General features: G+C 39.4%; 4 protein-coding genes and 1 long non-coding RNA gene across 8 annotated transcripts; 3 read left to right on the forward strand and 2 right to left on the reverse strand.

Annotated features, from left to right (window-relative positions):
• Positions 1–990: 990 nt before the first annotated feature.
• Tmem39a (transmembrane protein 39A) lies at positions 991–28,416 on the reverse strand. Its single transcript, XM_046458091.2, has 9 exons — positions 28,111–28,416; positions 26,568–26,754; positions 18,674–18,896; positions 15,599–15,682; positions 10,078–10,232; positions 7,506–7,854; positions 6,551–6,738; positions 4,488–4,608; positions 991–1,517 (listed from the first exon to the last, which is right to left on the reverse strand). The coding sequence occupies exons 2-9, from the start codon at positions 26,678–26,680 to the stop codon at positions 1,284–1,286; spliced, it is 1,467 nt and encodes a 488-aa protein (XP_046314047.1). The 5' UTR covers positions 26,681–26,754; positions 28,111–28,416; the 3' UTR covers positions 991–1,283.
• Positions 28,417–33,082: 4,666 nt separating this feature from the next.
• Poglut1 (protein O-glucosyltransferase 1) lies at positions 33,083–54,909 on the forward strand. 3 transcript variants are annotated; one of them, XM_046458018.2, is made up of 11 exons: positions 33,086–33,253; positions 33,970–34,060; positions 35,508–35,651; positions 39,200–39,335; positions 41,641–41,762; positions 45,624–45,683; positions 47,006–47,105; positions 49,364–49,422; positions 50,571–50,738; positions 51,770–51,826; positions 52,502–54,909. In XM_046458018.2, exons 1-11 carry the CDS (start codon positions 33,169–33,171, stop codon positions 52,656–52,658), a joined length of 1,179 nt encoding a protein of 392 aa, XP_046313974.1. In that variant the 5' UTR covers positions 33,086–33,168; the 3' UTR covers positions 52,659–54,909. The 3 variants fall into 3 exon arrangements, with proteins under 3 accessions (XP_046313975.1, XP_046313974.1, XP_046313976.1); XM_046458020.2 differs by lacking the exon at positions 33,086–33,253 and adding an exon at positions 33,333–33,496; XM_046458019.2 differs by lacking the exon at positions 50,571–50,738 and having other exon boundaries at positions 33,083–33,253.
• Positions 54,910–58,226: 3,317 nt separating this feature from the next.
• Positions 58,227–81,884, forward strand: Timmdc1 (translocase of inner mitochondrial membrane domain containing 1). 2 transcript variants are annotated; one of them, XR_006854709.2, is made up of 8 exons: positions 58,227–58,650; positions 59,656–59,821; positions 62,447–62,535; positions 63,551–63,618; positions 76,695–76,773; positions 79,206–79,316; positions 80,644–80,901; positions 81,679–81,884. XR_006854709.2 is itself a non-coding variant. In XM_046457986.2 (7 exons), the coding sequence occupies exons 1-7, from the start codon at positions 58,457–58,459 to the stop codon at positions 80,792–80,794; spliced, it is 858 nt and encodes a 285-aa protein (XP_046313942.1). In that variant the 5' UTR covers positions 58,227–58,456; the 3' UTR covers positions 80,795–81,131. The 2 variants fall into 2 exon arrangements, 1 of the variants encoding a protein (XP_046313942.1); XM_046457986.2 differs by lacking the exon at positions 81,679–81,884 and having other exon boundaries at positions 80,644–81,131.
• Positions 81,885–83,545: 1,661 nt separating this feature from the next.
• Positions 83,546–113,904, reverse strand: Cd80 (CD80 molecule). The gene is made up of 7 exons (XM_046458074.2): positions 113,736–113,904; positions 112,328–112,659; positions 99,995–100,312; positions 95,944–96,225; positions 92,395–92,493; positions 90,667–90,776; positions 83,546–86,643 (listed from the first exon to the last, which is right to left on the reverse strand). Exons 2-6 carry the CDS (start codon positions 112,410–112,412, stop codon positions 90,709–90,711), a joined length of 852 nt encoding a protein of 283 aa, XP_046314030.1. The 5' UTR covers positions 112,413–112,659; positions 113,736–113,904; the 3' UTR covers positions 83,546–86,643; positions 90,667–90,708.
• LOC131424666 (uncharacterized) lies at positions 87,636–88,812 on the forward strand. The gene is made up of 2 exons (XR_009228056.1): positions 87,636–87,722; positions 88,335–88,812. It is a non-coding gene; the product is annotated as an uncharacterized LOC131424666 (long non-coding RNA).
• Positions 113,905–122,581: the final 8,677 nt, after the last annotated feature.

Here is a 122,581-nt window from a genome sequence, read left to right on the forward strand (position 1 = left end):
TTTTCAGAACGCTGCAAGCATTGTTTTTAGAGCCAGATTATGAACTCATGATTGATATTTTTACTTTGTCTTATTTTGTATCACAAAAAGCATTAGTGTAAAAAAAAAAAATCAACACAGAAAACACATGCCATGCTATTTTAGGTTTCCAAAACAAGGCCTCAGAAATTTAGATGACTACTGAAAATATCAATGGACTAAGCATATCACCTGCCAAAAATGTGGGAGGTATTAACTTAAAGGGTTAATGCGCACAAACATGAAAGTTCTGCAGTACATTTATTTATTAATTTATTCATTCAATTTTTTTTTTTTTAAATTTTGCAGTGTGGGAGTGAACCCAGGGCCTTACGTATGCTAGACAAGAACTCCACCACTGAGCTACATCCCCAACTTTGGAGTATGAAATTCAAAATATACATTTTGGGTACAGATCAAATTCTCTGAGGACAAAGCAGTAACTCCTTCATAACTCCAAACATCCAAGACTGTTTAGCTGAGGACTTGCCCATTCTTCCAATCACCTGGTAGTTTCAATCTGCCCATACTCTAGAATATATGACATTCACATTTATCATCTCCCTCATGAATATGGACACTCTATAAAATCTAGATTTTAGAAGTATTATTTCAAACAAGTAAAAGGAAAATCTTTGGAAGCAAAAGAAGTGAAAGAACAGGAAAAGTGACAGCAAAACCCTGAGTCTTGGAATAGCTGATTCAAAAATATCTTGAAATATCACAGGTTAGAATAAACCAGTTGAGATCCCATCTCAGAAGGGCAACAAAGAGAACCCCACCCAAGACTTGAACCTACTCTCTTTTGTAGTTATTCTAGTAATATTAACCAACTAAATTTAAAGAAATTGGTGCTAGAAGGCAACTCTACTCATCCCCCTTTCTGTAGTAATTACTGGCCAGCTAAGAACTAAAGATAATGAAAAGGACTGGAAGGAAAGCAGACACACAAAGGTACCATATCACACCAAGTGATACATGAAATTGTTCAAAATGAATGAGTTATTCAAGAGTCATACAAACAAATCAATCTTTTTACTAGAGAGGCATACCTCTCACATGTGTATTATTCAAATGTACTAACACATGAAAGATCACATCACCTTGTTTATGGATACATTTAATATCCCTTACCCTTCCCGACTTTCAAAACATAATAGTATACAAAATATAAAATATCTTAAATATTTATAAAAATCGCAAGAAAAAAATAGAACGTATGAAAATATTTTTATCTGAGTTCTCCCTCGCTGTTGAGAGACAGCTTAGTTTGCCTTAAGTTCATAACTGCTGAGTGGGTAGGAGTATGCCCTGCCTAATACTATTCTGTCCCGAAGGAGCTTAAATAAAACATAGTAGTTGCAGAAGAGGATGAGAGCCATGGAAAGTGTGTGATTCCACTTCTCCGACCGCAGCAAGGAATAGAGCTGGTAGAAGACAACACTGCCCTCAATAAGGATTAGTAGATTTAACAGCCTTAATGGACGATGAAACAGGAACTGTAAGGAAGTTAAAAAACACAATGTTATTTCATAGGAAAGACTCAAGTTATTCTTGAATTCATTTTTCCAAAGTAATTTCGTATTTATGAGTTCTTACACACAATAAAAAATACATCTGTTTGCCCTGGGACATAAAAAGAGGGATATGTATGTCCAAAAGAAAAAGTATATTTATCCAAGACAGGGTGGAATAAAGCAACAAATGGGAAATATTTCACACTTTGAAAATCAATATGTAATGAAGATATTGAGGATGTAATGTAGGATTATAACTGATTAAAATGTAACCATTTAAAAATGTGAAAACTAGGGCTAAGGATGTAGCTTGGTAGTAGAGTGCTTGCCTAGCATGTGTAAGGCCTCCGGGTTCAATCCTCAGTACTATAAGAAATTTTTAAATAAAATAGATAAATAAATATATAAAAGCTATTCTTAGCTTGTGGGATAATCTAAGACCAAATACTCACACTAGACAAGTACCTAGAAAGAGGGAAGTATTATAAGTTCAGGGAAGTATTATAATACCAACACCATAGTTTTTTTTATTTTTCCTTAAACTCTTTACTCACAATGGTCACTTATTGAAATCTTTCATAAAACATATGCTTCTACTATTTATTTTTTCTCAATGAGAAATAGAGTGCAAAAAGACAAAGCAAAGAGGAAGGAAGGAAAAATGAGTTGGAACCAGAATTAAGATTACACATTGGGCTTACTATTTTCACTCTCATCAAATTCTTCACTCTAAGGAGCTAAATCCAGGTTTACTAATAAAAAGGCATTAGGTCACAGGTTGCAAAGGAACATTATCTAACAATTCAGCTCAGCCAGTCAAGTCCTAAATTTAGATGAGGAGAGACTGTATTAATGGTAATTAATTTCAGATGTAAAAGAACTAATTTAGAAGGAAGTTTGATCTCAAGAACTTAAACCTGAGAATGAAGGCCAAACTATCATGACTCCTCTGAAAAGTACATAGTGTCTCAGGGCCCTTCTTCAGGAAAAAGAAAATCTTTAGCTTGGGGTTTACTACATGATACTTTAGTAGTATCATACGTAAAACTGGCTCAATTAATTTTCTAGAAGGATTCAGAAAAACAATTTCAGATTCCATGGCAAGGTGTGTCATTAAACATGCCAGTAACCTACAAACCGAATAAGGAGAAAGGTAGACAGGTTTTAGAGGGTAAAGGCTATTGGTAATAGACACATTTAAAGTGAGTGTTCTTAAACTTCAATCTGCTTAAGAACCATTTCCAAATATGAAAATGCTATAGATTCCTAAGATCCTTTAGAAGACTGGGATACAGGCCCTGAATACTACTTTAAAAGAGTGAGTCAGGTGCCAAGCACAGTGGTACAAGCCTGTGATCCCAGCTACTTGGGAGGCTGAGGCAGGAGGATCACAAGTTTAAGGCCAGCCTGGATAAATTTGTGAGACCCTCTCACGAAATACAATAAAAAAGGGGGTTTGCGGATTAGCTTGGTGATACAGTGTTTGCCTAGCATGCATGAGGCCCTGGATTTTACCTCTAGTATTGGGGGGAAAAGGAGATGGGAACAAGAGTGGCCAAATCATTTATACACAGGGGGCTCAAGAACTGCTTTTAGAAGAACTAACTATTTGGTCAAAATCAGCAATTAATTAACTTGCCTAATCTTTCTTCCATAGATTCTACTTGATTCTTCAGAGTCCAACACTAGCAAGAAAAATACTTATTTTTCAAGCAGAAAATTCTAACAAAAATATTTTGTTGTTACAGTTTTCAAGAGGACAACAAGGATGAACAGAAGCCATTAATGCCCTAGGGAACTCAGCCATTTAAATTAAATAAGTATCCTGTGGAGAAATCAAATACTTATGTAGTTGTGACCTGAGTCTGTTCCCATCTTAAGACAAGCTCATGGAAGTTCAGAAGGAGCCACTGTGGTCTCCTCATCCAAGGGCCTTTAACTTCCCCATGCTCCTCCCAACTAAGAACCTGCCCTCCTTCCCCATCACATATTTACAGATATCCTGCCCTCACCCTCATGCAAGTTCCCAGTATGTAATTGAAAGGTCCCTTAGCAACAAACACCTGCAGAACTAAAAAGTCCATGTATCCTCACAAGTAACTGAGGGAGAAAAGTATAAATTTTTTTTTTTTAAATCTCCAATTCTATTTTAGGATATGATCTCTACTCAAAGGCAATACACTGCACTACGGACATTTTTACTAAGAATAGTCCTGAGCAGGTCTCTTCTTTTCCCTACTCCCACTGGCCACCAGCTGGTCTTTCCTTTAAAAGTAAGTGCTGCTTCCTAGAGTCAGAATTTCTGGAAAACTAAAGACCACATAAAACATAATCCAATGCATAAGTGCAAGTGAGAAAGAAGCAGGGTTCAGTGGATATAGATTGCTTTTTCCTTTTCTAACTTTGAAGCTTTTCTCTTTTGAATCCATGTAAAGATAAAAGGCTATAGATCATAACATTTGTCTGACTTCCAAAGAGGTAAGTTAAGGTATTTTAAAGAGAAGAAAAAATAACACACACAAATATCTGACAAATAAAAAAATTAATAAAAACTACATTATTACTATGTTAAATATTATTTAAAGATACACACAGATACAATATATCTTAAGAACATCACTAAACCCAACTATTACAAAATAAAATTGTAAGATGAAAAAGGAAGTCTTATATAATGGACAACTTATTTGAAGCAAAATTACATTTAATAAATTCCAATGTAACTAGAGAAACCACCCAAGCTATTGAGACTGCAATAATGATATATGACCTCCAAACTGCTTTTCAGAAGACACTTCCATGGGCCCAGGACCATTGTTATAGTAACAGCAAAAATTATCATGCCTCAGTTTCCTAGTATGTGTTACTCACTGTGCTATGTGCATACATACAGAATGGCCTTCTAATATTTACTCCTAAACTTATGCTTAAAAATAAATAAATGGTACTTGCATAAAAACGGGCATGGGATACATCTGAAGGCACTGCCACGTTGTAAGGCCCCATGGCTCTATATAAACATCTGCTATGCCGCACCAGCACCCCTTGAGGCCATATTGTATTTTCTGACCAACTAAAGAAGAAAGAAATGCAATGTTAGCATATTGACAATTACAAATAAGACTGTGTCTAGCAAGGCCAGTTATATTTCTATGAAAGGAATTAAATATTCAAGGCTTCATCTGTCTGAATTCTGAAAATATAGTAATTCCATGGTCCAACTTGAAGGAGTTAGAAAGGATCTGTTATGGTAAACTTCATTGCTATGTAGTACAGAGAGACTGTAAAGTAATACAGTTAACTCAGTGTTGAAGGACTTAAGAGGCTTAGCAGAATGAGCAGATATAATTGTTTCAGTAAGGCATCCATGGGCCAGAAAACAGAATGTAAGCAGGCAGACTTCTGTCTCCATCCCAAGTGAACAGTCTACTGGTTGACATGATAGAGGGAACAAACAAGAGGAGAAAGCCAATGGCAACAAGAACAGAGAAGAAATTAACACACTGTCAAACTAATGTGATATTCACTGCAGAATTACATCCCTAAAACTTACTGAAAATCAGTTTGCTCATCAGATAATTCAAATACCTCAAAGATGTGAGAAGCTATACAGTAGAACAAAGACACACACAAGGTACTGACACAGAGTTTTCTTTTTACTGCTTTCTGGACTCATTTTTATAGAGGTTTCTCTAGGGAAAAGAAGTTAGGGAAGAGAAAGCTTCAATCTTTTCAGCATCAATGTAATGGAGTTGGGATGGGGATGGGGATCTTCAGGTTAAGCTTTATTTAAAAAAACAAAAAAAGAAAAAAAAAAAAACCTAAGTTAATTCATTTCTTCCTGATTTTCGAAAGGTTAGTTTCCTAGATTAAGAACTGGGGCAGCAGTTTAGATATGTTAAAAAATATATTCTAGCACCCTGAAGCTTCCCCAGTTCAGAAAATGTTCCGCCAGCCTTGCTCACACTTACCAGCATTAAAGTGATGATACACCTCATGGCCATGTGCCATCAGTAGCCTGAAGATGTACAGTACTAGTACTGTGGATTGTATTTTCAATTTTTATTGAAATCTGTCCTTTGCCCACAGTCGGGTTTCTTTTCAGCCTGGCCCAATCTCTTTCAGTTCCTGGGCTTGAAGGCCTGTGCTAATCTGTATCAGACATCAAGGCAGATAATTGAAGGGAGAACTCTGAGGGGGAGAGGGGAAGGGAAGGTCACCTCAATCTGTCCCACTTAATTAGGAAAAAACTGGTTGGGGATGAAATTTGTGAAATGTTCAAATTACACAAGGGAGGAAGATGCAGATGGTCCGGGTCTGAGAGATAGGCATGATGATGGACTCAAAAGTGACAGAAAAAAAAGTTCTAAAGTTAGCCACTTTGGATCACAGGGGCCATGCAGAGAAATGTCTGATAAGGGAACACAATAAGAATAATACTTAGAACTCACAGCCAGGGACAGTTTTCACTGAAATACAGGAGAGGCAGGGAAATAGTAGAGAGATTAGGAAGGAAAAAAAAGAAAAAGAAACAGAAAAAATTACAGGCAGGAAAAATTACTAATCCAAATCTGCATGTATTAGAAAAGATGAGAAAAGCAAAGTCCAGCTGTCTTAGGTGTGAGATGAGTAGCTATCAACTTAGCTGTGGCAATGAAAATGAGAAGATAAACCTTAAAAATCTTATAAAAAGAATTTAAAATATATCATGACTCTTTGAATTTGGGCAAACAGTTAAGACTGAAAGACAACTCTGAAGTACTGCTTGGGGCACAAATTATACACTCTAGAGTGACTGGGCAGCTGAAAGGTAGGACGCATTTGAGAAGAGGCTGGGTATGGTGGTAGAAATGAGTTAATGTATCCTGTATTCAGTTTAGCAATGATGACAAGCATCCATGTAGACAAAAACTAAAAAATGTTCAAAGCCAAGAACAGAATGACATACAAAGCAAATAAACATGATCAGCAGCATGTAGAAACGTGTTACATGGTTTTACCCTCTAGCTACTCACATGTGCTGTGGAGCATTGCTGTAGGACCCATGTTCTAGCTTCTGCCATTTGCCGAGGTGAGCAGCTGATTTATGTAGCAAATCACAGTATTTTGATGGCAGCAACTGTGTGGTAAGCATGACAAAAGCATTGATCCACACCATAATGAGGTGTTCACATGACCAGCGCATGTCATAGTACTGGGTACTCTGAAAGAGATCAAAAGAGACAGAAATGATCCATGCACCAGCATCAGACACAGGATGGGTACGTATATATATGCCCTGCAGACAAATGCCACACTTAGTCAACATGCACTGGTTGTCCTGATGTCCGTGCAGAAAGTTCAAGAGCAGAGTCCTCCAAAATCCTTCAACCTGACTTTCTGGCTGTATGAATTAGGGCTGGGAGGGAGAGGCAATTATATTTTAAGGACTGAGTGCTTCTGAAGGACCACACCGGCTGCAGAAGTGCTTCTGAATGGGTGAAGGAAGGACATTAAAATGTCCCAAAAGATTTTGGTCCCAAGTGACATCCAGACCATTTTTCTTTTCCACTGAAGTAAATTGAAGTTTAGATAAATAAAGGTTAGATTAAATTCAAGAAATTCCTCATAACCCTGTTAGATCAATCACAGTAACCTGGATTTTATTGAATCCTTGGTTCTCTTAAGCTGCTACATATTTTTTCCTATAATAATTATAATTTTTACTCTCCCCGGAAACTAAAAAGAAAATAAGAAAAAAATTGGAAAGAAAAGAAAAAAAAAAAGAGGGGACCACCACGGGGTGCATCACATATATGGAAATACCTATCCGCCAACCAGGAGCGGTTTTAGTGCACTCCAGATGCAGCCGAACTCCACCATCCAGGCTGCCAAAGGGGAGACAGAGAAAAGGGGGATTAAACAAGAAATACCCAGTTTATTTAATTCACACACAATCCAGGGAGCACACAAAGCAAAATATCTGCTTACCTTCACAAAACACAGAGGGAGAAAGGCAACATAGTAGGCACTGAAGAGGGAGTTGAAGAGAACTTCTTTGATTCTGTGGTTGAAATCGGCTTTCAGACATTCTACCTCATTTCGAATGAGGTCTGGAGATAGAGGGCAGCTGTGGGTGGGGATGGGTGTGGCATTATTAAACTGTTCTTTTAAAGACTCCAGCAATAAGGAGAGGAAGTCTTTGGATTTGGCCAAGCCACCCACAGTTGAGGCGCTTTCCTCTACTGCCTGATGCTGTACCACATAGTTATAGTCTGTGAGAAGAAGATGAGCTCTACTATCTTGGTGGAAACAACAGAGAGGAACATAAACACCAAACCTGCAAGACAAGGTAAATATGAAAATAATACCACAGAAAACACCTAAGAACACTGTATAATTATGTCAATATAATAGTCTTGATGCACCGGAGTAAATATAATAGGAACTTTCCAAGGGTAAATTCCTTGTCTGAGAAGGAAAGTCTTTCATTTCTTACAACAAAAGCAGTACATATTCATTGCAGAAGAGGAAACTAAAAAAATTTCAATAACAAAATATAAACTACCTAGAAATAATCATTTTTATTAGTCGGTACACATTTATCCAACATATAAACTTTATATATAGTCATGTATGCTTTTTTCTTTTATGTATTTGATCTCATATAGTACAAACTGTTTTGCATCTTGCTATTTCACCTTGTGTGTATACAATGGGTATTTTCTTATGTCTAAATATTTTTCTGTAAGAACTTTTAAAAACATTATAGGATTCATATATTGACATACATAATTTATCCATTTCTCACTTGATAGAAACATGCTGTTTCTGTGGGTTTCACATGACATTTTTTATGGGGATCAAACCCAAGGCCTTGCACATGCTAGATAAGTATTATATCACTAAGCTACATCTCAGCCCAGAAAAAAAAAGTTGTTTCTTATTTTCCACTAGCATAAATAACATGACAAGTATTCTCCTAATGTGGATCTTTGTGTATGTTTAGAAATTTTTGATATGGCTTGCCCTTCAACTTAAATGTCTCCATAGTAAGGGGCTCTCCTGCTTGCAAACTTTGTATCACTCACCCCACTCCCAAAAGCACTCTCCTTTTGTAGTTATTTTTCTCCACAGATTTTACCACTCTATACATGTTTATTAGGTTTTTTATTCTGGGGTGGTTATTTTTTCTTGTTCTATCTTCCATTATTATTATTATTATTATTATTATTATTATTATTATTATTATTATTTTGGTATTAAGAATTTTACTCAGGGGTGTTTTACCACGGAGCAACATCGCCAGCTCTATTTTTTGAGATAGGATCTTGCTAAGGTATGTATGCTGGCCCAGAACTTGTGATCCTTCTGCCTCAGCCTTCCAAGTCAATGAGAATACAAGTGTGCACCACTGTGCCTGGACCCTCATTACAATTTAAACTATAAATGCTGGGCACAGTGAGGCATGCCTGTAATCCCAGAAACTTGGGAGGCTGAGGTAGGAGGATTCCAAGTTCAAAGCAGTCTCAGCAACTTAATGACACCCTATCTCAAAGTAAAAAATAAAAAGGTCTAGGGATGTGGTTCAGTGGTTAAGTATCCCTGGGTTCAATCCCCAGTACCAAATAATAATAATAATAATAATAATAATAATTATATTATTATTATTATTTATTTCTTTATATACTTAAATTGAAAAAGACTGCTAGCCATTTTGATGATGGTAATCCTATTAAACTTAACATCTTACTTGGTAAATAGAGCTCAATTAAAATATTCTCACTGGGTGTGGTAGTGTCCACCTATAATCCTACTACTCAGGAGGATGAGGCAGTCCAATCCCAAATTCAAGGCCAACGTGGGCAATTTAGCAAGACCTTGTCTCAAAATTTCAAAAGGACATGGTATGTAACTCTGCAGAGTGCTTGGCAAGCATGCATGAGGCCCTGAGTCCATCCCCAGTACTATAAAATAAATACTTTCCACTAGATGACACAAATGTACACACTTATAGCACACCTGTAATCTCAAGGACTCGGGAGTCTAAGAGGATCACAAATTCAAGGTCAGCCTAGGCAACTTAGTGAGGCACTGTAAATTTTAATTTTTTTAAAATATTTATTTCTTAGTTGTACACAATACCTTTATTTTGTTTATTTTTATGTGGTGCTGAGGATCGAACCCAGGGCCGCACACGTGCTAGGTGAGCGCTCTAACACTGAGCCATAACCCCAGCCCCTGTAAATTTAAAATTAAAAAAGGGCCAGATATGTATCTTGGTGGTAAAGCACTATTGGTTTCAATCCCCAGTATCGCAACCTCTCCACTGGTAGGACAGCCATACTTCTCAGTTTCCCCAGGATAGTTCTAGTTTATGTCTGTTGTCTCAACTAACCTAGTTTAGAAAACAAATTATATGGCTATCATATCCACTGGTTTTCAAATTTTTTTAACTTTTAATTTATATTTGAAGAATTTAATTCTCCCTTTTTTTATAGTATTATTTGCATGACCCAAATAACTACTAAAGATTTGTTAATTGCAAAACAGGAGTACTCACGGATAGCCAAGGAAGAGGAGATTAAGTACTGAATGGCTTCGAAAGAGATTGACTAGGGTCCAACAAAGTACCCATCCACACAAAGTGAGAAGCACCAAGCGAGCTGATATCAGAACCATGTAGTGAATCATAGATGCTGCACCCGCCTTGGTGGCCTGAAAGTTTAGAAGCATCAAAGGTAAATTTTATAAATTATCTTATTTAAAAGCAATGTAACATAAATAAGGGTAGTAGGTTTAAATGGAAGCTAAACTGTATCAAAAAAAAGAAAGAAAAGAAAAAGAAAACTGTTTCATCCCACCTTATCTTCCTAATTCTCGAAAATTCAACCCTCTCCAGGCAATTAGTCATCTCCTCCTTATACCCACACAGACCTGCTTTAACTTTTCATCATTATCATCTAATTTGTTTTCACTAGGGTTTCTCATCAAAGTATGGTCCATGGACCAGTCATCAGAATCACTTGAGTTGCTTATGAACATGTAAGTTCCTAACAACTTTTCTCTTTGAATGTAGGGAAAAAAAATTTGAGTCAAGGATTCTATATTTTCACAATCTCTTAGGTGATTTGTATGTATATACAGATGGAGAGCCAATAATTTATCTACCTTACTTCCTACCAGAATGCCAAGGGCCTCAATAGCAGCAAGAGTACTTCTATTTTTCTTTGAATTCTTACCTCTAATCTGCTTGCTGAGTTGATGTTTAAAATATTACAAAAATTTTACAAAATAATCACATCTTCTTTGACAGACCTCTATATGTTTAACTTTTGCACATACAAAAATAATGTGTAGGGCTGGGGTTGTAGCTCAGTGGTAAAGTGCTTGCCTCGCATGTGTGAGGCCCTGGGTTCGATCCTCAGCACCACATGAAAATAAATAAATAAAAATAAAATATTGTGTCCATCTATAACTAAAAAAATTAAAATAATAAACAATGTATAAATACTTCTAATTCTTTATATCATATCTCAAATATTCTTCTTAAATCCTAAATCTTTAAAACTGACCAAATATAGTAAGAAAATATATTTGTCAAAACATAAAACTTACAAATTAGAATAAAAATATTGAAAAAAAAAAAAAAAAACCACCATAAAACTTGTGGTCCCATAAAATTATAGGGAGAGCCTGTTGCACAGCACATGCCTGTAATCCCAGCTACTCAGAAGGCTGAGGCAGGAGGATCATTCAAGCCCAGGAGTCAGAGGCCAGCCTGGACAACATAAGTAACACCACATCTCAAAACCAAATAATAACAATAATTAAATAAAGCTGGAAATTCTTCTTGCCTAGTGACATCACAGCTGCCATAACATCAAAGCACATACTATTACTGATGTGTTTGTGATAATGCTGGTGTAAACAAACCTACTGTATTTCCAGTCCTATATAGTAAGTACATAATACTTGATAATGAAACAAACAACTATAGTTGCCTATTACTATTACTTGTTTATGTACTTACTATATTTTTACTACACTGTTTAAAAGTATGCTCCTACTCATTAAAAAAAAAAAAGTTTACTATAAAAACACCATACTGTGTAACTCTGGCAGCAAATTTACACAGCTTGCATTTACCACAGCTCTTGATTGCATCAAGAGACCACAAGGAATGATTAAGGTATGATATCCAGGTTTGTGTCAATATGCTCTATGATGTTTGCACAATGAAGATATCACCTAGTGATGTCTTTCTTGTCTCTATAGTTAGGTGACACATGACTGTGTGTGTGTGAGGGGGATAATACAAACTATAGAGATACATAGTATATATGGGTACTTTAAAATGTGAAGCAGTTAAACAAATACCATAATAAACTGCTTAAGCCTCAAACTATGAAAAAGACCCAAGCTGTTCTCAGTCATAGCATGGCAAATAGTTCTATATCACTCCCCTTATAGGTACCTCATACCAATGTACCTTGTATTTTAAAGTCTAAGGAAGTTACGTAAGCCCTGGAGTTATTCTATTACTTCTATTCTCAAAAGTACAAGGTTAGAAATAAAAGACTGTTTCTGCTCCATGCCAGCAGAGCAGCAGAGTTTGATTTTCTTATTCTAGAACCTACATTCTTTAACTACTCACTGTGCTATATGTGACAGACCTTGGTGATACAGTGGTAATCAAGACAAATAAGAACTTATCTTTATGAAGCTACCCAGCCAAGAAAAACACATACTAAACTTAAATTTAGACAATTATTTTTATAATGTGATGAGTGTTACAGGAAAAGCATAAGTTATCATGAGAATAAGTAATAGGAGACCCTACTTGGGAAGGCTTTCTATAGAAAGCAATATTTGTGTTGAAACCTAAAAGACAAATAAGAGCTAGTCAGGTTAGAAAACTATTCATAATACTATAATAAATACATTTAAATATATATGTACATAAATCTTTAATATATATACATTAGAAGGAAATAAAACCAAAAATGTGATTCTCAGTAATGAGGTTGTAATTTTCAATTTTCTGCTTTACATTCTAGTGTCTAACAATCTCAATCTTTTCAATAAAATATATTGTTTTTGTATTAGAAAAATAATGTTTTGCCAGGTGTGCTAGGGAACACTTGTATTCCCATCAACTCAGGAGGCTAAGGTAGAAGGTTCTTCAGTTCAAGGCCAGCCTCAGCAACTTACCCTATCTCACAAGAAAAAAGAAAAAAGGACTGGGAATGTAGCTGGGGTAAAGCACCCCTGTACCAAACAAATAAAAATAAAATAAAATAAAAACTTTTTTTTTTAAGAGAGTTGCCTCAAGTTGGTAAAACAGTTGGATTTATTTTTAGTCTTGTGTAGAAAGTACACAGAAGCAGTGTTGGCTAGGAGGTGAATAAACAAAAGGCTAGCTAGGCAGAGAGGTGGTTGTCCAGCTGAATTCTCCAGCTGAATATTTATCTTTCAAATTAATTACCTCCAGTTCTCCTTAAAAAATGGTCTTTCTCAATCAGGCTTGGTGGCACATGCCTATAATAATATTCCAGCAGCTTCAGAGGCTAAGAAAGGAAAATTGTGAGTTCAAAGCCAGCCTCAGCAATTGCAAGGCACTAAGCAACAAAGTGAGACTCTGTCTCTAAATAAACTACAAAATAGGGGTGGGATGTGGCTCAGTGGTCAAGTGCCCCTAAGTTCAATCCCTGGTACCCTCCCCCCAAAAAAGGTCTTTCTCAGGGTCACGATCTTTTCTGTGATAAAAGAATGCAAACATATTTTAATGGAAGGGAAAAAAAAAAGATTATGATGGGTTTAATCATTTAATTTAGATATATTAGGAAAGAATCACTATATAGCTGATTTTAAATTTTCAAATAGATAATATAACCACATCACTCAAAAGACAAATCCTAGAGTGCTAGTAGTGATTCATGCTGCTCCTGTCTCCCAGCCACCAGCAGTCCATTATTACTCCATATCTCTTTCCAGGGACAAGTTATTTGTATATAAACAAATACATTTTGCTCCCTCTATCTGCCTTTTTATGGAGTGGGGCGGGGTGGGGGGGAGTACTGGGGATTGAACCCAGGGACACTTTACCATTAAGCTACATACCCAGTTCTTATTTTTTAATTTGAGACAGGATCTCGCTAAGTTACTGAGAGTACCACTAAGTTGCTGAAGCTAGCAAAATTTATCTTTCTGCCTCAGCCTCCTGAGCTGCTGGGATTAAAGGTGTACACCACCACACCCAGCAAACAAAATTCTTTTTAAACAGTGTTTAAAATAAAGTAGGGGCTGGGGATGTGGCTCAAGCGGTAGCTCGCTTGCCTGGCATGCGTGCGGCCAGGGTTCGATCCTCAGCACCACATACAAACAAAGATGTTGTGTCCGCCGATAACTAAAAAATAAATATTAAAAAATGTTCTCTCTCTCTCACTCTCTCTTTAAAAAAAAAATAAAATAAATTAAATAAAATAAAGTAGGAAGCTAGGTGCAGTGATGCACACCTGTAATTCCTGCAATTTGGGAGGCTGAATCAAGAAGTTCACAGTTTGAGACCAGCTCGAGTGACTTGATGAAACCTTATCTCAAAATAGAATAAAAAAGGCCGGGGATGTAGCTCAATGGTAGAGTACCTGCCTAGCATGCACTAGGCCCTGGGTTCAATCCTCAGTACCATACACACACTCAAAGGCAATAAAATGCTTCAAGTTATAGACTTTGTAGCAACAAGGTAGAAACTATAGTTATGAAGGGTTTATACATTAACATGAAGCAACTAAACTGACATATGCCAATATCATTTCTAAGCAACTGAAGAGATGAAACATAATAATTTCCTGCCTGTTTTAACACATGTAAACAAAAAATCCATTCTATTCTTCTAAAGAAAGTTCTTTCTCAATATATCCAAAAGTAAGTACCTGTTTTCATCACCTAAATACTGAACCTGAGAGAAAGGCTGAGTTACATCCTTTCCTACCAGGAGAAACAGTTCTACTACCAATACTACCACTATTTTCCAGTTATTTTAATGGCTTTTAGATCATGACTTAACATCTTTAATTAATCTGTAATCACAGGAATCAGAGCTTATACTCACAAAGTCTTCTGCTTCTGTGTATGTTTTGGAAGAAAAAGTAAACTCTCGATTTTCATTACAGTAACTACTCATTTAAAAATTTCAAACTGAAATATAATTTCCAAGATTCAAATTATTAGCCACTTTAGCTAAGTTAACATTTTTGTTTTCATAAACACTTATAGGGTACAATATATAAAATCTTATGCAAGTACATTTTTCTCTCTCGCTGGAGTTTATATGAAAAATGATACCCAAAGCCAAATCTACCAGCAACTTTTAAATTAATAAAATAATTTAATGTTCCAAATCTTTCCTCCTCTGTCCAGTAAACTTATATTCTAATCTTGTGATTACTCCTAGGCAAATTTTAACATTGCCTTTTAAAAATTCTAACTTTTAATAAATTTAAATTCTAAGTTTTAATAAATACAAACCAATCAACCTGGGGCACTTTCACTGAGCCACATCCCCAGCCCATTTTATTTTTTATTTTCAGGCAGGACCTCACCAAATTGCTTAGGGCTTCACTAAGTTGTTGAGGCTGGTCTCAAACTTGTGATCATCCTGCCTCAGCCTCCCAAGTTGCTGGGATTACAGGTGTGCACCACCTCACGGCTACAAATGTTTTTTGTTAGGAAATTTCACAAGTGGCATATAAACCATTTCAAGTGAATGTTATCTAAAATTGAATTTATCCTATTTCCCTAGAACTATTAAAATTTAAAAAAATTGTGCCCCAAAATCCAGAAGCTTAAATTAAACTCCTTCAAATTCAATATCTAATAGGTCTTGAGTTATTGCACATTTGAATTTTAAATATATTGCAGGAAACCATTTTTTTTTAAAGTATTGGCACAACTCACATAGGAATAAAGAAATTAATTTAAAGTTGTTTTCAAATTATATTGGACATTTTACATTTTCAGTCTGAACCCTTTCTAGTAACTACAAGTTACAACAAGTAGTAGAACACAGTGAATAAACTTACTTCGGAGATGAGGGCCCACACAAGCCTCCTTGCGAGCATCACCGTGATGAACGCTGCCAGGTGATAATCAATGAGATGAAAATTCTATAAAAGAAACAAAGAATGTCATCAAAAAGAAATACAATGTTTATCAAACTGAACTACTACACAAACAGAGGTTTGCTCCCTCAAAAGATCTTCCTTAGTTCATCCTACCCTTACAGAACACAGAAATTTGAGAGATCATGAAGAGACTGCCTACCTTGTACTTCTCCTTTTGTGACTAATTGCTTAAACTTTCCAAACACTGTTTTAGACTATCTGGAAAGTATTACTATCCTTTTTTTTTTTTGAAACTCTACTATATTAAAAGAAAAAGATAGCTTTGAGTTAACAATAATTATGACAATAATAATTCATCTAAACTGACTGATTTATTATGTGTCAAATTAAATCAGTCAGGATTCATAGTTTTTAGGAGTTACTGTGGTTGTTTCTTTATTCAAACTTATGTTAGTCTAACTGTGCATCAACTAAACTACTAGTTAGTACATCAATTATATTTATTTAATCTTTATAATTATTTAAAAATATGCCTTACATTTGATCTCTTCTATAAAATTAAACCATTACTTAGATGTCATATATAGTTCCTTTGTTATGCATACGTGCGTGTATACATATATACATATATACATATATATACACATATAAATATATGTATACACATACATATATATAAAACTGTGATAACAGCAAACAAAATCGTTAGTAATAATCTTAGAAACCAATGAAATCGAGATATATTTTCCTCTTGATGGTCAAAGGGTTTGCAGGTTTCTACATTTTCTTCCCAAATGAAAAACTGAATTTTTCAATTAATTAATTCAATAAACTAAATATGCCAGGTACTCTTCTTTTTTGGGGGTGGGGGTACCAGGGATTGAACTCAGGGGCACTTGGCCACTGAGCCACATACCCAGCCCTATTTTGTATTGTATTTAGAGACAGGGTCTCACTAACTTGCTTAGTGCCTTGCTTTTGCTGAGGGTGGCTTTGAACTCGTGATCCTCCTGTCTCAGCCTCCCCAGTTGCTGATATTACAGGCGTGTCCAGCCAGGTATTAGTCTCAACACTAAGGGTAAAGTGCTGAAAACAAAAATCAAGGTTTTTTTCTCTTGGCAATGGAAATGGTAGAGATTATTACTTGTTTCTTCTACCATCATAGTAGAATTTAACAAGGCACTGCCTCCTTGCTAACTAAGGGTTCCTTGCCCAAACTCCCTTGCAAAAAACTACTTCTAGTCAAGGATGGATGAAGTATATAGTTTCTATACTCAATAAACTTACAATCCAGGTAGGGGGAAAAATACATACATACATACATATACATATACATATATATATATATATATATATATATGTAAATAAAAATAAATCTGGCACTAACTCATTACAATTCTTAAAGAAACAGAGACTCTCATCACATATTAAGTATATATGTGATCAATACTTAATATCACTTGGTTGTTCCTGAAATTAACTTAACACTTTTCTTTTTAAAGTACATTTAAAAAAACCCTACAACATATTTTTACATATTTTTATGTATTTCAGCAGAAAGAAAAGTCTTAATAGCTAATCCTAGGAACAATCAAGTGATACAAATATTTAAAATACATTTTTTTATTCCCTTCTCATACTTTTTTCCCCCAGTACTGGGTATTGAACTCAGGAGTGCTCTACTACAACTACATCTCCAGCCCTTTTTATTTCTTATTTTAAGACAGTTGCTGAGGCTGGCCTTGAATTTACAATCCTTCTGCCTTGGTCTCCTGAGTTGCCAGAATTACAGGAATGCACCACCATGCCCAACTCCTTTCTCATATTATCTTGAAGATTTGGGACCACATTTCCTTTTCTATGTCTACCACATTAGAAAGGTTTTCAGATTTTTTGTGAGTCCCAAACACACATACAAAATGTTCAGAACAAAAGTACTCTTTGCCCCAAAGAATATCTCTGTCACCCATCCAAATCTGCCATTGCCAATCACATACATGTAAGTCATCTGACTAGCCTTTTAGATATTTTATATGCTCATCTATGGAGAACCTTCTTTGTATCAAGATTATCAGGGCCAGGGCTGAGGTAGTGGCTCAGTGGTAGAGCATTCGCCTAGCACATGCGAGGTCCTGGGTTCAATCCTCAGCACCACATTAAAAAATAAATAAGTAAAATAAAGTTATAGAAAAATTGATTTAAAATGTTTTTTTAAAAAAATTACCAGGGCTCTCCTAAATAAATGAAGAGGAAACCAGAAGAAACCTACAACATGTTTTTTAAGTTCTTCAGAAATAGCTAGTTTCCATCTCAATTCTATTTTGTAAAAGAATTCAATTTCAGTCAGGTTAACAATGCACCCAGTTAAAGTACAATATTTTCTAGCTTCTCTTATAGTTATGAGTGGACATGTGGAAATGATGGGAGCCTGGACTGTAAGAAACTCTCCTTTATAAATACCCTATGCTCTTTTACCTTTATGGCTGATAGCAATGAACCACAGCCACCTTAAAGGCCACTTGTTAGAAAATAGCAGTCTTTACCACCCTAGGTCCCCTGACTGACCACATGGAAGAATTCCTACCAACCAGGACAACTGTCTCAGACTGTTATATGTTAAAAACATTATACAATTTTTGGCTTATTTGTTATAGAAGCTACCATTATCGTAATTCAGTCATTTAAAAGGTAAAGCTGCTAGAATTTAATCATAATGATAAGTTAACATTACATGTTACACTTTCTCTATCCCATGTTAAACAAATTTAACTTCTAGCCAAGGACGGATAAAGTATATAGTTCAAATTTAACATGGGATAGAGAAAGTTAGATATGGAAACCTTTCTGCAATATTATTACAATAAATTATTTAAATGTTTTCTGCATTTTAATTTATACTTCAATAATCTTATCATGAATTTTTATTTCTAAAAAGTAATCTGATGTTTATTAGAAAACCAGTTTTTAGAAGAAAAATTAATAAAAAAATTTACCTGAGTGACATAAAAAATTTAGAGGCCTATGACGACTTACCAGTGAAGTACAAGAGGCAGGATGATTGTAAGGATACCACCACACGGTTTTATAGATGTTGATGTACTGAATGAACAGAGCAACCAAAAGGTAGATGAAGAAAAGAAATTCAAAAAGCAGGCTCCCATCCACAGGCAAGTCAGGAATTTGGCAATGACGCACAGGACCTGGGGTGATTAAGGCTGTGATAGGTGGAACTGGAAGGCCAATAGTGCTACCATTCCTGAAAGAGAAAACTATGGTAAACTCAAATGGTGATATCCTTCATGTCAGAGCAAAGAGCCCCTTCTATCTCCACTACCTAACCTTAACTGTTGGCCTCTCCAAGACTCTATTCTGGGATCCTTCCTCTACATATTGTCTCAATGATCTAAGATGCAACCATGATTTTCATCATCTTAGGCATACTGAAAAATAAAATTTATCTTTATATCACAGCAGAGTTTTAGACCCCTATTAGCAACTGCCTGCTAGATATCTGTGTTCCTCCCCCAACAGTCCTAACCCTAGTTTGTGGCCCACCCTGTTAGCTGCCCAAATCAGGATCCTAGAACATTTCTTCTTCCACTCCATATCCAATCACTTTCTAAAGAACTGGATTCAACTCAGGTGTAGTGGCATATGCCTAAAATCCCAGTTACTCAGGAGTCTAAGGCAGGATGATTGCAAGTTCAAAGCCACGCTCAGCAATTTAGAGAGGCACTTAGCAACTCAGTGACACCCTGCCTCTAAATAAAATATAAAAAAGGGTTGGGGATGTGGTTCAGTTGTTAAGGCTCTTGGGTTCAATCCCTGGTATGAAAAACAAAACAAACAAAAACTGGGAATGTAGCTCAGTGGTAAACTACCTTTGAGTTCAATCCTCACTACTGCAAAAAGAAAAATAAAGAATTGAATCCTATTTCACAAAATTTTCTTCAATTGTATCCTCCCTTCTCAATCCACTGTTTCAGTTCAAGCATTCACCAATTTTCATCTAAATTACTGGCAGTAATCCTCCTAAATTCAACTCTACTTTCACCAAACCCACCAAGCTGCCCTTAGGGATCTTTCTAAAGTGAAACTGGTAGTGTTACTGTCTTATTCTTACTGTTTTTGTTTGTTTTTTGTTGTTGTGCTGGGGATTAAACTCAGAGCCTCAGTGGCAGAGTGCCCGCCTGGCATAATAGTGTTACTCTCCTCCGCTCTTTACTGCAATTAGGATAATATCAAAAAACTTTGAGTATGTTCTATGAAGCCCTCTGTTTAACATAGTAGCCTCCTCACATATCACTCCTCCACATGCAACTACGATACTCATGCTACGTGCTGTCTGAAACATATGTTCTATTTTACTGTGCACTTTATTCCCTTGAAATGAAATATCCCCCGTAATTACACTTTCCTTAACTTCTCACACACACATTTACTGAAAAATTCCCTCCAAACCTTTTTTCACTCATTCTTCAAAACTTTTAAGGGATTTGGGGTTCAGCTTAGTGGTAGAATGCTTGCATGTATGAGGCTCTGGGTTCAATTCCCAATACCATGAGCACACACACAAAAATAAATAAATAAATGGCTCTTCAGCTCTTCAAACACACCCTCTGTGAAGCTTACTCCGACTCCCTCAAACTTATTCATCTCTCCTTTGTGCCACTATCATATATGTGTAAAGTCTTTATTATTGCGCTTTTCATACTATAACATAATTTTTGTACACATCTATAACTTGGCTATCAGACCATAAACCTAAGGCCAGAAACTACTTTTCTTAGTTCACTGCAAATATATACTTTTAGGTTGAGACAGCAAAAGACCAATGCACTCATGAAAAACAGACAACTCTTAACACAAAAACAAACATATAGAAGTATTAATCCCTGTTTTGTTCTTTCTTCTAGGCTCACTTATAGGTCAGAAACAGCTAGACTATTTGGAGTGACAGATAGGAATAAAGAATAAACTTTCTGTTGTTTATATGCACAGGATAGTTACAGAGATCTAAGGTCTACTATTGTTTATACAACAAGGAAAGGAGACTCAATTCCCAGTGACTCAGGAAGCTGAGATAAGATTGTAAGTTTAAAGTCAGTCTCAACAACTGAGACCCTGTCTCAAAAGAAAAAAATCAAAAGGACTTGGGATGCAGCTCAATAGAAAAGTGCCCCTAAGTTCAATCTCCAGTAAACCCCACTCTAAAAAAACATATTTAAGATAAGGAACAATAGTAGCATTACTTTCTTCTCTAAAATTTCCAAATATAGAATTCTAGCATGGATATGTGGGACTTATAGTATTTAAAGCAACTCATGGGAATATGAGCTCTGCTCATTCTGAATAGTTAAGAATACTATGACTTGAATGCACAGGATTAATGCCAGCAGCCAATCTACTGCCTCACTCCAGTTAACTGTAAGATACTGAAATAAAAATTTCTGATGAGATGTTACAATGTTAAAAGCCTCTAATCTAAACAAACTAAAAATCTTATTGAACTTCAGTCAAAAATAAGGAAAGAGGGAAAGCATGATAAACTGTCATAATTTTTGAACTCAGGGCTTCGCATATGATAGGCAAGCTCTGCCGCTGAGCAACACTCCAGCCCACTTTAAAATTTTGAGACAGGGTCTCTTTAAGTTGCCCAGGTTGGCCTCAAACTTGTGATCCTCCTGCCTCAGCCTCCTAAGTAGCTGGGATTATAGGCATACGCCAGCATACCTGGCTCTGTTATGATTTAAGAGTTAAAAAAAGATTATAAAAATGTTTCCACGTAAAGGAGACTTGCTTTCTGGAACATACATGCTTCTGCCATTAACAAACTCAACAAAATACTGGAATTCAAAAAATATATTCAAAACAAAAGTACAAAAGTTCTACACTTGTAATACACCCTATAAATTTGGCTATTAAACTTGAAGCCAGAAGACCAAACAGACATAGGTCAAACAAAGTGATTCAAAGCACCAGTTGGAAAAAAAGAAATCATGTCTAAGATAACTGATGAGATTAAGTGTTCTCCATCTAACCGATAAACTTCAAAGCTGGAGAGGGAAAATATCAAAGTTCTTTAAATCTAAAAAAACAAATAAGTGAATAAATACACAATGCCTACATGTATTAAAATATCATACTATATTCCATTTAGGTATAATTACTGAGTCAATAAAAAATTAAACTTTAAAAATAAAACAGAGTTGGCCAATATATATCTCAAAAAAATAGTTACAGAGGTATTATTTAGAAAAAATATTATTTTTCTAACGTTATAAAAATAGATTCAAGAATCTATTCAGGATGCACTTAATTCAAACAGCAACAAGTTGTGACAACACATTTGAAATGTTGTCCACCAGGAAAGCCCATTAGAAGGTTTTTATTGTGAAGGCTGATTACATAGGCATCCTTTCCTACCAATACCAAAATTCTAGACTCCCCAAAGAAGGAAGGTATTCAGTATAACTTTCCTTAAAAAGCCCTGCTTACAAGGCTTGCATCTGGGAACTGAATGGTAAACAGTTCCTTTCATTGATACAAAATTTTCCTTATAATAAGAACAGGTCAGCAGGGCATGGTGGTGCACACCTATAATCCCAGAAGCTCAGGAGGCTTAGGCGGGAGGATCTCAAGTTCAAAGCCAACTGCAGCAATAGCAAGGTGCTAAGCAACACAGTGAGACTCTGTTTTTAAATAAAATACAAAATAGGGCTGGGGATGTTACTCAGTAGTAGAGTGCCCCTAGTTCAATTTCCAGTACTCGCCACCCAAAAAAAAGAATGGGTCACTGTGGTTGAACTATATAAAAAATGGTGGTTTATGCTGAACATCTGCTTTATCCTTGCAGCAGGCTTTAGACTGGCCCTTATGGAGTCATGAGCAGCACAATTTAAGTATGCAAATGGATAAAGCAAGAAAGATTCAAAGATTTACTCGGGTGATAGCTCAGTTGGTAGAGTACTTGCCTAACACATTTGAGACACTGGGTTCGATCATCAGCACCACATAAAAATAAAATAAAGGTATTATGTTCAACTACTATAAAAATATTTTTTTAAAAAGATTCAAAGGGATAAAGAGAAATTAGAAGAGACAGAAAACAGTGGTATTTGGACATGTTTGGTGATATTATCAGAAAATATGCGCAAGGACTAAACAAACAAACAAAACTTCAAACAAGTAAAAATCTCCCTGTAGGAACTCTCTATGAAACTCACAAACACAGTACTTTTTTTTTTTTAAGCTTTGGGGAGTGAAACCAGGGGCACTCTATAACTGAGCTATTATCACCAGCACTTGTTATTTTAATTTGAGACAGGGTCTCACTAAGTTACCTAGTTTGGTCTCAAAACTTATGATCCTCCAGCCTCAGCCTCCAGAATACCTGGGATTATAGTTGTGTACCATCAGCTACACCTTTCTTTTTTAAAAAGAGAGTTATCTAAGAACATTTGCAAGAACAAATCCTGGCTGGGCATGATGACACACACCTGTAATCCCAGCAACTAGGGAAGTTGAGGCAGAAGTATCCCAATTCGATGCCAGCCTCAGAAACTTAATGAGACCCTGTCTCAAAAAAGATTGGGATATAGCTCAGTGGTAAAGCTCTGTGGTTCCAACTCCAGTACCAAATAAATAAATTTGGGGGTATGACTCAGTAGTAGTGAGCCACCAGCTTTAATCTATAGAACCCCCCCACCAAAAAAAAAAAAAGAATAAAAAAACAAATGAACAACAATGCCCTATTCCCCAAAGGTAGAAAATACAACAGGCAACTTTTGGATTTCAATCTTTCAAAGTAGCTCCTCGACATTCTCAAGTTTAACTTCACCACTTTACCAATTAGGCCACAAACATCTACCAAACAGGCAACTAGGAGCAAATGCTTTGTTCTCCAATTGGCTATGTCAAATATATCAAAATTATACCATTTTTAAGGAACTCAATTTCTTTCTTCACTACCCTACAGATACTCCAAAAGTGATTTCTCTCATATGGACACACTTTCTTTGTATACGTTTTTCCTAAAGCTATATTCTAAGCTATCTAACATTTCCTTTATTTATATTTTTTTATATCTCTACCCCAGGTTTTATACAATAACCTATTCCAACTATTCCAGCCAATTCTATCTCATCAAAAAACAAAGATAAGTTGGGCATGGTAGTGCATGCCTGTAATCCCAGCAGCTCGGGAGGCTGAGACAGGAGGATCGAGTTCAAAGCTAGCCTCAGCAAAAAGCAAGGCACAAACAACTCAGTGAGATCTTGTCTATAAATAAAATCCAAAAAAAAAAAAGGACTGGGGATGTGGCTCAATGTTGTGTGCCCCTGAGTTCAATCCCTAGTATCTCCCCACACACATCCACAAAAAGAAACAAAGATATTCTAAAAAGAACAAAAAAGAAAAGAAATAGAAATTGGGCATGGCACACTCCTGTAATCTAACTACTCAAGAGACTCAGGCAGAAGGATCGCAAATCTGTCGCCAGATTAGGCAATTTCAAGATCTAGTCTCAAAATAAAGTTAAAAAACAAAACAAAACTGGGAATGTAGCTCAGTACCTGCCTAACATATTCAAGGCCCTGAGTTCAATCTCCAGTACCAGAAACAAACAAACAAAAACCACACAGAAACTTTTTTCCAAAATAATCTCTTAAGGTAAACATGTTACAAAATAATCATTCAACAAAAGTCTCAATTTTTCAAACTATGAACACTTTAATCAGTTGAAAAATTTGTTCTTAGATACACACACACACACACACACATACATTTCAAATTAATTGCAAAAGAATTATGTTATCTTAGCAGCTCAGGAGGCTGAGGTAAGAGGATCCCAAGTTCAAAGCAGACTCTCAGCTTAGCAAGGCCCAAGGCAACTCAGTGAGACCCTGACTCTAAATAAAATACAAAAAAGGGCTGAGAATGTGGCTCAGTGTTTAAATGCCCAGGGGTTCAATCCCCAGTACCAAAAAAAATAATTTAAAACACTATATGTTAAAGAAGAGGGAAAGGGCACCAGGGATTAAACCCAGGGGTGCTTTACCACTGAGTTATACCCGCTGCCCATTTTATTTTGAGGCAGAGTCTCACTAAGACCTTGATCATGTAATAGTGCAGCAATACACTGATCAATTATATGAACAAGAAATTTTTGCCAGCTAGTTTCTACTTCCTCCCTAAACAGAGTTTTTTTCATCTCAATTTTAATTTTCAGAGCTGTTAGTACCATTTCATCTTTCAGGCCCTCCTGACATATTTGTATACTTCTTCTTGGACTGATCTCCCACTTCCTGACTTTACAACCTTAGTTCTACACAATCTTTGAAATTTGTTCTGGTGGGCTGGGATTGTGGCTCAGTGACAAGTGCTTGCCTATTACATGCAAGCAATTTCCATCGCCATACAAAAAAAAAAAAAAAAATAGTTTATTTTTATTTCAGTGGGACTTTCCCTGAAATTCTAGTTTAAAGAAATTTTTAAATTTTATTTATTTATTTTTGGTACTCAGGATTGAACCCATTGCTGGACTGCTACATGATCAAGCCTTATGATGATGTGAGTTACCCCACATAAGATTAGAAATAATTCATCCTGCCAGGTGTGGTGGCACATGCCTGTTAATTCCAGCTACTTGAGAGGTTGAGGCAAGATGATCAAATGTTAAAGGCTAGCCCCATCAACTTAGCTAGACCCTATCTCAAAATAAAAATATACAGGGTTTGGGATATAGCTCACTGATAGTGTACCCTTGGGTTCAATCCCTAGTACTGTTAAAAAATAAAAGAAAAAAAGAAAATTCATCTTAGACTGTGGTGTAACTCAGTGATAACTAAGCAAGTGCAAAGCCCTGGGGTCAATCCTCAATACCTTCAAAAAAGAAATCGTTCATCCTAATTTCTGAAAATTAGGAACTTTGTAATATATTTATATTAAAAGATCAAATTTTTTATTCTCATACAACATGACACAAATCTTAAGATGTTTATTTAGGCTACAGCTAACAGTTTATTAATATTAAGCAGTTTTCTGACAAAATAATTTTTGAAATCCTTGAAGAAATCTGACTTATAATTTATTTTACTTTATTTTAAGTATTTTGGAGGGGAGAGTGAAATATTTATTATTTATTTATTTTTAATGTGATGCTGAGGATCAAACCCAGTACCTAACATGTTCAAGGCAAGTGTTCTATCGCTGAGCTACAACCCCAGCCCTGACTTATAATTTTAGAACTTCATGTTAGCTGTCAATTTTAATTTGCCCTCAAAAAATAAAAATAATGACAATAAGCAGATAAACCATCACATTTGCCAGATGTGGTGGCGCATGCCTGTAATCCCAGAGACTCAGGAGGCCAAGGCAGGAAGATGATAAATTCCAGGCCAGCCTCAGCAACTTAGTAAGCAGCATCTCAAAATTAAAAAATAATTTTAAAAGGGCTGGGCTCAGTGGCAGAATGCCCCCGGGGTTCAAACGCTAGTACGGAAAGGAAAGGACTCCAAACCATGGCATTTGCCCTGTACTTTCATTCACTTGTCCCTTCTTCTAATAGCTAAAAAGGTGATGATTAGGACTGGCAATGAAACTCAGTTGCAGAGCCCTTGCCTACTTATATGCAAGGCCTTGGGTTTGATTCTCAGTAACACACACACACACACACACACACACAGTAATGACTAGAATTTGGATTATCAGTCATAAGATTAGGGCTTTGTTTACTTCATGAGCCCATATCATCTCTCTCTCCAAAGTATGCTAAAATGCTAAGCTTTCGGTCCTAAAAAGGCAGAATTTCTACCTCAGTGTCAAAGAATAAAGCTTGACAAGCAAGTATCTGAACACCATGATGTTTATGTTAGTCTTACTGATCACGGGATAGTACAGATTATGCATAGCTTTATTTCTTCTTTACCTGTTTCTCAAGCCTGTTCCATTGCCACAGCCCCCACCAACCAAAGTCTGTAAAGAAGGTAAAGCTGAACGGCTTAGCTGCTGCCGACTAGGGCCCCTCCTTCCACCGGGCATGTCCGGGAACCAGTCTGCTTCCAGTGCCACCTGTAGTTGCAACCCACGTTAATGGTTGTCAACCTGTTTCAACTCTGAACAACAACAAAAAATGTAAATATCAGTTAACTATCTTTAAAGTAGGCAATGTAACAAAATAACCAGAAAACTGAGTAAGTAGGCCTTGTAAAACCAGATTTTCAAACAAACACTCTCTGTGTCAATTACCTACTTTATTCTAATGAAAAGACTATTCAGATTCTAATGGGTCAGAATCCTAAATTTTGTTCAGTGTTAGGCAAGCTGCAATTTGTCTCTTTTGTCAGTTGACTTGTATCATATGAAAGATAGTACAATCAGGTAAAATTTTACAAGACCACAATTTAAACATTTCCTATTTAATATTTCAGGTTAAGTCACTTGAAATAAAGGAAGTTCATCACTGTCCATAATGTTAGGCTTTAGCCAGTGTGCCTCTGTAATCCCAGATACCCAGGAGGCTGAGGCAGAAGAATCACAAGAAGCTGAAACCTAAGAAAAGCCAATCTCAAAATTAAAATAATTGGGGCTGGGGATGAAGTTCAGTCAGTGGTTGAACGCTAGCCCAGCATGTGAGCGGTCCTAGAGGTCCTAGATTCAATCCCCACCACAGCACCCGTACTCAAATTTAGGTTTTGTTATCAAGTGATCCTGTTCTGAGTTAACATGTACCACATGTTATCTGACCTTGATTGATTTAACGTCTAAATTAGTTTCATCAGGAAAAAAAGGGTTCCCTGTTCTATGGTGTTTTGTCAGGACTGCTGAAGATGGGAAAAAGGGGACCTATAGGCCCTTAAACTCTTTAAAAAAAGTAAATTGTTCAAGTGGTATCTCCTCCACATGTTAGAGCGAAAGTACCAAAAGGAACTCAAGCGGATGCCTACTTCAGGAAAACGGGTAACGTCATTTGGAAATTATTGAAATTACAAGATTATAAGGCAAGTAACAAAGATCCTCACTGAAAAGAATTGGTGTCCTCACCAAACTAAGGCAAAAATCATAGTTCCGCCAATGTGAACACCAAATGTTTCCTAAAACAGTACAACCAAAAACTGAAGAATCACACGCTGGAAAAACCCTGATTTTCAAAACACTACTGCAGATTGATTTGATGTTCCCTATTCCTAACAGCCTTCGGCTGCACACTAACAAACCCAAGGTGAGAAACAGCATTCAAACTGTTGGGTGTTGGGGTCGCTGGTTCTTGCTCAACAAAAAAAGGGAAAGAAAAATGAGGGGAACACTGGGAGAGAAGAGAAAATATGAGATGCGGGGAGGTAGATGGCGAGAAACCACAAACTTCAAGAGACCGGCCCCTAAAAGAAGACGACAAAGCGGTCCCCGTCGCCCACCCGGGAGGACGAAAGCAGACCCGGGACAGTCGGACGCGGCAGCTAGGTAATACTCACGCATGGAGGAGGCCCGGCCAGTGGGGCGGGATCCCTGGGAGGAGGAGGTGGCTTTAAAGACTGGACCCCAGGCAAGATAACTAGCTCCCGGCGTTAAAGCTCTCCAAACCAGCTGCCTGCATGCAGGCTGTCCCCGCCTGGAGGGTTGAAGCAGGGCGTCCAGGTTTCAGGCCGCTAGACCCAGACCCAGACCTAGACCCCGAGTCAGTGGCAGAGCTAAAGCTAGAACCAGAACCCAGCCCCGTCAGCACTCATCCTCAGCCTCCATTACCGCGGAGCTGAGCAGACGTGGCAGCGCACGGTGATGATGTCAGCTCGGCGACTGCTGCCCGCCCCAGCAGCAGCGAGCCCCGGAACTGCACTCGCAACAGGAGGAATGGACCTCCAGCCTCCGGTATGCGCTTGCGCAGTCATCCCACCTTCCCAGCGCGAGCTGGCTGGTGTATTTCCTACTCTGGCTTCAGCCGCCTAGTTGTTCTTATCTCACGTTGTACAAGGACTAGCTCTGTACGAGTTGTTGTCCCATTCAAATAAGGACTGGGAGACGTCATCTAAGCTCCCATCACTATCCTATTTAATATTTCAGGGGTCTCAGTAACTCTTCAGCAGCCAACCTCGGGCTTACTGTAAAGGACTAGATTATGCTAGGATTAAAAAGTGAATACTGAAGCCAGATTTAAAGTTAGGTAGTCAGTGTAGTTAGATAAATCGGGTCTAATGCCGAGTGAAATCTAAAATGGAGGCCATGCTGGCAATGATTCAGGGAAAACACAGGACAACTCATGGAATGTTAATGAAGTCCCGAAAAGGCCCTAGGCCAAAGTCCACCTCAAAGAAATGTTAATGAACAGCCCCCAGCAAAAAGGTGCTGACTCAGAAGTCCTTCCTGACCAGATTACTTCTTTGGCCCACCTGTGTCCCACCCCTCGGTCCTTCCCACCTACATTCCATCACTGAAAGAACTATAAAAAGGGGAGACAACATCCCTTCCACGGATTCCACCTCTTGGGTCCCCTTCTTCCTCCGGGAGAAGTCTTTTCTGCTGTCCTTTAATAAACTTCTAATTTCTACTCTGACCTTGCCTTGGCGTGCTTCTTTGGTGTTATTCTTCAACATTGGGGAAGCAAGGACTCGTCACCGGTCAACAGCGGTATCAATACCACAGAAGCTCCGAGTCTAGAGGAAAGGACCAGATAGTGGGAAAACACAATAATTTGGGTTTATTACAATAAATGCAACGTTATTATATTCAAGGTCCAGATATAGTAAAATGAACTATCTCTGGTAATGAACTTGGAGATGGTGGTGGAGTGAGTGCCAAACAAAGCTTCGTAGAGAACTTGGGGTTTAAGCCAAGACTCCATGAATGAGTAGGCAGTTTTGCAGGAGAATGGAGAGGAAGTGGCAGATAAAGAGGTAAGAAAGACTCAATGATACAGGTTGGGTTTAGCATGCATCAGGCCTTAGGCTCAATCCTGATGAGCCAATAGTTTGGTATTAGAAGAGTAAGAGTATTAAAAGGAGCATTTATGTAAGACTTACCACTCCACAAACATAATCTTTTAAGAGAAAGCCTTTGCCTGGCGCAGTGGCACAAGCCTGTAATCCCAGCTACTTGGAGGATCGCAAGTTCTAGGTCAGATTCGACAATTTAGTGAGACCCTGTCTCAAAAAATAAAAAGGGCTGGAGATGTACCTGAGCGGTAAAGCATCCCTGTGTTCAATTCTCAGCACTGGGTGGGGTGGGGATCTCCTTATATTGATCATATAATTACTTAACTTTTATTGAAGGTTGTTGCTGTGTCAGACACTAGACAAGTAACTTTACAGGTTTCATTTAAATCTCATAGGGCTGGGCTGGGGATGTAGTTAAACAGTACAATGCTTGCCTAGCATCTGTGAAGCCGTGGGTTGAATTTTCAGTAGGGAGGAGGTGAGAGAGAGAAGTCTCACAAAGCTTTGATAGATGCTACCATGGTTTCCATTTCAGAGGAAAAGAAGTACTCCGTTAAAAATAACCCAGCTAGACAGAGCCAGAATGACTGCTAATCAAAACCACTAAAGATAGTAATATTCCCCAATATTTATGGTATCCTAATGTATCACAGAGCCTTCATTCATGAATATATAAAACCCAACATAGATTATTACATACTTTCATTATTCACTTCTTGCCATAAGGAATTTTGTACATTTGCTGTTAACTGCTTCCTAACTTGCTACATTGAAACTCCTTTGATCTTTTCTGTTGGTTCACCAGCATCCTTCCTTCATTCAGCAATTAGTTATTTAGTGCCTACTGTGTACCAGACACTGTTAGTGATCAAGACAGGTACATCCCTGCCCTCCTGTGGCTTATATTCTAACGAGGAAAATATTTAATATATAAAACAATTAGAAATTATAGGTATTATGAAAGAGACAAACAAGGGGCTGAGGTAAATAATAAGAGAGTACTATTTGGGGGCATGTCTTTTTGAGGCAAAGATATTCAGTAGAAACTGAATGCAGTAATGCAACAATGGAAGAGAAAAGCTGTCTAGCCCAGAGCAGTGGTACGCATTTGTAATCCCAGTGTCTCAGGAGGAGGAAGCAGAAAGATCACAAGTTTGAGGCCAGTCGGGGCAACTTAGTAAGAATCTGCCTCAGAATTAAAAAAAAAAAAAATTTAAAGACTGAGAATGTAGTGAGTGGTACGATCTCTATACCCCCTACCCCCCCCCCACACACACGAAAAGGAAAAGCAGTCCAAATAGAAATAGAAACAAAATTTATGCAGAGATCTGAGCACTTTTGTAAAGCAACCTACTGTATGACTGAATCATGATAATCAAAGGCAATGTTACATGAAATGAATTTGAAGACTCAGGCAAGTACTTTTAAACAACAATATTTGAGCCTGACCTTGTAGTACATGTTGCTTAAAGCTTGCTCCTTGTCCCCAATGCCAATCCAATAGCGAGGACACAGTTTTGTGAAAAAGGAAAAAGAAGATTTATTACTTTGCTAGCAAAGGAGAAATGCAGGGGATTCCTATCCCAACAGCTGTGATTCTGCCATAGTATGAAAGGGGGCTTTTATAGAGGTGATTCAGAGAAAATGAGATTAGGGAGGAGAGATAAGCAAGAAGTTTAAGGAAAAGAAGATCAGGGAGCAGAAGTTTTAGGGAAAAGAAGATTGGGGGGAAAGAAAAAAACATGTAAGTTTCACAGCCACAAGGGATATATATAGTCAAAGCATCAAGTGAACCCCTATTACATACATACTTGCAATCCCAGCTACTGGGGAGGGTGAGACAGGAGAATGACAAGTTTGAGGCCAGCCTCCACAACTTAGTGAGGCCCTAACTCAAGAAAAAAAAATAAATAAACCACAGTATTTGCTTTTGGGGAGAAGGGGGCACTGGGAATTGAACCCAGGGGCACTATTCCACTGAGCTACATCCCCACGTTTGACGCCAGCTTGGGCAACTTAGTGAGAACCCATCTCAAAAAATGTCTGAGCATGTAGCTCAGTGGTAGAGCATCCATGGGCTCAATCTCCAGTACTCACCCTGACCCGACCAAAAAATAAAGGTAAACTATCTTCAGGGAAGCATTTGTTTTCTCTAATAGTTCTAAATTCCAGGGCACAAATTTTATTTTGGTACTTCCATGTAGTTCTGCAAAGCCTAAGGTTATTTATACAAGGATAAAGAACTGTATGATCACTAATACATGCCTACATAACCTATATCTGGATATGTTAAGTATAATATCCAGTTTTATGTTGTCACCTGTCAAAAAATAAAGATCTAATTGGCTTTCATTAGTGAGCTATGAATCTGGCAGCATCTCATCTGTGAAAACAGTTGTTCTGGTGGCATCTCATCTATGAAAATAGTTGTTCTGGTGGCATCTCATCTATGAAAATAGTTGTTCCAAGATCTGAGCAGAGGTGGTTAGCTAAACAGGCAGAAAAGGGATGAAGAAATAAAGAATGAAAAGCAGGATGAAAGTTAACTTTCCTTAGAGGGTTAAAACAGGAACTTCTTTATTATGCTGGCCCACTAGACTGAGCTCTTTCTGATTGGTTGCTGTGAATCTCCTGTTTTGTTTTTTAAAGGAGACCATTTAAAGACCAGTTTGATTACTGGCATCTAGGTCAAGTGACTTCATTCTGATTTGGTCTGGTCGGTGCACACTGCAGGAGCTCAGTCCAAATAATGGCTTCTTGTGAATTTTATTTAACACCACTGATTTTTTTTTTCTATGCCTAAGTCACCCCACCTGTTACAAATTCCTATTACAAAGGGACCTGTGATAAACTATTTGCAATATTTGGAGATCTTGTTTTGTTTTTGCAGTTTGGGGACTAGAACCCAGGATCATTCTGCCTCTGAGCTACCTTCCCAGCCCTTTATTATTTTTTTATTTTGAAACAGGATCTTGCTAAATTGCTGAGGCTGGCCTCAAACTTTGGATTCTCCTGCATCAGCCTCCCTGGTCACTGGGATTGCAGCCATGCAAACTGTTCTATGCACATTCACATGCTCAACAAATCTAGGCTATTTAATAAGAAGCAGTTTGATATTGTGGAAAGATCAAGCCTAGGCTCAACGACAAGACTTGGTTGTGGGGGCTGGGGATGTGGCTCAAGCCGTAGTGCGCTTGCCTGGCATGCGTGCGGACCAGGTTCGATCCTCAGCACCACATACAGACAAAGATGTTGTGTCCGCCGAAAACTAAAAAGTAAATATTAAAAAAAAAAAAAAAAAAAGACTTGGTTGTGCCACTGACTGCGAAGCTGTAGGAGCAAAGTACTCTCTGATCTTCAGTTTTCTGGCTGTAAAGAATATTTGTAATATGCTGTAGAATGGAAGGAATTGACGTTGTTGGAGGTGCTTGCCCGCCGGCGTGCGGGCGCCTGGTTTCCAGCTGGCATCTCCGCAGGCCTGCGCCGGAGCGCGCACTGGGGCCCCCTCTGCGCCGGGCAGCCCGCGCGTCTCCGGGTTGCGGAGCCGGTCGCCATCTTTGTGCGGGGCGGGGCGGCAGGGAGTCAGCAGCGGGTCGGCGGGCTATGGAGCGGCGGATCAGCGCTCGGCTTCGGCTCTGGCTGCTGTTGCTACTCCTGCTCCCAGTGCAGGGCCGCCAGAAGGAGTCAGGTGGGCTCCCGGCAGGGCCGAGTCTGCGGCTGGGCTCGGGCCTGGAGGCGCTCCCCCCGTGGCAGGCGTCCTAGAGGATGCTATGGCCGCTGTAGCGCAGAGTTGGGCAGCGGCCACCGGCGTCTTGAAGTGGAGAGAGAGGGTGTCTGGGGCTCTGCTTCTGCCCAGGACCCTGGCGGGCAACCCATCCCCGGAATGCTTGGTGATAGCGAGGAGAGGGAAACCCCTCTTCTCGCGCAGGAGGTATCGCCCGCGCTCGGCCGTTCTGTACCTCCTTAGAACCCACTGGGAGAAGCGGGTGGGTGGGCTGTGAGAGTGTGAGTGTGTGTGTGTGTGTGTGTGTGTGTGTGTTGTCAGAAGGGATGAAGGGAAGGTTAATGTCCATGACTTTTAATTGATCCTTTTTTTAATCGGACTCAATTTGATTAGAAGATGAGAGTCCTTGTCGCCATCCAGTTTACCCATAGCCTTCTGAATGAAGGCTGAGCATTAACCTCGTGGATTTTCCAATTTCTTGGACTCCTAATGGCCCCGTAAAGGAGCAGATCTGACTAAAGCGCTGGCGAGTTACAGAATCCTTCCTAGTGCTTTGTTTCAAAGAGTGGGATAGGAAGGGGATTTCTGAAAGTGTTGATCTTTTGTTGGCCCTGTCTGCTTACTGAAAGAAAAAACAATGCTCAGAGATATTTAGTTGACTTTCATTTCGCTTTTTGAAGGTTCAAAGTGGAAAATATTTATTGACCAAATTAACAGGTCTTTGGAGAATTATGAACCATGTTCAAGTCAAAACTGCAGCTGCTACCATGGGTGAGTTCTTTGATGTGACTTTTGAATTAAATTCTTGTCAGAAGGTTGTACCCTACTGAGAGCTGGGTGGGAGTGGTGTATACCTGTATTCCCAGCGACTTGGTAGGTGAGACAGAAGGAGAACTTGTTCCAGACCAACTTACCCAGACTCTTGTCTCAAAATTTAAAAAAATAAAAACGGCTGGGGATGTAGCTTAGTGGTTGAGCACCTCTGGGTTCAATCCCTGGTAAGGAACAAAAAAAAAACCCTTGAGAGACTTTGGTTGCAATAGAGCAGAAAGGATGACTGAGGTGGTTCTCTTTAATTCTAAGGAGTGCAAATGCCCTGGCTCTAGAATGGGCCCTGTGGTCTCAGCATTACTTCATCCTGTGGAACATCCTGTGGAAATCATGAATCATGATTTCATCCCATGGATTGAAAATTTCTTGATTTCTGGGTCTATGTCTTATTTTTTGTTGCACCTCAGTAAGTGCACTGGATAAAAACTGTTGAAAGAATGCACATATTTATCAATGCATCCAATCATTAATTTCCTGTTGGTTACCTTTAATGTGTGCAAATTAGGACTGGAACTTGGTATGGTAGAAAGATAACTACATAAAAGATCTCAGATTGGTCATCAGCAGGGCGACTTCTCATTGTATTATTCTGACTCCTCAGATATTCACCTGATACTTATTGCAAACTTACTATGTACTGAGCTTCCAGGGAGATACAAAATAGTTTATTTTCTGTCAGGTTTTTAGAGCATGTGTATGGGCAGGGTGGGGGATAGACTGTTAGACTGTGAAACATGAACCATAATTTTTGTGGGTGTCCAGACAAAGGGATATATGTCAGTAGGTCTGCAGTGGCTGGGAGGACTTGGACATGACATAAACAGAGGACTATGAATTTAACAAGGAAGAAGCAGTCCAGATAGAGGCAAGAAGAAGAGACATTTACTTGACTATTAACTTTTTGTACTTTTGTTGTGTTTGATGCCTGCCCCCAACTGATGATTGAATCCAGAAGCAATTTACTTCTACATCCCTAATGCCCTTCCCCCACCCCCTGCCTTTTAAAAAGTTTTCTTTTGAGACAGGGTTTTATTAAGTTGCTGAGGGTGGTCTTAAACTTGTGATCCTCCTGCCTCAGCCTTCCGAGATTGCTGTGCCACCATGCCCTGCAGGTTTGATGTTTTTTGTTTACCCATGGTACTTCTGGAGAAGAGAGTTGCTCATTCTTGCTCATTGCTTTTTTTTTTTTCAAAGGTGCTTAGGAATGAAATGCAGAGCCTCATACTTGCTAAGCAAGTGCGCTACCTCTGAACTACTCTCTGGTCCCTGACCCCTCTTTGCCTCAGTTTACTGTGTTCTCTAGTACTAAATGTAAATGCATTTGGGAAGTTCATGGAATGGTACTGCTTCTAGGCTGCTTTCCTTGACAATTCTTACTCCTTTCCAGTGTTATAGAAGAGGATCTGATTCCTTTCCGAGGAGGAATCTCCAAGAAGATGATGGCGGAAGTAGTCAGACGAAAGCTAGGGACCCATTATCAGATCATTAAGAACAAATTATACCGAGAATATGACTGCATGTTTCCCTCAAGGTAAGAGTTATGAGGTAGATGCATCTTCTGACCTTATTACATATAGGCCTACTTGATACTGCTTTTAGAAGCCCATTCAGGGTCCTGACAAGTGAATCCCTCCTTACATTTCCGGAGGACTGCTACCATGGGTGAGTTGATAAGCTCTTTCACATGCCTGGGAATTTTTTTTTTTTTTAAATATTTATTTATTTATTTATTTTAGGCGGACACAACATCTTTGTTTGTATGTGGTGCTGAGGATCGAACCCGGGCCGCACGCACGCCAGGCGAGCGCGCTACCACTTGAGCCACATCCCCAGCCCATGCCTGGGAATTTTTCTTGCCAGTTCCTTTTTTTTTTTTTTCCTTATTTGTACTAGGGATTGAACCCAGGGCATTTTACCACTGAGCTACATCCTCAGCCTTTTTTATTTATATATTATTTTGAGACAGAGCTTTGCTAAGATGCTTAGGGCCTTGCTAAGTTGCTGAGGCTGGCCTCAAACTTGGGATCCTCCTGCCTCAGCCTCCTGAATCATTGGGATTACGGGCATACATTACCATGCTCAGCTTCCAGCTCCTCTATTGAAGTCTATCTCCTCTCTCTTTATGAGGTTTGGGCACATCACTGGATATATTGGCTAAACTGTCCTTGCCCTTTCGTCTCTTCTGTCCGTGGCTAGAGTAGCTGCAGGACACAGGCTGATGGAACCTAGCAGGGGTGAGCTTGGCTGAAGGAGGAAGAAAAATATAGGTATTTACTGAATGTCTATTATGGACCAGGTACAGAGAGAACAGCTCACCTTTTTCACTGCTGTATAATGATCTAATATATGGATTTCTTTATTGGGACCTCTGCCAGTGAGCATTTAAATTATTTCTCACCATACTCCTGTTCCTCTGATATTTGGCTACCAGAAATAGCACTGCAGTGAATATTCTTGTACTCATACCTTGGAGCATTTCTATAAATATATATGTAAGCTAAGTTTTTAGAAGTGGAATAACTAAGTCAATTAATGTGTTTTTAAAATCATGAAAAATAAAAAATAAATTGTCCTTCAGAGAGGTTGTTCTTGATTGTCAGGAGCCACTCTGGACAGAAGCTATGTGTACACCTTTAAGTCCTGAGTAAAGGGGTACTGAACAGTTATTGCACCCTGCAATACATTGGGCTTTACCTCCACTCAGATAAGGAAGATGTTGCTCCAGGAGTGGGTGTCATCCAACTGGGCTGTATTACACCCACCTGTTCCTTCTAATCCTACCTCTTTGCCCTTTTGTGGATAGAATGTTCCATGGAACATCGCCTTTTATGTACCCTATATAAGAATAAAGACTTCCAGTGGCTCTGTAGGGATAATCATTTACGTAATATAAAGGTTAGGATAGTACTTTATCCTAACTTTGTAAAGTACTTTATAAGCATTGCTTTCAGGACCCCTAAGGTCACAGAGCCGTTCCTGGATTTTGAAAAGGGGCTTCTGTGTGTTTGCATGCTTTCTTCACCATTTTCTTAAGTTATTGGAATAGTCAGATTTTGTGAACCCGGCGTTAGGTCGCCAGCATAGATAGATGGCGATACCTGTTCATATTTCTGCCGTCCTTGTTTCACATTCTCTGAATAGACCTTGTAGCCTTACCAACATTGTGTACTAGACTTTTTGATCTTTGCCAATCTGATTGGTAAAATCAGCATGTATTTTTTGACATTTCTTTCTTTTATTTTACAGTACTGCGTATTGAACCCAGAGGCACTATACTACTGAGTCACATCCCCAACCCTTTTTATTTTTTATTTTGGGACAGGGTCTCACCAACTTACTGAGGTTAGCCTCAAATTTGTGATCCTCTTGCCTAAATTTACAATTCACTGGGATTACAAGCATATGCCATTGCATCCAGCTCACATTTTGTTTTCTTTCCCCACTTTTTAAAATTGGTGCATTATAGTTGTACATAGTGGGGGGATGACATTTTATTTTTAGTACTATTGAGCATCTTTACCTATGTTTTTGAACTATTGGTATTTTTTTGTAGTCATTTCCTTATATATAAAATTATCTCAGGGGCTGGGGATGTGGCTCAAGCGGTAGCGCGCTCGCCTGTCATGCGTGCGGCCCGGGTTCGATCCTCAGCACCACATACAAACAAAGATGTTGTGTCCACCGAGAACTAAAAAAATAAATAAATATTAAAAAAAAAAAAAAAATTTAAAAAAAAAAAAAAAAAAAAAAATTATCTTAAATCAGTCATTTCCATGTGGCCAGAAAATTTTGATCAATGCTTGGAGTGCTGCCCTAGTGTGGTGCTGTTCAGGACCTTGAAGGATAGGGCAGAAACAAACTAAACAGTCTGTGTGTCTCCTCTTTCTTTAAAGAAATCCTCTGTGGATTCCTGAGACAGTTCAGTCAGGAAGTAATGTTACAGCCTTTGTGATTATGCAAACACTTCTTTCTGACTTAAAAAACTAATTTTAATAGTGTTCTGTATTTAAGTTGAAGATAATGAGGAGAGATTTTCTCTCCCCATAAACTATGACAGTTGTGATGGAAATAACATGGTGTCTGTGTTAGTTTTTCATGACTGTAATAGAATACCTGAGAAAATTAACTTAAAAAGAGAAAAGAATGGCGTGTCCCTTTCTTTAATGGAGGCTGCTCTCTCTTAAATATATTATATTTCAGAGATTTCAGTCCATAATCAGTTGGCCCCATTGCTTTTGGGCCTGTAGCAGGACAGTGTATCATGGCAGAGAGTGTGTGGTGGAGCAAATAGTTTGCCTTAATGTGTATGCGAAGCAAAGAGAGAGAGAGAGAAAGAGATGGATATGGTGTTCCAGTTTCTTTTAAGAGCACACCTCCCAAAGACCTAAAACCTCTCACTGTACCCACTTTTTATAATTCTCTTAATTTTCCACTAACTCCCAATAGAGCCAAGTTGACGACCAAGCGTTTAGCACATGGGCCTTTGTGGGGCCTTCCAGATTCAAACTATAGCAGTGCCTTTGTGAGAAGCAAAGCTCAGGAACACAATTAGAAAATTAGCTCTTCCAGTTCCTATCAGAATGTGTACCTTTCCTAATAATTAACTAATCCATAAAAGGGAAATAAAGAAAAATCTGGGAACGAATAGAGGAAAAGTAGTAGAAGTTGCAATCATATTCCCTTCAAAGATATTATTTATTTGGAAAATTTTATTACGTGTTGTAAGCCGGAATAGCTTAACTAGGGATGATAATTTACACAATATAACTTTGTAAAGTACTTCAGAAGCATTGCTTTCAGCAGGCTGGGGTTGTTGCTCAGCGGTAGAGCGCTTGCCTAGCATGTTTGAGGCACTGAGTTTGATTCTCAGCACTGCATGTAAATAAAAAAAATAAAGTCCGTCAGTAACTTTAAAAATATTAAAAAAAAAAAAAAGAAGCAGCAGCATTGTTTTCAGGACACTTTGCAGTAGGCTAATGATCTGAACACTGGCTTGTCTCATTTTGAAGTATGACTGGGACCCTTTATCCTAGACTCTGCAGACACTACTCTGGTGACTGTAGTTTTTCTCATTGACAGATGTAGTGGTGTTGAGCACTTTATTTTGGAAGTTATTGGGCACCTCCCTGACATGGAGATGGTAATCAATGTACGAGACTATCCTCAGGTTCCTAAATGGATGGAGCCTGTCATCCCAGTCTTCTCCTTCAGTAAGGTAAGTGCAAAAAGAGCCATAAGGGAGGGGTGGAGGGTGTTCCTTTAGAATATGAGAAAAGATCATCGTCTTGTGGCAGAGTCTAGTGGGTAATAGTAAAGATGACCCCTGAGGTCCAAGAGTGGGTTCTCTGTCCCCGTAAGTTCACAATGGTTGAGCAATAAGACAGAGAAGATGGAGTTGAGGATCCGTAAATAATGTAAGATCGCTTACATGTCTGTGTGCTAGGGATGGAGGCTAGGGAGTAAGAGGCCTGAGGAAACTACAGGGCATTGGAAGTAGGGCTCAGAAATCTTACAGAGAGCCAGGCGTGGTGGCACATCCCTGTAATCCCAGTGACATGGGAAGCTGAGGCAGGAGAATCTCAAGATCAAGGCCAGCCTTGGCAACTTTGTGAGATCCTGTCTCAAAAGCAAAGAATGGTTGAGGATGTAGTTCAATGGTAGAGTAACTTTGGGTTCAATCTCTAGTGCCACCACCTCCTGCCCCCACCTCCCACCCCCGCCAAAAAAAAAGCAGGGCACAGTGGCACATGCTTATAATTCCAGCCACTTGGGAGGCTAAAGCAGGAGAACCACAGGTTTGAGACCAGCCTCAGCACTGTAGCGAGATCCTCAGCAATTTAGTGAGACTTTATCTCAAAATAAAAAAAACAAAAAAGGACTGCAGATGTAGCTCACAGGTAAAGTATCCCTTGTGTTGAATCCCCAGTACAAAATAAATAAATAATAGTATGGGGGAAGAGTGGAAAGTGGATTTAGGAAAACCCCATGGATTTTTAAAAAGGAACATCATCTCTGACTTGGTTTTTCCAAAGCAGAAGGACCTTTTATTCTCACTTTTTTTTCTTTATCACAGTTTACTTTCTCTCTAGACTTATTTATTTCCTGTGTTGCAAGTGGGCTGAGGCCACATTTTGTATTGCATTGTCCATGGTTTAGCCTCATTTCTCAAAAGTGCTTGGTCTCATTGTTTGTCGTGAAACTCTTCAAGAAGAACAGATAGAGGCTCCCATGTAAGTCAGTAAGGACTTGGTGTCTATTATTTTTATCTGTTATTTCTGTGGATAATAAAGTATGACCATCAGTATACTAACTTTCCTTTTATCTTTCCTCCCTTCTATTTTTTAAAAACCGATTCGTAGTTTCAAAGGGAGGGATTTTAATATGTTAACTTTGTAGTTAATTATGTAGCTTCCATTGAATAGCTGTTATGTGGAAGTGCTTGATGAATTACTTAATATTTTTAAGTATTTAAGAGAAGTTAAACAGCATATTGCACATGTAATCCCAATGCAGAAATAGTTGTTAGAGGTTTATCAGTGACCAGATATTAACAGAGAAATCATAAGAAGTAACAAATGAAGGGCTGGAGTTATAGCTAAGTAGTAGACCACTTGCCTAGCATGTGTGAAGTGCTGGCTTTGATCCTCAACACCACATAAAAAATAAATAAATAAAGATATGTGTCCATCTACAACTAAAAAAATATTAAGAAAAATAACAGGTGGTTTCAAACTTTCTTCGGAAGATGTGTGATTATACTCTTATCTGCCCATTGGTACTTCTCACCCTGATCAGTGAGTAAATAGCTGAGGATTTACTGTCCAACCATGTGAGCTTAACTGTGTCAGGAACCACTAGCCAACACTTATTAAATACTTTCTAATTGCTGGACACTGCCCTAAGCTTGTATTAAGACACTTTGTATTCAAAATCAGCCTAAAAATAGAGAGTATTATTGATAATATTTTCACAATACAATGATGAAAAAACTGAGGCAGAGAGAGATTAAGTAATTCGCCTAGAGTTGTAAAGCGGTTGAGGCTGCATTCAAACTCTCACAATCTGTCCCAAGAGCCCACACTCTTAATCCTTGTACTGTATTTCCTGGGTTTTACTCTCAAAGGACCCACTGGAAAATAACAAAGAACTGGTAAGGCCGTGAAAACTCCAAATGTAATAGCAGTAAAATGATGAGAGAAGTAGGTAGATTATTTCCTTAAAATAAAATCTTAACAGTATGTATATCTCCTCTACAAAAAACAGAAGTTTGAGGAACTGAAAAAGTTGACCTTTAATATTATTCTAAATTCTGGGCTATGGTGATCCTGTGGATTTTAACCCATGGTCACTTTTGCCTTGTAATGTCTAGGGTGTGGACCTTGCAGACTAGGGGAAATGTATCTTTGGCAAGTGGACACTACAGCAGGGCCTTTGTCTATATCTCATGTCATGAATGCAGTTTGCTTCTTCTTGCTCTGTTCCAAGACTTACTTAGAATGGCCTTTCTGTTTCTGTTGAAGACATCCGAGTACCATGATATCATGTATCCCGCTTGGACATTTTGGGAAGGGGGACCTGCTGTTTGGCCAATTTATCCTACTGGTCTTGGACGGTGGGACCTCTTCAGAGAAGATCTAGTAAGGTAGGTCCTTTAGAAAGGTTTTGTATTTTTCTCTTTGTGGGTTTTGTTGAAATAGCAGTAGAGCTGAGTGTAGTGACACATGGCTATAAACAGTATAGTATAACTAAGTTTTTTACTTTAAAAAGATTGACTTTTAAGTTAAAAATAAGACTGTTCATAGTAAAAGCAATTTTGTGTACATATAAAAATATACATATCTAAAGAAATTGCAGAAGAATCTATCCTAAACTGTCAGCAGTGCCTCTGTGGGAGAGATTACAGGACCCTTTTATTTTCTTTTAAAATATTTCTGTACTTTAAAGATCTCAAGAGCAAATTACTTTCATAATAAGAGAAAATGAATAAACATATTGTAATGGGAGAACACAGAAAATATTTGGAAGAGTATAAATGTACTTGATAATTTAGGCAGGTATGTGGGAGCATAGTTATCCTGTAGGTATCTCAAGTGCAAGCTTATTCCAGATCTTCTCTGTTCATGACTTAAACATACTTTGGCCTGTTGTTATCTTCCTTCCATGGTTTTGGTTTTTAGATGGATCTCATCATCCAAGCCATAGGTATTCCTTTATTCCTTATCCAGCTACATTTCACAGTAATAATGATTCAGTGTAGGTGCTTTTTTCCTTTTCTTTGTTTTTTATTTTATTATGTTTTGTTTATTTATTTTTGCAGTACTGGGGATTGAACAAAGGGATACTATACCACTAATCTACATCCCTGGCCCTTTTTAAAAATTTTGAGACAGGGTCTCATTTAATTGCCCAGGCTGGCTTTGAACTTGCAATCATTCTGCCTCAGCCTCTCAAGTCCTAGGGATTACGGGCGTGTACCACCATGCCCAGCTAGCATAAGTTCCTGAGGAACTAATATGACATGTGTGCAAAGATGTACATACTAGGATGTTTACTCATATGTTTCTTAGAGTGAAAAGTTGGAAACTACCTTTGGGTATGGTTGCACATGCCTATAATCCCAGCAGCTGGGGATGCTGAGGCAGGAGGATAGCAAGTTCAAAGCCGGCCTCAGCAATTTAGTGAGGTCCTAAACAACTCAGTGAGACCCTGTCTCTAAATAAAATATAAAAAAGGGCTGGAGATGTGGCTCAGTGATTAAGCACTCTTGAATTCAATCCCTGATACCAAAAAAAAAAAAAAAAAAAAGTTGGAAACTTTTCAAACCTATCAAAAAGGGATGACATGAATTATGTCATGATTCTAAAATGGAATACTATGAATGAATGGAAAGGCAGGGTAGAAAAAGGAGTTAAAAAACCAGGACTCTGGATTCAAATCTTGGTCCTGATTAGCTGTGTGACTCTGATCAAGTTGCTCCTCTCAAGGTGCTCGCCTGTAAAAAAGGGGTAATAAAACCCACTTTAACTGGGTGCAATTGCACCCAGTTTATAATCCCAGTTTAATTCAAGGCCAGCTTGGGCAACTTAGGGAGAACTTGTTTCAAAATAAAAAACAAAAAGGTTGTAGCACAGTGGTAGAGTGCCCCTGGGTTTGATCCTCAGTACTACAATTAGTTAATTAAACTCATGTTATAAGGTTGTGGGAATGATTTGATATACATAAAGCATATACATAAAACAGTATCCAGGACATAGGAAGTATAAGTGTTGGTTATATAATTATTGATCATATATTTTTATATATAAATATATATACATGTCTAAAGAAGTTGCAGAATAAAAAACTGCAATTTGGTTATATAATTATTTTATCATATATGGAATGACTTATTATACAAAGTAAGGTTTATCAGTCTTGGCACTATTCACATTTTGGACTTGATAATTTAATTCTTTGTTATGGGAAGCTGTCCTATTCCTTATAGGATGTTCAGCAGCATCTCTTGCCTCTACTCACTAAATGCCACTAGTAATCTTCCAGTTGTAATAATCAGAAATGTCTGTGGGCCCTGAGTAAGGATGGAGAAATAAAATCACTCCAAATAACAGGTGTGGCTCAGTGGTTGAGGGTTTACCTAACATACAAGATCCTGGATTCAATCCACAGCTCTGCAAGAGAAAGAAAAGCATTGATATAGAGAAGTGTGATTGAAAAGAAATTCTTCACTAGAACATTATATTCTTACCTGTGGGTAGAGAGAGTCCAAATGAATTTTTACTTTTATCTTTTTCAGTTAGAATTTAATATAATGAACCTGTCATTTTTCCACAATTAAAAAAAATCTAGTGCTATGATGTTCATATTTTGATGGGAAGAAGTATGAGGAGAAACAAGAGATAGTTCTGGCATTGAACTGGAGGATCAGGTAAAGGTGATCTAGCAAGAAAGAACTAGAGGAGAAGCTGGACATGGTGGCACACGCCACCATGTGACTCAGGAGGGTGAAGTAGGAGTATCACAGGTTTGAGGCCAGCCACAGTAACTTAGTGAGACCCTAAGCAATTTAGCAAGATCCTATCTCAAAATAAAAAGTAAAAAAAAAGGACTGGGAATCGTTAAGCACCCCTGGATTAAATCCTGGTGTCAAAAGAAAAGAAAAGGATTGGGGATTTGGGAATATTACTTAGTAGTAGAGTGTCCCTGGGCTCAATTGCTAATGCCACCCCCCACCCACTCCCCCCCTTCCCACTCCTCCCTCCCAAAGAAAAGGAAGAAAAGAAAAAAGAAAGGGTTAGAAAATGAGCCAGATTAGCTGATGTTAGAGGCCTGAGGGCCTGGGAAATAATGAGAAATGCTCTCAGCTGAGCAAAAGTGAATTCCATGATACTAGGTATCAGAAAAGAACCTACATCCTGTGTTCCTCCATTCCTGTAATATAGTTCACCAATCTCTCATTCACTCAGCCTTCCTCTCCTTTTTCAGAGATAAGTACTACAGTCTTCTGTGCAAGGACAGTTCCTATGAACAAAGTCAGAAATGATGCAGCTGAGTAGCAATTTCAGCAAGGAAGGCTGGTCATGCTAATGTGTACTGAAACCTGAGTTTCAGGAACTTTATCTTTCTAGAGCATTTCATACAGCTGTAATAATACCAGGGTGCTTTGCAAATGTCAGTAAATCTGTTGACACCTACACCTCCAAAACATGAAGTCAGGGAGTGAATTCCCTTTCATTCAATTTCTAATGTTCTTCTCAGTTTTCTTCATGTTAATTCTATCAATAGCATTGTTAAAGTAGAGGGTAAATCCTCATTGTGTCAAACAGCCCCCAACGTGTCATTCAGAGTTTGGGAGCTTTTTTTCCCCACCAAGTTAATGTTGTTACTTATTAACAGGGCAGTAGACATGTAAATATTCCTGGCGAGCCCCTCCAGAAGAGTGAAATGATAAAAAAAGGGATGGTAATATCATTCAGGAGTTTTTCTTTTTTCTTTATCTTTTGTTTTGTTTTTGTTTTATTTTTGTTACCAGGGATTGAACTCAGGGTGCTTAACCCCTAAGCTACATCTCCAGCCCTTTTTTTTTTTTAATATTTATTTTTTAGTTATCGGCAAACACAACATCTTTGTTTGTATGTGGTGCTGAGGATCGAACCCGGGCAGCTCGCATGCCAGGCGAACGCGCTACCGCTTGAGCCACATCCCCAGCCCTCTCCAGCCCTTTTTTAAATTTTTTTATTTTGAGACAGGGTCTTGCTAAGTTGCTTAGGGCCTCCATAAGTTGCTGAGGCTGTCCTTGAATTTGTGATCCTCCTGCCTCAGCTTCCTGAACTGCTGGAATTACAGATGTGTGCTACCATGTCCAGTGAGATTTTTCTTTTGAGTACCCTTGATCAGATTTATTTAAAAATATAAAGCCCTGAACTAATTTTTAGACATGGTTAAAACATATCCTTATAGAGTTGAGAAAAAAAGCACAGAAACTAATAAAAATCTGTGTTTTTAGGTCAGCAGCACAGTGGCCATGGAGAAAGAAAAATTCCACAGCATATTTTCGAGGATCAAGGTGATTATATTTTCTAATCTCTTATAAAAATTGCTCCTAGCAGTGTGTGATATATAAGTAATCTTGAGGGCATGATCCCAAGGGAAAGGGGAAAGCTAAAATAACTAAGAAATAAATGTAGAAGCCTAGAATCTTAGATTGAGAATTATTTGCCCAAATCACTCTTCATTTAACTGAAATTCAAAGAAGTAAAGTTCCTCCAGTAGTCATTCAACAGATATTTTTAGAGTGCTAAGGCTGTGTTGGACACTGATTATATGATGTTGAAAAGAAGATGAATGTCTTCTTGTTTGCAGTTTCCTGGGAGTAGCCACTATCACTCTGCTGGTTAATGAAGAGCAGGAGTCAAGTCTCCCTACTACCTTTTCATCAGACCATGTGGCTGCCAAACAGTGTTTAATAACATAGACTGAAGCTAGTGAAAATGGAGAAGGAAGTAGAGAGAAGAGAGAAATGGAAAAGGGAGCTTTGTTCAGCTCCATATCTCCAGTGCCAAGAACAGTAACTGGCACGTAGATACACAGTAAATATCTGAGATGCAGATGATAGGGAAGACCATGAAGGGAGAAAGGTTTTGTAGCGTATGTGGTGTGTATCAGAGATCGTACTCTAGCCACTCTCCTCCTTGCTTTGGAAGTGGACTTCAGTACGCAGATGGGCCCACTATCCCTGCTTACTGTCTCTTACCAATTTCTCTGGTTCTCAGCTCTTGAGAACACAGAATCTTCACTTGGAGACTGTATCTGGGCTCCAAGAATTTTAGGACTTCCTTAAAATTATATAGAGATATGTGATTTTTCAGATTCTCAGGGAATCCATGACCCCTCATATGTCAAGCCCCTCTGCTACCTGTACCATAACTAACACTTTTTCTACATACAGTCTACATACAAAAAACTACATAAGCCCTGGACTTTATAGAGCCTACAGAACAAAAGTCATGTAGCTATTTTGGTGAGTGGTGATTACCTAGTTACATAGTTCTGAATACTAGTAATTATAGAGGCTATGAGAAACTTCCTGAAAGGGAAGTCATTCCCTGGGAAGTAGCTATAGTGACCAGAACAGCATGTCCTTAGAGACCAAATGTAAGCAAAAAAGGGCCAAATACTTCCTATCCCTAAAGGATAAAGTGGGGACAGCCTGGACCACATAGGTGCTGCAGTACCTAGAATGCCCTTCCCCACTGTCACAGAAACCAGTGAATTATACATCTGTGCAGACACCCTTTACATGGGTTCTAATATTGCTTACCTTTGAGATATTGGGGACAGTATTATGGTCCATGGCACATAGTTTTATGTCTTGTGTTTCTTTTATAGGACAAATCCAGAACGGGATCCTCTCATCCTTCTATCTCGGAAAAATCCAAAACTTGTTGATGCAGAGTATACCAAAAACCAGGCCTGGAAATCTATGAAAGTAATCAGCAATCATCTGAATAAAACTATAGCAGTGAATGTGCTCACCTAAAGAACATTGTCGACTGGGTAGAATTTGAGATTAGGTTTCCTCTCAGTGGTGAGATGAATGTAGAGAAACTTTCATGAACCAATATTAGCATATCTATAAATTCTTCTTTTTCAAACCCACCTTGCTTTTCTGGCCAAATTATTCCTAGCATAATTATATTACACTACTTTAAAGGTTTAAACCAGAGTTTGGAAGTTTCTTATGAAAAAGGCCAGATAGCAAATATTTTGAGTTTCATAGATCATATGGTTTCTGTTCTTATTATTCACCTCTGTGGCAGGATACTCTACCACTGAGCTACAATCCCAACCTTTTTTATTTTTTATAATGAGATAAAGTCTTGCTAAATTGCTGAGACTGAACTCAAAATTATGATCCTTCTGCCTCGGCCTGCCAAATTGCTGGGATTATAGATGTGTAACACTACAGCTGACACATAAAATATTTTTCTTTTGTTTTTCTTCCAACCACTTGAAAATGTAAAAATGTTTAGTTCCTGGGTTCTACAAAGCCAAGTAGTGGGTTGGATTTGGGCTGTCAGCTGAGGTTTCCCAACCCTTGGTTTAAACCAGTGATTAGCTACTGTGACTATAGTATAACCAGAGGGCCTAAACAATGAGTCAAATGAATCAAAATCTTTGGGAGTCTAGGGATCTTCATTTCTTTAAAATTTCCCAAATAATTCTAAGGCAAAGCCAGACATTGGGACTTTATTAGTTTAGAATCCATCTGTGTCCTTTTAACTATGACTTCTTGCCTTAATTAAAGATCTGAAAATCCTATTATTTTCTCACTTGAAATTTCCATATACTATATGAAGATGCTCTGAGAAAAAGATTGAATGGGCCAGGTGTCATGGCATACACCTGTAATCCCAGTGACTCAGAGGCTAAGGCAGGAAGATTGCAAGTTTGAAGTCAGCCTCAGTAACTTTTTGAACCCCTGTCTCAAAATAAAAAATAAAAAGGCTGGAGATGTGGCTCAGAGGTTAATTGCCCCCTGGTTAAATCCCTAATACCAAAAATAAATAAATAAAATTGAAACTTCTTAAGGAAAAATCAAATGTATTCAAGATGTTATATATTATTTGACACAGTTTCTTTTTTTTTCTCTCTTTCAGTACTGGGAATTGAACCCAGGGGTGTTGTACCACTGAACTACATCCCCAGTCCACCCCATGCCCCCCCCCCTTTTTTTCTTGGTATTGAGTCTTGCTAAATTACCCAGACTGGCCTCCAGTTTGCAATCCTCTTGCTTCTATCTCCTTAACAGCTGGGATTACAGGAATTAGTTACCACCTCTGGCAATCTGATATAGTTTCAATTAATAGGAACTAATGAATTTAAGAAATCTGGTCAAATAATAAAAATATGAAAGAATGTATTCTGCACACAGTTTGTTAGCATCTACTGTGGGGGGCAGGAAAAGCACACAGACTTATTGCCCTCGTACATTTTACTATCTTCTAAGGAGGGTGGAATGTACATAGGGGTCCTAAATCAAATTCCCTGAAAGGCCAGCAGGTGATGTAAAGGAGTCAGAGAGAGCACTAACAGCTCCATTTGATTGCTGCCAAGTGGGAGTGGGAGTCCAGTTTGCCAGATACTCCTTTTTATTTATTTTTTCCTAAGAGAAGTTGGAGATCTGGATTTTTCGTGAAGTATCCTGCCACTATAAATGGTGTCAATTTTTTTTAAATTATTTTTGTGGTATTTGGGATGATTCTAGGGGCACTCTACCACTGAGCTAATTCCCCAAGCCTTTTTAAAATTTTATTTTGAGACAAATGATCACAAAGTTGCCCAGGCTGACCTCAAACTTGGGATGTTTCTGCCTCTGCCTCCTGAATAGCTAAGATTATAGGCATGCACTGCCGTGTCCAGTCAGTTTGAATATTTATTTAAAAATATATTCCATGCCCCCAAATTATCTTCTGTGTGTGTAATTTACACAGAGTGAAATGTGCTATAGGCCATGATTAAAACCTTAGCATTTCTACTTAGGGCCAGTGATCCTGAGCAAGTCTCCCAACTCCTTTAAACCTTAGCTTCCTCATCTGTTTAATGAGATAATAATACCTCCTGAGTATGTTTATTATGAGGCTTAAGTGAGATTATGTTGAAGAAATGTTTTACAATGCTTGCTCCACATTGGTTGCCCATAAGTGCTATTCCTACTAATACTAATAACTTCCCTTTCACATAAAGGATACCTTGGGAAAGCCAGCTGCTAAGGATGTCCATCTTGTGGATCACTGCAAATACAAGTAAGACTTCTAAAACTCCTGACTCTTGGTTTCCATTTTTCTTTTGAAACAGCTTTACTTTGGGTAAGAATTGTAATACTAATATCTAGCATTGATTCATTTAGCTGCCTTTTACTGAGGGCCTATGTGCACTGACCTGAGTTCTACGCAGGGACTGTAGAGAGGAATGAAACATGTTTCCTGCTTCCAGAGAACTTGCTGTTAGTTAAAGTGATGGGTTTACCTCTCCATATCCCTCTGACCCAATAGTTGACATTAGATTGAATATTTATCAGGGTAATAAATATATTGAGGGGTTGGCGATGAAGCTCAGTGATAGAGTATGTACTTACCATGTGTGAGGCCCTGGGTTCCCAGCACTGCAATCAACAAACTAATCAATCACTAATATAATGAAATTCTAGGACTAGATATTAGTTGAACAAGTAAAGGCTCAGAGGAGGATAACTGGGGGACTCAAAGGTAAAAATGCTGGTTATATGCTCAAGGATAACTATAGTGTAAGAGCAACTCTGGTTGGAGACAGGAGTGCAGGTGTGAGAAGTGCTGAGAAGAAAGTGTTATAGTCTGTGACAGCAGTTTTCCAAGGAGTGTTTCTTTGAAGATGGATTAGGTTAGACTTGTTCTTCTCCCTAAACTTCAGGGTACTATCCAGGAAACAGGGAGTGCCTTTGACCAGAGGGGGTATACTGAAGGAAAAATAGGGCTTTGGGGGTCATGACTATAGAGATATTATACCCATACAGAGAAGCGTGTGATATTTTTTTTCACTCTTGATTTTTGATTTTTATCATTGAACATTTCTGTATTTTCTCAGATATGTCCAAAATCAACATTCAAAGATATTCAAAATCCCTTCTGAACCTATATTCAGCCGAGCTTCTGAACCTATCTAGCTCTGTCTGGAGAAGGTATTCCCCCTTTTCCCGTACCCTGATATTCTCAGAGCAACCTGTAGTCCCAAGCCTGGAAAAGCAGGCTGTTTGTGGAAACCTTATAGGGACATACTAATAATGTGTTCTTGAAAACTGAAAAGGGAAAGGAGAGAATCATAAAAGGAGAAAAGGGAAGGAGGGAACAAGAAAAAGGTCATATTTGTGGCAGAATATAAAGAGTATCAAATATATTTTGCATTTTTTCCCCCGTAGGTATCTGTTTAATTTTCGAGGCGTAGCTGCAAGTTTCCGGTTCAAACACCTCTTCCTCTGTGGTTCACTTGTTTTCCATGTTGGTGATGAGTGGCTAGAATTCTTCTATCCACAGCTGAAGCCGTGGGTTCACTATATCCCAGTCAAAACAGACCTCTCCAATGTCCAGTAAGCAGCTATCCTATCATTTGCTTCTAAGTTGCCAAGGCTGGCCTCAAACTTGTGATCCTCCTCTCTCAGACTCCCAAGTCACTGGGATTACAAGGCATTTACTCTTCTGTTTTTATCTCTTGGTGCTGGGAATTGAACCCAGGGGTACTTCACCACTGAGTTACATCCCTAGCCCCTTTTTAAAATTTATTTATTTTGAGACAGGGTGTCGCTAAGTTGCTGGGGCTATCTCAAACGATTGCAAGTGACCTCCTGTCTTAACCTTCTGAGTCACTGGGATTACAGGTGTGCATCACTATGCTTGGCATAAGGAATTTACCCTTGATGAATTTTTTCAGTAAAAGCTTTTTCCCACCTCTTATTTGGTTTGCATATATTGTATAGTGGTTATAGTGTCTAAGAATGCTGTAAGTGGGATTTAAATTTGAAAAGTGCTTTAATCCTGGTTCCAGTGTATAACATGTAGACAGTACAAAATAAAAAAAAGCTCTAATCTCTCAAAAGCTAAAGATAGGGATATTTGATCTTGTTATATTATCAACATTGTTTCAGATATAGCATGAGAATTGACCCCGGTGAAGCTTAGGCAAATTTTCTCTTGATGGGATGAGATTGGAGAAGGGCCAGAAATGTGGACCCACTTCTATCTCCTAGGGACTAGAAGAAGAATTTGGAGACAGGTTGGAAGTTTTCACTTTTGATTTCTTATTTATATCTGTGAACATTTCTGTTTTTTCTCAATTATGTCCCAAATCTATAATAGGCTGCCTTTTATATGTATGTGGGCTTGCTTTAAAGAAATATTCCACAGGCTCGGGATGTAGCTCAAGCGGTATCGCGCTCACCTGGCATGCATGCGGCCCAGGTTCGATCCTCAGCACCACATACAAACAAAGATGTTGTGTCCGCCAAAAAAAAAAGAAAGAAATATTCCACTATCCACATATCTAGAGATCAAGCTATGATTTTTCTGACTTGGTACTAAGTTTGGTGTACATTTTGAGTTCAAATAATTATTTTTCTTTTAGGGAGCTGTTGCAATTTGTAAAAGCAAATGATGATATAGCTCAAGAAATTGCTGAAAGGTAAATTCTTTTCATTTTCCCTTTTCTTACTTTATCATCCCCATTTTTCCATAGCTAATGTTATCTGAATATTATCACCATATGATATCTGTATATCAGCCTTATCGTACAGAGATAATTCAGAGTTAAAACTCTCCAGAGGAGGGGGAAAACATATCCATACACTAATATGCCCCAAACTTTATAGAAATAGATTGGAATCTTTAAGGTATTTCAATAAATACTTTTTATGATCCGTGACTTTTTTCTTTTTCTTTCCTTTTTTTCCCCCAGGCCTGGGAATTGAACCCTGGGACAATTTATCACCAAGCTACATTCCCAGCTCTTTTTTTCTTTTTTGAGGCAGGGTCTCACCAAGCTGCCAAGGCTGGCCTCAAACTTTTAGAGCCTGCCTTGGCCTCCTGAGTTGCTGGAATTATAGGCATGAACCATTTTGCCTAGCTGTGATCACCAGCTATTAATGTGTTTGTTTTTAGGGGGGAAAATGTTATGTTGTATTGATAAATGCAAATATATATAGATATGATGGCTATAGGATTGATTCTGAGGATCAAATTAATTAAATTCATGTAAAGTACTCTGAACAAGTTTTGGCATAAGATAGCTTATTAACATGTAGGCTATTATTAAGTTAAGTTCTGTGTTTCAAAATATTCTTGTTAATCTTTCCTCTAGGGGAAGCCAGTTTATTATAGACCACTTGCAGATGGAAGACATCACCTGTTACTGGGAAAACCTCTTAACGGAATACTCTAAATTCCTGTCCTATAATGTAACAAGAAGGAAAGGCTATGACCAGATTGTTCCCAAAATTTTGAAAACTGAACTGTAGTACTCATCATAGGACAAGAATCCTCCCTATGGCAGCAGATCTGCTATCCTGTGGTAAGAAGCTTACTATGAGTGTGGCACCTATACCTTGAACACCTTTTATCAAGCCAAACATCTGATTTTCTTTATCATGCTGCACCCAGAGCTACTCTTAAGAAAGATCTAAAATATGTGTAATACAGAGATGTGAAGAGTTCAACTCTGTCTGAATAAGGACCCGGAATCATGAAATGTGGATTTTGAATTGATTCTACTTTCATTTTCTTATGATCAATCACAGAGTGTGCCTCAGATCATCTACATGTATATGTTCATCACTGTGAAAATGACTGTGTCCAGGAGAGATGCACTTTGTTCCATTTTTTTGGAACATAAAATTGAGCATTTGGAACTAGTACAACTCATTTCTGCAGTTCTGATATTATTCTAGACTTGATAACTGCTGCTTTATTTTAATGTAGAAACCCTATGGGATTTGTGAAAAATACCTGGGGTTCATTTTCTGAAAGTTCAAGGAAGCAGCAGCTGTGCTGTGCAATGATATAGGAGTTCTGTTTTGTAAAAGCATAAACTGTTTGGTACTCAGGAGGTTTCTATAATGCCACTCAAGAGGGGCTAATAACATGAGTAATTATTGCAATTGGATTTTAAGTTCCCATCTTGTGCCTTTATGCCTTTTTAACTGTCTCTTTAAAGAGCAACAAGAACAAAAAAAGACAAAAAATTCCTAATAAAGTTAGGAAGTAGTCCTCACACTTTAAGGAACTGTGCTTGGTTGAATAACTTTTATCTTACCGTTTGCACACTTTAGCATTTTTCCTTCTTAAATTGACAGCAGCAGGGTTATTGATCAACAATGTGCAGAGACCACAAGGAGTTTCCATATGGGAATACATCATTATGTTGGTAATTCAGAGCATTCACCTTTTACATTTACTTATATAGGAGATATTTGTTTTGCAAATCATTGTTGGAGTCCTTTCTCATTTTTTTCCTTTTTTGAAAAAGACATTTGGGCCAGGTACAATGCCTGTAATCCCAGCAAATCAGTAGGCTAAAGCAGGAGGGTCATAAATGCAAGCTAGCATCAGCAACTCTGTGATACTCTGTCTCAAAAACTAAAAGGCTAGGGATATAGCTTAGTGGTAGAGTGGCCTGGTTTCAATCTGCAGTACTGCACAAAAATAGATAAATATATAAATAAAATAGGAAGAAAATTTTCTTTTGTTTTTATTTATTTATTTATTTATTGTGGTACTGGGGATTGAACCCAGGCACAGTCTATCTCTGAGCTATATCCCCAGCCCTTTTTATTTTATTTTTGAAACAGGGTTGCTAAGTTGCTGATTCTGGCCTTGAACTTATGATACGCCTGCCTCAGCTTCCCATTTTGTTGGAATTACAGTTGTGTGCCACCACACCTGGCCTTGTTGTCTTTTAGAATAGGAACTAAAGCTTCATTTCTCTGGGAACACTTCCATTTTGTTTCAAGTTGCAGCTCAAACACCTTCTCTTTGAATCCTTTCTTTCATTCTTCTAGGCAAGGGTTATTACCATAATATTTTTTTTTAATTTATTATTATTTTTTTATTGGTTGTTCAAAACATTACAAAGCTCTTGACATATCATATTTCATACATTTTACCATAATATTTTGCTTATGCCTGCATTATATGACATCACATCATACCATAATTACTTGACTATTTCTCCTTTTGGGTGGAAATCATGTTTTACTCATCCTGATGTCTCTATTGTCCAGCACAGTGCCTCACACAGAGTAAATACTGAAGTGTTTGAAGGATGGATGGATGGGTGGATATGAAGACATTTGGCTTTACTAGATTCTATTTATAGATTGCCCAGCCATTGACTCCAAGGGGGATTGAATAAATTTTTTAAAAATTATATCAATACCAATCCTCACTTGCCCTCCAAAGAGTCAACTAGGGCATCTTTGTCTTTACATACAGCAAATTACTCATATTTTATACTTGTTCATCTGTTTACCTCAGTGTTGATTGTATAAGGATGATGTATAACAATGGATAAAGTGTATGTTTTGAAAATATTTGTATCCCCACAACTTTTGAAGTTTGTTGTCATTAATACAAGCTCAGACCCAAACTTACCCTTTCCTCTTCAAAAATTCATTTTCTCTATTTGTGGAAAAGGCTTTTGTTGTGTATAATATAACTAAATGTAATATATGTAGCAAGGATTATATATGTATATATTTATATATATGGCAAGGATGTGTGTGTGTGTGTTTGTGTGTGTGTATGTGTGCACTTATTTATTTTTTCAGGAGCAGTACTGGGATTGAAACCAGGGGCACTTTACCATTGAGTTTCTTTTCCAGTCTTTTTGTTTTGAGACAGAGTCTTGCTAAATTTCTGGGGCTGGCCTCAGATTTGTGATCCTTTTGCCTCAGCATCCCAAATTCCTGGGATTACTGTGTCTGGCAAGGACTATACTTGGTGAACCTTGCTGAGAAAGGGAACATATTGACCCCTGGGAAAAAAATTCACTGAAGTTACTGAGTTCTATGAGCAGATCTCAGAAACAAGGGCTGAGAATTAGGACAGTGGTTCCAGACACACAATGGTGACTACTAAAATCCTTCCCTGATAAGTTTTTCTGCTGGCAGATATATATTCTGATGAGAGAGTTATGTGTTACAATGTGGTCCAATTAAACCCCTAACATCTATTGGCTTGGACAGAGTTGCTCTGAGACCTTTCAAAAAGATAAGCTCAGAGGAGGGAGAGTATTTCCCTAGTACTAAAAAGAAGGTAAGCCCTAAGAGCTTGGGGAAATAGGAAATGCTGGAGTGAGACAGTCTGAGAGCTAAGGTGGAACAGCATCAGCGTGAGCAGTAGCCAATAGACGGGGGACTTTTGCAAGCTACTGGGTGGCAAAGAGAGACTTACAAGGGTCTCTAGTTACCCACACAAGGAAGCACCTATGGAATTGTGAAATTTGCCTGTTAATAGGACCTCATTTGTAGTTATAGGCTAGAGACCCCTGTGGATATTTGAGTTATATGTAAATGATTTCAGCATTTGCCCAACCTCCACCTTATCCCCATTCCCCATCTTCATTCCAGGATGATCCTGGGTTTATTTTAAGCATTTAGTTTTTTTGTTTGTTTGTTTTTTACATGTAGGCAGACAGGCTGCTCAGCCATTTTCTTGGGACTTTCAGACCTCAGGACCTTATGCTGGTACCCACCTCTACCTCTACTTAACAAAGGATAAACAGCAACCTGGTGCCAGGAGTCAGGGGATCTAATTCTTCTTTCAACAAATATTTACTGAACACCTGCTTCATGTCAGATACTGGTAGGTCCTGGAGATAGAGATGAGTATCTGTGGTCTCTGAGCTCCAAAGTAGTTTACTGAGAGAGATCAGCAAATAGAAAATAATGGCATAATGGAGTAAGTGCTATGATGAGCAATGAATCTACTTTTTTTCTTAAAACACCAGAGAAATCTTCGTAACACTGTTATAGAGCTGGGGCCTTCTGGGAAACAGGCAGCACAAAGATCCCCCCTACTTCAAACCCCAGTTCCTACAATCAAGTCAGAAAGATTTCAGGGTAACAGGCATCAGTTTATTGAAGAGATAGCAAAAGGGAAAGCAGCACTCAGTCGAGAGAGAGAGTGGGTCCTCTCAGAGAGGATAAGGGACAGTGTGCCTCTTCTGCACTCCAATTTTGTTGGGGATCCCAGAGAAGTTTCCAGGCAGTCCCACCCACTTGATTTTTGACTGACAGCAAAATGACATCACTTTCAAGTTCCCACTGCCATGACAACTCTAGGTCACTTTGGCCCATGATTGATTCTAATTCGATTCTTAATTATAAATTCTTACAGATTTTATGATTAGGAGGAATTGTCCTTATCTCCCTGAATTTCAAGATCTGGTCTGTGAAAAAGCACACAAGTCTCCCCCTTCAAGTAGCTTGGGTTCCTCTCATCAACATTATTTGGGGTCTGCATTTCTCCTGCGGTTAACAGGTAGTTTGCTGAGGAATGCAACGTGCCTGGCCACTTAAGTCAGGTAAAAAGAAAGCATGGGAGGATGCGAGGGAGTCAACAGAGTGGGCCTATTTCAAAGAATTATTCCCATAATTTCATGTTCCATTTGCACCTGTCTGTCCCCTAATAGCACTGTCAGTAATTCAGCTAGTCACTCTAGCCAGACACTTGTCTGGGTCTTATATATAGAATTCCAGCTAACAAATCCTAGAATTCTACTTACCATAGTCATACTAAAAAGTATAGTAATTTTATTTATTTAGCAGTATAGGACTTGAACCCAGGGGCACTTTATCATCAAGTCATATCCTCAGCCCTTTTTATTTTGATCAGTTGCCAGGCTTGCCTCACATTTGTGTCCTCCTGCCTCAGCCTCCAAGTAGCTGGGATTACAGGCACACAACAAAATGAATACATTTTAATAACAACTATACCTCAAAAGAACAAGTTCCCAGAGGCTATAGTGACAGGAAATCAGATTCTCAAAACACTTGCTAAAAGTTCCAGAAATTCTCCTGCCCTCTGAGAAACTTATGAACTAAGGGGAATGAAATCCACGTTGCGAAGAAATGCCCAAAGCTGACTCAAGAAAGAAAGAAAAAAAAAAGCAATCTCAAAATCTTGGACCCTGGTAGTAGTAGTACACACCCACCTGTAACTCAGGTCCTTGAGGCAGAATTGCAAGTTTGAGGCCAGCCTCAGCAATTTAGTGAGGCACTAAGCAATTTAGTGAGACCCTGTCTCAAATTTTCAAAAAAGGTTTGGGGATGTTAGTTCAGTTTACCAAACAAACAAATGTTGGACCCACCCCCCAGCTCCTGGATCCAGACTGGGTAGAAATGGATCACACTAAGTCCATGTGGCTTCTTGACTTCATGCGGGGGTGGTGTGTGTGTATATGACTTGTTTTTAAACAAATCTCTCCTTTCCACTTGCACTCAAAATTGCACTTGATTCTTTTACATGGAATTTTTGGCATTTTTTACTTTTTTTTTTTTAAACTGGAGATTGAACCCAGGGGTCCAAAACCACTGAGCTACATTCTTATGTTTTTTAATATCTTAGTTGTAGATGGATACAACACCTTTATTTTGTTTATATTTACTTTTACGTGGTGCTGGGGATCGAACCCGGGGCCTCACACATGCTAGCCGAGCGCTCTATCAACCCAGCCCCCTTTTATGTTTTGAGACAGGGTGTCACTTAGGACCTCAGATGCAGAGGCTGGCCTTAAAGTTGTGTTTCTCCAGCCTTATCCTCCCGAGCCGTTGGGATTCTAGGCCTGCGACACCGTGCCCGGGTCTGGCATTTTAAATACGATAACCTACTTCAGTACGCCTTCAAATACGCAGAATCTGCCCCCAAACCCATGTAGGTGAGCCTAGGCGGCCCGGAAAGAGGACGCAGCCACTGACTGCCAACTCACTTCCGGGGCGGTCCAGCACCACGGCCGCCCATCCTGCCCCGACAGGAAGTATTTTCTGCGCAGTCTCTGCAGTAGCCCCGTCTTTTGCCTCTGTCCTGACGGAGGCGGGACTTCCTGTTTCGTGTTCCCTGGAGCCTCCAAAGGAATACTGGGGCTGAGAGGGAAAATGTCTAAGTCCTGTGGCAGGGGATCAAGCAGTGCATTAGTTCCGGCCTGTTACCGTAGTTCTCACTGATTCGTGCAGTTATCCACACTCTCTCCAAAGGCGCTTTCAGCCGGCCTTGGTGTTCTGAGTGCGCAAGAGTGTGTGACCGCAGGTCGAGAGAGGGCATGGAGGAGCCGCCACCGGCTCCCCCGAGCTTCTTTTGCAGGGCACGGCGTCCTTCCCCCCGAGTCTTTGCTGCCGGAGCTGTGGCTGCCGACTCGGAATCTCTGGTGGAGAATCAGAAGTTGCCTTCCTTAGTCCAAGAACCCTATTACCCGGAATCCGGTTGGGATCGCCTCCGGGAGCTGTTTGTCAGAGAGTAAAAAATGCCCAGGGTCTGTGGGGAGGGGCCACGAAAAAGTTAGCCTGGGGCCAAGAACCCAGGGGTGGTGGTTTATTTTTAAGTGAGATTAGAGGTTCTAATATTTGTGGAAGAAGGTTGTATCCTGATTTTGCCATTTGATAGTTGATTGATAGGTTTTTAATGTTAAGGCTCACTCACTGAAAGAGCTCCTAGGATGGATACTTAGGTACATAGGGATGTAGTCCTATTGAAATCAGTGCCCTAATTTTACAGGTAAGAAAAGTTGGGCCAAGCTAGAAACCACTGACATCCATGTCTGCAGAAATCTACTCCAATATTCTTTTTTTGTATTTCATTTGATCCCAGACTTGTTGGTATTTAATGGCCAATAATGTTCCTTCACCGCCCCTCAAGTGGAGATTGAAGAGGGCCAGAGAAGGTTGTCAGTTTTTTATTTTGCCCAAGGAAAAATTAAACAGTATCAACTATTGGGTTGTTGTTTTTGTTCTGTGCTTGGAATGAGCTCAGAGCCTTATTCTTGCTAGGCAAGCATGTAACACTGAGCTACACCAATGTAGTGTTTAGCTATACCCTTCTGCCATTTCTCATCATAACTAGATTTTAAAATAGAAGATAACCCTTTAGATTGAATTTATTTATAATAATTCAAAACACTTAATTCATTGACTTATTAATCACTTGTGAAAACATTACTCTATCATGAAGTAATTTACTATACTACGCTGTTATCAAGGGGTTAAATTAAAATTGAAACTTTATAATATTGCCGAGATAGTTGTAGCAAGGGAACTGACAGACTTGTGTTTAATTATTTTATTTAGGCTTCATCTCGGGGCCTTGCTGAGTTGCTGAGGCTGTCTCTCAACTTGTGATCCTCCTGCCTCAGCCCCCAGAGTTGCTGGGATTACAGGCATGCACCACAGGGCTTGGTAGCATTTTGGATAGTTCTTCATAGTGTTTTGGATAATGTCTCAACATGTTATCTTTTTGATGTTTTAGTGAACAACAGAGAATTTCAAAGGAACTTGAGAATATCTATAGGGCAGCAGCTTCAGCAGGCATCATTGGCTGGGCATATGGTGGAATACCAGCTTTTATTCATGCTAAACAACGCTACATTGAGCAGAGCCAAGCAGAAATTTATCATAACCGGTTTGATGCTGTGGTAAGTACTGGTGATTTAAATAGTATTTAGGGGCATACAAACTTAACTATTTACACTTAGTCATTCTGTTAGGTTGTAGTTTAGGAGGGTTTTTAAAAAATTAATCTAAATAACAACAGAAGTCCTAATGCTGATGTGTAATGTGTATACATTGTTTATTAGACTTCTTCAAAATAGGCATATAGGATCACAACTATGACTGGGATTGAACTTCTCCAGCCCTTTTTATTTTTTATTTGTAGACAGGGTATTGCTTGATTGCTGAGGCTGGCGTTGGACTTGATATCCTCCTGCCTCAGCCTCCATAGTTGCTGACATAAGCATGTATCACTGTGTCCCAAGAAAAGTTTCTTTTTTTAACTTTTTATTTTGAAGTCATCAGGCTTAAGGAAAAGTTGCAAAGAATAGCACAAGATTCCCTACATACCTTTCATCCAGATTCTGTAAAATTTAATGTTTTACCATGTTTGTTTTGTCATTATCTCTGTATAATAAATACTATTTTTTTTCTGGACTGTTTGAGAGTAACTTATAGACATGATAAATAATTTAGTGTGTATTTCCAAAAGCCAAGGCCATTTCTTATAAAACCAACTACAGTTATAATGATTAAGTTCAGGAAATTAATATTGTTGTGGTGGACCACTATTTACATAAGGTCTATTACCTTATTTACATAAGGTCCACTATTGTATATGGACCTTATGTAAATTTTGCTAGCTCTTCAGCTTATCTCATTTATTTAAAAAATAAATAAAAATTTTTATCTGATCTAGGAGCTATAGATTACATGTTAAATTTGTCTTTTATGCCACTTTTAGTTTCTTTTAGTCTGGAATTATTTCTCTCTCTTTGCCTTTTCTGACCTTGACAGTTTTGAAGACTGTAGACCATATATTTTGTAGAATGCCCTTCAATTTGACTCATGCTATACTTTTTTGGCAGGTTACCCTATTGATACTTATTATTAATTGATACTGTATTCTCAGCACAGTTGATCAGAAGCACATGATATCAATTTGTCCTTTTACTGGTGATTTTTACTTTAGTTACTTGGTTAAGATGATATCTGCCAAGTTTAGCCACCATAAAATTACTGTTTTTTCCTCTCTCTAATAGAAAGTATTTTATAGATACTTGTTAGACTTTTTGAGATTAGTAAATATCCAATTTTTTAAATCTAATTTTGGCATTCAATTGTGATTCTTGCTTGAACTAGTTATTATTGTGGTGGTTGCCAAATGGCCATTTTCTAATCTCATCATCCTTTTGTGTGTGTGTGTGGTGCTGGGGGTTTGAACTCAGGATGTGAAGGGTGTATGAACCCCTAGTTGATTTTTTTTTTTTTTTTTTTTTTTTGGTTCCAAGGAATGAACTCAGGGGCACTTGACCAATGAACCACATCCCCAGCCCTTTTTTTGTACTTCAGGGTCTCAGTGAGTTGCTTAGCACCTCGCTCTTGCTGAGGCTGGCTTTGAACTCAAGATTCTCCTGTTTCAGCTTCCCGAACCACTGGGATTACTGGTGTGTGCCACTGGGAGTATTTTTTTGTTTTGTTTTGTTTTAATGAAGAACATGTCTAATCCTGATTTATGTCTGTCATGGTGGTTGCCAGATAGATTCGCTTTAGATACTTAGTTGATGGATTACTTGCAATTGACATTGGCAATTCTGTTTCTTTTCCATCTCCTGATAAAACAGGATGCACAAGAGACTTGTTTAAACCTTAGTACTTAGAGAATGATAATTCTAGAGATTTTTATGTTATTTCTATTATGGGACAGACCTCTCAGAAAATGTACCAAGTCTATTTTGTCCGAATTGGAGAGTCTTTATTTAGCTGGCTGGCCTGTAACTGCACCCCGCAGGACCCATAACTGTCTGTTCAAGGAACAGCATCAAGCCTGAGCATTTCAGGTTCTTTAAAGGCAAAAACTGGGCTGGGGATGTGGCTCAAGCGGTAGCGCGCTCGCCTGGAATGTGTGTGGCCCGGGTTCGATCCTCAGCACACAAACAAAGATGTTGTGTCTGCCGAAAACTAAAAGATAAATAAATATTAAAAATTCTCTCTCTCTCTTTAAAAAAAAAAAAAACTGCAAAAACCACATAGATGCAAGCAAGCAGGGGTACAGAAGCTGAATTCAACAATTAGCATAACAATGCAATGGGTACATTGGTATTTCCCATGGGACTTTTAGGTTGGCATAGCAGCAAGCAAGCAAGCAGAACGGAAGTGGGTCGAAGTGACCCTACTTGAGCAGGAGTTAGAGAATGGTTACTGGTGTCTAGACAATCAATCTCTGACAGGGTGCATTGCCCAAGAAAAATGGGAACCAAAGAGAGAACAATTTTACATTGTATGAGAATTGCCATTTTGTGTTGCCAAACATGCTATGCTAAGCAACTCTTGATAGAGGCAGAGTATTCCCGTGGGAGAAGCATTTCTTATATGACATGGAGTCTCAGGGTAAAATGGAGTCTGTTTGGTCATTGCCCATATAGGCTGGCCCATAACAATTTCTATCTGACTAATTTATAGCTGGCATTCCTCCTGCCCCCATAATTTTTAGAATAAGGAAAGCATCAAGGTGTTTTGGAATCTCACAGCTTTTTTATAAACTTTAGCAACATGCGCATCGTGCTGCCACACGAGGCTTTATTCGGTATGGCTGGCGCTGGAGTTGGAGAACTGCAGTGTTTGTGACTATATTCAAGTAAGTTATCTGAGTTTTGAGAGAGAGTCTTGATATTTTTATAGTGCATCTTTTGAGATTATAAAAAACATGTTGAAGTGATTCATAATGCCTTTTTCTCAAGAACTTTTGTTTATGTAAGAGATTGGTCCAATTGTAGTTTTTGGTATAACTGATAGAGGTCTACCAACTAGTATCAAAATACATACAAGTTTCCTAAGAAAGAGAAATTTCAAAACCTTTATGTTTCAATTTTTTAATGTTTTTATTTCTGAATATTCAAGAAAAATTTTTCATCATTTATTGATGATGATGATGGCTATAAGACTATTAAAATAATCAAATGGAATTTTATTTTATTATTTTTTTAAATTTTTATTGTTGGTTGTTCAAAACATTACATAGTTCTTGATATATCATATTTCACACTTTGATTAAGGAATTTTATTTTTTTAAAAAAGGGATGGGGGGAAAAACAAGGCTAGTAGTTTGAAAAATGAGACAATCACCTTTAATGTTGTACTCAGGGGCACTCTACCACTGAGCTACATCCCCAGCCATATTTTGTATTTTACTTAAGAGAGTCTCACTGAGTTGCTTAGCTCCTTGCTTTTGCTGAGCTGGCTTTGAATTCAGCCTCCCAAGCCACTGAGATTATAGGTGTGCACCACCATACCCAGCAATAAATGTTTCTTAATCTAACAACTATAGGTTCATGTGTTCTGGAGGCAGGAAGAGCTTGAGGGAGGAAGAATATCACTGGAGAAAGACAGTGATTTTTCTTTTGAATTTCAATAGAATTTATTCTAACCTGCTTAAGTTTTAAATTTCTTTGTCTTTTTCCTTTTGGCCTTATCTCTTTTGATGTGACAGTAGTTTAATATGGCTAATTTCTAGCTGAATAGACCAGAATGCTTTTTTTTTTTCTCAAAAAAAGAAAAGATTCGGTTTTGTCATACCTATCATTTTAATGAGAACAGCAGTCAAGAAGGTAAATGGGATATGCTTTGAATTGTATGTTTTTCTTCCATCCCAGCTCAGTGAACACTGGATTAACTGTGTACCGAAATAAAAATGCTATGAGCCATTTTGTCATTGCAGGAGGTAAGACATTTTTGTTCTTGCTTACATTTTTCAACCTCAAATATGGCTTAGAAAATATGTAAGGACTTGCAGATCAGAAGTACTGAGTTCTTTGGTTGGCTTCATATCGTACTTCATTCAACATTCAATACAAACGTGTTTATGGACAGCTTTGGGTTTGGCCCTTGGTATGCTTAGTGAATAAACAGATAAGATCCTTTTCTTTTTCATTGAATTTTAAAGTCTCATGAGGATGGGAAAAAACAGTTTCCTATGATAGGAAGCAACAAATACATAGGACAAGGGGATTTAAAGTGAAGTAGGTGGTCAGAGAATGCCTTTCTAAGAAAGTTAACATTTAAGCTGACATCTGAAGAATGCAAAAAAGAGCAGCAGAAGTATCAAGGGGAGGACTCTATGGCAATAAAGTTCCTTAGAAATAGGTTAATGTGGTTCAAACATAGTGAAGGGAAGAGTAGCTTGGGATGAGACTGGTCATATGAGGTAGCAAGAACCATATTTTCGTGGTAAGAGTTATGATTTTTCTTTTAAAGCTTCTTCCTCTACTAGATATGCCCTCTTTAAAGTGTTCATTAAAAATGGAGAATAGAATGGTGATTACCAGGGATTGAAATTTGGGAGAATTGGGAAGATGTTGGTCAAAGGTGAAAGGAAAGTGACCACAACACTCGGAGCAACCAAAAGATCTTTATTGCAGCAGTGCAACAAAGAGAAAGGAAAGAAGGAAAGAGAGAGAGAGAAAAGAGAAGAGATGAACAGGGAGAGAGCAAGAGCAAGAGAGAGACAGAGAGCGTGCGTAAGAAAGATAAAGAGCAAGAGAGAGAGAGCAAGAGAGAAAGAGCAAGAGAGAGGGAGCAAGAGAGAAAGAGCAAGAGAGAGGGAGAGAGAGGGGGGCCTGGCAGGAGGGAGTTTTTATAGCCCAAATCTAATGGGGCCTCTGGGTCTGCAAGCTGCCTTGTTGGCCCAAGGGGGGGTTAAGTGTTCAGCCTTAAGCAGGGTTGAATGTTCAGACTTGAGGCAAACAGGTGATAAAGGACCAGATAGAGTGGGGTTTGAGTGCGTGGGCTATCTTGCAGCCAACATCTGTTCAGCCTGCCCTGCAGACAACAGAGTTCAGCCTGCTCTGCACCCAACAAAAGGATACAAAATTTCAGAGGAATAAGTTTTAAGATATTTGTTGTACAACATAGTGACTAGTTAACATTGATCTATTGTATACTTCAAAGTTGCTAAGAGAGAAGATTTTTTTAAGTGTTTTTACTAGCAAACAAAATGAATATGGGAGGAAATGTTTATGTTAATTAGCTTGATTTAGCCATTATTGGTGTATACATATTTCAGAACATCATATCATACACCATACACATATATAATTTCTATTTGTCAATTCAAAATACATATATGTATATTATACATACATAGGTGTAAGTATATATGTGTGTGTGTGTGTGTGTGTGTGTATATATATATATATATATATATATATAAAATAAACATTAAAAAAAGAAAAAAAATCACAATGTTTTCAGAAAGATAATGAAGCTAAGTGTCTTATACACTCAATTGTCCACTAACTCACATACATTCTCTCGCATAAAAAAACACACACACATACATATGCCACATTTAAAACTTTTTTTATTTGGGGGCTGGGATTGTAGTTCAGCAGTAGAGCGCTTGACTAGCACATGTGAGGCACTGTGAGCTTCAGCACCACATAAAAGTAAGTAAATAAAATAAAGGTATTGTGTCCATCTGCAACTAAAATTTTTTTTTAAAGATAGATCTATTTTGAAATTTTCTTTTTTAATTTGGAAATAATTTCAAGCTTACATAAAGTTGCAAAATTAGCTGGGCATCGTGGCGCACGTGACTCAGTGACTCAGGAGACTAAGGCAGGGGCATTGCCAAGTTTGAGCCCAGCCTCAGCAGCTCCAAAAGATCTTATCTCAAATCAGAAATAAAAAGGACCGAGGATTTAGCTCAGTGTTAAAATGCCCCTGGGTTCAATCCCCAAAATAAAATAATAATACAAAGAACACTACATACCCTTTTACATGTAGGGATTTAGGCATTGTTAACATTATCTTGCCCCTGGGTGCATGCTTTCTTTTTGTTTTTCTTCCTTCCTGTCTTCCTTTGTTGTTTTTATTTTTGGTGGGGTATGAACCTAGGAGCATTTTACCACTGAGCTTTATCCTAATCCTTTTTATATTTTGTTTTGTCACAGCATCTTGCTAAGTTGCCCAGGCTGTCCTCCAATATGCTGTCCTCCCTAGCCTTTCAAGTTATACCACTGCACCGAGCCATTGCACTGTCTTTTTCAAAATCTGACTGGGATTTTAAGACTTTCTGTCAGAAGTTCTTCTGTTGTTTCCCATCACATTAATATCAATTCTTTATCTAGTTTCCATCTACCACTTTTTGGCCTTAGCTTTATAAATTTTGAATTTTCCAAATCCAGTATATTCTTGCTTTACATGATTTGGTTACTGCTATTGAATACCCTTTCCCAGTCTTGCAAACACTTTGTTCAGCTCCTACTTTTCTTTCTTTCTTTTTTTCTTTCTTCATGTCTTCCTCCCTTTCCCTCTTTCTTTTCTTTTCATCCTTTGGATTGCATCCAGGGGCGATTTACCACTGAACTATATGCTCAGTCCTTTTGTAAATTTTTGTACTTTGAGGCAGGGTCTTGCTGAGTTGCTACGGATCTTGCTAAGTTGCTTAGTCTGGCCTCAAACTTGTGATCCTCCTACTTCAACCTTCTAAGTTGCTGGAATTATAGGCATGTGTCATCACACCCAGCTTCTACTTATCTTTCAAAGTCCAGGTCATTTGTCAGCCTAGCTTCTTCCCCAAGGAGTTCTCCTTCACCCCCATTTTTCTTCCTTTAGTTCTGCTTAGGTGTCTTTTCCCTGTGTTTTCATAATTAACTATAGTTTTATTAAAATACTTAAAACATTATATGGTAGCTGTTAACTTGTTTTGCTTCTCTGCCAAACCAACTTAATTAATTCATAGGAAGTATTTGTCTTTCATTTTTCATTTCACAATCATTTGACACAGCCAAATAGACTTTTTTTTTTTTTTTTTCAGTATTAAAGATTGAATCCAGGAGTGCTCAAATCACTAAGCTACATCTCCAGCCTTTTTTTTTTTTTTATTTTTTGAGACAGGTTCTTGCTAAGATACTGAGGCTGGCCTGGAACTTGCAATCTTCTTGGCAGCCTTGTTAATGAGTAGGATTATAGGTGTGTACCACCATATCTGTCTTAGAATAAATATATCTTGTTTGAATGTGAAAATAATTTGTAAAATAAGCAAGGTGTATCTGATACAATATCAATTTTTATCTCAAACAGCAATCAACATTCTATATGATGGTGTAATGCTAGAGTAATTTCCCATAAAGTCAGAATAATATCAAGAATGTCTCTTTGATAATTGTTTGGCATTGGTCTGGATATTAATTAAAAAAAAAAAAAAAACAAACCATTCAACATCCAGAATGGCTTAGTGAGGATCTTGGAAAACCCTCTTCCCAAAAAGAACCAATACACTGAACAACATTATCAAAAAAACAACTTTTTAAAGATACTGGAAATTGATCCAAGGCACCTGACAAATTGAGAAGCACTTATTCAAGAATGTCTACTGAATCTTGGTAAGAGCAATAAGAGTCTATGGTGATTTATCCTGAGGCTTTTCCAACCCCTGAGCCTCCATCTCTGTGGTGCAGAAGTCCCACAAAGGAAGGGTAGGCTGAGAGGGTTTTGTTACTCGAGGGGGCTGACATTTGGAGCAGAGCACAGAAAATGTAGGGAAGTTGCTGAAAGCAGTTTCAATCAAGGAATTCAAACATCACACAGCTAGCCTGAGATTTTGATACTGTTTCAGGAAAAGCCATAGACCAGTGGATGAGACAGAATTTTAATGAGGATCTTAGGAACAGTAAAACCAAAGAAACAGCTTGGTGCGTTGCATTGATATGCCTGTAGTCCCTGTGTGGGAGGCAGAGACAGAGGGATCACTTGAGCTCAGGAATTCAAGACCAGCCTGGGAAATATAGTGAGATCCTGTCTTCAAGAGAGAAAGCCAAAAAGGGCCATAATGAGATCATATTTACCCCATATACCCTGGAAGCTTGTGCACATGGATAAGGTTCCAAGTATACTCAGGTTAGGGCTCTAACAAGCTACTTTTTGGGTAGATGCGAGTCCTTGTGAACACAAAAAGTAAAAACCAAAAAAGATATGTAAACTGAATAACTTTTAAATGTATTCCCTAAGCCACAGACAAATTCACTTGTAAAGGATACAAGTCTTATTGTTTTAATGAATCATTGACAACTAAGCTGGTGCAATTCCTAGGATGGAAGACATAAAAATAAAAACTGAGAGCAGACATCGGTGGCTATACTCTGTAGCAAAATAGACTCCACAAATCTGGTCTAGGCAAGTTACCATATAAATAAAGAATCACAACCATGCCCCTAAAGGGGACATGTTCTAACTCCAGAGTTGCTGTGGTATATTACTTAAAATGTCCAGTTTTTAATAATCACAACAAAGTCACATTGAAACACTAGGAAAAAAGCAATGGGAATTTCCTCTGATGGGACCTGTCTGTGTACATAACTAACAAAAGACTTCACATGATGGCTCTTAAAAGTATGAGGACAGTGAGTTAACATATAGATATCAGTAAAGAAAGAAATCATAAAAGTAATTAAATGGGAATTCTAGAGGTAATAAGTACAATAATAGAAATTTAAAATTTACTGAAGAGGAAAAATTCAGCAATAGATTTGAGGTAGCAGAAGAAAGTTCAGTGAACTTGAAGATAGATGATCTCTTCTGAAGGACAGAATTTAAAAAGTGAACAAAGACAAATGGAACATCAGAGGTCTATGGGACACCATCAAGCATTCCAACACATACGGAATGGGTATACCAGATGGAGTATGGAAAGAGAGAAAGGAAATAGGAAAAGTATTTGAAGAAATAATACCCACAGGTTCCCAAATTTGATGAGAAACGTTAATCTACATATCCAAGAAATGTAACAAACTCCAAGGAAAACATAAAACAGATTTGTACCTAGATATGTCATACTTAAACTATTGAAAAACAAGGAAAATCTTGAAAGCAGCAAGAAAAACAATTCCTCACTGGGCTCAAGGCATTCTAGCAACTCTGAAGACAGGAGGATGGCAAGCTCAAGGCCAGCCTCAGCAATTTAGTGAGGCCCTAATCAATTTAATGAGACCCTGTCTCAGAAAAGAAAAAGGGATGGGGATGTGGCTCAGTTGTTAAGCGCCCCTGGGTTCAATCCCCAATACTAAAAAGTAAAAAAATAAGAAATGAAATGGTGGCACTCACTCGTAATGCCAGCAACTCTGAAGACTGAGGCAGGAATTTAGTGACGCCCTGAGCAACTCTTTAAGACTCTCCTGTCTGAAAAAAGAAAAAGGTCTGGGGATAACTCAGTGGTTAAGCACTCCTAGGTTAAATCCACAGTACCCCTCTCCCCCCCCCAAAAAAAAAAGGCAGAATAAAGACATTGCCAGATAAATAAAGATAATTCATTGCTTGCAAATCTGCCTTTAAAAATGGAAGTGATACCAGAGATTAGTGAAGCTAGCCAATCCCAAAAAAACAAATGCCAAATGTCTTCTTTGATATAAGGAGAGTAACTAAGAACAGAGTAGGGACGAAGAGCATGAGAAGATTAACATTAAACAGGGATGAGAGGTGGGAGGGAAAGGGAGAGAGAAGGGAAATTGCATGGAAATGGAAGGAGACCCTCAGGGTTATACAAAATTACATACAAGAGGAAGTGAGGGGAAAGGGAAAAAAATACAAGGGGGAGAAATGAATTACAGTAGAGGGGGTAGAGAGAGAAGAGGGGAGGGGAGGGGAGCAGACGGGGGGATAGTAGAGGATAGGAAAGGCAGCAGAATACAACAGACACTAGTATGGCAATATGTAAATCAATGGATGTGTAACTGATGTGATTCTGCAATCTGTATACAGGGTAAAAATGGGAGTTCATAACCCATTTGAATCAAAGTGTGAAATATGATATATCAAGAACTATGTAATGTTTTTTGAACAACCAACAATAAAAATTTAAAAAGAGTCAAGAGTATTGATAAAGGTGGTTATGTAATAACTATTAAAGGCAATATGTAGATTCTAAAAAAAATAACAGACAAAAATAATAAAAATATAGTATCAGGTATATAACATTTAATGATATCTGGAACAATAGTAACAAAAAGGAGAGGGAAAGAGTGCAGTTATATTGTAATAAGGGAATGATACCAAATTGTCACCTGAGTCCACAGGAGGAGATGGAAGTGCTAGAAATGGTAAACGGGTAGGTTATTATAAAATATTATAAAAATAATTTTTTTCTTCTGACCCTTAACCTTAAAAATACATAAGGTTATATGAAACAATAATTATAACATTGTATTGTTGAATTTAACCACATACACCACAGATAGGACAACAAGAGCACAAAAGTGGTAGAAGAGTAGTGTTTCATTGGAACAAAGTAATAAGACAGTAACTTTAGAAGTATGGGCATCCTGAGCACCTGTAATCTCCAGGAAGCTGAAGCAGGAAGATCATCAAGTTTTGGGCAACTCAAAAAAGACCCTGTCTGAAAATGGAAAATAACAATGACTAGGGGTGAAGCTTAAATCAGAAAGATCAAAATGGAGTTGAAGAAGAAACAGAAAAGAAATAACAAAATGGCAGGCCTTAATCCAACCATATCAGTAATAATATTACATGAATGGATTGAACATCATTGGTGATTTTTTTTTCTCTTAACATTAAATATTTCTCCCTGCTCTCACTTTGCATGTGTGGTTTCTAGAAGTCTTATGTAGCTATCTTTGCAGGTAAGGAAGGTGTCCCCCTATTCCTCTCTGGCTTCTTAAGAAAGTGTGTGTGTAGGATCAAACTCAGGGTCTTACACATGCTAAGCAAGTTACCCTACCATTGAACTATATCTCCAACCTAGTGTTTCTTTCTTTATCTTGGGATTTTCTACAGTTTGAAAATGGTATGCTCATGTGTAATTTGGGGGCCAGTTATCCTGCTTGGTGTTTCTTGAGCTTCCTAAATGTGGTTTGTTTTCTGACATTAATGTAGGGGGATTTGTTTCAAACATTTCCTGCGTTCCTTTCTTTCTTCTTCCATTCCATCTGCTCATGTTAAACCTTTTGAAGTTGTCCCACAGTTCTTGGATACTCTGGAGTCCCCCCCACCCCTTTGCTTTTCTGTTTTGGAAATTTCTGTTGACACATGTTAAAGCCAAGAGAGTCTTTTTACCAGCTGTGTTCCTTCTACCAATGAGCCCATAAAGAGGCATTATTCATTGCTTTTACAGTTTTTGATCTCCAGCATTTCTTTTTGGTTCTTCCTTAAAATTCCATTTCTTTGTATCACCTGTTCTTTCATGCTGTCTACTTTATCCACTATAATCCTTAGCATATTAATTATAGTATTTATATTCTCAATCTGATAATTCCCACATCTCTATCACAACTGGGTTTGGTTAAGATACTTATTCTGTCTCTTCAAGTGATGATTTTGCCTTTTTGTGTGCCATGTAACTTGATAGCTGGGCATACTATACTAAGTAAAAGGAATTATAGCAAGTAGGACTTTAGTAATGTGGTGGCAAGGTGTGCTAGAGTAAAGCCTTCTGTAGTCCCATGATTAGGTCTCCATTGCGGTAAACATGTGCCTCTGATAACTTCACAAGTGTGTCTCCTGTTTTCCTTAGGTGGGACCAAATGGGTAGTGTAGACTAGAATTGGATATTTCCCTTCTTCCACGTGGAAGGCTAAAGCAGGTTGAAGTTGGATATTCCCTAGGTTTATATAAAAACCTCTGATAAATAAATTAGACTCTGTAAAATCACTTATCTTGAGGGCAGCGGCTCTGGTGTAGTTCAATATGGGTGATGGGATTTTTCTTAGATCTTCACTGTAAAAACTTAGTAGAACTCTTGAAGGTAAAACTCAACAGTGTGGGATCCTCTGTGACTGAGCAACCTGGAGTTTTTCTCTCTCAGACTCCCCTACACTGAGCTTCCAGAAATTTGTCATTTATAGTTCAGGTCTTCCTACTCAATACCAGTTTCCATGGAACTGCTCCAGCAAGTTGTGATTCTCTATGTTCATCTGTCTGCCTTCTCAATTTTGAGGTCAACAGTTTACCTTGTGACCTCACATCTGTGATAGATCTAAGAAAAGAGTTGTAGTTGTTTTCAATTTATTTAGCTTTTTACTTATTAGGATGGAGTGATAAATTCTAATCTTATACCACATCAAAAACTGGAAGTCCCCTTTCTTTGTGTCCCACATCTTAACAAGACAATAAGAAAGCCCAAGTGCTCTCTGCTCTCTGGCCACCATGAAGTGAACACAGTTCTTCCACTACAACCTTCCACCATGTTGTTCTTCCTTACCTTGGGCCCATAGCAGTGGACTGGGCCAGTCATGGACTAAACCTCTAAAACCATGAGCAAAAATAAACTTTTCCTCTTCTTTTTAAAAATTAAAAAAAATTTTTTAGTTCTCTCTAGATCTTTATTTTTTATTTATTTATTTATATGCGGTGCTGAGAATCTAACCCAGTGCCTCACACATGCCAGGCAAGTGTGCTACTGCTGAGCCCCAGCCCCAGCCCAACTTTTCCTCTTCTTAAAAAAGACAAAAAAAAAAAAAAATTAAAGATAAGAAAGCCCAAGTGCTAGCAGGCATGGTAATCCCAGCATCTCTGGAGAATGAGGCAAGAGGATCACGAGTTCAAGGCCAGCCTGGGCAATTTAGTGAGACCCTGTCTCAATATAAATAAGAATTGGGATTGTAGCTCAGTGATACAGTGCCACTGGGTTCAAATCCCAATACTGTCTCCTCCTCCTCCCATAAAAAAGCCCAAGTGCCATGGGCCACCTTTATTGGTGCCAGCAGGTGGTTTAAACCATGCAAGCTCCAGTCTGTACAAAGCTTTCACTCTAATCCTACCTTCGACCGCCATAAAAACCCAGGCCAGTCACCCTTCTAGCTCTTTAAGGCCATTTTTGGATCATTTTTATAATTAGAAACCTACCTTGGTCTCCTCCTTAAGTTTCGTTGTGTGTGTAATAAACCTTTTAATATCCTATTAGTGCAAGTTTAGCATTTTGGTATCTGATCTAGATTTTAGGTGTGAAGAATAAAGATTATTAAGAAGGCGATTCTCCCCAGATTGATCTAAAGTTAAAACCCTGTCAGAATCCCAAGAAGCTTAAAATATCTTTTGCAGAAATTAACAAGCTGATTTATTTATTTATTTGGAGAGTCAAAGAACACAGAGTAAGCAAAACAATTTTGAAAAAGAAAAAAATAAAGTTGGAGGACGTATACTTTCCAATTTCAAAACTTACTATAAAACTGTAGTAATCAAGGCACTATATTGGCCTAAGGATAGGTAAGTGAAACAGAATGGAGAGTCCAGAAATCTGTATCTTATATTTCTGGTCAGTTGGCTTCCAGAGATGCCAAACTAATTCAATGGTGGCAGGCATGTGGAGTGGTGGAGTATTGCATAGTCCCTTGTACAAGGGGTGAACTTTGCTCCCTCATACCATACACAAAAATTAACTCAAGAGATCAAAGACTTCAATGTAGGAGCTAAAACTATAAAACTAGAAAGAACATGCAAGAATAAAACTTTGTGACATTTTATTAGGCAAAGACTTAAATATGATAGCATAATTAGTTAGGAAAAAGTTGATATAAATTGGATTTCATCAAAATTTTATATTTCAAAAGAAGGCATTATTAAGAAAATGGAACTGGGCCTGGTGGCACACCTTTATAATCCCAGCAATTCAGAAGGTTGAGGCAGGAGGATCACAAGTTTGAGGCCAATCTGAGCAACTTAATGAGACCCTATCTCAAAAATAAAAATTAAATATGGCTGAGGATAGGTACCCCCGGGTTTAATCCCCAGTATCAAAAAAAAAAAAAAAAAAAGAAAGGGGGCTGGGTTGTAGCTCAGTGGTAGAGCGTTTGCCTTGCACTCATGAGGCTCTGGGTTCGATCCTCAGCACCACATAAATAAATAAATAAATAAGAAAGAAAGAAAGAAAGAAGGAAGGAAAGGGAAGGGAAGGAGAAGGAGGAAGGAGGAAGGAGAAAGGAGAAGAGACATGCCCAAAACAGGAAAATCAATCAGCTAGCAAGTGAATTAGGTTGCCTAAGAAGTTGGGAACAGGAGTAACTGCAGGCAGACGCAGGAAATCTTTTTGTGTGGACGGAAATGTTCTAAAATATGCTGACCTTTGCACACTGAATCCATTAAATATTTTTACTAAAAAAATCACTGAATTGTTCATTTAGATTAATTTTGTGGTATGCAAATTATGCCTCAGTAAAATTTAAAAATATATTAACCGAACGGACAAAGGCAATGCTTTAGAAAGGAAGAAACAATATAGATTCCTAGAATGATGCTTTGAAAAATAATTATATTTATAATATTCATATAATATTTATTATATTTATATAATAATTATATTTATAATAGTAACAGAAGTGAGGAATAAATTTAATAAATGTACAACTTCTATGAAGAAAATTACAAATCATAAAATAATAATAAATATGGAGTTGCATTTAATACAGTTAACCCAGTATTCATTGAAAATAATTTAAATTAAAATTAGATTTTTTTAAAAAAACAACTTCATACAGTGTTAAAACCTTTAAAATTCAGATTCTGTGAGCATAGCAAAAGATTTCCATGAATAATTAGGGGATCTTGCAACTATCATAAATTAAAATGTGAATAAAATTACAACAAAAACAGCGGAGTATTGGCAGATCTATGAAACAGAATTTAAAGATCAGGAACAAACGAAGCACACCCAAACATCTAAACTAGAGCAAAGGTGATTGTTCAGACTGATGGTGAAAGAATCATGGACTGAAACAATTATTAGCTGTTTAGAAGGGAATGAAATTGTAACTATTCATTACAACAAAACAAATTAAAATTCATTAAAATGGTTATGTAAAAAATTCACAAAATATTTGGAGACAAATAGAAGTAGATGTATGTCTGATTTCTAAGTGGGAATATATGTTAATGTATGTATGTATATGCATATGTGTATGTATACATATATAAGTAGGAAATTATTAGCAGACTTAGCCACATAAAAATTTTAAACTTATCTATGTCAAGTACTACAGAAGTATGTAAACAATCCCAAAATAACGTAAGCAGGTAATCAGTAAAATCTCTTACACATCAAAGAGAAGGATATCTCAGTTGGAAATAGGAAAAAGAACATGAATTTGTTCTTTCAAATACATGACACAGATAACTTGTAAACCTGTGGTAAAACAACTATCTTTCTCTGCTACTTGGAAATGTGACTTAAATTAGATACCACTTTTGGTCTATGAAAGTGGGAAAGATAAGAGAACACAGAACAGGGCATTTGCATATTTTTAATGGGAAAGTAACAGTGCAACTTTTTTGAATAGCAGTATAGTAATTTAAGTCAAAAGCCTTTGTGGGGAATGGTGGTGCACACCTGTAATCCCAGTGGCTTGGGAGGCTGAAGCAGGAGGATCTTGAGTTCAAAGCCAGTCTCAGCAACAGCAAGGTGCTAAGCAATTCAGTGAGTCCCTGTCTCTAAATAAAATACAAAATAGGGCTGGCTCAGTGGTTGAGTGCCCCTGAGTTCAATCTCTGGTACCCTCCCCCAAAAAAGAGCCTTTAAAATTTTTGTGTCTTTTGTCCTAGGAATTCCATTTTTATGAGTTTATTCTAATGTACAAAGATTTATGTACCGGAATTATTGCACCTTTATTTAAAACATCCATAAATAGAATACCTATGATGGACAATACTTTGTAGTACATCCATGGAATAGAATTGTTGAAGAAAATTTAGTGATATGAAATTTAATAATGTATTCAAAGAAAATAAAAGGTGTAGTATGTACAGTGTGGCCCCATTATAAAAAGATTTTGTTTGTGAGACTAGGGAAATAAGACCAAATTACTATCTCTGGGTAATGATGATTTTTGTTCTTGTTCACTTAGAAAATATAAAGAATAAATATAGAATATTCAAATAAAACTATAAGCCTCAAATATTGCCATTCGTAATGGTATTAGTTGCATTGTGCTTCTTGAAAGAGGAAAATGAATGAACATAAGATGTATGCAATCCCAGTGGAAATTAAAAGAGGTGCATACCATTCCATCGGCCACCAGGGGGCACTGTAGGCCATTGCTTTGCAGGCCTGTCTGAGCTGCAGTGCAGCTGCAGACTGGGTGAGGCTGGGAAAAGGCATTAGCCACTGGGGCTACTTGAAGATTTGGTTTTTATTGGGGGTGAACTTTCCCTGAAAAAGGAAGAAATAGAAGAGATGGAAGTGAATAAAATGCAGATTTTAAAATGTAAATAGACAAACACCGAGCAAAATGAGAAGAGATTGGATCCATTAAAATAGCGTTTATTTATTTATTTATTATTTAAATATTTATTTTTTTTAGTTTTAGGTGGACATGATATCTTTATTTTTTTATTTATTTATTTTTTAAAGAGAGAGAGAATTTTTTTTTTACTATTTATTTTTTAGTTTTCAGCAGACACAACATCTTTGTTTGTATGTGGTGCTGAGGATCGAACCCCGTCTGCACACATACCAGGCGAGCACGCTACCGCTTGAGCCACATCCCTAGCCCATGATATCTTTATTTTACATTTATGTGGTTCTGAGGATCGAACTCAGTGCCTCATGCATGCCAGGCGAGCACTCTTCCACTGAGCCACAACCCTAGTCCCTAGCGTTTATTTTTGTAAAAGAGATTTCTTCTTTTGAATCTGCAAGGTAGATGGAAAGTTATGTATGGGCTATTTTCTTGTAGTGGTATGTTAATAGTAGGCTCAGGAATATCACTTAGGGTACTGTATTATAGAAGGAAAAATTTAAAATGGAATTATTGTATTCAAAGTTTATTTAATGTTAACTTTATTCTTTTTAAATAGCTGTCACTGGAGGTCTTTTCAGAATAAATTTAGGCATTCGAGGCCTGGTGGCTGGTGGTATAATTGGAGGCTTGTTGGGGTAAGTGTTAAAATGATCGTATTTTAAATTTGTACATCTTTTATTAATGCCTTGCCTATTAAAATTATCATTCATTTTCAAAGAACATATTTAATAATGAGAGCCTATAAAAGATTGTTAGTTTTGTATTGGCAGTGACTTTGTCCAATTCTGATTCTACCCTAATTGTTTTTACTTATCACAATAAATAATTTAAGATTGATTTAATACAGCTATCTAAGATAGAGTCTATATTCAAATTCCTTTTCACTGAACAAAAACTATTTATATATCACTAATACCTGGGATTATTTGTAATTTGAATGAAGGTAGTTAGAAGGAGCTGGAAGAATAAAACAGTTAATAAGCACATTTTATGAAATGTTTTTGGTTAGGTTTGGTTTAACTTAATAGATTAATTTTTTCCCAACATTTAAGTTTGAACAATTTCAAACCTGCAGAAAAGTTTAATGAATTAGTATATTAAAACCCCATATTCCTTTCACCTAGTTTCACCAATTGTTAACATCTTGCCACATTTGTTTTCTGTATCTCTTTATATGTGTGGGATATAAGTATGTTTTTTCATTTCCTTTTTTTTTTTCCTTGAATAAAGCTTTTGAGACCTCATGATACTTTACCCCTAAATATACCAGTGTCTCCTAGGATGAAATCATAATACAATTATTACAATAAACACTGTTCTAATACTACTAAGATAGGATCCATATTCAAAATTCCTCAGTTATCACTATAATGCTCAGATTATTTCTCAAATAAGTTTGATTGTCCCCTTATGATTAGATTTAGGTTATGTTTTTGGGAATACAGCATAGGTGAAGCAGTACCCTCTTTGTATCACATAAAGAGACATGTCACCCATTTTAAGTAATATTAACTTTAATTACTTGATGCATTGGTTTTATATTGCTGTGTAACAAATTACCACAAACTAACTCCTTAAAACAATACTCACTTATTATCCCACAGAACAGAAGTCTGGGTAAGCTTGCTTATTTATTTATTTATTTATTTATTTTAGTTGTAGATGGACACAACACCCTTTATATTGTTTAGGTTTTTTGTTTGTTTGTTTGTTTGTTTTTTAATGTGGTGCTGGGAATCATACCTCAAGCATGCTAGGCAAGCCGTCTATCACTAAGCCACAACCCAGCCCTGGGTGAGCTTATTTGCTTAGGGTTTCACAAGGTAAAAATCAAGGCGTTAGCCAGGCTGTGCTCTTATCTCAGGGTTCTGGAGAAGAATCTGCTTTCAAGCTCATAGAGGCTGTTGAAAGAATCCAGCTCTTCATGTCGATAGGCCCAAGGTCCCTGTTTCCTTGCTTCCCGTGAAGCAGATGCTGCTTTCTGTTCCTTGAGGCCACCCACATTCCTTCCACAGGTCCCCTCCAGTTTGAAACCAGCAGCAGCACCTTGAAACCTTCTTGTACTCCTTGTACTTTGAATCTTCTGCTTCTGTCTGCCAGATGAACTCAAATTTAACTGAATTTAACCTTATATTTGTAAAATCCATTTTGCCATGTAACTTAATGCAGTTATAGGCATAATATCTCATCCTGTTCACAATGAAGGAATTAAGAAAGCAAATTTGGGGAGACTGTTTTAGAATTCTGCTAAGGCAGTATCTACTAAATTTATCCATTGCAAAGGTATTCCCTTCCAGTCATGAATACTAAGTGTCTGTAGGATGAGACTATGTTAATATCCTACTGTCCAACTTTTTCCTCTAGTGGCTTTTATGATCCATTAATGATCCATGCTGTAATTGACTATGTTTACAAACTATTGTTATGATAATTCTATTAATCCTTCTGTTTTCATTAGTTGACATTCATATGAATAAAAAACGTTCTCCTTTCTCTCTTCCTTTTTCTCTTCCTATCTATTCCTTTTCCCACCCCCTTTTCAGGAGAGGGGGTAATACTATAGATTTTTGGGTTCTTTTTAAAAATTTTAATTAAAAAATTCAACATGCCACATCCACTGTTGACATTATTTTTGTTGTAGTGGTAATATACCAGCTTGACTTATAGGGGCAAGGTATTGAAGTTAACTGCAAATTTTTTATTATAAAATCATATTACATAGTATTTACCATCTTAATGATTTTCTAAACATATTCTTAGTTGTAGATGGACACAATGTCTTTGTTTATTTAGTTTTTTTTTTTAATGTGGTGCTGGGAATCGAACCCAGTGCCTCATGCATGCTAGACAAATGCTCTACCCCTGAGCCACAACCCCAGCCTCAGTCTTAACCATTTTTAAGTGTACTGTCCAGTGATGTTAAGTACATTAACAAAGATGCTTTAATTATCAAAGTTCTTTTATCTGATAGTGAACAAGTGGGTCAGTGCTGTTGCTTAGTGGAGTTGCTCACATGTCATGGGGTCTGAGGGCTCTTTCCCTAAGCTTTCTCTCCACTTTCCCTCAGCACTCCTGTAGGAGGCCTGATGATGGCACTTCAGAAGTACTATGGTGAGACTGTTCAGGAGAGAAAACAGAAGGATCGAAAGGCATTCTGTGAGCTGAAACAGGAAGAATGGTAAGGAGATATTAAGACTAGGGGATCTGGCTTTCCAATTGCAGCTGTTTGGTGGGTGATGCTCTGCTGACCCAAGTACTCTAACTTGCCACCCAACACAAAAAAGTTTTTTGGGTTTTTTTTTTGGGGGGGGTGGGGGGGGTAGTACTAGGGATTGAACCCAGGGGCTCTTAACTATTGAGCCACTTCCCCAGCAATTTTTATTTTCATTTCAAGACAGGGTCTCACTAAGTTGCTTAGGGCCTTGCTAAATTGCTGAGGCTTGCTTTGAACTTTCAGTCCTCCTGCCTCAGCCTCCCAAGTTGCTGGGATGACAGGCATGTCATGTCATTATACCCGGGTAAGAAAAGTTTACTCTTCTTGGTCTTATTCTCTTTAATTAAGGAGAAAAGAAACATGAAAGGCACTAACTTTAATTTTAATTTGGTGAGGATCTTTCTTTAGATACTTTGTAATAAAAACATTAAAATCTTATAAGTTTCATTTGGTTGCATATTTTTCTTTTCCTATGTTCTTGACTACATACGAAATTACTTAAAGGTAATACACATCAAGGGGCTTTACTTGGCTTGTTTAAAAAGTGGTAGCCCCTATGTTGTTTACATCTATAGGAATACAAAACATGTTAAATTCCTACATTCAAAAATTATACTTCAGCCAGGCATGGTGACGCACTCCTGTAATCCAAGCAGCTTGGGAGCTGAGGCAGGAGGATCACCAGTTCAAAGCCAGCCTCAGCAAAAGCGAGGCACTAAGCAATTCAGTGAGACCCTGTCTCCAAATAAAATACAAAATAGGGCTAAGGATGTGGCTCATTGGCCAAGTGCCCCTGAGTTCAATCTCCAGTGCCAAAAACAATTTTTTTTTTCCTTCTTGAAGTAGGCACAGAGGAATTGAATAGACATAGTGGCTGTTAATGAATGGGATGTCACTGAGGAAGGAGCATGAAAATTTTGTGTATCCCACCTGGTCATTTCCTGGGGTACATTAATCTCTATTTACTGGGTAGATATTCAGACTTAGTGCAGACTCTGTGCGGATTCTATGTAAGATGAGCATAATGAGCTGCTGTCTAGTACTCCTGAGTACATATGGCTTCCTTCACCATGACACCATCCGTTTTGATAATGTGGGAATCATGCATGATTGGCTTGTGAGTGGAACAGGTCAGGAGAAAGAAAAGTCAATGTATATGAAACACAAGGAATAGTGTTTGCTCATAAGTTGCCTACCAAAGCAGGGAAAGTAAGACAAATAATTTTTGTTTTAAATCTCTGTAAGAACTAAGAAATGGATAATTTACATCCTTTTTACTCTTTGATTACAGGAAAGCCAGACTGCAACTTACTGAGCTCCTCCCTCAGGAAATTGAAAACAGCCTACAGAAAAATCAATCTGAGGAGGATGCTAAGAAAATTGAAGTCCTGCTAAACCTTCCTAGAAACCCTTCATCACCAGATAAACAAGATAAGGATTGAGAATGTTCCAGACTTGAAACTCATGGGAGAGTCAATGGAGCTATGTTGCTGTAGTCATGAATGCCAGTGCCCGTCTCCTCTGGCATTGGACCAGCCTGCTGACACATGTACGCACTAGCTCCTGTGGTGGCAGTGACTTTCTCCTCTCTTTCTGTTTTTTTTAAATCAAGAATTGGGCTGCTCAATTCTCATTTTATTTATCCTTAAATTTAAATACATACTTATATCTGTATTGATCTATTGACCCATTTGTATGCTTATATTTCTTTACCCTGGATTTTACAAATATAAGTAAAAAAAATTCCCAAAATATTAAAGTTGAATTCTGTAGGCTGTATATTTGCTCATGTAGTCCTTTGATGGGTACCTTAACCTGGTGTGCTGGTGCACATCTATAATCCCAGCAACTTGGGAGGCCAAGGCAGGAGGATTGCAAATTTGAGGCCAGTCTCAGCAACATAGCAAGGCCCTGAGCAACTTACTGAGATCCTGTCTCAAAATTAAAAAAAAAAAAAGCAGGGGGCAGGGGTGTGTGTGTGTGTGGCTGGAATGTAGCTCAATAGTAAAGCACTCCTAGATTCTATTCCCAGTTACCACCTCCCACCAAAAAAACAAAAACAAAACCAAAAAAAACTAGGTATCAGCAGGAAAAGAAACAACCAGCCAGTAGGACCAGGTCTGTAAAACTCTTGGGCCCTTGAACCATTGTGGGCTAATGTATAGTAGTGTTTTGCTTTGTTCTAATAAGAATCAAAGATGACTTCTATGCCATTTGAAATAAAATACAAAGTTAACAAAAAGGAAGTAAGTCACATTATTGAAGAAACAGTCTGACTTTGTTTCCTCTCAGTCTTGCTGATAAAAGTGTGTGCGTATTGTTGCAGGAGCTGTGTAGAAGAGAGACACCATACCTACACTTGGAGCTGCTGCCTAAGAAAGCTGTCTTGCAGATTTCAGCAGTTAGTAAATGAGAAGGAAACAAAACTGGACTAGGTGTTCAGCAGTCCCCACCTTGGAAGTTCCACTTTCAGACTATGGTCTGAAAATATTAAATGAAAAATTCCAGAAATAAATAAGCAATAAGTTTTGAGTTGTGTGCCTTCCTGAGTAGAGTGATAAACTCTCATGCCTTGCCTCCCAGGACAGGAATCATTGCTTTTTCCAGCATGTCTATGTTCCATGGGAGAGTCAATGGAGCTATGTTGCTGTAGCCATGAATGCCAGTGCCCGTCTCCTCTGGCATTGGACCAGCCTGCTGACACATGTCTATGTTCTACCCATTCATTCATCACTGGTAGCTACGCCTATATAAAGTTCTGAATTGAGTTACTCCATGATGACTAGAACAGCAGTTTTCAGGACCTGCCTTACCTCTGAACTACTCCATTTTGGAAAGCAGTAATTTGCCAGGATTGCTCTGTTTTGAGTATAAATGGGCTAAAATAGAATGACAATATCCCTTGTTCGTACCTGATGTGTACAAAAAAACCCACCATCTGCACAGCATAACCATAAGGCACAAACGGATAAATTAATAGTGCTAATAAAAATGACTACCTGTGAATGTATTGATTTAAATCAGAAGCACATGGATGCATGAGCTTATCAAGAAATTGAGACCCATGAGCTTATTATTCTCACCAGATACAACTCCCTTACCTGAAATTCATGAAAGGAAAAACATCCCAAGACTGGTTTTGGGGGCCCATGGGGCACCTACCAACCTGCCAACAGACCATCAGAGTCCCCAGGTTTCCACTCAGCTTGATCTTCCTGTTTGATGCAGCCCACTTTGAAACTGCTTGCCTGCTGTCTGGACCCTGGCCTAGAATAAGTTCCCTTCTCTGGACCCTGAAGTTCTGGGGATGTTTAGTAATTCCAATCTGACCACTTGCAGTATCTCTTGAATTTGTATTTGCTGTCTGTCTTTACTCTCAGAGCAGCCCCCTAGAACTCTAACCACCTTAACCCTTCTTCACTTTTCTGTAAGCTATATACCTTATCAGTGTGTAAAGTGCCATGTGTGACTTGAATGTTCTAGATCTTAGTAATTAAGATTGGAATGAAAGAACCTGTCATTGCCTGACTTGTTCTACCAAGGGACCCATTCAGTACTTGAAGAATTGTAACCTATGAAAGTGATACAGCTTGTCAATTTGTTGTTATTCAATAAATTGTGACCCTGGGGAAGTCACAAGTATGTCCAGTCTATATTAATGGCACAACCTTATTACTTCAAGTGAGCAGGAGTATATAGGCAAAGCGTTGGGGGCAGGGGCAGAGAAGGAAGGGCCTTTACCTCCAGCTGAAGGGAACAGCCAAGATTGAAAGAGAAGTCAAAACTGCCTGTGAACACAAGAATGGCCCAGCCTTTTATTGAGTGTCTAAGGCTGGGAGAGTCAGGGTTGTTTTTTGTTGTTGTTGTTGTTGTTTTTGTCTTTTGTGGTACAGTGGATTGAATGGGGGAGAAGTGTGGGGGGTTAATCTTTCTTCCATTGATCTACATCCTGGTCCTTTTATTTTGAGGCCAGGCTGGCCTTGAACTCATAATCATCCTGCCTCAGCTTCCCAAATAGCTGGGATTACAGGCTTGTGCTATCTCACCCAACTAGGGTCTGATCCTTTTATGATAACTTATTTGAGAAGTTTCTTTCTGTGGAAGAGACTCTTGTGGAACAGGAGTCATAAATAACATAGGAACACTGTAAGGGACCTGCAAACGACGGAGGAAGAGACCACCAAGAGACCGTCTCATGCAACAGCAAAAGGGGGTTTATTGAAGATCCAGCGCGCTGGGGCTCCGTGCTCACTCAAGAAGGGAGAGCGGCCAAGAGCCCCGAGAACAACTTGTGTAGGGTTTATATACATTTTTTAGAGAGGGCAGGGACTTTACTCACATCATAGTCCCCTTTAACAAATCATCATACACCGCGGGAAAATTAAACAACAACTCTCAAACATGATTAGTACATTCATTGGCGGGAACAGGTCGGGCAGGGGTGATAGGTCAGTCCTAAGACGGGGTATACATTCAAATTGATTGGTTTAGGCCCCGGGGTGCGTACGTGCTGAGCTGCACGGGTCAGGGTCATTAAGCAACTAGGTGGTCAAGGGGGGGTATTTCGACACACATCTAATGGGCAGTTCCGGGAATTATCTTAACTGCCACAGGAATTTCAGGTTCTGAGTGCAGCTTAGAAACTTTACAAAACCTGGTCCTTTACATTTTAATTTCAATTTCTTTTATCCTTTCAACACAAGTTGGCTACTTCCTTCTTTTTAATTCTGTGTTGATTTCAGAAGGGTCCAGAAATACCATGGAGGCAGAGCCACTTTTAGGGATCTAAGAAAGCCCTATGGAAGGCTATTATTACCTCAGATATAGTAATGTTGATAGCACCGGTTTTTGGTGACAAAACTGCTTCCTCACATGTTGAAGTTTGAACATTAGAGAAGAACATCAAGGCAAGCATATAAAGCAGGGTTTATTTAAAAGAGAGCAACACAGTTTCTCCCAGGAGGGAGCTGGTATCCTGGTATACCAAGAAATGAGGGTGTCCTGCCCCTGTTATACATCCTAGACTTTCTTTGTTCTACCTTCTTCCCTCTTTTTTTTTTTTTTTTTTGGTGGTGGTGCTGGGGATTGAGCCTTGTGCAAGCACTCTACCAACTGCAAGCACTCTACCAACTGAGCTATATCCCTATCTCCCCGCTTCTTCCCTCTTAGTTCTCTTTTTCTACATATAAGACTAGGCTCAGGAGATGGCCCAGGTGGGATGGCCGAAGGGTGAGAAGCAGATGGGCCGGGTAAGAGCCAAATGCAGTGATCCAGGCAGGAAGCAGCCCTGGAGGTATTAATTAACAACTTCATAACTCCCTGTAGGGGAGGGACAATTCCAGGGACAGGTTATCTTAGCAACAGATTGGGAGGGGGCAGGTTATTTTGATAAGGGTGGAGGAAGGGCTCTAAAGGCATTAACATTTCAATCCCAGCCTCAGCAACTTAAGGAGACCCTGTCTCAAAATAAAAAATATAAAAGGTTGAGGATATAGCTCAGTGGTAGAGTGCCCCTGGGTTCAATCACTAGTATTGCAAAAAGAAAAGAGAAAAGAAAGAAAGAAAAAAAAGTGGAGGAGAAGGAAAACATTTAGTAACAGATCATGAATTAAGGCTGGAGAGTTTATCCATTTTATTCCCTGTTCTGGAACCTATTTGTTTTGAAGGGTCAGCCATTAACCTGTGAGATCTGATGCTTAATTATCCCATTTATAAATTCCTGACAAAGGGGCAGTTAGCCAATCTGTTCATTGTTCAATTTTATTATTATCCTTATTATTTAGTAGTGAGGATTGGTCCCAGGGGTGTTTTATCACTGAACTACATTCTAGTCCTTTTTATTTTTTATTTTGAGACAGTGTCCTGCTAAGTTGCTGCAGCTGGCCTTGAATTTGTGATTCTCCTGCCTCAGCCTTCCTGAGGTGCTGGGAATATAGATCTGCACCACTGCTCCCAGCTGTTGTTGTTTTATTCACAGTCACATATAAATCAAATCTTTCAAGTAGAAATTATAAAAGGAAAGAGTTGTTTTTAAAAATATTTTTATTCATATCACAAAAACATCACAATAATACAAGTAAAGCAAAACTTTTTAAAAATAGAGCTTGAAGAGTTATGGAAAATAATATTCCTACATGACAGCCCCTGGGAAAAACAGAAGGACAGTGTAGCTTGGTCTTGTAGGCATATTATTTCCCATAACCCTTCACAGTTATCAAGTATAATAATAATAACTTAATATAATTTATATATTATTTATATTTGAAATATTACAAATTTCTTCTTGAGGTTTCCTTAAGATATTATTTAAGGATTATAAACCTTAAATGCAGCAGCAGCTCCTGGTGTTTTTAGTTTTATTGTTTATTTTTTGATGTTTGAGTCTTTACCTTAAGTTCTTGTCAGCCCACTACCTTTATTTTTTTCAATGATTTGTTCTGAAAGCAACCACTTAAAAGCGTACCCATGTTTCCTAGAATCTGGCCCCATTAGAATGCTGCCAAAATGAAACATCTTAAATCCAGTCACATTTGAGAAACTTGGTCATCTTGCTCTCCAGTTCCATTTTCAGATGAGAATATCTGCCCCGGTGTTAGCTGGGTCCACTCCTGGTCCAGTGGAAGGCAGTTTCAGGGAAAGAGGACTTATAAGTAACATAGGAACACAGTTGACTACTTTCTTCTTTTCAATTCTGTATAGGCTCCAGGAACACCAAGAAGGAACACAACTTTTAAGGCTATTATTATTACCTCAGAAGATAGCTTACTATTTAAAAAAAAAATCTCATTTTAAATGAGAACTTTCTAAAAACATTTTATAAATGAGGTCAAACTCGTCAATTGTCATTTATTAACCTTATCAGTCCAATATGAACCAGTAAACTATGACTTAAAACTGTCCTTCTCCAACTTCGCTGTTGCTTTGAGGTACAAAAGATATGCACTCATACATCAGAGGAAATTAATTTTGGATATTTCTGTTTTCTCCGAAATCTGATGAGGAAGTTGGAGAGCAACAAAGGAAAAAAAATATAATATTAAATGAGCCAGCCTCATTGGCTTATTGTCTGTACCCAGCTACCCAGGAGGCTGACACAGGAAGATCACAAGTTCAAGTTTAGCCTGGGCAACTCAGCAACACTCTGTCTCAAAAATGAAAACAGAAAAAGATGACGTGTCTGTGTGCTGGGGATGAGGTTTTGTGGTACAGCCTTCAATATTAAAAAAAAAAAAAAATTCAGGCTGAGCTCATCAAGGTCACCAGAGCTACCTCACCCAAACGGAGGTGGAACCTGAGGAAACAAAATAAATAAATGAGTTTTCTAAGCCCTAAATTTGCAAGGGAGAAAAAAAATAAATCATGCATTTTTAATCTCAAGGTAATTATTACTATTAATTTTTAACCTCAAAGGTAGCTTGAGGTAATATTATAGATATAAATCTTAATAGCTAAAGAATATGAAGGAAGTTTGGAAGTATGAGAGAATTTAGAACTAGACTAATTTTCTTCATATGAAATATATGGTCAAGCAAGTGTTTATTAAAGCAGTTACACTAAACAACCAAATGCTATTGATCAAGACTCTTCTGTGTGGGGGCAAAGAGGCATTAGACATGGTTGCCCTTTTCCCTAGGTAGAAGTCTGTAAAGGGTATAAGACATGAAAATAAATTCTGGGCTATACAGAATTTCAGAGGCCAAATTCTCAAAACCATGTGGTAGTTATTGGATCTTCTTGGGGGGAAAGGACAGATTTCAGTATCAAGAAATGAGCAATACACTGAAATAAAAAGAAAACAGGGTAAGTGTTTGGAAGATTGGAGAAATGTGTAGTGAAAGGAGCTTAAAGTCCGGTTTGAGCCCTGCTTTAGCTCCTTCTATGTATAATCTCAGCCAAATCACTCACCTCTGGGAGTCTGGGGTTTCTCCCCATAAAATAGAAATAGAAAGATATTGCTCAAAGACATTTTTATTTTATTTATTTATTTTGTGGTACAGAAGACAAAACCCAGGAGTGCTCTACCACTGAGCTTCATCCCTGATATGAGTACCAGAAATATTATGAGAATTGATTATTAACTATACTGATTATTGATTAAATATTGAGTGACTGTAAGCAGTGTGCCAATGATGTAATGTGAACTGCAGAACTTAGATAGACTTAAGTTAGTGATGTAAGAGGATACACCCAGGGTGTAACCAGGTACGCCCCAGACGCCACCCAGCTAACATCTGGAGACACAGCTGAATGAGGGCTTTAAAAACCTAGAATTCTGTGAGCTGGTGGGGCTGATAGGACTGAGATACCTCCATTGCTTTCGCCACCCCACCTGCACCAGACTCCTCCGGCCTGGGTCGAGTTCTAGCATAGGTGAGCATCTGGGACCCTTGGGTATAGACTCAGTTAGGACTTAGAATTAGGATGTGTGTGTTGAAGTGTGATGAGCATTAATAAAATGGATTTGATTGAATCTAACTACTTCTCTGACTATAAGAATGGCTGGTGACAATCCCCTGTGTGGGGCCACCCAGAGCTATTTGAAAAGCCTCCATTCGGCCTTGGAACCAAGGAGATTTTGGTCTGGCATGGCAAGTCATTTTGAGGCTTTGTAAGGATGACCTTAACCTAAGAAGGGCCTTAGCCTAAGTAACTCCATTTTAAAATAAAACAGCAGTCCCCACCACACAAGCCTCAGAGCCCTCCAATGTTGTCATCAGGCATAGCCTGATAAGTCACTTTCCACAACCCTGATAAAACTCAGAGTGAAGTCCCTGTCATTTACTTTCGTCCTGATAAAGTCAGAGGCGAGAGATCAGGGCAGAAACCACCAGACCAGATGTCCTGACCCTAGAATAAAAGACATCACTGAGAAATCTGGTAATGGCTGATAGGGAATGAAAGGGTGGGTAGAAGCCCCAAAATTTAGCATAAATGATGGAGCAAATGAACAGACATTTAGTCAGCCGACACTGATGCCCACAGTTGGAGAGCCAGATGAGGACCTGGACTGACATCCCAACTCTTCTCATCATCTGCTTGATCCTCTGCAGCATCCTCACCACTCTCAAACTCTACAGCCATATCTTGACCCTGGTGAGAACAGTGACTTCTCCTTACAACCCTCTCCTCAGTGGGTCATCAGCTCCACCCCAGGAGAAGCCTCCATTGGTTCCTGACCTGATCACTGTGGCCTGAGTGAATGTGCATCTGCTGGACTTAAGGCCTAAGGCTTGAGACTTTAGATCTGGCACTTGAGCTTAGCATGCAGAGGGAATGTGTGTAATGAGTCTGTCATGATTAAGTGTGTTTGCAGTGCTTAGAATGAACTTAGAATTATTTGTTTTGGATTGATTATGTCTATTGCAGGGCTCAGCATTAAGGATTGTCATTTTCTTGATTAAGAACCTATAGAGTGAAATTGTATTGAATAATATGAGTGAATAAAGCATTGAAAAGGGCATTAGCGCATAGACATTCTTTATTTCTCCCCTCGACTGCATATGTCACACCTTTGCCCATTGCAACAGGCTTCCCCCACTTAATGGATTAAGCAAAGCACTTTGTGACCTCAGTCTTTGGTTGGCTAGGGAGGCTGCCCTGTAGCTCTGGAGTTGGCATGCCCACTGGGCTTGGACAGCTCACCTCCTACCTTATTTGGAGAAAGAACATTCCATGGAAAACCTTTGAAGAAGCCCTCTTGTATAAATAAAGCAAATGTGGGCTCTTCTGTCTCTCTCCCCAGTGTGGAAGCAGGACCCCTAGGGTTGCAGAGTCATCACATCCTCACTTTTTAAAACTACTTTCTGTGTAGGGTGATTTTTTTTGCTGCATTCTTTTCTTAGCATTATTTCGCAGCCAGCCCGTTCCACACAGAGAAAACCCAAATTTCACAGCCCGTGTGGGACATGGACAAGAATCCCTAGTCATTTTTAATTTTCATTTTGAGACAGAATCTCACTAAGTTGCTAAAGCTGGACTCAGACTTGTGATCCTCCTGCCTCGGCCTCCTGAGTAGCTCATAGAGATTTTTATAAGACTAGGATGACATGGTAGGCTGGGCATGTTAACACACATCTGCAATTCCAATGTCTAGAGAGGCTGAGGCAGGAGGATAGCAAGTTCAAGGTCAGCCTCAGTAATTTAGAGAGGCCTGGAGCAACTCAGCATGACCCTTCTCAAAAAAAAGTACAGGGCAGAGGTGGGGATGTAGCTCAGTGGTAAAGCACCTCTGGGTTCAATCCCTACTACCAAAAAAAAAAAAAAAAAAGAAATGTTTTTTTTTTGAAAAACCTAAGGGGTTTTTCATTTTCCTTTATTTTTAAAGGAAATTCTACAGGTTCTCATTTCTCATGCAGGGATTACCTGAAACTTCATAAGTTAAAGCTAAACATGAGTGTTATAAATACCCTACACCTGATATCAGTAAAGATTTCAATGTTCCAATGTTAAAAGACCACTGTCTTTTAGGAGAACACCAAATTGATAGTCAACAGTGTAACTCTCACAAAAGCTAAATTTCCTTTAAAAGAAAGAATATTCCAGATCCTAGATAGTGATTTCCTCCTGTGTGTAGAGTCACTAAGACAGATCTAAAAGTCTTGAACTCCATTCACTAGCATCTAGAGCCTGGAAATGAGGCTATGTGAACACTGGTAAGTACTGAGGATGTTTAGACTGAAGAGATCAGCTGGCATGTGGAGTTAAAAGTTTCAAAACTTTTCTTGTAGGAATTGGGGTCTCTTCTGAGTTTTTAAGTGAGCAAAGGACATGGCAGAATAATTCTTGATGTAATTTGGCTGAGTGATTGTTCAGAAGGATGAGTCTGTCAGGAAGAGGCAGAGAAATCAAGGAAGATGTGATCACGTCAGTAAGAACTGACCCCAATCTGTGTCCACGAAAAGTGAGACATATAGGGAAAATGAATGATTGGAATAAGAAGTTAGCTCAGGAGTTTTATAAATAAAGATACTGAGTTGGCTGACAAGAGGAGAAGATTTCAGGCTGGAGATGTAGCTCAGTTGGTAGGGTGCTTTCCTTGCATGCACAAGGCCCTGGGTTCAATCCCCAACACCACAAAAAAAAAAAAAAAAAAAAAAAAAAATTTCAAGATGGCAGAATAGCACCTTCAAAGGAAGAGAGGGGGGCTTTTATTTTTCATTTTGAATGAAATCTATTTAGAGTAATATGAATAAAGTTTTTGAGGTGAGGTAGTAAATAAAAGAGCTCACTTTTGCTACTAAGAGGAAGAAAGAGTGCCTCAGATCAGCACCATCCCATATGTCCCACAGGGTAGAGAAGAGCTAGAGGAAGCTACCTTTTCATATTATGTTTAGCCTCAGGCTTCTGCAGGTCCTCTTTAAATGCGGGCTGTCGTCCTCATCTCTACTCCTTCCTCATTCCTTCTCTGCATGCGCATGCGTAGTACTTGGGAGATAAACATGAACAATAAAAATGATATTAAGTCTACCTTAAATCATGGCTGTGTGTTTCAGCAAGACTTCAGACTGCCTTAGATCTAGAGCAGTGGTTCTTAGACCAGGGGGAACTTCATCCTCTCCCACCAGAGGACATTTGGTAATACTTCAAAAAAGACATTTGGTTGTCACAACCCAGGCAAAGGTGCTCCTGGCACCTAGTGAGTAGAGGCTAGGCAAGTTGTTAAACATCCTATAGGATACAGAACAGCACTCTAAAACAAAGAATTATTCGGCCCAAAATGTTGATAGTAATAGTGCTCAGAATGAGGATCCCTGAATTAGAGGGTAAGGTTGAATAGTTTGTATTTGAAATACTCTTGAGTCCCACCCATGGAGTAATTTGCTCATAACACAGTCACTCTTGACTTTCTCTGAGCATTGACATTTTTGTGAGTGTGCTGAAAGCTAGAAAAATCAGCAGAAGGTGGTCTTCTAATTTTCTTCACTCAGTGTGTGTGATTTCAACTCCAGGAAGTTTCAGAATCCCTTCCTGGTAATTACAGCTATAGCTTTGGCCTAGCAGTTCCTCTTCATTTAGTCACAGAGATCTAAGGCAGAATGTGTCAAAGGCCACAAGTTTAAATTCCTAGAGTAAAATATACTACACGTATTTTCATCAACCACTTTTCCTCATCTTTTATCCAAAAATGTGTTCTGAAGACTTGAGCATCGGTGAGCAACTGTGGCCACCTAGTTTCTCAACTTCATTAGTGCATCTTGTCGTCCTTCAAGAAAATAACTCTTGCCCTTGAAATCTTGATGTTCTGCCTTTCCTCTAACTCCAAACCAAAGATTAAAAATATCAATTAGCACTGGATATGTTTTCAAATTAGTTAGCAAGCCTCAGTATCTCCAAGAAAATACAAAATTAGGGAAAATAAAAGGGCCATGGTAGAATGCATATTAAGGGCACTGACTTCTTGTCTTTGTTAACTCCAGCACCTAGGAAAGTGCCAGGTACATAGTAGGTATCAAAAATATTTGTGCAGAGAATGAAAAGAACTTATCGAGACAAGTTAAAAAAGACATTGAAGTTATCATAGACTTGCTCAAACATGAGAAGTATTTTTTCACTGCTGTGATTAAAAAGATCTGACTAGAACAATTGTAGAGGAGGAAAGGTTCATTTGAGGGCTCATGGTTTCAGAGGTCTTAGTCCATAGAAGGCTGGCTCAATTCCTTGTGGCTCAAGAGGAAGTAGAACATCATGGAGGAACAGTGTGGCAGAGGGAAGCAGCTCATGTGATGATCAGGAAGCAGAGACAGACTCCCCAAGCCACGCTCCAATTCCCACCCCCTCCAGCCACACCCTACCACTTTAGTTACCACTCAGTTAATCCCTATCAAGGGACTAAATGACTATTTGAGTTAAGACTCTTACAACCCAATCATTTCTCCTCTGAACCTTCTTGCATGGTTTCATACATGAGCTTCTGGGGGAAACCTCACATCCAAACCATAACAAGAAGAGAATAGGCTAAAATGACAGAGAGATGCTGAAACACACTAATAGAGTTTGGGCTTCCAGGAATTGAGATCATGATGATATAAAGGTAGTTACTTACTGCAAATGAAACAGGTCCCAAGTATTACAGTGATGCCTACACACACCGGGATTAGGATCTTTCTCTTCCAGAGCTGATCATCAGGAGGATCTTCCTTGGCTGTGGAGGGAAAAGAAAAATGTTCACTACAGCTTGATTTCCATCCTGTCCTCTTCTATATGCACACGAGGAGAATTATTCACTTCTGTGCCTCGTCACCTTACCAAGACACAGCTGCTAACAACTTTCTTGTATAATTCTTCAATCAGACACATACTGAGGGCAACTAATCTTCAGATGTCAGGCACTGAATATGAGAAGGACAGTTTGAACTTTTGCATTTACTGAGCTAAGTGAGCAAAAGAAAGAGTCTAATGCCTGGTGCGGTGTACTCCCGTAATCCCAGCAACTCGGGAGGCTGAGGCAGGGGGTTGGCAAGTTTGAAGCCAACCTTGGCATTAGAGATATCCTGTCTCAAAATAAAAAATAAGAAGGGCTGAGTTTGCAGCTCAGTGATAAAGTGCCCCTGGCTTCAATCCCTAGTACCCCATCCCCCACAAAAAAGGAAAGAGTCTGAGGAGATACTGTAAAAGGCATTTTGTCTTCATCACTACGTCTTCCTACTAATACTTAGCTGATGTCCCATTCTACATATACTTTATTTCTCCTTCTCTAGTTCTGTCCTGCTTTCTACCTTTCTCTTAGCATGTTCTCTTCCCACACATACTACTGTCTGGGATGGCAGTGCTCCTGGATGATCTCATCCATTCCCAAGGCTTGAAATGCCATGTGTTATCATATTTCTGATCTGATTTCCAAGCTCCAGATTTTGTAGTTTTGGGGCCTGACGAGATGGTTGGAGGTCGGCTTCTCCACCTGATTAAAACGGAACTCACTATATTCTTTCCGAAAGCACATCTGCCACCTGTATTAACCAGGGCAGTGAGTGCCACCATCAGTTGTCTCCATGCATGATATGTTTTCTTGGTATTCACTTCCCAGTAGCCTACCATCCTGGGCTTTTGTATACACAGTACCTCTGGTGCTGATTGCTTTTTCCCAAATCTCTCGCAGGGACTGCTTTAGTTTGGACTTTTCTTATTTCCTACTTAGTATCCTCCAAACTGTCTCTGCTGTCTCAGGTGTGTTAGGCTGTAACAATTCCTACACATTGCTGCTACAGTCATTATTCTAGAATGTGTTTCTGATCACAGCATACCTACTAATGACAGATTAGGGAAAGTTGGCTCTTCTTCTTTTTTTTTTTTTTTTTTTTTTGGTTAAATACCACATTACAAGGAGACATCAAGGTTTTACCAAGGTAGAACTCTGTCATCCAGAAAGACACACAAAATAACAAAGAGGCCTTCACCCGCCCACCGGGTTATCCTGGGATTCTGGAATTTCACAGCCTCTGGCTCACACCTGGCTTCCTCTCAGAAGCCATTCACACCCACCTGGGAGCTTCATTTAGCCTTGAGGGACCTTGTGGGAGTGAGGGAAAGAAGGAACCATACCTGGCAGCAGTCTACTGGCCCTGCCTGGATGCTATTAGAAAGCTGTCGACACACCACAGGTGCAGACTCAGAAGCGAGAGCACACTGAGCCGGGACACCTGAGCCTAAAGCTTCTTAGACACCATGAGTGGGGGTCCCCAGTTTACCTCTTCCCAGTTTATCAAGGTTTAACAAATTTGGCAGGTCTAGACTACAAAAATCTATATACCCAATCTGTTTAATTAATTATTGGATTTTTAATTACTTTTATTATTATGTTTTTACCCAAATGGAGCACAACTTTTCATTTCTCTGATTGTACATGGTGGTGTAGAGTCATACCATTCTTGCAATCATACCCATTCATAGGGGCAATAATGTTCATCTCATCCTACCGTCTTCCCCCACACACTCTGCCTCTCCTCTCCTCTCCCTCCCTTCCCTCCCTTCTGCTCAATCCAAAGTTCCTCCATTCTTTCCATGCCCCCTGCCCATTGTGGATCAGCATCCACTGATCAGATGAAACATTTGGTCTTTGGTTTTTTGGGATTGGCTTATATCGCTTAGCATGATATTCTTCAACTCTGTCCATTTACCCATAAATGCCATAATTTCACTCTTCTTTAAGGCTGAGTGGTGTTCCATGGTGTATATATACCACAGTTTCTTTATCCATCCATCTAGTGAAGGGCATCTAGGCTGTTTCCTCAGTTTAGCTATTATGAATTGAGCTGCTATAAACATTGAATTGGCTGCATCACTGTAGTATGCCAGATCAGGTATTCTTATAGCAAAGGTTTACTCACATTAACCCATAACATTTTTATGAACTATACACACCTAACCTATTTATGTTTATATGGTTACCCTTGACCACATACAAATGCATTATTTACTTTCGACTCAACTCTAAATGATGCCTGCAGCCCAGTTAGTGAAATTTGAGGTGTTTATACTCTAAAGTTCTCCAACCACAAAGACAAAACCTACACATTAGCTAGCAACAGTGCCTGGGCCAAATCTGGACTACCACCTATTTTAAATTAGGTTTTATTCAAATACAGTCATGTCACTCATTGACATGTCAATGCTGCTTTATGTACAGCAGCAGAACTGAGCTATTGCAGAAGATACTGTGTGACCTGTAAAGTCTGAAATATTTACTATCTGACTCTTTTCATAAAATTTTTTGGCAACCTTTGTCCTAAAATGTCATATATACCCATTGGTATATTGGTATATGGTTGGGGGAGGATCCCAATGGTCCTCTGTTATGGTTAGCCATATGAGTTAGAAAATGAATTTCAAGTATTTGAGTTCTCCTGTGATAACCTACATGGGTTTAACATACCTCTAAACCCAACTTTTTCATTTTATATTTTCAGATAATCTCATTTGTTAGGGAAAGAGAATTCTATAGTATTGCCCACAAATTTTTAATCATTCACATTTTTTATCAGACTTGGTTCTGAATGAACCAGTAGTTCCTATTAAGCACATTCAGTCACAAAAGACAAAGATTTTTACCATGGAACCATTGAGGTAGGCTGCTCTAAAAGAAAGTGCCAGAACCCTGAAGGAAATTCCAAAGAAATACTAATGTTACTGCTTTATTTATTTATTTCTGGTTCTGGGTATTAAACCCAAAGCCTCTCTACCACTTAGCTACCTCCCCAGCCCTTTTTATTTTTTTATTTTGACATAGGGTCTCACTAAGTTGCTGAGGCTGGCCTTGAACTTGTGATCCTCTTGGCTCACAGTCACAGGATTACAGGTGTGTGCCACTATGCTCAGGCAAATTTTAGTGATTTTAATAAAAACAATATTATTACAATAACTCACCTACAACGACTACCTGATAAATAGCAGTTATTAAGTATATAAATTTTAGAATATTTATTCTAGGAACATTATCATCACACTTTGTGCAATAAACTTAACAAGACATAATAGCCTAACTTGTGTGTCTAAAATGACTGTAAAATTACTATCAGTAAGTTTGATCTACAGCATATCTGGCTGAGTTCTTTTCAGATTCCATGCAGTAAAATATCCCCAGGAAAAGGTGGCTTACGTTTTTCCCAGTTGAATATCTGTGACACTGATAAATCTCCATACTTGACAAGACACACAAAGCTGTGGTTGCTCGTGACATTGAAATCCAGGTTGCTGTAAACAGTGTACAACTCAGTTTCAGGATCTTGGTAAACTGTAGTGTTGACAGCTTTTACTTCTTCTCCATTTTCCAACCAGAAGAGATAAGGCTTAGGAAATCCTCCTGAGGTGGAGCATGTTATCCTTCTAAGGTCAGGAGATGGATGTTCAAAGTCTGTTATGCTGGGGGTAGGGAAGTCAGCTAAAGAGAGAACAGGATAGAACTAGAGTCAGATACCTAGGCATATGGCTTTATATTCTTGGTCAATTATTTAGTTTTATTAAAATGATAAAATGAGATATAATTTGCAACTCCTCATAAGTCATTAATAGCTGTGTATAATCCAAAGACTTCAATTTGAATTGGTTGTATCCATTTTTTCACCACTTTTGATGGAGATCAGAAGACACTTAGAGAAAGAAATAGGTTCATGTGACTAAATGTTGACAGAGTACTTGTGATTGTTAGAGGCAAACAGAAAAAATAGCAAACGTTTATTGAGCTCTATTCACTTAGGTCTGGACATTATCTTATTTTGTCTTCACAGCAACACTAAAAGGTACATATAGATCAAAAAAGGTCAGATATCAAGCAATACACAGTGGTGCACACCTATAGTCCCAGTTACTGGGGAAACTGAGGCAGAAGGATCACTTGAGCCCAGGAGTTGGAAGCCAGCTTGGGCAAAGCAGCAAGACCTTGTCCTTTAAAAAATATATAATTAAAAGGTTGAATGTTTATAAGATGTAACCTAATATAATTTCTGTGTTATAAATAATAAACTGAGATCTGGAGAAATCAAAACTGGTAGGTAACAACTGGGGTTTGCATTCAGGTTTTCCTGACACCAGAGCTTTGTCCTTGCTATCCCTTTTTTTCCTTTTTTACTGTCACTTGAAGTAAAAAAATACCTCTCTTCTATTTAATCTGTTTATTTGGTAAAGCCACCACCCTCCTGAGCCATTTTTAGTTGACATTATTGTTATTTCCTACTTGTTAATTTATCCATAAGACCAAATCATTACTTTCATACATTTGTTTCTTTTCACATCATTATGACATGGGTTATAACCTGGAATAACAAATCAAATAAATCATATTCTAAATTATTAGAAGTCAGATGGTTTACAGACACATAAACATTTGCGAAACACCACTTCAATGGACACAATTTAGAAAATTCAGAATGGTTCTGGGTGAAGTAGGTCACTTTTCCCTTTTTGTTTTCTTTTAACTGATGTCTCTCCACCCCCATTCCAGTACACCACTAATCTCATGTTTTGCTGTCCTTGGTCTTCTACTGTAATCTGCCACCAGAGCCTTCCCTCCCTAAAAGGTTTTCTCTTCCCCTTCTTGGATTTTTTTTTTTTTTTTTGTATGTGTGTACGTGGTGCTGGTAATTGAACCCAGGATCTCTCACATGCTAGCAAGGACTGAACTACATCCCCAGCCTTTTTTATTTTATTTTTTTTTTACTTTTTAAAAAATTGTTCTAATTAGTTGTACATGACAGTAGAATGCATTTTGACACATCATACATGAATGGAGCACAACTTCTCATTCCTTTGGCTGTACATGGTACACTGGTTGTGTAATCATACATGTGTATAGGGTAATAATGTCCATCTCATTCCACCATCCTTCCCACCCCCACAGTCTTCCCCTTCCCTCTCTCCCCTCCCCCAGTCCAAAGTTCCTCCATTCTTCCCTACTTTCACCACTCTGCCCGGCCCCCACATTATGGATCAGCATCTGCTTATCAGAGAAAACATTTGACCTTTGGTTTTGGGGGTTTGGTTTATCTCACTTAGCATAATATTCTCCAGCTCCATTTACCTGCAAATGCCATAATTTCATTCTTCTTTAAAGCTGAATACTATTCCATTGTGTATATATATCACATTTTCTTTATCCATTCATCTGTTGAAGAGCATCTAGGTTGGTTCCATAATTTAGCTATTGTGAATTAAGCTGCTATAAACATTGATGTGGCTGAGTCACTGTAGTATGGTGATTTTTAATTTAATTTAATTTATTATTATGATTTTTGGTACCAGGGACTGAACTCAGGGATACTCGACCACTGAGCCACCTCCCTAGTTCTATTTTGTATTTTTTATTTAGAGACAGGGTCTTGCTGAATTGTTTTGTGCTTCACTTTTTTCTGAAGCTGGCTTTGAGCTCATGACCCTTCTGTCTCAGTCTCCAGAGCTGCTGGGATTATAGACGTGCGCCACCACGACGGGGTCTAGTATGCTGATTTTAAGTCCTTTGGGTATGAACTGAGGAATGGGATAGCTGGGTCAAAGGGTGGTTCCATTCCAAGGTTTTTATTTTATCTTGAGACAGGGTCCCATTCAAGTTGCTAAGGCTGGCCAGGAACTTGTCATCCTCCTGCCTCAGCCTCCCAAGTAGCTGGAATTACAGGTGTGCACCACCATGCTCAGCTTTCTTTCCTTTTTTTTTGTACAAGAGATTGAACCCAAGGGCACTTAACTGCTGTGCAACATCCACTACATCCTTAGTTCTTTTTTTTTTTTTTTTTTTTGAAAGAGGGTCTTGCTAAGTTGCTGAGGCTGGCTTTGAACTCACAATCCTCATGCCTCTGCCTTCTGAGCAGCTGGGATTACAGGTGTGAGCTACTGCACCCGAACTTCTTTGTCTTTTCTTTGACTCTGCTTCTCTCTGAGCATTCTGTTAGAGGACCATGTGCCTAATGTAATTAACTAGTGTGCAGGCTAATATGTTTGTGGTGCCACCTCCCACAGGTCACACAGTTTCACTTTTAACTGGGCTTTTCTGGGAGAAATGGTGAAACTCTCAGGAGCACTATAAAGATGAGTATTTCAGAAATTAATGCATTTTGGAAGAGGAGAGCTTCTTAGTCCTCCTCAGACCACATCATCATATAACCATTTACTCCAACAACAAGCAGAAAAAACAGAGTGAGGTGTAAGATAATTCCATGTCCTCTGGCTTACCCCCTAAGCTTTAGGTGTAATCTGATTGCCACAGAAAAGGATTCATAGCTAATGACTGAAGTGGGGAAGAACAGTGAGGAATTCATTAAGAATCTGCCAAAGTCATCTATGATCAAGATTCATCATTACATTTTAGTAAGTATAAGGTTTGGTTTTCACAAAGCTTTAAGTGCCCAGAAATTAAAAGAATTATTTGAATTTCAAGTGCGAGGAAATAGCTGAGGTTGTCATTTCTCAACAAGGACGTGGGCTGCATCAGTGTCCTGTAGAAACTGTGACCAAGGAACATTCCTTTCTATCCAATATAAGCCATATTAGCCCTTCACACTAAGGGTATAAATAAGGCTTCTTTCTGGGGCAGGAGTGACTCATCAAACCAATTCTCTAACCTCTAACTTCACAGGAGGGGCTGTTAGATGGGAGTTTCAAATATTCAGTAAGTTATCATTCTGAAAATGTTAGATTACAATAGTAAGGTAGCCGTTGTACGAGGTGTTCAGATACAATCTGAAAACCATGCCTGCGTTGCTCTTTTCTCTTTTCCGATGAGGCACTACAGGCACATATGGCCTGCTCAGGTGCAGTTAATAGCACAGCTACACGAGAATAAAGACGCCCTCCTGAGACTCAGAAGCCATTACACTGCCCAGGATGATTGCCGTGACTTTGGGTTGTCAGAGTACAAGAAATGCACACTAACAGATATTTCCATTTTGAGAAATCAGTGAGGGTGCACTGAAACACTGCAGACAGACCCTAAGAAGAAAATGAAATACCATACATCCCTTTTGGGTAAAATTTCTGCTTGAAACAATAGACATAGTGTCTTTTAGGGCATTAAGAATCAATCAGTCTTTTTTTTTTTTTTTTTTAAAAAAAGACTGTAAAGAATCTGGTTGAGTACCAATTAAAAAACAAAAACAAAAACAAAACAAAACAAAAACCAGGGGCGGGGGAGGATCTATCAGCTTAGAAAAAAAATCACCTACCTTTGATAGACAGCATCACAGAAGTCAAGTGTTCCACTCTGAAAGACCCTTTTTCAGTCTTCTGAACCACACAGGTATATGTGCCCCTGTCTGACAGGCGCAGGGCCAAGATCACCAGGGAGAGGTTGTTAGTGATTTCAGGGATGGTCCGGTTCTGGTACTGGGACCACACCTGTACTCTCCCAGATATGACACTCAGCACCATTTTGTTTTCCTTTTGCCAGTAAATGCGAACTCTTGATAGCTCGTCAACAGAGATGTTGTAGTTACAGGACAGTTTTGCCATTCCTTGAACTGTCTTAGTCACCTGGCTAATGCCTAAGGAGAGACAAAGACAACAAGGTTTTATTTTTACTAAATATAGATTCTTACATGGGCAGACAGCAACAGAACTCAGATCATTGTTACCTAAAGAGAAAACATGATGAGAGAATCCAGTTTGGGTTTTTTGTTTGTTTGGTTGGTTGTTTGTTTGCAGAGTGTTTCATCTTGCAGATCGTAATCTCTGTCCCCCTTGAACACCACCATCCTTTCCCCTTTCCCTTGGCCCTGGTAATCAGCATTCTACCGTTGTTTCTATGGATTTGACTAATGTGCTCATATAAGTGGGACCATACAATGCTTGTCCTTTTGGCTGGCCTAATGCCCTCAAGGTTCATCCATGTCATGTCATATGACAGGACTTCATTCCCTTGTAAGGATTGAAGATAATATCTCACTAAATATACAAACCACATTTTTCAATCTATTCATCTGTCAATGGACACCTAGTTTCTTTCACTTCTTGGCTATTTATTGTGAATAGTGCTATTATGAAAATGGGCATGCAAATATCTCTTCAAGACCCTGTTTTCAATTCTTTTGGATACATACCCAAAGTAGAATTGCTGGATCATATAGTAGTTCTATTTTTTTTTCCTTACTGGAGATTGAACCCAGGGGTGCTTTACCACTAAAGCTACATCCCCCGTCATCAGCCTCAGATACTTGGCCAGGCCCTCAGTAACTTAGCAAGACCCTGTCGCAAAATTAAAAAATAAAAAGGGCTAGGGATGTGGCTCAGTGGTAAAGCACCCTGGGTTCAGTCCCCAATTCCACTTTCCCCCCAAATGGCCCCAAAACAGTGTGGAAGTGCAATCTGGTATGCCTAAGCCCAAAAGGCTGTGTCGCACCTTACAGAGAAAATAAATGTGAAATAAGCTTCTCTTGGACTTGGGTAATAATGCTGCTGGCTGGGAGTCCAGTGTTAGTAAACCAACAACATCTGTTCAATAAGGGGTCTTCCAAAGAAACACATATAATACAAGAGCTGATGAGTTGATGCTTGTGCTGTTACTATAGGCTCCTTGCATTTCCCCTGGGAGCAGTGGTTCAGGTCAGTATTTGCTAATGCAGTGGTCATAGAATTTTTTTTTTTTTTTGGTGCTAGAGATTAAACCCAGGGCCTTGCACTTGCTAGGAAAGCACTCTACCACTGAGCCACATCCCCACCCTGGTATGGCAATTTGTAGAACATAATTACTGCAAAAAATAAGAACCAATGGCATTCACATTACCTACTTTATACTATCTGCTAGGTGTGATGACATGTGCCTGCAGTCCTGGCTACTCATGAGGCTAAGCCAGGAGGCTCCCTTGAGTCCAGGAGTTTAAGGCCAGCATGGGCCAAATAGCAAGACCCTAAGTTGAAGAAGAAGAAGGAGGAGGAGGAGGAGACAGAGGGGGAGGAGAAGAAGAAAAGGAGGAGGAAGAGGAAGAACAAGGAGGAGGAGGAGAAGAAAAGGAGGAGGAAGAGGAAGAACAAGGAGGAGGAGGAGAAGAAAGAGGAGGAGGGGGGAGGGGGAGGGGGAGGGAGAGGGAAGAGGGGGAGGAGGAAGAGAAGTATACTCTTGAGGGCTAAGGGTATAACTCAATAGTAGAATGTACAATTATCAAGCAAAGGCCCTGGATTCACACCAGCACGGAAAACAATTACCAAAAGCACTCTTTATGGGCCAAAGTAACATATCTTTTTAGAATAAATGATATCCTTTTATCTTTTTCTTCTTGGTACTGGGGACTGAACCCAGGGAAACTTTACCACTGAGGTGTATTCCCAGTCCTTCGTCCTTTCAATTTTTATGATGAGTCAGGGTCTCACTAAGTTGCTGAGGCTGGCTAGTCTTGAACTTGTGATCTTTCTGTTTCAGGCTCCTAAGTGTCTGGGATTACAGGTGTGTGTCACGGCACCCAGCCATAAAACACCAAGAAGCCCACTTGCAGAAGGTTTTCCTCTTGTCTCTGTTCCCTGGTCACTTGCTTAGGTAATTTTGAAATGCCACTGCCCTGAGAAGCAAGGAATATTCTTTCTGTAAAAAATTGAACCATTGGAGTCCCCGCTTTTCCCCTCTCATTTCTTTTACATGCCCTCTCCTCCCACTGTATGTGGTACAGTGCTGCACACACACATTTACACATAAACACACACTCATTTAATCTTGTAACCAAGGGAGAATCCAAGGATGGAGGATTTTTGGGGGGGGCGGGTACCTGGAACTGAACTGAGGGACACTTGACCACTGAGCCACATCCCCAGCCCTATTTTGTATTTTATTTAAAGACAGGGTCTCACTGAGGTTGTTTAGTGCCTCGCCTTTTGCTAAGACTGTCTTTGAACTCAAGACGCTCCTGTCTCAGCCTCCTGAGCTGCTGGGATTACAGGTGTGTGTCACCCAGCTAACAAGGATAGGGTTTTTATGCAGGTTAGGTGAGCTAAAGACTCTGTCTCATGTGACTTCATTGTCTTATCTAGGAATAAAGCCTTCATCTGTCACCTTATCATACACCTTGATTCTTCCTCTTTTCACTTGACTGGTTTTATTTATTTTTGATACCAGGGGCTGAACCCAGGGGGTGCCTAACCACTGAACTACATCCCCAGCCCATTTTATTTTATTTTTTTTATGCTGAGACAGGGTCTTACTAAGTTGCTTAGGGCCTTGCTAAGTTGCTCAGGCTGGCTTTGAACTTGTGATCCTCCTGCTTCAGCCTCCCTAGTCACTGGAATTACAAGTGCGTACCACCCCACCCCACCCTGATTTAGAATCTGAAGCTCTCAGGACTGAGCAAGAGCTTAAATATAATCCTAAGTGTAGATATAAATATCCTCATAGAGAGGTCTGTAAGTAAGTAGGTATGAAAAAGACACGGGCTTTTTGGTGTTCAATAAACTCTACAGTAGCTATGTGACCTTAAGCAATTTACTTAACCTCTCTGAATTCCAATTTTCTCAATCATAATCACAAGGATTAGATGAGCTGGTTTAATAGAAATTCAGTGCCTAGGCAATCACCAAATATGAATCCTGTTTCCTTTCTCCATGGGAAGGGGAATTTACTAACTTCTCATCCTATTTCCATCTTTGGCAGTTGGACCCAGGAGGCTTTGCTTTGCTCTGAGTTGAAGTCTGTTTACAAACACACCTCATTCTTCTTATGTAATGAGACTGTAGATATCTGAGGATAGTTATTTCCTCTCTCAGTTCTCCTGCAAGTTCCTCTACCTGTCCAATACTGACCTGGTTTTGAGTACTTTCACTTTCCTCCTTACACAGTCTGGGTTGAGACAGGAAATGCCATTGCACCTGACACCTGCTGTGTGACTGGTTTAGGAGAGCTGAGCTGTCATCTCCCTTATCTCCTATTTACTCAGCTTAAAATTGAATTCAATACTTTAGCAGTCACCTCCTAACTTCGATATACTATTGACTATATGGACAAGTAAATTGCCTATTTTTCCACCCATACATGCCATCTAATCCAATATCCCACCAAACTGGTAGCTCTTTTCCAGGGATGTCACCTGCAAAGAATTATCCAGAATCTTCCCTTTCCCTATCTCTCCATATGATGACATATCTTGAGCATTCGAAAATATAGAAAGGCATCTTCTCAAGGACCACCTATGGCAGGAGTGTGGGACACGGGCAGGAACACACAGTGAGGCAGGTAGTCTACTGGTCCTAATAGAAGGAAGACAGACTTTAGGAGACCTGGACAGAAGTGCAACAAAGACTGAATAATGTGCTCTGTCCAGGGGACAGGGAAGTCACCATTAGGAATGCAAGATCTGGAAGGGACTTCCACAATTATTCATTCTGGTGACCCTGTTTTACAGATGAGAAAATGAAGCTCAGGAAATGAAACGGCTCTGGTGGTACATATCTATTTCTTTCTGGCCCCAGCCTTTCAAGGCACTCTCTTTTTTATTGCTTTCCCCGCTTTTAGGCCTGAGTTTCAAGATGAGTAAGTTGACACTGTCCCCACCCTGCCCTGGCACTGCCACCTAGCTGTAGCTGTTTTGCTTTAAGAAAAAGCCCTTTTCTTTCCATGCTTAGGTTGGTCCCATGGCTCTGGACTGAGATGACTGTCCTCATCATCAGACATGGTCCAGTCCCCCATGGGACTGTTTCTTCCCCCTTCAGCTACCCTAAGCGGGTCCTCTCCTGTTGCTACTGCTCTCGGCTGTCTGCAATCCATGCATTCAGTTACCCTATAGCTTGCATTTGCTCTGAAGGCTCCATTTTCAATATTCTGCTCACTTCCCCATCAGCATATGCTAGAAATACCAACATGCTAGTGTCCCAACTCCATCCTCTCATTAGCTCCTAGCCCTCATGGATAGCACAAAATTCCCTATCAGTCTATGTTTTTGATTTTTTCATTCAGAAAGCATGATTGCTCTTCCTGTATTATGCAGTACCTGAAAGCAGTGTCCCTCTAGAGCCCAAGCTCTTGGAACAAGCCCCCTTGACCCAGAGCGATCACGTAGTCTTGGGTCTTGCTGGGCCTTCCTTGCCCTAGAGCCCTGGAGCCACCCAGATCCTTGTGTGAAGGCCATACCACTGCCACTCTCAGGCGTCTACCAGACTGGATGGATGTGGCTCCATCACAGGAAGAGGGTTTTATGACAGTGGGTATTTTCATAGGGAAGTGAGGTGACTCAAAGGAGCTAAGGCTCCCCAGTTTGGTGACTGCCCTGAACACTACCAGTCCCTGCTTTAGGGAATATAACTGAAAGGGGAGGAAATGAAGAGATAAACTTAAGGGGAGCAATTTCATAATGAGGATGTAATAGTTAAAGGTCAAGGTACATACCTGGACACCCTTAGGGACATAAGGGAAGCAAAACAGCATGTAGAAGGGGCATGGGCTATGCATTCTCATTGACAGGTCCCAGCTCAGCCACTTCCTGATTGATCTGCTTGTTTAAGTGGAAAGTGGGCATGATACCCACTCCTCAGGATCATGGTAAAATCTAACTCGATTCAATGCTATAAATAGAAAAGTCCCAAGGACATATAGAGAAGTTCTTCTGTAAGAGTTTCCTTTTTTTTATTTTTTTTTTATTTAAATCTCCCCCTCTGCTTACCCAGTTCAATCCTCTGGTTCTTTTTGTCACTCAGGGGTCATGTCGGATATAAAGGATTCTGGTCTTGCTATGAGTCAGACTAATACCATAACAGAAAGCAGCTCAGTCAATTTGGGCCCCCAATAATGGGGTCTTTCCCTGTTGAACTTCTTGTTCCCACCCCCAAAGAATCCAGTATTTCTAACTGATTCTCATGTGATAACGTGAGCAAAAGAGAAATCATAACTGAAAGTGAATCCCTCATATTTCAATGATAGTTTGTAAGAAGTTTTTGTCCAGCCGTCATAGGAGATGCGTGGGTATGAAAAGGTCATGGTGCACCCTCAATGGGCAGCTCCACATTCCCAGCCGAGGGCCTCTGCTCACCAGCACCGGTCTGAGGAAGAACCAGACTAAAAAGAGGAACAAAGAAAATCTTCTGGGCAATTTGGAAATTCCCACAGGAGCCTGGCACCCCGTGCTCAGGGGCTCCACTCCACATACATGCAGAGTAATGAGAAAACGGTTGAGACAGACGTTTCCGAAGGGTTTTGCCTGCATCGATGACTCTGAAGGGAAGTCAGGTAACTGAAACCTCGCTGTGTCATGGACGTCATTGTACATGGATGTCATTCAACATAGCCCCACACAGCAGGCTGAGGATTTAAATGAAACATTCGGTGGAAAACTTCTCATAGTGCCCAAGATGTTCTAGGACACAGAGTCTTGTCCTGAGATCCGTATGGCTCAGCGGTCACGTTATGCAGGTATTCCCTGGTGTCCCCTGTGGGAGAGGCCTTCTCTGAATCTCCCCAACAGCTCCGTACTCCCTGGCTCCGTCAGTCCTGCCACTCTTTAGTCTCTTGCCCTGATTTATTTCTTTTCAAGCTTGTCTCCAGCTGATGTCTATTTGCATGGGGACTATCTATTTACAGGTATATATACATGTGACATGTAAGTACCTATGGGCCATGAAAGCAGGGGTTTTGCTTCATTCATTGCCATTAACTGTAGTGTTACATCAGGGCCTGGCCTACCACGTGCTCCAAGAATACTTCCCGAATGCATGGCTAGGCAATGAACAAGCCTGTTAAACTCTTTGGGCCTTGGGTATCCTTTCTGTAAAATGGGCACACTATCTTCCCCACTTCACATAATCATCACAGTGATCATGGCACCAGATGGCAAGCACTCTGTCTGCTGTAAGATGCTACATAGACCTTATTATTTATTTGTTTGTTTGTTTATTTGTTTATGTTTTGTGAACCAGGAATTGAACCCAAGGGTGCTCAACCAGTGAACCACATGCCCAACCCTTCTTATTTTTTATTCTGAAACAGGGTCTTGCCAAGTTGCCTAGGTCCTCACTAAGTTGCTGAGGCTGGCTTCAAACCTGTGATCTTCCTGCTTCAGCCTCCCAAGCTGCTGGGATTACAGGCCCAGCTATGCTGCATTGATCTCCATTCTCCCCATGCACAGGGGCTGGCTTTGTTGAACCACACCCAGGACAGACCCATGGTAACCGCCTGGCATGGGGTACCCATCTGATCACTTGTACTCAGCAGCAGTCAGATGGGAACAGAGGCTGTGAGGGGAGAGAAGGCAGACATAGAAGGCAACTCTGATCATCTTTCCTGGTGAATGTGTGCAAAGTGCCTTCCTGTATGGTATCCTGGGGACACGCAACAGTGTTAGCCTCCAGTCCCTGTTTTTGTCACCTTCCTGAGATGCACACTTCAACTTCTAACTACTAATTCCCCAGGAGAGAAAGCTGTTGGCCAATAAATTCAAAGACCATCAGTTTTAGACAAATAATGCACCTCTAAAATTTAGTCTTCCACAGAATATTATTAGCTATCAGAACAAGTGTTCGGATATAGACTACAGCGTGGATGAAACTTGAAGACATAATGTTAAATGAAAAAAGCCAGACACCACATACTATATGATTCCATTTCTAAGAAATATTCAGAACAGGCAAATTCATTGAGATAGAAAGTAGATTAGTGATCTTCGGGAAATGAGGGAGGGCAGACATGGGGAATGGCTGCTGATGGGAAAAGGGTTTCTTTTGAGGGTAATAGAAACGCTCTGGAATTAGATAGTGGTCACGGTTTCATAAGACTGTGAATTGCTAAAATCCACTGACTCATACACCTTAAAATGGTGAATTTTGTCCTCGAGAAAATTTCAGGGAAAATTAGGGGATATAATAATAATAAAATAATTAATGCATATCTTTAAAAAGAGAGAGAAAGAAAGAGAGAGGAAGGAAGAAAGAACCCAATCTAGAAAGATCTGTGTCTTCCTTGGCCCCTCCATACAGGACTGATTCTGTGGCCGGACCACAGGGCCCCTCTGGGAGTTCAAGCAAAGCAGCAGATTGAAAGTCTGCCTTGGCCCCCAACCCCCTGGACAGGGGTCTGAGTGCCATTTCACCACATCTCCTAACAGTGAAGAGGAACAAGAGCCCGACATAGCATCTTTAAATTCACCAAGTGATGTGATGTACATTATCTCACTGAGACTTAAGGGTGCTTGTTAAGTAAACATTTTCCCTGTCTATTAAAAAAAAAGCCACACATTAAATTTAGAAAGAATGAAAGAAACAGAAAACATAGATATAACCCATTATCTACCAACTCAAGAGGTTCTGTGCAGACCCTTTCCTATGGAAATGACATTTTTGGATACTTCAAAGCTTCTGATTATGTGAGCAAGCATCAGCAGAGCTGGAGTGATCCCTGGGCTGGGTGCAAGCAACAAGGAAGACAAATTGTATCTGGCCTCCAGCACCTGGCAGATTTGAGACTTTCCACCTGATTTTTACATTGCTCCTGACCTTCCCTCCTGCTTAGACCCAGCTCATACACTCTGTAAAAATCCAATCCTTAACCCCCCTCTCTCTAAATAATATTTTTATTTCTTAACATACTCAGGAACTTGAAAAATTATTATCAGGGTAAAGAAGGCAAAAATCGTTCCTCATGGACCCCTTGGCTAGCAGCATTGTGACAGCAACATGGGTGTGGGGATATTCTATTAGTGGTGGTACCTGGGGGCATTCTCTTTTTCTGTAGCACAGTGTTCTTCATGGCATAGATTTCCAGGCTAATGCTTTTCTTGTATCCGTGGTCTGCACCTGGAGGAGGACCTTCCCCACCTCTTAAAGGAGTTGAGCCTCCCCTAAGCTACCCAGTCTGAAGGGAAAGCTGCCCATGTTGGCCCCTCTGATAGTGGCCCTATTGCTGCACCCTCTGTCTTACAGCCCCCAGTCTCCAGAGTGCACTGTCAGATGTTTCTGCCTCCAGAGACAGTGCTTGCCTACAACCTGGAGGTGGAGAGGAGCCCAGCCAGGTCCTCTCATGTACAAAAAAGAGGCTCACTCTCCCTCAGTGTCGATGGCTACAGTGGCAGTCTAGAGGGGGATCTCTCCTTCCACAATGTGGCCTTCTATCCAGGACAGGAGAGGAAAGCCCAGTGTGGACATGGCCTGTACTGACACCATCTCTAGTTAATCTCATCTCCACAGACTGTGGACAACTTACACCCAAGCTCCAGTTGGGTAAATCTTCACCAATTTCACATCATACACAATCCATCCATCCATTTCCCTGACTCCATCCCCCAAATCATCATCATGTACTGTCAGCTACTAAAGGGTGCTACTCAAAAAGCCGCCCAGTCGTGTTTTCACAATCACTCTGGCTGTCCGACACATCATTTTTTTTTTATGCTTCAGAAACTCTGGTTATTTTTTTAAAATGTCATTTTCAGACTTACTACTGGAATTAGAGATATATGATCCAGTAGCCTCAGCATGACCTGCGTGCTTATCAGAAATGCAGAATCTCAGGGCCCCCTCCCAGACTCACCTAAAAAGAAACACCACTTAGAATAAAATTTTAAAATGGACGTCATATTTCAGAGCAGTTTTAGGTTCATAGAAAAAGGGGGTGGAAAATACAGAGGTTTCCCATGGACTCCCTCCCCATACATTCATAGCCTCCTCTACCATCGACATCCTAGACCAGAGTGGAATAGTAGGTAGAGTCAAAGAAGCTGTGCTGACCCATCACTATCACCAAAGTCCACAGTTCACTTCAGAATTCATTCTTGGTGATTTATGTCGATGGGTTTAAAAAAATATATAAAGACTTATAACCATCATTGTAGTATTTTGCAAATCAGTTTCACTTCTCTAAAAAATTCCCTGTGCTAGAAACTGCACTTTTAACAAGACCCCCTGGTGATTGATACGCATAAATCAAGTAACAGCACCAACATAGACCATGCCAGTCTCTTGCCTAAAACTCTCCCATGGTTTCCTGGTGCTGTGCAAATAACACTCTGATTCCTGATTATGGTCTGCAAGTCCTGAAGGGCCCCGGGCTTGACCTCCTCCCAGTTGTGACATGCTCCATCACTAACCCTTTGCAGGTCCTTGCTCACTCTGCAGTTCCCTTCACAGGGGAAACCAGCACTTCCTCTGAGAGTGCCTGTACCTTGCCTTCAAAGCACTCATCTCTGTGTGGTCACACATCGAGTGCAGTGATTCAGTGCATTCCTCCTCTTCTTCCTCCCAATGGCCATAAATGGTCATGCAAGGGTCACGACCATTTTGCTCACAATATGAGGAGGACCCGGGAGGACCAAGAAAATAATCCTGTGCATAGGAGATGCCCACTGTTTACTGAATTAAATAATTAAACAAAATAATGAATAGTCTTACCAGTGCCCTTCACCTTGATACCTTTGATCAGGCTATTGTGCTGCCCAGAATCCTCTCTCCAACAATCATCCTTCATCAACACAAGCCTGCTCCCGCTGCTCTAGGCCACCCTGGACTCTCCTTCCCAGATTTTTACAGTCAAGACTCAGGACCTCACTGATCTTTGCTTGCTTTTTGTGGTGAGTTTTGCTTTCCCCAATTATATGCAAAGCTCTTTGAGAACAGGAATTCCAGGCTCATCTTTTATGGCCTACCTGGCCCAAAGTGTGTGTTCAGGCCTCAGATGCTATCGGATTGGTTTGTTGACTTGGCAACAGCGAAATCTGGATGTTAAGTAGAGAACAAGGTACTTTCCTGAGCACCTTCTTAAACTCAAAGCTCTTCTTTTGTTTGCCTCTGACTCATTTTTCTGAGACAATTACTAAAGACTTGGTTTAGCTTTTCTTTTGTGTTTCTTTCTCTCTTTTTTAATAAATTATTTTTTAGTTGTAGTTGGACACAATAGTTTTATTTTATTTATTTTTATGTGGTGCTAAGTATTGAACCCAGGGCCTCGCACGCGCTAGGCGAGCACTCTACCACTGAGCCCCAGCCCCACCCTCTTTCTCTCTCTCTTTTTTTTTTTATTAGTTGTTCAAAACATTACATAGCTCTTGACATATCATATTTCATACATTTGATTCAAGTGGGTTATGAACTCCCATCTTCTTTCTCTTTTTTAATGTTCTCCCTCCTCACGCCTATTTCTGGGTTTAAGATTCTAGATTGGGAATGCATCCCCAATTTCCCAGAAGAAAACTGTAACTTTACACCTTTTGGAAAAATAATATAACCATCAAATATATACAAAATCTGATGTGTAAACTGTGAAATGTTTACATGGTTTTCTTGGTTTTGCGATGGTATAAAAGAGCAAGCCTTGCAACTCAGAGAAGAAAACTTAAAATGACCACCAATGCAGTCAGGTCATCTGTGTGCCCGGCTCCTCTTCCCTCCCTACCTTTCAAACTTAGGGATTCTGGGCAGGACTTTAACTGACAAAGACCTTTGATAGAGCTCTGCAGACTGGCAAACCATGAGGGCACCCAGGTCTTCTCTGTTTTTGAGAAACAGGGCGTAGCCTCCCCCCCACACTTATATCATCAACTAAAAATAACTAAAGCCAGATGCAGCGGTCCACGCCTTTAATTCCAGCGTCTTGGGAGGCTGAGGCTGGAGGATCAGAAGTTCAAATTCAGCCTCAGCCACTTAGCAAGGCCTGAAGTAGCTTAGTGAGACCCTGTTTCAAAATAAAAAAATAAAAAAGAGCTGGGGATGTGGCTCATTGGTTAAGAGTCCTGGGGTCTATCCCTGGTATCAAAATAAAAATAAAAATAAAATAAATAAAAATAATTAAAATATAATTTTGTCCTAATTCTGAAACTACTTAATGTCATAGGCCAATTAACCCACAAGGCACAATAATAAATATTAAGAGAAAGATTGAACTTTAAGAAGATTATATTCCTCAACCATTCTCCCTGCCCCCTGCCAGTTGAAGGGATCATTATTGTTCAATTTTTGAGGCAGAACGTATCAGCTGAGCTGTAGCATAGAGATGTAGTTTGGAAACCAAACGTCAAGGCCAACACCTTGGAGCATCACAACATGCAAATGAATACCTAGTATTCATTGAAAAGGCCACAGCTCTAAGCTAGTCTTTGGAATCGGCTTCACGGTGGCACACGCCTGTAATCCCCGCAGCTTGGGAGGCAGGAGGATCCCAGGTTTAAAACCAGACTCAGAAACTTAGCGAGGCCCTAAGCAAATTAGTGAGACCCTACCTGAAAATAAAGTGTAAAAAAGAGGTGGGGATGTGGCTCAGTGAGATGTGGCTCAGCGGAAGGCGCCCCTGTTTTAAATCCCTGGCACCAAAAAACTCCACAAAACAACAACAATAACAACAATAACAAAAAAACACATACTCCCCACCTCTTTCTTGAAAGCCTGGAATCTTGAGTTAATCTGGCCTCTAACTTGCTGTGTGGTCGTAAATAAATCCAACAACCTCTCTGGACCAGTTTCTTAGCTCTAAATCATTGTGGAACACCCTGAATGTGTCCATTTTAGCTCTCAAAGGTGACAGAAGCGGTGGTACAGAGAACAGCTCTACTTTTCTCTTAACCCCAGAGATATTAGGTGAAGACTTAGTTAAGTTCCTGAACGTTGCTTACCCGAAGAGAAGTGGAAAAGAGCAGCAAGCAGCACCATGAGCCAAGAGACCTTGGGGAGTGTCTTCCACATCAATATGGGATCCATGAATGCAGAGGCTCGGGATGGACCACCAAAGCCAGTGATCCAGAACCAAGAGGTTTGGGGCACCTCCTAGCACACAAAAGGGAGTTAAACAAGGCAGCAGAGCAGGCCTGGTGGTGCACACCAGGCAGAGGCAGAAGGTGATTCAATTGTTCCACTTAGAGGGTTCAAGGGTGATGGTTCCAACACACACTGACAAGGATGGAGAGTGCTCTTGAGTCTCCAGAGATTGTGGATTTATTTCCAGAAGCTGAAACAGAAAATAGTACAAGTCACCCAGGAAAGAAAGTCTGTCTACTGTGGGTTGAAAACCCTCCAGTCGCCTACCTACAATAAGTCAGAGCTCTTAACTTGAGTGACCTCTAAACCTGGGCGTGAGCACGAAGGGAAAACAAAGGTTGAGAGAACTCTGTGAGGAGGCGACCTTAATCAGTCACCCTGACGGTTTTAAGAACCAACCACAGCTCTTCTGTGAAATGGCTTTCTAGTTATTAGGTGTGGTTAACTTTGTTCCCACCAGAGCACCCTAAGGACCTTCAAAAGCTGTTAACCAACCCTGGAAAGCTCAGATCATCTTCCAGACATACCCAGGAACACAGAGCCACCGGCAGGGCTGCGTGTGTCCAAGGGGGTCGGTCATAAGTCCTGAAACAACTTTCTCAACATGCTAACAGAAAAACGAGCGTCTCGATTCTCGAACACCACTCAGATGTTTCCTGCAGGGGCAGAAAAGCCATCAACAGAAACCTCTACCAGTCAAAAGGGAGGAAAGAAGAGACACAGTGCAAACATTGCTTATTTGTATCATGTGGTGTAACTTGAACAGGCTGGGGTGTTTTTTTTTTTTTTTCCCCAGTAAATGCATCAAAATTGAGAAATGAAAATGTCTACTCTGCTCCTCGGTCACCCCTCAGTCTCTTCCCAGCAACTCACTCCCCTGTGGACCGGAGGGTGTGGGCTTTCCTCTTGCATTCCCACCATCCCAGATTGTCTCATTAGCCACAGTCCATGTCAACCAGGATCCGCCTGGAGGAACTTAGTCACCAGGATTTTGTTGATATGCAAAACTCAAATTCAGCCTACAAAAATATTTGCTACCATCTCGGAAATTTAAGAGTCATGGGCCACACTGCTGAAGGTGATTCTCTAAAGGCGTTGAGAAGCCACAGACTCTTTGGGGACTGAGAGACTCCAGAAGCCTCTTCTGGGGACAAATGTGGGCCCTGGAGGCAGTCATGGTGGTGTGTTTGTTCTAGAAACAGTCAAGTTGTTGGTAACCAATTCTACCAAGCTACCCTGTAGTAAGATAATAGTAAATGTACTTACTTGCTGGAGAAAAGAAAATCCTCTTTTGTGTTAAAAGTCAAAGGATGACACCCAGCTTCAGCGAAGTTCTCTTCTTGCTGTCTCACAAGTAATGGCAAGTCACCAGAGGTGGCATTTCCCCCTCCCAACTTCCCTTTATTTGAAGAGGACTGAGTTCACTCATAAATACGTAAGTCAAAGCTGGGGCTAGAGAGGGTGTTTTAGGAAGGTTCCTCTGCTTTGCTGCTCTCTCAGCAGCCTCCTGGGAGGGTGTGGCCTGGGCAAGTCACCCAGCTGCCCTCCCCACCACCAACTAGCAAACCTAAGCACCAAAGATTCTGGGCGCTTGAGGATGAGGAGAGGAGGAGAGGCACCATTTTGAGGAAGGGAGCAGCCTAGACTTGCCTGGGCAATGCTGGGGGAGATTTATGGGCTTATTATTTCTGTGCTGGTCTCCAGTTTTGTTTCCATGGTCAGAATTACTCTTTCCTAGTCACTAGGGTTAGGCCGCTGCAGGAATGGTCATCTACCCAACACACAGTGGCCACTTTGGGGAGTTTGCTCAGCTCACAAGACTGCCCCCTTAACTGCAGCCCTCTGCCCCCATGTCCCTTCTATCTTCACAGAGCTGGCTCCTGGCAGCCAGTTGGACAGTGGTTCCATTTATTCTTACCATGGTTAAGTGCGCCTCAGGTGAGCAAGGTGATAGCACCAAGGGGTGAGGTGAGGAAGATTTCAGTTCCTACCCACCCCCCCCCCACCCCCCGGCCCCACCACAATTTCCATCTGCCCACTACTCCTATGCCCCTCTATGTAGGATTCTGATCAATCTGGACCACAAACCTCTTTGTAGGTAGAACCTGACAGCCCCCAGCAGGGGCCTGTTCTTTTTTCTCAATCTATTTCTGGCTCCACCAAGACCTTCTCTGTTGCCTTGGCACAGAGAGACCCTTGGGGGTTCTGCATTCAAGCATGTGGACCCAACGTGAGGAAGTCAGAGCCCAAGGCCTTCACTTGACCAAAGGGGGCTGGAAACAGATAGTAGCTGCTCCCAGGTGGAGCATCTGAGAGACGTTTCATGAGACTCCCCAGAAGGCCCAGGTGGGTTGAATACCCATTGCTTTGAGGGTGGTCAGCCTGGCAAGGCTTCTTGCACTGGCTTTCCCTCCTTCCCTGAATCGCTCTCTGTCCTCCATCACTGGGCTCAATTTTTCAAACAAACTGTTTTACTCAGGACTTTCTCTCTAGCTTTGCTTTCCAGAGAATCTAGGCTAAGACCAGGTATTGGTATGTTAGAGAAACATAATTTTCCTTCTAAAGTAAAATTGCAAAAGTAGTATGATGTGTTGGTGAGCTGGGCGTGGTGGTGAATATTTGTAATCCCAGCGACCCAGGAGGCTAAGGCAAGAGGATCAAAAGTTCAAAGCCAAGGCTGGGGTTGTGGCTCAGTGGTAGAGCTATTGCCTAGCGTGTGTGAGGCACTGGATTCGACTATCAGCACCACATATAAATAAATAAAAATAAAGGTTCATACACAGTGAAAACTATTTAAAAAAAAAAGTTCAAAGCCAGCCTTAGAAATTTAGTGAGCAAACTGAGTGAAGCAATTTAGTGAAGCAACTTAGTGAGACCCTATCTCAAAAATGTAAGAATTTAAAAAATGGCTGGGGATGTGGCTCAGTGGTTAAGCACCCCTGGGTTCAATCCTGGTACCCCAAAAAAAATGTAGTAAGGTGAATTTGGAGAAAGAAAAAAAGAAAATGATAGTAGATATGGTGCATAAATGTGGCAAACATGGTAATATAATACAGAAACATCTGAACTATTGACTTAAAGCTATTAGAAAACAAGCTTTTTTTGAAAAAAAAAATTCACAGTTTGAGCTGTTATGCATTCTATGTTTGTCAGCATTATCGTAGGCATTGAGATCTCTTTAAGTAAAAAACAGGGGTGTTAGGCCTACAGATGTGCCTAGGGTAGGGAGATGTGAAAATATCCTCAAAATGGAAGAATAAAGATTTTTCCACATGGGGATTGGGCTTAGGCTCTGTTCAGGCCTGGGGATGGCCAGCATGGACCTTCTCTAAAAAGGATACATCCCACACCTCTGCAAATCATTGTCTGCATGTAAGGCAAATCTTTTGCAGAGTGAGTGGCAGCTCATATGATGTGATCTAACAGGTCCACTTCCCAAGAATCCCTTCTGCTGGCAGCCACCAGTTCATGTGTTTCCCTGCCAGAAGAGGCATTCATTTGAGTTAAGGAAGGCTGGGTCTTCAAACTGAGTTACTGCTATCCTGTGGGGCACCTGACCATTTTCAAAGGGTATAGGGTTTCAATAATTTTAAAAGAATCAGTTTCCACATTTTCACTTTCTTTATGTATTCCTTCCTAAAATTTTCCTACGGCAAGAAGGATTTTTTGGCCTTCTCCCTATTTAAAAAGAAACGCTTATCCTTTACCCAATTTGAATCTGATTGTGGTAAAATGTTCGGGGAAAAAATACAAAATACTTCAGGGTGTGTCAAGTAAAGGCACAATTTGAAATGTAGTGTTTTAATCAATCTGGTCTCCTTAAATCAAGATAACATGTGCCCAAGGTAGGGTTTTGTGTCCCTCCTGTTTTGTCCATATTTTTACTAAGTAGAAAATGGCATTGGAAATAGATGTATTGTAGACTGGGATAGCAGGATAATGGCAGCTTTTATTCAATGAACTTTGTCTCTCCTACTTCCTGTGCACGGTCACAGAAACTAGCCCCCACCCCCACCCCCAACAGCCAGAAGAGCAAACAGAGCCTGGGAGAGAGAGAAAAAAAAAAGGGGGTGTGTGTGGCAGGGCTTTGAGGACTACTGCTCTATTTGCCTCCAGTTTGGCATATTGAAGCTATGGAAAGAAGGCCGCACACCTTGTGGTGCAAGGACCACACTACATTATTCATCTTCTCTATAAGACGGGGCCTGATGAGCACTCTCATTCACCCAGGTCTTGGCCTGTGTCTCAGATGCATATTTGAATAATTACCAGGAGGAAGGATGTAACAGCTTCTGCCTTACCTCTAGGAGAGCAACAGTACATTTTCAAGTAAAAGGTATATATCAGAGGTAAGTGTGTGTTTTATATTCTCTTGAACATTTATCCAGATCTTAGAAAAGGTATTTTTGCTGATTTTTGCCAAATTTGTGCCACTTTCGATTTTGCACATTATGTTTAAGAACGATGTAACTTTTCTCTAAAAGGAAAATGGCATAACACGTGGGAAATTATATCTTTTGTAGATATTTAAAATAATGTAAAATTATAGATGTCTTTTAAATGAGTAAGGAAATTCACAGTTTTATATATTTCATTCGACAATATTTGAGCAAACATTTCAAAGGCCACAAGACACACTCAAGTTTTAAGAGTTCCAGTAAAATCCGCTGTGTTCTGGGGAAGCACGTGTTCAACAATCTTTGCCATCAGTGCCTCAGTGTGAATTTATCAGAGAGGCTGGAAGGAAAGCGCCACGTGTTAGGTACTTTACAGCTGGTTCCTGCTTCCTGATTGTAAAATACAGAAAGCCTCTCTTCCAAGACTTTGTACTAATAGGATGTGGTGCATTAATACATGCAAATTTATAAATATATTTATGAAATATTATATATATATAATTACTTGGTTGCTGGGTGTGGTGGCACATACCTGTGAACCCAGCAACTCCAGAGGCAGAGGCAGAAGGATTGCCAGTTTGTGGCTAACCTTGGCAATTTAGTGAAATTCTATCTCAAAAAAAAAAAAAAAAAGAATAGAAAGGGCTGGGAATCAAGCTCAGCGATAAAGTACCCCTGGGTTCAATCCCTACTGCGTGCACATGCATACACACACACACACACGTAAGAAAGAGTATGTCCATAATCACAATGAGAATAGAATAATCTGTGGACAAAAGATTTCTAAGGTAAATTTTTGGAGACTGCAAAGTGGATGGAGGTAATGTATGAGATAGCACAAAGAAAACCAAAGTCTGAGCTCCTGGATGATCAAAAGGAAAAATCAGTTGAAAGAGTTCAAAGGAGTTTGTTCTAGGAGCAGGCCTGCAGTTGCTGCTCAGTTAAGTTCTTCAGCCCCACTGATATTCAATCCACTCATAGTTTTACTTTGCAAAAAGCAAAAGAAATTATGTTTTAAATTGTTAAGGAAAAAAATTAAAGTATAAATTTGTAAAAGTATTTTTTATAATCCTGGGTCGAGAGAGCAAGACACAAAACCTGGAAGCCATGAAAAAGAAAGGCACATAAATTAAAATTCATCCTAGTACAAATATTTATACAATTAAAAATATCAAAAATGAAATTATGCAGCATGTGGTGGCACACTCCTGTAATCCCAGCGGTTCCAGAGGCTGGGGCAGGAGGGTCACAAGTTCAAAGCCAGCTTCAGCAACTTAGTGAGGCTCTGTCTTAAAATAAAAAATAAAAATGGGCTGGGGATGTGGCTCAGTGGTTAATAACTCCTGGGTTCAATCCCTAGTACCAAAAAAAAAAAAAAAAGAAATTAAGACAGTTACAGACTGGGTGTGTGATAGAGAGCCCTCCAGGAAAGGACAATTAGAAGGGAGATGCAGCCCTGCCATTTAGAAAGCACCTGATGGTATGTGTGGGCAGGCCTCATCCTGGCTCTGTCCCCTGAATGACATGAATTCTCTAGAAATGATATTTACTCTTTCCTCTCTTGGCCTTAGAGTTGTTTCACTGCCTCCAACTGATAATGCCAGGCTGAGCTCAGACCTCTTACTCTTCCTTCTAGAGTTCCCAGGGCAGGGAGGCTTTGGAATTCCTGTGAATTTCAACTATTTGCATATTGACTACCCAGGGTCTAAGATCCTGGGTCCTACTAGATGCTGGGGAAAACCCCTTTCCCACTGTGGGTTCTCCGCTGCCAAGGAAACAAAACTCATTATTACAGTGACAAAAATTTTCAGGGAAGTTTTGTTTTTCATTTTCAACATGATCTTCCCAGGGGGTCTAGAAGTTCATTTGGGGGTATGAAGAGTCTTGGCGGTGAAGAGTCACAAGAAGCTCTCTGGGTACTGTTTCAAGACACGCCTGGCAACCAGCACCCTGATTTCTGCCATGTAATATGACCACAATGACCTTCAGCTTCTCAGAACCATGTCTACAAAGTCTTCACCCGGCTCACAGTGGCCAGACCTGGGCTTTAAGTCCACAGTGCTTCCAAGTAGTGCCACAGTGGGCTGAAGTTGGTGGACAGTGAGACTGGTCACCTCTTTTTCCTCTTAAACACTGTCACACTCTTTCTGGTTCTTTGAGACGGAAATCACCGAAATGCTTAAAGTGAAAAAAGAAGTGAACATTCAGAGCCTACCCTGTTTAAATCAGGGCTCTCTTCACATGGCACTGCTCACTCCCCCTCCTCCACTTGGATCTGCCCTCTCTCTGCCTGTAAATCTCGACACACTGTCCTTCCACTTTCTAGACAGGCTTTCCCTTGGCTCTCTGCCCATCCAAACACCTTCCTTCCTTAAAGGACCAGACCAAATGCTCTACCCTCAAGAAGTTTTCCTAGTTTCTCCTCCCTGTGTGCTCTTTCCCTTCTCTGAGTTCCTAATGTCTGTACTACTACTCATTTAGCACATCAATTTATTCCTCCTTCACCCCAATCTGTTGAGTGCCTACTGTGTGCCTGAAACTGGGCTCAGTATTGATGCAAAGATGACTAGACCTGGAGAGATGAGCACAGGTGGACGGATCCCAAGGGCTGTGGGGCCGAGCAACAGCAGATGAAGGCCAGGGCAATAAGCCGAACCTGAGTCTGCTGTGAAGGCGAAAATGCCAACAGAACATGGTGAAATATGAATGGAAATATGACCTAGCAGGGCCAGGGATTATCTTTATGGGTTCAGTTCTTTCTGTGTGAGCCCAGATCTTTAATGAAATATTACATCCAGTTTCAAACTATATGTAGAAAATGGAGAGGTTCCAGAGAAAAGTAACAAGTAATAACAAAGAGGATGCTAAAATGGACAGGGAATAGAGGAAAGGAGAGCTGAGATCTTTTAGACCTGCCAGATGGTTTACTATTGAGCCTCCATTGCCTGATGTTGTTTGTTTTTGAGCTTTGTTTTCAGAATGCATCAGATAACCAAACTGGAGAAAATCAGCCGAAATTCAAGCAGGAGAAATTTTCGTTGAGTTTAAGGAAGACTTTTTGTGTGTGTGTGGTGAAACTGGAAAGGGCAATGTTTAGAAGAAGGTTGCAGTTTTATTGCCTTGGTGCTTTTAAAAAAGAAGATGGTGGTTCACTTCTATAATCCCGGTGGCTCGGGAGGCTGAGGCAGGAGGATGGCAAGTTCAAAGGCAGCCTCAGCTACTTATCCAGGCCCTAAGCAATTTACTGGGACCCTGTCTCAAAATAAAAAAAATTGAAAGGGCTGGGGATGTGGCTCAGTGGTTAAATGCCTCCTGAGTTCAATCCCTGATTTAAAAAGAAGAAGAAGAGCGGGCTGGTAGAGCCCTCAATGGTAGAGCACTTGCTTAGCATGCATAAGACCTTGGGTTCAATCTCCAGCGCTACAAAACAAGAAGGAAAAAAAAAAGTAAAAGAAAAGAAGAAGCAAACCTGTGTCCCGGAGAGCTGAACTTCTTGCCTGCTCTGGAACCTGAACAAGTCCAGGGTTCTGGATGAAAAGTTACTACAGCCATTGGCTGCCCCATTTCACTCCATTACTAACAAAGTTCAAAAGTCACTCATTTTTCATTTTCTATTTCATGTTTCTTGAGAAACAGTAAGGATACAATGAGTGGGCAGAAGGAGAATGTCGGATGAATTTGGAGAAAGTCAGAGATTAACTTGGTGCTTTCAAAACAAGAGAGTGTGGCCGGCCATGCTGAGTGCCACCTGGAGAGCCCTGGGCACAGCCTGTTCAGTAGGGTGTTATTTACTGCTTACACACACTGAGCTATTCACTCATTCTAAAAATGAAATAAACGGCCTCCTCCTTCTTCCTTTCCACCCGCTCCCTTCTCCCTCACTCCTCCTTCTTCCTTCTTGCATATTTTTCTGAAAAGTAAACCAGACAGTAGCCATTCATTTCTTATTCACAATGTAACATAAAAATGATCTTTAATAAAAGGTCATGGTTTCCAGTTTCCAAAAAAAGGGAAATTTAATTCTGTTCATAAAAAATTGCATGGCTTGAATGGAAAAGGGAATTTCCCCTTCACTCTTTCTAGAAAGGGCAACACTGAAAACATAGCTTGCATGGTCTGTTTAAATATGAGAAGGAATTTGACCACACGAAGGCTCTGTAGAAGGGCCCAATTATACACTACCAACCAGGAAGAACAGAGCTGTATGGAGTACAAGCCTTCCCCGCACTCTGCACACTCAATCTCTTCTGAGCCTTGAGTTGATTTCTCTGGTGGTCACTTGAGGAGAGTTGAGTGACTTCTTCTATGGCTCCAGATGCAACCAGGAAACCTGCCTAAAATGGCTGTCCTTTTTTGAGATACCCCTAAGCTTCAGGAGTTCTCTCCAAACAGCAATTTTAGGAAGGAGTGCCAGAAACCAAGGGATAAGTGACCGACACCTCCTCAGAAGGAGGAGTAGGCTGGAGAGGCAAGAGCAATCAAATCGCCTGGCTGGCTAGAAATTTTTCTTTACTCTTTGGCCCCAGTATTCTTCTGGAAACAGAAAGGAGAGCAGACTCGTAGGTTAACCCAGGCTGACCCAGATGGTGCGATCGTAGGGCTATGACTGTGTGGAAGAGAAATAACTTCAGCAAAGCTTCCTGAGATCTGCTTCCTTTCATTTCTAGGATGCTGTATTTTCATCCCAGTGGGCCCTGAGGACTCCTGGGTGGGATTGTGGGCTGGAGCATCCAAGATCTATCGAAAGCCCAAGAAGTAGAGCTTGTGGTCAGAGGGCCAGCTGAGCATCCCCTTTCTGTGAAATCCCAACAAATCTAGGAGAAAGAGAGCAGTAGAGGCCATCTTCTAGGAAAGTTACCGTAGATTTCAAAATCTGCTGGTTATCCAGATCGAAGTTGGGGAAGCAGACTACTGCAAGGGGGGAAGAAGAGAAGGGGGACGTCATGGACTTCCCGCAGGTTTCTTTCTGTTCTGTTTTCCTTGCTGAGTTCATCTTCTAGTTTTTTTCCTAGTCTCCTTTAAAATATTTAGCCTTACAGATGGTGTGTTTAGGGTGACTAAAATTCAGGGACCAGGCTCACTTGGGTCCTCAATATTGGGTCCATCAACTGTGCCATCTTTCAAGGAGGAGATGCTAACCTAAACCTGAATCTTTGCTTTTAGCTTTTTCTTTTTAAATTTCTTCTCCTGCATCCTATCTGTTTGGATAATTTTTTTTGTTCTAATCAGTTATGCATGACAGCAGAATGCTCTTTGATTCATTACACACACAAATGGAGCACAATTTTTGACTTCTCTGGTTGTACCCAAAGTAGAGTCACACCATTCGTGCAATCATACATATAACTAGGGTAATGATGTTGGTCTTATTTCACCATCTTTCCCATGCTCCACTACCCCATTATGGATTAGCATCCACTTATCAGAGAAAACATTTTGCCTTTGTTTTTTTGGGATTGGCTTAGTTCGTTTAGCATGATATTATCTAACTCCATCCTGGAATGCCATAATTTTATTCTTTTTTTATTGCTGAGTAATACTCCATTTTGTATACATACACCACAGTTTCTTTATCCATTCATCTATTGAAGGGCATCTAGGTTGGTTCCACAGTTTGGCTATTGTGAATTGTGCCAGTATGAACATTGATTGGCTGCATTACTATAGTATGCTGTTTTTAAGTCCTTTGGGTATAGACCCAGGAGTGGGATAGCT

The sequence above is a fragment of the Marmota monax genome, unplaced genomic scaffold, assembly GCF_021218885.2.
Source record: "Marmota monax isolate L192 unplaced genomic scaffold, Marmota_monax_Labrador192_F-V1.1 WCK01_AAM20220418_F8-fsc00052, whole genome shotgun sequence".
Taxonomy (NCBI): domain Eukaryota; kingdom Metazoa; phylum Chordata; class Mammalia; order Rodentia; family Sciuridae; genus Marmota; species Marmota monax.

What these genes read in the sequence shown, in the direction of transcription:
- Tmem39a (XM_046458091.2), bottom strand. Translation starts at nt 26,680, where the DNA reads ATGCCCGGTGGAAGGAGGGGCCCTAGTCGGCAGCAGCTAAGCCGTTCA. An exon ending in GGAACAGGCTTGAGAAACAG is followed by an intron (nt 18,897 to 26,567) that starts GTAAAGAAGAAA and finishes TTTCTCTTTCAG; the next exon opens with GAATGGTAGCACTATTGGCC. An exon ending in TCCCTCTGTGTTTTGTGAAG is followed by an intron (nt 6,739 to 7,505) that starts GTAAGCAGATAT and finishes GATCTCTTTCAG; the next exon opens with AGTACCCAGTACTATGACAT.
- Poglut1 (XM_046458018.2), top strand. Translation starts at nt 33,169, where the DNA reads ATGGAGCGGCGGATCAGCGCTCGGCTTCGGCTCTGGCTGCTGTTGCTA. An exon ending in GCATATTTTCGAGGATCAAG is followed by an intron (nt 45,684 to 47,005) that starts GTGATTATATTT and finishes TTTCTTTTATAG; the next exon opens with GACAAATCCAGAACGGGATC. An exon ending in ACAGACCTCTCCAATGTCCA is followed by an intron (nt 50,739 to 51,769) that starts GTAAGCAGCTAT and finishes TTTTTCTTTTAG; the next exon opens with GGAGCTGTTGCAATTTGTAA.
- Timmdc1 (XM_046457986.2), top strand. Translation starts at nt 58,457, where the DNA reads ATGGAGGAGCCGCCACCGGCTCCCCCGAGCTTCTTTTGCAGGGCACGG. An exon ending in CGGGAGCTGTTTGTCAGAGA is followed by an intron (nt 58,651 to 59,655) that starts GTAAAAAATGCC and finishes TTGATGTTTTAG; the next exon opens with TGAACAACAGAGAATTTCAA. An exon ending in GTGTTTGTGACTATATTCAA is followed by an intron (nt 62,536 to 63,550) that starts GTAAGTTATCTG and finishes CTTCCATCCCAG; the next exon opens with CTCAGTGAACACTGGATTAA.
- Cd80 (XM_046458074.2), bottom strand. Translation starts at nt 112,412, where the DNA reads ATGGATCCCATATTGATGTGGAAGACACTCCCCAAGGTCTCTTGGCTC. An exon ending in TCTTTTCCACTTCTCTTCGG is followed by an intron (nt 100,313 to 112,327) that starts GTAAGCAACGTT and finishes GTCTCTCCTTAG; the next exon opens with GCATTAGCCAGGTGACTAAG. An exon ending in TGGGACCTGTTTCATTTGCA is followed by an intron (nt 90,777 to 92,394) that starts GTAAGTAACTAC and finishes TTATCTCCCAAG; the next exon opens with TACTACGCATGCGCATGCAG.